The 130,075-nt window shown below is 46.5% G+C and overlaps 1 protein-coding gene across 1 annotated transcript; it reads left to right on the top strand.

Moving 5' to 3' along the window:
• The first annotated feature begins 15,434 nt into the window (after positions 1-15,434).
• Positions 15,435-109,400, top strand: MARCHF4 (membrane associated ring-CH-type finger 4). The gene is made up of 4 exons (XM_059476323.1): positions 15,435-15,893; positions 81,448-81,603; positions 90,480-90,672; positions 109,039-109,400. Exons 1-4 carry the CDS (start codon positions 15,435-15,437, stop codon positions 109,398-109,400), a joined length of 1,170 nt encoding a protein of 389 aa, XP_059332306.1.
• The last annotated feature ends 20,675 nt before the right edge of the window (positions 109,401-130,075 follow it).

Genomic DNA, 130,075 nt, shown 5'->3' on the forward strand with positions numbered 1-130,075 from the left:
GGCTGCTGTGTGTAGCAAAGCTAACCACCAGAGAACTGGAAATCAGCCCAGGCTAAGAATCCTGAGATGCCCCAGCTTCTGGGAGGGTTTTGGTAGCCCACACTGAGCTCAGAGACACAATAACCAATGCCCAATTGCACCAACCTTTGACTAGCTATGGAGAATTTGATTCACCTTCTAAAATAAATTAATCCCATGTTGTCAGTTTGTACCCAGCTAAGACCAGTCAAGTGGTTGGACTGGAGACATACATAAGAGAAGGTTGTGGTCCAGGAGAGTCAGAGAAAGGTTTCTCCATCTGGAACAAGCATCAGAGCTTGTTCCAGATGGAGAAACCTTTGTTTTGGGCTGTTAGGGTCTGACCTGAATACTCTTTACAAGACCTGTGCTCTGTAGGCTGTGGAGTTGTACTTCCTCTGCTCTGGTTTGGGATCCTCAAGAAGATCAAAGCTGCCTAATGGGGAACTTGAGCCCTGAGCTTGGAGGGCCAGGGTGTGCTTGGGTTTGGGGACGTGCTGACCCTGCATCCCCTATAATTCCCTGGATTTGTTTTCTTTGACAGCTCTGAATCCCCTTGACTTTCCCTCTGCCATTAAGGCACATCAAGGACCAAGGCCTTTTGGCCCATTTGACATCTCAGACCCTTTCCCTGAGCATCTTTGTAGGACCAAAGACAAAATTTGGAGTTTGCTGAATCCTGTTGTCCTTGAAACTCTGATGAAAGGGCACCTGCAGAGGCTTTTCTGTGAGTTTTTCTAGCATGAGAAGGTTGCTCCCCTCCTCTGACTGCCAGCTCAGTGAAGACCACTTATTTTTCCCTCTTTTTGGCCGCCCGGTGCAAGAAAAATTAGTCCCCCTCCATTTTTTTGAAGCAGCCTCTTTTATCTACACAGCTTGTTCTTCCCTGGCATGCTGAAGCCTTCCTGCTCTTGTTCATAGTACAACCCCTCCAACAGATTGCAGGGTCTCTTTTCTGCCTTCTGTCCTTCTTGGCTGGGTTCCCCTCCATAGCTGCAGCCCATAGCAATGGTCTGCACAGCACATGGCCCCCACTTCGCTGCCAGGCCACTGCCTCACAGAGCTGCTGCAAAGTTGAGCCTACTCCTGATCTTTTGTGTGAGGCAGCCCAGGTGTGGGGGCACCCAGAACGAAAAATTAAAACCCCCCCACATCTTATATTGAAATTCAAACAGTTTCCAAAGCTTCTGTGTCACCAGCGTTTAACACAATATGAGCTGTGATCCAGCTGGGTGAGGGCACTGGCAGTGTGGACTCTCCAGTATCTTATGCTTAAGACTGGAGCAGAGCACACCAGTGGCAGGGATTCTTTGTTCAGATGCTCAACAGAACTTTATCTTTGTGAAACACAGTTCAGCTGGCAGAAGGGTCCAAAGTTAGAAGGAAAGGCTTGCGTGCACACAGAGACAATTTAACTGCATAAGCTTATTTCTTTAGGAAATGAGGTGAAACAAACTGAAGTTGCATTCCTAGTTCTATTCTGGAGTTTAAATTATTGGCCTGGTTTTCAAGCTCAGAACAAACAGCTAATCCTATGGCCTTGTGTTTATATGAAGCCAGGTATTGAGATCCTGTTTGTTAAAGCTAGCTGCAGTTTTCTGCCCTTTCTTCTCCTGGTGCATAAGAGACCCAGAGATATGGAGATGTCCTTTAAGCAGTAGAATGAGAGGTCACTGGTGTGATATTACACCAATGTAATATTCATGGTTCTTTGCTCTTTCACAGGAGCAGCACCTTTCCTTGAAGGATCTCAAAGCATAATCCCGACCAAAAGGAGTCAGCAGAGCACCTCTGGAGTTCTGTGGGATGCAAGGTCTGATGCCAAGCGGTCTTCCAAGAGAGGGACCCAGACCTGTGGCATCCTCAAGACTTTCCTAAAAGCCCTGAGCTTACAGTGGGTTCGGATACAATTGTTTGCCATCCTCTGCTGTGGCTTAGATGAGAGCAAGGTAAGACTATTGCTTGAATTAGGAATGTGGACTCGGCAGAGGACTTCCTTCTACCCCAGTCTTCGCTCAACCAATGATGCAGGAAAATTGCTCTCATCTTAGAAACAGTGAGTGCAGTTCTTGGAAAGTGAGCCAGAATCTGGCCTTGACAAACAGCACACTTCAGCACATGCTCAACTTGAAGTGTGTGCTTAAGCTTGTTAAGCCTGCTTCTTCAACAGAGAAGATTTTCTTTTGTGTTGGGAGTCTCATCTGCTAAAGAAGGTGGAGGTCACAAGGTGATTTATTATATTTTGTGTAGCAGCCTGATCTAGAAAACACTTGCTGTCAGCTGCAGTATTTTGCTACCAGCTTGTCTCAGTGATTTCCACTGGGCTTCATGGGATAGCAATTATTCCACAACAGGGAGTGCTCTTGAAGTGTCAGGGCAGTGTGCTTCCAAGGTACTGCTGCAATCTGCCCATGCATCTCTTATTATAAACAGCAAGGTCCATAGGCAATGGGAGCGCACATGCTTTGTTTAGGGAGGGCATTTCCCCTGTCTGATCATAGCAAAAATCCTAATAGCCAGATCCTGAGAAACAGCCATAAAGGTTCTGTTTGAAAGATTGTGACTACAGAAAGCAGATGCTCATCAAGTTAAATAAGGAATTTAATTAGCCAGCATTTTATCTTGTTTTCAGCAACATGATGACAAATCGCATCTTAATAAAATAACATTAGGGAGCAGCACAATTCCAGTGCTTCAGGAAATGAGAAGCGGTATAAGTTATAGGCCTCTTCCCACCAAAGAAGTCATTCCTATTCAGAAATCTGACAGGCTGTTAAGATGGATAGTGTTTTAGCAAAATGGTCCTCTGGCATCTAGAAAGATTTACACCACTTTTGGCTTTAAAAGGCTTAATACAGGGTGGTGAGAGAGAAGGAGTGGCATGAATAGCTTGATGGACTGGTAGTGCAATTAATACTTCTTTATTCCTGTGGTGGCACAGGTATGCAGAGTTCCTCACAACTGAGTAGAGCAGAGTTGTACTTTTCTCAGTGGGGCTATAAATAAATATAAATGTTAGACATTGTATGATAAGTAACAAATTTAGTGTTTGTAATGTCAAAATTCAACTACAAGCTCTCATTTGATGTTTTGTGTAACATACCAATTCTTACCTAACACTGAGAAAGGTTTATTAAGGATCCACAGAAAGTTTGCTCATGACCTGGTTTGAGAATTACAAAAGTTTGTCTAAGCTCAGCTTCTGGGATCCAAGAAACTACTGCTGTTTGGAATATTTATGTCCAGTAAAAAGGATTACAAAGCATAAGAGTGACAACAATAACAGATGAGGAGAATTAGCTTAATTATACAAGAATAAAGGAACTACTTCTCCCATTCAGCATGGAATCCTTCCTTTTGTCTGTACCAGGGATCAGACCCAAGTTTCAGGTGACTGATCATGTGGTTATCACATAGCTGTCTACTATAAAATGCACATTTTGATCCTAGATTATATATTGAGGCAATACATTTCCCTTGCTGATCATCTGTTTTAACGACAGTTATTTCTGATGGTCTATTTGACATTTTCCATCTTTCATATTCAGAAGTTGCTCCATATAGCAGCTATTCATATGGCACCACAGAAAGGAGGAAAGTGCAAGAGTTGTCTGATTGGATCTCTTTGTCATGTGAGGGTGCACACATACAGAGACAGTACAAACACTGAGTTTATTGAATAAAAGGCAGTCAGTGCAGAAGTGTGGGCTGGGAGTGGGTCTCCTCTTTTAACAGGCAGGAAATTCCTTTTAAGATTATCTTGCAGGAGCTTGATTTAAGACTGAGCATGGAAGAGTGAGGTTTTCTCTTCTCTCTTTTGGTGGAAAAAAATTGAAATGTATTGACCTGGAAAATCCAAGCTCAGAAGCAGCAGCTGGGTTTTCAGCAAGTCCCTTGATTCTTTCCCTGTTGCCCATCTGGATTCACTATAACACGGAGAAATCAAGCATTGCCTCTGAGGTCAAGTGAAGTTTGGAAATGGCCACCATTTCCATGTAATTTTGTGAGGAGGGGGTGCTGCTCCGTGCTCTGAGAGTGCTGCTGGATGTCTAAGCAGTGGTGGGTATGACTTCTCATTTGCAGAGCTGTTTGCAGAATTGGACCCTGAGCCCTCCTGGAGCGAATTGTGAAGCAATGCACAAATCAAATCAAGATGCTGACTGAGATTGCATCCTGGCACAATATCACGCTGACAGAATTTGAGGTTAAAAGCAGTGACATTCATGTCCTGCAATGTCTAATATTTTGTAAGGTTGTAAAATGACAACTGAGTCCTGGAGGACGAAGACTAACGCCCTTGTGCCCTGCAAATACTTTCCAGTCCACAAACAAGTTAAAGACCAAGTCTTCAAAATCTTCTGATCATCACCTAAACTTGGTCTCTTAACAGCAGAACAGGTATTTCCTTCTGAATTTGCAGATGCTGTCAGGTTTTATCCATGGGCATGACACCTTGCAGTATTAATGTTCCCTGTGGATGCCACCACCTTTTTTTAATAGATTTTCCACACTTTCATTAATCACTTAATTGGCACACAGTCATATAAGAATTGAAGTGAATTCCTATAGGGCAGTCATACTTTAGACAAGCACCATCTATTTGCAAGCTGAATTAAAAACAACTGGGAAAAGCATTTTCAGTTGTCCCTGCTTCATTCCTGATTTCAGCAACAAAGCTGATATATTGCCAGGTACTGATCCCACTTGCTGGGATTTGTCCAGGTTGAAAACTTATTAGTGTTTATTTGAGGGGAGAGGGAGAGAGAGGGAGAACACAGCTTGTATAAATCAGATTAAAGTATTGACAACTCCTAAGCAATGCTCATTCCAGGAACAAGTTCACTATGTGATAACACCACTGCTATAAAAGAATTGCATTTTGAATGCATGTCACTCTGCAAATACCTGGTGGGTCATGAGTTCTTGAGGCTTAGCTCCTAGAAGAGAAAACAGGATTGTTTAAAAAGTTAAATACTCTAGATGGAGATTGTGTGAATGATTTAATATGTGGGAAACTTAACAGCCGTTGGACCCTGCCCTAGCTGATGATTCATAGCCATCTTGGATCAGAGTAGAGTAGAAATTATTGCAGGTTATACAGACTACATGAAAAAATCCAGGTCTTTGCCCAAGCCTAGTGAGCAAAGAACTCCACTGTGCGCCATGATTAACCTTGGCTTGCACATTTCAGTGAGGAGGCATGGTTAAATGCAAACCTAAAAGTACAAACTCCCATCTCTTCTCTCCGTGTGGCTGCTGGATGTCACAACCATGAAATATAATAGTGTGTGTTAAGAGTCCTCCTCTCTGCCTGGTGCACAAGTAATGTACATCTGTCTTTGATTTCAGCTACAGAGCTCAGCTTGGGCTGCAGACACTGGTGCTTTTCTCTTGGGAGCCCTCGATGCCCTCAGCAGCAAGGCAGCTTTGCCACTGGTGTCGAGTCTGGGCTTGGCTTCCTGACTGTCAACCTGGCATCTTGTATCAGCACTAAAATACCCTGTGTTATTTTTATTTGACACCCATATGGATAGCAGGGTAGTAGGAAGCAGAACTAATATAGGGAGCAGTGGATAGGAAGAAAAAGGGACAGCTGCAGTTGCAAGTAGAGAGCTCTTCAGTGGCTCTACCAGTGTCCCAACCCCTTTCCCCATCCCTTTTTCACACACACACACAGAGGCAGTTGAGCAGTGGAAGATGGGAAAAGAAAATAGATAAATAAAAGTGTCGGCAGGATGGATTGATTTGCACTTGGTCTCCTCTCATCTCTCTGCATATGTCTGCTGGCATGTAAAGATCACACAAGCAAGGGACTTAGCACTGACCTGGAAAATTTATATCACTGAACATAAAAATGAATCAAGAAAAAAAATGTAGGAAGGAGGTGGTCAGGGAAGAGAACAAAAGGAGATTAATTTTTTTTTTCCTTGTACATCAGGATTTCATTGGGACAGTGATTTTATGGGATCACATGGTTCCAGTGCTTCTGCAGGTACAGCTCTGTTTCAGAGAAAAGAAACCATGTGGGCAGTATCCTGTGCTGAGATCCCTTGAGGTTTTGATCCTTTTTTGCCTAAATGAGGGTTCCCCAAATGGCAGAGCCAGTCAGGGGTAGGCTCAGCAGCAGAGTCCCAACACATGATGACTTTAGATAGAAAAGACTCCATCTCTTGTCTGCACGTTCTCCTGATACCCAGGAGGCTCTACCAGTACCTCCACACATCCAAACAACTTCAGGAAGAGCAGGAGAATACATCTTAGTGTACCCTGGGCCAATTCTCCTGTGATTTACCAGTTTTTTATTAAGTCTTGATGCTTAGCATGAAAGTCATACCCAGGATCACAGACAGCTTCAACAGTGGAATGAAGTTCAGATTTGGCCTGTGTTTTATGCACGAAAACCTTCATTTTTAGAAAATGCTGGAAACATTTTTCCTAAGGCACCATTCTCCAGGGCATCCTTGCCTCCTTTTCATTGCTAGGTTCTACACAAATGCAGGATCTTTGGTGCTTAGTCACTCTACTGTTCCCGCTGTTTATTGCCTCCGATGGGCATAATTCTCTGCTTAGGAGACCTTTGCGAGTTGCTGTGGAGGAGCCGTGGGCTGTTGTCATCCCGTTTCCAGGGGACAATAAACAGCAGCAGTCAAACTTCCATGCAAGAAAGATTGTGCGATTATTCAGTCATAAAAAGAGGGAAGAAAAATAGAGATATATTGCATGTGTTCTTACTTGCACATCACACAAGGATGTGCAAATTGCTCTCAAAGAGAGCCATGCTATGAGGTAAAATAGTTTCCTACGCGGCGCTTCACTGCTGATTCAAAGGGGGAATTCTCTTGCCTGTGCCTCAGTTTCCCAATATAAATCAAAGGGGTTGTAGCTCTTCCCATCTAGCTTAAGTGCTTTCAGGGCCAAGAATTAATTTATGTCCTTACAAACTCACAGAGTTGTGAGTTTGGCGATGATGCAGGGAGAGATGTGTTTCCTGGGGTTGACAGCTTGTTTTCTCCCTCTGAATAAGAGCGCATTGTCTGGGAGGAAGATCCAGAGAGACCCCACTAGTCTTAAGATGGAAAGGACTGGTATAAGAGTCAGCCCATCACCACAGTCATCTGCATTGTGACCTGAGGGTTAAAAAAAATCACCAGAGAGAGCCCAGGCCTGTTAGGAAGGAAGAGCCCCTTTAGTAGCATGGAGTTGTTGCCTACTTGCAGATGCTGGCTCAGAAACCGTTACTTTTGAGGGTTTCCTTTTAGGGTCTGCAAGACTGAATATTTCTGTCTGCTGGGACCAAGTCATTAGGAGCTGCATGACCCCAAAAACTAGAGGAGATTTCCAGCTCATCAGCACTGAGGGTTCATCCCACAGGGAAACCCAGGCACTCACCACCTTTATGGAGATGTTTAGTTTATGGCAGCATCCATCCCTAAAATGCTCCCCCACAATAAAATGTAATTACAAAACTCTTTAACTACATAAGCTTCTAAATTAGTTAATTATCTTGGTAAGAAAATGTGTATGGTTTTGAAATTTCACTTTAATTAACATAAAGTGCATTAGGAAGCAGTAGATCTGGGCCATCACTTGGATGTAACAGTCTCTCACTTCACGAGCTCCTAAGGCCCTGGGAGAGTGTCAATGTGATGTTTAAGCTCCCTTTCAAAGACTGTGTCTGGGCCACATGCAAGGCCAAGACCTCCTCTACAGAACAAAGTTTCCATTCTGAGGTACTATTGGGGGATGCTCCTTAGAAATGCAATGGTCAAAAATCAATTCCTCTTTCCATGGATGTAAATCCACTAATTTTTCCCACTCTTCTATTTCCCTCTGCTTTCATCGTCTGCACTATGCCACCTCCAACAACCCTGCCTTTAAATCCACACTCCTCTCTTCCTGTTGGAGCCTTCTGTTCATTGACAGACACTGCACTTGTCCTTTGTGCAAAGTTGTGGGGAGAGGTCACCAAGGAGAGTGACACCTGCCAGTGGAACCTTTGTGCACTTTTTAATGACAGTTGTGATCTTTTCTGTGTTTCTGATGTGCGTTGGAGCATAGTCAGGGCAAGAGAGGAGACAATGCAGTATTTTAACAGGCTGTGTGTGAGCCCTGTGTTTTGTGCCCGACACCTTCCAGGCAGTTGTGGAAGCCTACTGCCTTCTTCTGTGAAAATGATGTGGAGCTGGTGCATATGGTGAGTATGCACAAGGAGACACTAGGATGTCCTCCTGCAATGTACTTCAGTGTGCCTTTCTCTCATCTCCAGTGTCCCTGCTCTTCTCAAGACCCATTTTATGCAATAAAGATCATTTAGGAGACATCTAAAAAGGTCTTCTCATGTCTGGGTCTTGGCCTCTGCCAACATGGAAACCCACCTACTGCTGATGAAGCTAAGGAGATTATCTGGCTTGTAAGCAGCTTCACTACCTGCACTGTATTTATGCAGCATGTGTATATCTGCCTGCTGATCCAGAAACAAGGTGCTGTAGATGGGGAAGCTATCTGGGCAGCCTAAGATGTTAAATCCTAAGATTGGTAAGAATTTGGGGAAACAGTCTCAAATATCCAAATATTCATTATACTGAAGGAGAATTGTAGCTCAAGAAGGATCTTAGCTCAGCACAAGATTCACAGGATTAATCTCCTGGACATCCTGGTGTGGTGACTCCGTGCACTACCCCTTTATGCCAGGTACAGATCCTCCTGAGGACAGACTATCAATCTTCCCATACAAAACTGTTGCTTTTTTATTGAGGATGGCAGTGTTGTGCCAGATGATGGTCCTAGGGGGAACATCCTCAGTGTTTCTGTGTCTGCTGATGAATCCTGGTAACTAAGCAAATGCTGGATGACATGCTGGATCCTTTCTGTTCCCCTGGATTTGGAGAGCATGGGATATCTGTCAGGATCAGCCCCTAATGAGCTTGTTTAACAGCATTCATTTTACTCCAAATCCATCAGACAAGTGTAAGCCAGTTCTAGGTCTGTTGTGTGTCACTAAAATAACATACATCTGAGAAAGCAATTAGACACTTGAAACAAATTTGACTTGACTTAGGAGAGGAGTGGAAACATCCAAGGGACTTTTGATTATATACTTTCTTTTTTTTTAATGTCTAATTTTCGGGTCCTTTTAGGCTTGGAATTTCATGACAATTACTACATTCCTGGATAGTTAAATCCACACAGCATTTGGCTGAATGCCTTCTGAAGATATCCTGAAACACACCGTGTATTGCAGCTGCTCTGTTCCAGTCAGAGTTCTGACTAGTCATCCAAGGGGACAAGGAATTCCTTTTGTAGGAGGTAGTGTAGGACTTGTTACCAGGAAAGCTCCATGTTTGAAGTTGTCTAGTCCTGAAGAGAAGTGCTGTGGCACTGCAAGTTTGAATTTTAAATCCAGGGCCTAAAGAAAGAAAAAGTGGGGGCTGTCCTCATCAGCAGTAGTATCTTCTCACCCACATTCTCCTGCACATTGACTGGCCTCAAGCCTGCTTGTAGAGAAAGCTCTAAAACAAAGACATTGGTTTCTTCCTGAACCCAGGCAAAAAGATGTGCAGTTGTACTTGGCTTTGCTTGGGGTCCTCTTGCTGGACATGCCTGATTTTTCAAAGAAGAACCAATTCTTTTCTCTCCCCTTTGTAGAGAGCAAGCTGCCATGGAAATAGAAAATTTTTTCTGTATCAATTCAGAGACAGACCATGATTTTTGCAGGAAGAGAGCAAGTGGAAGTTCAGTCCCTGCCTGGGGAGAAAGAAATAGCACAGGAACTCCCTGTGTGCAGAGTGCAATGACTTTTGCTCCAGTCCAAGACAGCAGATACACCAAGGCACAAAACTCCAGAAATTGTGTTCTCCTCTGAGAAGATTATTCCAATCAATATATAGATTATTTCTGAATGTTTAGAAGATGCATAACCCCCATCTGCTCAACCCAGCTTTCCAGCAGCAACATCCTTTGCATCAGCACATTTGCAACTGCCCAGAAAGAAAGAAAGATTAAAAAAAAAAAAAAAAAAAAAAAAAGTGTCAGAGCTCCCCCTGGCCCCTGGCTGCATCTGCCCACAGGCTTCCTCAACTGAGTTATGGTAATTACATCACTTGAGATTTATTTAATATCTCTGTCCGGGAAAAAGAACTAGGAAGTCTGGCTGTGACAAGCAATCAGAGGGTACTCAGCTGATGAGCAGCTCCCCATCATTGAGAGAGCAGCAGGAACCTTCAATGTATTGGATTTAAGTAATGGTTTGCCAGAGGGATGGGGCCCATGCCACAGCAATCAAAGCTACTCTGCACCATTAAGGAGCTGTAAGTGGAGCAGGAGGCGCAGTGCAGCTATTGACCGAGTAGGTGGGCATGAAAATGGGTTTAGGTAACTGTTCCCTGAGAGATGGAAAACACAAAGGAATGTTTCTCTGGCAGCTTTCTGGCTCCCTGATCCTCTCTGTCCACATCAGCATTTATATTGTCTGTCTCTCACATGCTTGTGCACAATGACCAGTGTGCTGAGTTCAGTCTGTTCAGCTGCAGTCCACATAATGTTTTCCTGCTTGCATTTGCCCTCTCCCTATCTCTGCCATTTCTTTAAAAATCCCTGAACTAACAACATAAAAAATTAAAATAAAAATTTGCTTATATGATTTTATATCAAGCTGCCACATAGGCAGACCAAGTATTCATGCAGCTCTAGCCACCTTTTTTCTTGCTTCCTCCACCCCCTCTCTGCTGAGCCATGGCTTGTACAGAGAGGTGAAGAGGAGGCACAAGAATAGCAATACTTTTTTTGTCCTTGTTGAGGGAGTAGCTAAGGGCAAATGGGCCCACACGGTGCCTTAGATAACCAGTGTCTGCTGTGAGACCAACCTGCAGCCTGACACTTGAATCCTTCTATAACAAACAGTCCTGCCAAGATGCCTGGACATATCCCAGTCTAATTTCCTAGTCAGTAGCTTGGATGTAAGCAACCAAGAGGAACCAGTTATCCACTCTCAGCTGATTGAGTCACGTGTTTTTCCTTCCTCTTTGGGTACCCGAGGAGGGCAGAGGTAGTGTCTGCCAGAGGTGATGCCTCCCATGGTTGTCCTCCCAATGTTTACCTCTTGCCTTAGTGGGCTCAAGAGACAATGGATCAAAACTCCCAGAAACAGGTCCTTCTGCAAAAGAAGGTGCTGCCCATCATTTGCTGCACATTGCTTCCTGTGAAGAAAACTTAGGAAGGCTGAACTGGCCTCCTAACACATCCTGACTCTCACTGGGATCTCACCAAAGTGTCTTGGGCCAGCTCTTTCCAGTGCAAGCATTTTAAACGAGACACCTTGATCCATACTAAAGGGCCTGAATGCAGCATCCAAGTGTGAAAACATTGGCAGCTGTCCCATTTACCAAAACAGAAATAATACCCACTCACCTCTGGGAAGCATGTGGAGCACTTCCGATTTATTATTTGTTTTATTTATTTTGTCACATTTATCAGCCATTCAACTCTCTGGGCACACAGCCCATACATTAAAACCCAGAGTATAACACAAAGATCTCCTCTAGCCTGAGAATATCCTTTCTGTAAGACCAGGCCTGGGCAGGAGGGAAGGATGAAAGATGCTTTACACAAGAGAAGGATAACAACAATATATTTTTCTCCAGTTCTGTTATTGATGGAACCATTCTGAAAATGTTGGTGACATCAAGACAAGAAGATGGGAGCAATAAAAAGCATGGGGGGTGGTGGTGGAAAGCCATCCTGGAGCATGGACACAGAGACTCAGCCTCTAGCCAGCCTGTCTCACACACAGGAAGTCTCTAAAATGCTCTTTCCATTATTATTTCTCTAATGACCCCATTAGACACGTATGAAATTCTGAGAAGCTGTAATATGTTGTAGACAGCTACACGGGCAAATCTGCCCAGCTTTTCTGAGGAACGGCAGGCTGCATTGATGAATGTTTTAAAGCATCCCAATGTGTAATTTATTTCCTGGAAATTAATTGCATGTGCTGGTTTCATTTTCCTGTAGCAAATAATCAGTCTGCTCCTTTTTAATTAGGTAACAACATAGATTCCTCTACTAATCATGACACGATGTTTTATGCACGTCATGTCTTTTTCTATGGGAAACAATTTCAAATCATTGTCTGGGGCCCAGCACAACTTTAAAGAGACATGAGATTATTTATCAGTGGTGTTGCCTGGGTCACTGCCAATGAAGACCTTGTACACAAGACCAGCTAGAGTACCCAGACTGTGCATTGGCACAGGCAATGGCCTCCTCAAGGAGAAGTTTAAGGAAGAAACCAAATTAAATGAAATTTCAATGGCATTGTCATCATGTCAGACCCAGGCGCCAAGAGGTGTGTCTCATCTTGCAGGTATTCACTGGTCCCTGAGCTGAGCTATTCCACTGACATTAGCCAGATTGCATAGACTGGATCAATAATACTTTTGGTCCACATGAAATTCAGTACCTTTGTCAGCTGTTCCAGCTGGAATGCAAATACCAAATTCCAGTTGAGACCTAAGTTCCCCCTCACATTCAGAGGCTGCAGAGTCTGCATGGACACACATATATCGCAGGATGGGGTGGGGAAAGCCACTTCTGCTGATGATTGCAGAGAAGAGCTAATGGCCAACAGCAGCTGCTACTTAAAATTTTCAAACAGGCTGAGAGAGTAAAAACTATTGGCCTTGACATCCATTCATTACTTGCAGCAAAACTCTAATTAAGTAATAGTGTTCAGTCATATTTACCCTCCACTGGGCTACAAGGAACCCATATTTCTACTGAAATACATGCTACTGAAACAAAACAAATCTATCAGCAAAAAACGCTGCTGGAGTAAAATATAATAATGATATCATAGCTATTAGACCGTGAAAACCCCTGCAACAAATTAATCTGCTAGGGAAAAGTTTGTTTGTGGGGTTTCGGCTTCCTGCTGGGAACACGTAAAACCCTCACCACTACCCGAGACACCGCCGCACCTGCGGCCTCTGCCTCCTGCCCCTGAAGTTCCCGTGTGTCACAGGACCCGCAGCGGCCGGTGGGAGCTGGAAACCCGCCTGGAACACGCCGGGGCGCCGAGGCTTTGCCGCCTTCCGGGTGTCTCTCTCGGCGGCGGGGCCGCGTCCCGCAGGGCCGGGCTCGGCGGGGCCGGAGGGGGGCTCCGCGGGGCTGGAACGGGGCTCGGCGAGGCCGGTGCGGAGCTCGGAGGGGCTCGGCAAGGCCGGTGCGGAGCTCGGCAAGGCCGGTGCGCGGCTCGGCGGGGCCGGTGCGGAGCTCGGCGGGGCCGGTGCGCGGCTCGGCGGGGCCGGTGCGGGGTTGGCGCGGGGCTCGGCGGGGGCAGGTGCGGAGCTCGGCGGGGCCGGTGCGGGGCTCGGCGGGGCCGGTGCGGGGTTGGCGCGGGGCTCGGCGGGGGCAGGTGCGGGGCTGGTGCGGAGCTCGGCGGGGCCGGTGCGGGGCTCGGCGGGGCCGGTCCGAGGCTCGGCGGGGCTCGGCGGGCGGGCCGGGGGCGCAGCGCCGGCGGAGCCTCCGCGCCCCGCCCCGCGCCGCCCCGCCCGGCGGAGCTGTCCGCGCCCCGTGGTGCTGAAGCCGCAGCGCCCGCCCAGCCCCTTCCCCGCCCCTCCTCCCTTCCTCCCCGGCGTGGGCTCTCGCAGGCAGCCGGCAGCTCGGGGCATCAAAGGTTGGGAAGGGCTCCATTCCTCGCTTTGATTCTCCCCCTCTCAACCCCGCCTTTTTGCTTTTTCTTTCTCTCTCTTCTTTTTTTTTTTTTTTTTTTTTTTCCCCTCAAGCTGGGGGAGGAAGAAGAGCGCGGCCACGTCCCACCCCTCCCTTCCTGCAAATCCCCGCTCGCACTGCAAACAATCTGCCTTCCCCATTGCATCGAAGGGAGATAGCAACAGCAACATCATCACGGCAAGCCGGATGGGAGAGCGGAGAGGAGGCTGCTGCTGAGGGAAGAAGGCACACACGCACACACCAGCTCGATGTTGCCAAAGCGGTAGGAACCGCACGAAAAATAAGCCATGCTGCCCCATGTGTCTGGCGCATTGTGCTCCATCCGAGCCTTTTAGGAGGAAGAAGAGAATTATCTGCTTCGGTTTTTTTTTTTTTTTTTTCCCTGCCAGCGAGAGTGCGACAGACTTGCGATGGTTGAATGTCAATGCCTGTGAGAGAGAGCAACAGTCAGAGCAGGAGGAGGACAGAAGGGGAGGAAAATGAAGGTGGGGACGGTGGAGGAGAGAAAGAAGGAGCCTCGTCCAATGCATCAAAAGGAGGTCCCTGCAATTGCTGATAGAGCCCTGACCGCCTCGCCATCCACAATGGTCTGTACAAGCTGCCAATGCGTTTGATGACGTTCCTGTTTTGTGAAAGGAGGAAAGGAAACGTGACCATGTAAGATCCACGTTTCCCCGGTCAATTACATGAGAAGAATAGATCCGATTTCGACGTGGGTTTTTGGTCCAGGATGGTAACAGCTTAGGGAATAATACAGCCGCCTTCCCTCATCAATTTCGCCCTGATATTTTTTTGTGTGTGTGGTCCAGACAGCTGCTGGAATAGAGAAGGTCAGAATATATAAATATATATAAAATATATATGATATATATATATTATATATATAAAAATATATTTGTCTCAGTACATCTGGGATTAAGCTCATTGAATGCTAATTATTTCTTTTCGGACTTTTAATACAATGAAATCTTTTAAAGGCAACGGTAAAATCTGAAGCCACCTGGGAGCACAGTGTTGAAAACGTAGGGTGTTTTCCCACAAACAATGTGAAGGTCTTTTTTGTCAAAGAGGCAATTTTGATAATAACAACAGCTACCAATTTTGCATTTTGATAGCCAGACCAGCTGCTATTTTGTCTGGATGCACACCGGGAATCGTGTGATCGGGTTTTATTTTTTAATTGAAAAAAAAAAATTATTATAAAATAGAAGAAAAAGGAAAATTACTTGAGATGCCAAATACTGTCGAGAGAACCATATTCTCTCTCCTCCCCACACCCACCGGAGACGTGGACCCTTCTTTTTTACAGGCTTAGGAGTTGCGAGAGCTGATCGGGGGCTTTCTCCCGACACCGCCGCCTGCGCCCCTGGACCCTCGGGCGTGGGAGATTTATTTCCTCTTCCCGCTGATTTCTAAGCAAACTTGTGGAGGGGGGAAAGGATCCCTCGGCAGCACAGAGTCGTTTTTTTTCCTGGTGTGGATTTTTTTTTTTCAATCGCCGTCCCCGCCGGGTCGCAGCGGGCTGCCGGGGACTCGGCTCCCTCGCCCTCCGGCTCTGCTTTTGTGCGTTCCCCGGCGGCCAGCGCAGCCCCCCCCGGCACTGCGGCCGCCGCGGAGCCTCCCCGGCCGCGGGGCGCCCGGCTCCTGCCCTTTTCTTTCCCCCGTGCCCGCCTGCCAAGGAAAGGCACATGTTAATACCACCCGGCGCGGGCATTTTCTGCTACTGCTGCTGCGGGCTCCTCCGTCCGAGACAGATGTTGCGAAACCAAGGCCTCCTCAAGTGCCGCTGCCGCATGCTCTTCAATGACCTGAAGGTCTTCCTGCTGCGGAGACCCCCCGCGCCGCCGCCGCCCTCCCCGCCGCCGCCGCTCCCCATGCCCGGCGGCGCAGAGGCGGCGGCGGGGGCCGCACCGCCCGGGGGGCGCGGGCCCGGCTGGCGGGCGGCGGGCGGCGGCGGCGGCGCGGGCAGCCCGGCCGCCGAGGAGTGGGGCAGCCCCGCCGGGGAGCCGCCCGCCTCCCTGCCCAGCAGCACTTCCTCGGATGACTTCGGCAAGGGCAAGGCCGAGGACCGCTACTCGCTGGGCAGCAGCGTCGACAGCGGCATCCGCACCCCGCTCTGCAGGATCTGCTTCCAGGGGCCCGAGCAGGTGAGAGACCGCGGGCGGTGGGGGCCGCGGCGGGCCCGGTGGCAGCGATGCTCCGGCCTGAGGGACCCGGGGCCTGCTGCTGCTTGAGGGGCTGTCCCTGTAGCCCGGAATAGGAGCCCAAACCAGAGGGGCTCTGCCTTCTGCCCAGGCCCCGGGCTCCAGATTTTGCATCTCGGTAGTGTTTCCCAGGGAGGTGTGGGGTAGAAGCGTGCTCCGTCCTTTTCTGGTTCCCGGCAGCCTTGCCCCGGGCACTCATGCCCAGCCTGAGAACCGTACAGCCGTGGCATGGCAGGAGAGACATGCTGGCACCTTCATGGAGCAGAGCACACCTCAGCAAGGGAGGCTGTTCCCTGCTTTGTGGGTACCTAGTCGCAATGATTCCAAAAGTGATGCAGAGGAGGAGTTTAATGTGCTCTTTGCTTTTAAAAATACAACTTGAGTCTGTACAAAACATGTGGCACAAGACAGCCCCACTTCAGTGTTTCCCAGGGGATGGCTAATAGGGACTGTGCAGGTGCTCCGCTGCTCCCGTGCTCCCAGTTGCCCTATCTGCAGGAGAAACACAGCTAGCTGTGATTGTACCTGCTGAAAATGCAGACTTGAGGCGCTCCATGGTACAGACTGAGGTTAGGCCAGTGAAGTTTCTCTCCACCACACAGAAGAATGAAACAACTGCAACCATGCTAGAATATAAGATGCCGCCCTGGAGCATTATGCTCCATATTTAATGACAATTAAAAGCATCTCATGTATTTTAGGGCTGGCAACTTCCTTACAGAGATGCACCCAGCAACATTTGTACCTAACACGACACAGCTTGCAGGTGCAAGGAAGGCTGTAGACCTCCTCTTGTGAGATCAAGCCCATATGTGCAGATAACCATTATTACTCAGGATAACTTCATTACCTGTCATAATCCTTGTATGAAAAAGGGTTGCCAAGTTCAACTTGACTATTCCCATTTTGGGCACAGGTTCTGGCATGTAAGGTGATACGTTGAAATCTTATGCAAAATGGGTTTTACCCCAGGTTTTCTTTCCCCTTCATGGACCTGCGTGCTCTGCTAAGGAGAAAACCAGTGCTCATTTGAAAGTGGCCATGCTCTGGCACATGCCCTGCCTTTCCCCAAGTTGCCAACATCTGTAATGCAGTGATTGTGCCTTCCCTTATGTTGGTTTGAGGATGGTGGTATGGGTGCTGGAAAGCGGGGAATGGGCTTCCATTCTTCCTTGCCACCAACCGATCCCAATATGCACAGCCCTGCTGTGCGTGTCGTACCAAGGGTTCCATAGGTCCCAGCTCAATGCTCTATGGACTGTAGCCTTCTCTAATGGTTTATGCAGCTGGCAGACAGCTGTGAAACACAGCTTTCACCACAGGATTTCAGATGGGAGTGGAGGAAATAATTCTTTTTTGGAGATACCGTACACCTTCTTCTCTTGCTTTTCTTGTCCTCATCTCTTCTAAAAGTTGGAAGTCATGCAATTCACTTCCTGGGAATTTTCATTATTCCACATTTCTAGTACTCTTCCCTGGCTTGCCATTCTGCCTGTGTACACAAGACGTAGGCACCTCTGAGATTGGCTTACGTGTCAGAGCAAATAGAGCCTAAGCAGAATTAAAAGGTAGCTTGCTTCTTTGGAGAACATTAATGCTTGAAAATAATTGATGCTAATTTTCACTCTGAAAACCAGTGTAGGTTGCATTGTAAAAGTGAGACTATTTCCTGACCATCTGCCAGCCTACCTGAGTGAGGAGCTGAGCAGATGTGACTGGCATCTCATAACACTTTCACCAGGATTTCTCTTTTTTGATCCTCACAGTTTCTGACCAATACAATAAGATATTTGCAACTGTATTCTGCCACTCCTCCTTGAGCAGTACCTTATTCCACAAATATTTTTTTGTTCACTGGCATTGCTTGAGGAATATTTGAAACCTTTGCCCCTGCAGCAGCTGGGAAGCACAAGTCATTATGGAGGTCCAGACTGTGGGGTTTGAAAGCACAGCCAGATCCTGACACAGCTTCCTGGAAGTACATTTCAGAATAACTGAGCACTGAATTGGTGCAGCTGATGTCAAGACCTGCAGTTTGGTTTATTTGGTGCTTATGTCAATAAAACTCCAACAGGGCTAAATCCCACATTCCTTGTTCCTTTTTGTTATGGTGTTTATTACTGGTTTAGCCTTTATTTCCCTTTTTTTTTTTTACAGCTCAACAGCTGACCAAAGACTCTTCATATTTTGGACCCTCACAACTGTAAAAGTTATAGATGCACATTATTCTGTACCACCCCTGCCAAGATCATGATGAAAATTTATCTGCTTGGAAACAAAATATAATTGCTATTTCTTTACTCTGCTGATTAATAACAATGACAGATCTAAACAGTATTTTATTTACCTGTCAAAACCATCTGAATTTGCTGCAGCTGTGGGCAAATTTGCAGGGCTGCATCACAGTAACAAGAACAAAAGCCTTCATTATAAACCGACTGTTAGGCGCTCTAAGCTTATTTACTCAGATAAAATGACAGTGAGTCTCCAAAAGATGTTTTAATCCTGTTTTGATATAAAGAAAGCCCAACCAAAACAACAGCCAAAAAGGTTTTTCAGTAATCTGGCTTTGCAAGTAGGTTTTGTTTAGTATCTAATGCAAAATAAAATTGGTAGGGATTTTTGCTTTAAATTTATGATTGCCCAACATGCATGATACTTCAGGCTACTGAATTGCTTATATTTTGAGCTCCTCATGTTGGTTTGTGGCTCTTATGGACAAGCTGATTCTTCCATTTAAAAATGTGCTGAGGACCATAGGAAGGAGGAAAAGTCATTTTTGTGAAACTGTTCTGATCCTTGTGTGTTAGTCAAGAGAAACCAGGGATGTGGGTAAGAAAAGAGTGGATCTGATGACCAGGGGATCACAGCATCTGGGCTCGTGTTTTGAGGGCATGAAGGGCAAACTCTGCTCAGGTCTGACAGCTGAAAAAGGCAGCTGCTTTCATTGAAAATGAGAGCTAAACATGGTTGAAGCTGAGGGACTGAACTCAGCTCTTGGCAATGGCATTTCCTTTCAGGGACTTGCTTGGCATTTTCAAAGGTTTCAATGACTGAACATCCTGCACCGTTGTGTCAGCAAATTCTGAGACCCTGGATTGAGCAGCAAAGCTCTGGGGAGAAAGTGAGGAAGAAAAATGCTGGAGTATTTTCTTCTGTTTTGGTTAATGCTTAGTGTTTGTAGAATTTTGTCTGCTTTCCTGGATATCTGACAATGTTCTGCAAGAGAAAGAAACTAAGATGAGCTCCTCTCTGACAAATGTTTTACAGTATTTGACATGGTTCCAAGCTGAAAGCAAGTCATGGGGATTACCAGAAAAAGACATGGGTGAAAAGTCCCTTTGCATCAGGAGATAAACTGTTAGCCCACGTCACAAGGAGTTAGCTGTGCTGTGGAGTTTAGGGTCTCAGAAGTGGTGCTTTCAGCTGTGCTGGAAATAAATAGAGAACCATTCTTAAATGAAACTGAGATAATTTGGAAAGCCATGTGTTTCAAGGTTTGCTTGTTATATTGTCGGTAAGAGCGTGTGCACGTCTTTTCTTACCTATCATTTTCAGTCTGCATTTCTCTTTCTCTTTTTGGGGGAAAGATGCTGGAAAGATGGAGATTTGAAAAGTCAATAGTGATAGATTTAGTTGGCTATGGAGGATCAGAGAGAATTGTAGACTCTTTCCTCCAGGCTGGTAGCTTGGACTTAGTATTCAATAGAAATGTTTGGATGAAGACTATTCTTCCCATCAAATTTCCTGCTAGACTTTTGGGACATCAGTTCCTTAATAGGAGAACATGAAAACCTTCAAGAAAATTGGAAGGGAAGATAACTTAAAATGGATATTGAGACATACATTTCCATGTGAGATGTAACTGGGCTGTGGAGCTCCCTGCTGCAGGACAAACAAAGAGCTAAAGTTTAATGAAGTATTATAAAGCCATGTGATTATTATGAATATCTAGAGTTGTCACAATTAATGATAACACTTCTTAAAGTAAAATTCATCCTTCACATCTGAAGCCAGTCTAGAGACCAGGGTAGGACTGACTTAGGAGCAGGGCCCTGGGGCTGGTGTCTTGCCCCACAGCTCACCAGCTTCCTGTGCCTGACCAGTGAGATCCACCCCTGCAGGTGCATGTCTGGATTTCATGCTCATGTAAGTTGATGTCTTCAGTGTGTAGGCATCTGCCATGTTCAGGACTTCTCTAGAATTAAAGTGACCTCAAATTATTCATCCTGGACTAACACGCATTCTTGGGGCCCTGTGTAGGTTCAGGGAAGGGTCAGTACCACTGAACAGCTGGTCATTGGCCTGTGTTACTTGAAATAGCTGGTGAGAATCTCAACCTCTTCCTGGTACAGACATGAGCAAAAAGCATCATCAGTTCCCTGCGTGGTAGGGTCTGCAGAGAAGGCATGAGCTAAGGTCAGGAGATACTGCTGGTATACAGACTGGGCTCTCAGCAGCACAGAGGAATGGAGGAGGTGTCTGGGATACCTGATTTCTGATTTGCAATGTTGCAGGATTGAGGAAAATGAAGTACTAGAGTGAGACAAAGAGGAAAAGAAACAGTCTCTGTCAGAATTCAGAGCACAAGTATGATAATGAATGAGTGGAAGAAGAAACAACTGTGCAACCAGTATCACAAGCATGTCCAAAGCCCAGAAAACTTGCAAATACAGATGCTGGTGCTTCACAGGGTCTGTCCAAACTGGCTAGACCATCAGGACACTGTTTTCAAACATGCTGAATCACATGACAGTGCAGGCTTCCATCCATGACCTTTTCATAGGTGTGTTCCCTCAGGATTCATTTCTTTGCTGTTAGAAAGAGAATAATTCATTAGAAAACAGCCAGTCCTGCTAAAACTGAAGAATATGAGATGCTGGAATGCAGCCATTTAGATTTCAATCTATATTTTGTAATTTATGAGAGAAAGAAAGAAAGAAAGAAAGAAAGAAAGAAAGAAAGAAAGAAAGAAAGAAAGAAAGAAAGAAAGAAAGAAAGAAAGAAAGAAAGAAAGAAAGAAAGAAAGAAAGAAAGAAAGAAAGAGAAAGAAAGAAAGAAAGAAAGAAAGAAAGAAAGAAAGAAAGAAAGAAAGAAAGAAAGAAAGAAAGAAAGAAAGAAAGAAAGAAAGAAAGAAAGAAAGAGGATGCTTTCTGTGACATTCAGTCCATCTCTCTGCCTTCCCATCTTTGAATCTTAACAAACACCTCTGTAGCTACCTCTCCTCTTTCACCTGTCCCAGGATGAAATCCGCACTGTACAGGCAGAACATTTTTGGTTTTGGCAAAAGCTTTGCTTGAGCCATCAACTGAATGGAGCCCAGGATGTCATCTATTTTAGATTTAGTTGCTGTTGCCACAGAGTTGATTGGCAAAGCTCCCATTAACTTCAACAGCAAAAGTGTAGGCATCCAGTAGCAAGGACCTGACCCCTGTATTTCAATAATGTTGTGTGCACAGCGGGGTTTCTATAAATAATAGTGAAAGCCACTAATCCCATTGACTTTTAATTGCTCTGGAAGACAAGGTTTTCACCTTTTGTGCCAGCTGAAACTCTGATGCCTGACCCATTTATTTCAGTGCCACTAGTTAGCCTGAGCAGCAGTTTTTCTTTTCTTTCACTTTTCCCTGTATAAAAGGCTTCATGAAGGAACTTGTCTATGTGTCACTGTTTCTTAAATATACATTTCAGACCATGATTAACAGTGGCTGATGTCAGTTAGTGACAGAACAAGCAATGCAAAAGCTTGTAGCTCCATTGTTTGCATCTGTAGAGTCACTGTTATTTCCACAAAGGCAACACTTGGCTCTGGAAGGGCTCTGTTCATACAAAACTGAATTGCATTTAGGTTGTCTTTTTAGCAAAAATTCATTCCCAGCAAGGGCCTCCTCTGGGGCAGCCTTTTGCTCACATCGGTGTTTTTGCATTCAAGGCTGGCACAGTCCAGAAGTCAGAAATGGTTGTGCCAAAAATCTGTGATACTGTGTGTCCTATGTGCCTGCCGCACATCTCCATTCCTGCTAGGCCTGTAGTAAGATAATAAAATGTAATTGTTAGTGGTCCACGTCTGTGACCATCCCAGCCCTTTATTATCTGGCTGCCACAGGAATAAAGCCGTGTGATGGTGTAAGCTGTTACAGGTTGTGCTCATCAGCCCTCCTCTAAACCTACTAATGACAGCCACATCTGGCTGAGAGTGCAGATCTGAAAGGCATCAAATTCCTGTATGCTTCATGAAAACTAGCTGGGTGAAGAAGAGGAAAGCTAGAAATGTCCTGCTGAGAGAGAGATTACAGCATTATCTGTGCTAGACACTGTAGAGTCCGTGGAGGAGAGAGCTTCAGATGGAACAGCAGCTGTAATAGGAATGTGTATCCCATTAGACAAAAAAAAGAATAACCCCATCATGATATGGTTTCCATGGGAAACCAGACTTACAGAATGGCTTGTTAACTTTTTATCTTTCTCCTTTTCCTTTGTTAATCAGAATTGCTTACCTAAAATGAATTGCTTGATGCTGAAGACTTTCTTATCTTCCCCCATCTTTTCACAACCTACCTTTTATCCTTTTCTGATTTATCACTGGTTACAGTAGAACAGATTACCCTTTTGGTAGTGGAGAGTGATGAGTGATGACTTTCTTGTGGTGAAGAAAGTAACAGCAGGACCTGGAAACCTATGCAGATAATAAATGGACTGTCCCCATGGCCCTCTGTGAAAAGTGATGAGATAAGGCAAAATCATGGTAGGCAAACTGGTTCTAGTGACAAGGCCCCTATACTGAAATTGTCACACATCTTCTGTCATGTCATTTCTTGTTCTTTACACTCTTGGGTGGTTTTCTCTCACCTCCTCTTCCTTCTTTTCTTCTTGGCCAAAGCCAATTGACACATCAGAGCTTGGTTTCACCCATCCTATCTGTCTCTATCTGCACAGGTTCTCCTATGGCCTTTGTACCATCAAATCCAAGCCTCCTCTCTGTGCAGCTTGGAACATAGGTGACATCACTCCCAACAGTCACACAGGCTCAACTTGCTTCCCTGGGTAGGGAGTGAGGGATGGTACAGAATGGGAGAGTGATACAAAATAAAAAAAAAAGGTTTGCATATTATAATTTCCTACATCTAGTACCTTGTGTTTATTGTAGGAACCAGGCTGTGCTTGGGGAAGACTTTGTAAACCCCATGGAGGATGGGGTAGTTGTATCTTGAAGGGATCCCTGAGAAAGTTTTGTCTCCTCTGTAGAGTTACTTTGCAGGGAATGTCCCTTTTGGTTGGAGAACTGGACTGTCAGGCATACTTTTTTCCATGGAGTCACAGACATAAGCAAAACAACTTTGCAGAACATGACAGAGAAAACAAACTTGATATTCAGCCAGTTTGGAGGTCAAGCACTGCTATGGCCCTTGTGGTTTCTTTGCCATGTTGCTCTCAGCAGAAGGTTACCAAGGTCTGCTTGATTGACAGTGTGTTCATGTTTAATGTGAGGCCATGAGGTCACCTTTCCCATGCAGAAAGTATGTGCCATTAGCTCAGAGGTCAGTCAGTGCTAGAGGCACCTCTAAGGGTTGCAGTGCTCTAAGCATTTTGAGGTGTTTGTCCCCACTGCAGACAGTCCTGTGGCCACGGCCTCTGTCAAGTCATTCCCTGGGATTGCCATTGTAACCTCTGGTACTCTGTGGGTTTAGCTTATGTTTATTAATGTGTGCACTGGTCATGCCCAAGCCTGGGGCAGTGCCCTCTACCTGTCCAAAATCCTGACAGAGCCTGTTCTAACCAGTTCTTAATGATGGGCATAGTTGGAGAACCCACCTTTCCTGTTGACACTCATTTCTTCTTGCCCTTTCCATTTTTTCCCCAATAAGTAAGTAACTGAAGGTATTTTCCAGTATTTGCAAGTAAACACAGTGAAAATTCATCCTTTCAGGATTTTACAAGTTTAAGTGACAACTGAAGTCGTAACACTGCTTCTTCTCTAGACCAAACAATCCCAATTGTGCCTTTCCTTTTATGATGTATCTTTTAGAACACTAATCATCCTTGGTGTTACACTTACCAAATGGTCCATATTTTGCTATAAAAGCACTGGAAACAATTATCCAGCTGAATCCTTGTCAGTGCCTAGGAGGCAGAAAGGTTTTGAGTCCTGCTTTACAGGTAGCAGAAATCATCCATTCCAGGCTAATGTTCGCCCTCTTTATTTATTCATTTATTTAGGGAACAGCAGATGATTATTGATTGTTACTCAGCTCATGATCTCCATGTCCTTCAGAGCTGCTTCTTGGCCAGTCCTCCACCCTGGCTCTGTGCAGTTGGCATTACTGCACTGGTGGAGGAGCTGCATTTCACCTTACTGAATTGCATCCATTTTCCCCCAGTAGCAGCCCCTTACAGGAGGGCCTGCAGATGCAATAAGCATTAACTGTGTTGCATCTTCAGATCCGTAATGACTTGAGCTCAGCCTTGCCTCCTGAGCGGAGCTGGAATGAAAAGGCTGGAGGAGCAGTTGTGCTTTTCTTTAAGGATCCCATGACTGCCACAGGTAAGATATAGCTGGGGCTGGTCCTGCCTACTTAAGGCCACGTGGAGGAAGGGTGAATGGATCCTCATTCCTTGAGTTCAGGTATCTGCTCTCTGCCCCAATTAAAGCCACTCTCAGCAAGGCTGAATATGATTTTCCTGACTGTTTCAGGCTTCTAGCCAGTCATGCTTGAAATGTTGCCCACACCACCCCTCCTGCTTCTTCAGTCACTTTATGGATGGGTTGGCTCACATTTCCTCCTAGCACCTTCTTGTGCTAGCACTGTCACTGGGGGCATTAACCCTACACCCAGTTTGAGCTTACGTTCTCTCATATCCCAGCTGTGTACTCGTGTTGTGTTCATTTGCTTTCTCTAGGATTGCACAGACATTTGTTTAGATCCTCATTTCTTGCTTTCATTACTGTGATCCCTCCCTCTCCAATTTCCCAGCACAGGCATTGTCCTGCTTCAGTGGAGTCAAAACCAAGAAGCTCACTTTTTTGACTGGTATCTTAATAAAATAAATGGTTTTCCAAGAACTTCCATGTGCATCTCCACACCCTTCAGCATTCCCTGTCCTTACCCAGATAGATCCTGTGTAGTTTTTTACTCCAATTCTCAGCGTTTGGGAGAGCTAAAAAAAGCCCATGTGGAAGGATCTGTTGAAGACATAACACACAGCATCAGTGCTGCAGGAATCCTGCTGGCACTTCACCCACATCACATCAGCACCTACCCTGGCAATTTCCTGCAGGTGCTGAACTGAAGCTCAGTGGATGCTTTGCACTTCCTGCAAGTACAGGGCCATGGGCTAAGCCTGCCCCTCCAAACACCCCAGTGCTTTTAGTTTTATCAGTCGTCTTCTCTGTCTGATGTCTTGCATGACCTTGCACTGTCTGATGAATTAAGCACTTCCCTTTTCTTTTTCTCCTTGTTAAGCACACTAGGACCTATCAGGGCTTAAGGTGCTGGAGAAGTACAAGAATATTATTATCCCATTCCAAGTGATATTAAAAGAACATTAAGATGGATCAAATGGGCATTGAAGAAAAGTAGGCAATAATAAAATACTGTATCAGAGGGAAATAGCAGTTAAGTAATTAAAGAGAGGGTTTCCACAAGAGGCAGAAGGAGAGTTATGGGTGCTTCTGGCCTCCTGACCATTCTTTATTTTAATACTATGATAACCTTCACAGGATGTCAATATGTCAAACATTGCACCAAGAAGTGAAGCAAAGGCTTTTCTTGCCCTACAGAGTTCACATTTTAGGACATAAAACCCCAATATTTCCTTAACATTGACAAGGCAGGCATTCTTACAAGGCCAGAGGGAGTTACTGGGTTAGTCTAGTCTGAACCTCTCTGTAATAGCAGTGAAATAAGTTCCCTCAATGAAATTCCTGCTTGAAGCTTAATAGCAGTGCAAGGACTGGAGAAGAAATATCCCTTCTTGATTTTCAGGTCTCCAACAATGGGAAATTGTTGGAGTGCCCAAGGAGAAAATCTAGGGAAACAGAGAACTGAAACTGTCTTTGCATATCAACTTTTGTCTTTTCTGTCACAGAAAGAACTGTGTACTGTGTGCATCCTTAGAAACCAGCTTCAAAAACCCTTGGGCTAGCTGGCAGAGAAGATTTCCCTCATGGAAGAAGTTCTGTGTTTGAAGACAGTTTTATTCCACATCAGATTAAAAGCAAGAAACTTTCAGCCTGGAAAAATACTCATGGGATTCAGCTAGTTAGGAAAAAAACAGTTCATAGCCTCCTCTGACATATGAGAGCAGAAGTGCTGTCACCTACATTTAACCCACATCTGGAGAATTTTCTTCATAGAGGGGATAGCTACATCATTTCTAAGAAAAACATTTTTAGAGCCCTCATAGCCTGAAGTGAGGACTCTTTCATAAAGTCCAGCTTGCTATACTGTCATGACCTGGCCCAGCTGATCGTGTTGGGTCATTGTTATTAGCTTTCCCACTCCTTATGATTAATTTCTTGCCCTTTTTGCAGTTACGTGAAATCTGTGGGAGAGTTCTTGGCCTTCTCATCCTGCAGCTATTAATGAGATTTCCTCTCTCATCTTTTTCTTGGTGATGCCAGACAGGAGCTTCATCTCTTTGAAGGTGTGCTCAGGCATTCAGTGTAAATGTCAGATGATGGTGACAATTTTGAGTTATAACTCATGTCAAATAAACTTACACAGCCTCAGAATATTTTAGGATTTTAGGGAACCTCAAGAGATCATCTTGTTCAACTTCTGCTCAAGCAGATCTGACCAAATCAGATTTCCAGATATCCAGAGCTGGATAATTCCAGGGACTGTTATTCCAGTCATGTCTCTGGACACCAGATTTAATATTTACCTCCCTTGTAGTAAAAATGTGTGTATGTGGGGTGTATTTTTGATTTATAATCATAATTTCTTGTGTTTCAAACAGTATCTGTTTCCTCTTGTAACCATACCTTTGAGAAGAGTCTGGTTTTCTTGCTGTACCATGAGGTGGCTGAAGACAGCAGTAAGATCTCCCCATAGCTTTTAGAGTGATTTTAGAAGGAGCTGTGCAAAAGAAAGGATTAAATCTCTGCTCTAACTGCCCTGTGTGGATTTGGACAAGGGCTGAGATTTGTGTAATGGTAGTCAGACAAATACCAAGAGAAAATACCTGCCCATCTATAGCTTGAAGAATGAGAACAAACATTGCTAATAATAGCAAAAGCTCAGTTATGTGTCTTTGTCATAGCCAGGACCCTTCTTGATCCAATAATCACTAAACCTCAAGGAGGTGATTCTGTTTCAAATCTGAGTCTTACAGAAATACTGGTTGTAGAAAACCTTGATTGAACAAGAATGGTTTTTGTTTAAATTGAACAGAAGGATGAGCAAAAAGAGATCTGTAACTAAGGTTTTCAACTTTACAGAAGCAGATTTTGAAAAATTATGAATCTGTAAAAATATGCAATATAGCAGAAATTTATTATATGTTGTCTTTTTACTACCAAAACAGCCATTAGTCTCTTCATAACAAGCAAGCATTCTGTTACAATTGCTGCTTTCTGGAATCTTACAATAATTCTCTCTTCTACAGGCCATTTTTGTTTTCTGTCTTCAATTTATTTGCCTGGAAAGCTGTTTAAAACCTGTCCCAAGATATGTTTTAATAGAAATGAAAAATATTCTCTTCTCTCTCTCTTACTTGCTTCCCTAAGCATCAGTACTTATCCGTGTCAGTTCTGTTTATAAGTTCACAAGATACACTCAGTGACATTTAAACTTCTCTGTCAAATCCAGCCACCTTTGATAAAATAAAGGGCTGCAGAACTCTTAAGCTCTTATGAGTTGTCTGAAAATGTGTGGCTGAGTGGGGCATATTCCCCACACTGGGTTTGTGATGCCATGGAGGGGAACTGTCATAAGAGGCCCACTCCTACTAGACATCATAGACATCATAAAAAAGACATCTTACCACCAGGTACAATTCAGGGAGAACATACACACTGTTTGGCTCCATTGCTCTGAGACCTTCTGGTTCTGCTGTTGTCTTTGCTTTTAATTCTCTTTACAAAAAGGCAAGAAAAAGATCCATCTGCCAGCAGATGTGGAACTATCAAGTTTCAAGTTAATACTGGAATATTTCAGAAAACTGTACATTTGGGAAACATAGGGACCTGTATAGTAAAAGTTTTAGAGGCTTCTCCACTGACCCCAGTCCAGGATCTGTTATTTTAGTCAGCCTCTTTCTAGGGCACTTCACAACAGGGTGGTCACACACAGCCAGATGGTGAGACTTGCCCTTCAGGCAGCACACAAAGGGAGGATGTTGATCCAGCCCTACCTAGGACTGCTTGAAAACCTGAAGGAACAGGTTTGGTAGATGGCTGATGGCAGCAGCTCTGTCTCAAGCCTGCAGAACTCTATGTGTCACTCCATCACTGCAGAAACCTCAGCTGGAGCGGAGAGCCAGGTGATCAGGGGAAGGATTGTAGTTAAGTGATCATGACTGGCAGGGAGAATATCAGAAATAATTCTGTGCAACTTAATGAGAGGAGGAACTTTGATCAGAGGCATCCAAAGTGCATCTGTCAGTAGGAAAGCAAACTAAGCTGCAGGGACTCTTCAGAAGTTCTTATTGCTATAGTAAGCCAAAGGAGATGCAGAAGCTGCTACAGGCTTATAGATTTCCACAGAGCAGTCCAGTAAGCTCACATCAGAGATTATTTGCAAACACAAGGCATAAAAATGTGTGTGTTTGTGTACCTGAGCTGCTCTGCTGGTGTTTAGGAGGATCAGAAATGTATGGGGTAAAAGTTGTGATCTCTGAAGGTGGCAGGATTTCTACCATAGCATGGCTCTGCTTTCTGTTTGTGTTGGATTGAGTTATTTTTCTCTGTAATGGATGTGAGAAGGCCTCTGAGATTGGGTTTGTGATGAAACAGAAGATGGAGGGGGATGTTCTTGGAACAGATGAAAGCTGGAAAACACATGCTCTGCTTCTCTGATCAGCACAAGGTTGTGATGGAACCTCATTCATTCATTCATTCATTCATTCCTGCAATCCCACTGCCACCAAAAAAGCCTAATGGCATTCATCAGCTCCTTGCTTCTTTGCATCCCAGTTCTGCATTGCCCCATTTTGTATGTTTCCTTCCACAGGATTTATAACTTCATCCCTCTCCAGGTGGCATCTCTCCAATAGGGCAATGTAACTCTGTCTTTTCTTACCAGATCATCTTTTGTCCCTAAGCACTGTGAGTGGAGCAGCAATACCAGCCCTCTTAGGCTACAGGGGAGATTTTTCACCTTCTCTAACTACATTGTGAATGTTCCCAGTTTTTCAGCATGCTCTGCATTTTGGCTTGATTAGCCTATTTGTTCTGTTGTATTGCAGAGACAAGGAGCAGTGCTTAGGCACAAGAGAGTATGTTCTCTCTGTATCCTGTAAAATGAGAGAAAATTTGCTCAGCTGGAAATGAAACAACTTTGAGTTCAAAACTCATTTTGACTGACAACTGTTTTGCATTTTTGTACAACCATCAGTGCAGGCCAAGGTCTTTACCCCATATGTAAATGCTCCTAAGGCCGTTAGCCATTTGTATGCCAGAGATACTGACGAGTCAAAAAGAGGCTGTACAAATCTATGGAGATAGGGAAAACCATCAGGATTTCCCTCCATATGGCATGCCCTATACATGTTTGGAACAAATATGGAACAAAATTCACCCCAAGTCCCCTTTCTCAGACTGCCCTGTCCACCTGGCCAATACTGTTTGGTACTCCCTGACACAGCCCTTCCTGTGATTTATATCCATTCAAGGGAGAGAGAAGGAGCTTTGCCAGATATCCATCTACCTATAAATGCATATGGCATAACTGCTGGGACACAGCTGAGCTCACGTGACTGTCTTTAATCTTGTTTCCTTTTAAATCACTGTGTCTACATTGCCTTGAGCTGTTTTTCTTCCCTCCTGAAATGTGCGCAGCAGCATTGGCATCAATATCTCCAGTGCACTGCTCTGCTTCTGGACTGCACAGCCTTCAGGGCTCTCATGAGATGCTCAGAGGGCCATGAGGGTCAGGGTCCTGGGTTCCCATCAGCATATCCATGGCCTCTCTGTCTTCAGAGGTTCTGTGTGATCCCCAGGCAGCAGCCAGCCACAAGCCCTGCTGCAGTGTGTGAGTGTGTGCTGATCCCAGCGCTCATGGCTGAGCAGGGACCGGCTGTACGTGTGTTTGTGGCAGGGTGGGACAAGGCAGATGCCACGTGGCTGAGCCAAATTGGATTGAGGAGATTAAATGGTCATTTGTGGGTCACGTTTTCCTGCAGAGGGCAGATTGATGCCATGATGCACATCTGGGCTGTGGAGCAGATGTAGCAGTTCCAGCTGCTGTGAGGCACTTTTCTGGAGGACTCTGCTGTGTGCTGTATGGGGCTGGGATCACAGCACACCAGCCAGGAGCTCTCCCAGCTGGGGAGAGCTGCTCTCTGCTGTTACTGGTACATTTGTAGTGAGAGATCTGCACTTTTCTGTTTCTCCAGTACTGTGTGCATGGCACGGCCAGTGCAGTGCGGTGATTTGCAGTGTATCACACCTGTACTGAATCACAATAGCTCACAGATCAGGCCTCTGTGTCTTGTGGTTTTTTTACAATCCACTTACCAATGTTCTGTATCCATCCACTGAAAAAGATCTTTCCATCTGACTGATCAGCTGTAAGTTCACCAGGTCATGAAAGCAGGCTGACCTGGAAAGATATGAGATATGAAGATGGTTCAGAACTTGATTTAGGCTTGAGTAATTTCTGACACTGGGGTGTCAGGGCTGTGACTGTGAAACAGTAGTGGGCCCTTGCTGGACAATGCAAGTGGTAAAGAAAACTTCCTGGCCATGTCAGAAGATAGCTAAGCAAATGGCACAATGTGATATGGAGGAAAACCACATGGCCTGCTTCCATGAGTGCTTGGAGTGGGCATGTCTGCTTTCTGCAGAGCCAGGTTTTGCCTTTCTGCACAAGAAAAAAAAGTAAACTAAAAGGTGTGGGGAACTGAGCAGCTAACACAGTCCTCTCAGATGAGAGTCACCCTAGGAGGTCAGAATTAGCAAACCCCAGAATTTAGAGTCAGGGTGGCAGCTGGGTCACTGGATAACAGGTCCCAGCCCAGGTAGAGAGTCGGTCTCTGGCTCTGAGAGGACACATTTAGAATATTTCCCCCATTGGGATGGCTTGGCTAGAGGAGGCTCCTCTTCCAGTTCAAGTGAATGAAAGTGGATGAGCAACAACCATGGATCTCAGCTTCTCGTCTGAGCTTTGTAAACAAACTGTGATTCTGGGCACATCACCAAGGTGGGACACAGCTCTGAATTGCAGACACCTCAATGTGAGTGTCACAATGTAGGTGTCTGCATGTGGACTGGGTGTTTAGGCAGTGAAAAATCAAGAGCTTGAGTCATGCCCACGCAATGATTTCTTAGTGGAAAACATCTTGAGGTAGGTAGTCGTGCCCCTAGCGAATGCAGGCAGCGGAGATGGAGAGCCAGACACCTACATTTGCTCCGCTGACTCACTCCCAGGGCTCTGCTGTCAGCATTGACTAGACCCCCATTGATTATACAGGAACCAGGGCATCCAGTGCACACAGAGCTGCTGCATCTACATGGAGTACGCAGGACCCTTTCATGCCTCCATAAAGCAGACTGGAAACCTTCACTTCTAGGAATGCTTTAAGGAATCCTTGCTCATCTACAAAGCACTTCAACCTAGGTGCTCTGCAAATGCTGAGTGTTCACGTTATTATAAGTAAACAGGAATTCAGAAATGCATGCACAACACTGAAGAGAAGTAAACAGATGGGAGAAGTTGCCAAGTAAGGCCACGCTGAAGTGATGAGCAAAAATAAGTGTTAGAGACAGTCTGACATTTTTATAGCAAGACAGATGCAGCCAGGATTTGAAGCATATAGCAATGAAATGGGGTCAAGAAGGTGATCTGCCTTTTCTTGGCCAAGCTCTTCTCCTTTGGGCAGTTCCTTCCGTGCTCAAGCAGCAAGTGCTCCTCACTGTTGGCCTGGCTAATCAGGATAATCATGGTGCAAAATAGCTCCAGTGGACAAGGCAGGAAAAGTGATATTGTTTGTGGTGAGTTGTTGTGTGGGAGAAAAGAGATTTTAAACACAGCCTTGAAGTCACTGAGTGACACCAGCACTGGGCTGACTTGAACTGACAACTGTTCATTACTGAGAAAAAAATGACTCACTAAAAAACAGCAATTGTCTTACATCTAATAGATGACTTACAGTCAAATAGAATGCTACAGTCCTGGCATGGGGGACATGCATAACGTGACAGACAGCCTGCAGCCTCACATATCTTTTACAGAAATGGAGTTCAAAAGTTGCACAAGACGTGCTGTATTTTAATTAACCAAAGCACAGAAAAGCTGCTCTGCAAACACAGGCAGAAAGTGCATGAGGACACCCTTCTCTTGGCAAAACACTGAAAATCTAGTACAGGGCATCCTGAAATATGTACAGGGCTTGCCAATCTGCTGTTGCTAACAGCAAGAATCCTCTGGCTTCTGAAAAGTTGTTATTTTCCATTTTACAGCGTCCAACTGGAATTGCTGCTGGAAGCTCCTATGGGGAGGGGAGAGCATCAGCAGAAGGGGTCTTCACAGAGAAATAGTGAAAGGGAGCAATTCCTGGGGAATGATGCATTGAACGTGTGACAGGCACTTCTGAAAATTCATGTGTCTGTCAGAATTGATGAAACTATTTCCTGTTGGTGTGATAAGAATGTATTAAATAGTTGTCTGGGTTCACACAAGCATGGATTATAAGAAAAGCTCTTGTATATTAAAGGATTACATACTTTATTACAGTATATGCTACCTAAGTAGTACTGGGAACGGTTCTCACATGTGTCTGTGCTACAGGGGAACAGTAAGCAAAAGGCAAATTGTTTATGGTGGTCCTAGGTGTAATTTGTATGAGCCAATATGGTTTTCCCATTTTTGGAGTCCAGAATGATCTTTTCACCTTCATAAAGTGGCCTAAGTCAATCTGGAATCTGATGGTGCTGAGGCTCTCATCATTTGGATGTAAGTGGCTCCACCACTCTTCTTGGGCATGGGAGCAAAGGGGATGTGTCTCTGGTCCTCAGATCACTTTTTACTCTTCAGCAGGTCATTTCCAATCTCTGTTTTGGGAGGGAGAGTCAGCAGACCTTGGCTCTGAATTTCAAGATGCTGGGCCTATTCAACAGACAGAGATGTCTGATGGGAAGCAAGGCACTCAGCATCTCTGCAAATGGCACCATCAGTTCAATGCCATCTTTATTTTTTAAAGAAAAAGTTGGCTTGGTTGACCCTTGAGTTACTGTTCATTATTTTCCCATGTGCATGTTGATAATTCCTTGTTATTGGGTCATTTCTCTTTGTAAAGCACTTGAAGTACAATTCAACACCAGTGTGGGACATGCAATTCCCTGAGACGGTGGTGGCCTCCTGTTCACTTCTCCTTCTCTTTTTCTCACTCTGCTGCAATCACATGAAAGTTCCCTTGAGCTTTTGCTTAGCTGGCTCACCCTTGACTCTAAATAGTAACAGCCTTAATCCAGGGGACTTCTATAATCCTGGGGTCAGAGTGGGAAGCATGAGTGATTGCTCTGAGCAGCAAACCCATTTATGCAAAGTGTTTCACTCTCTGAGCAGCATCGTTCAGGAAGGATGAGATTAGAAGGATATCACTGGCAAAGTGACTAAGAGATTTATCTTATTCATAGGCTTGGCTTGTACTTAAGGAATTTACATTATTGGGATTTTTAAAAAATCTGAGCTGGTTGAATCTATCAGTCTTCCAGCTGTGTCATAGATATTGAAGGCTTGTTGTTTCCTTCCTGGTTCCTACCTTGCAGCACCTACACATTGCTCCCACTGCTTTTTCTTGTTGCTTTTCTACACCTATTTCCATGTGCCAGGAGTACCACAGCCTCCCCCAAGTCCCTCAGAGATTATCATAAGGCAACTCAGTGTCAAGACACTTTCCCAGGTATTCAGTCTCTTTTTTTCTTTTGCTTAATTAATTTCTTCATTATTTGTCTAGTTAATAGTGTTGGGAATGATTAAGAAAGTTGCATCTCCCTCTGACACTTATATGTCTGAATATTTATAATAAAGAAAAGTCAATGTCCTTGAAGCTTCTAAGTCAATGATTCCCCTCTAGAGCAGGGGCTGGGACAGATCATAGTATGGATATAGATATTTCTCTGCAACTGTCCTGAGAGAAAATTCTCAGGAGCTCAGCCCTCAGGGAACCCCTACCCCTGCTGAGGTTGGCAATGCCAGCACAAGTGCCCCAGCTCACAACAGTGAGCAAAGACCTGGAGTGCCTTTGCTCCCCTACAACTGTGTATTCAGACAGACTGCTTGGGAAATTATGTCAGCAAACCCCACACTCCTCTGCTAATGAAGACTGGCACCTTGCTGGGGGATGGATGAGGAGGGGGATGGTTGGCACAAAGGAGATGCACTTGGTAAAGGCTGCATGCAAAAAGACATGCAGTGCTGGAAGGCAGAACATCCAGGGTGAGCACAGTCAGGCTAAAGTCAGTTCAGGAACTCTGTCTTCCCAACATGGTGTCTCCCTGCACAGGATTCAGGCAGGAGCAGCAGGGACATTCCCAAGGGAAGGAAGGAGGTATCACTGAAGTTGAAAGAGAAGTCAGTGTCATTGAAAGAAGGTAAAGTCTTATCTACAGACCTTTCCTGAGGGTAAGGGTGACTGTCCAGTGTCTTGGTGATGTGTGCTCGTGAGCAAGCGGAGCCAGTCCAAGACCTTGCAGCTATAATGAGCAGCAGCCTCAGCTCTGCATTTCAACCCTTTCCATGTTCTAGCACCAGGGACCATGCAGCCAGGGTCTTGGTCCCAATTTTTTTTTTTTTTTTTAATTCTGATTAGCTTTTTTTTAAAATCAATTCCCCTATCTGACCACCTGGTCACCAACACAGCAGTGGTAATGGGGCAGGGCAGCACACACAGGAAGGGCGGTAGGAAGGGGGAGATGGCAACACAGACTTAGGCATAAACTGTGCCCAGAATTGCATCCCAATACCAAGAACTTAGCAACTTCTAGTAACAATGAAGTATAAGGCATTTGAAGATACTCTGCAGCAATTTAAAGGGGATTATTTTATATTCAGCCCGGAGATAAAGCAAACTTCAAGCTCAGCTCTTCAAGAAAACAAGCTCCTTGCCTGGCCTGACATCTGAATATCTGTCCCAGGAGGGAGTCCCTTTTACCTCTGTAAAAGGAAAAAGAAAGCCAGTGACACTTTTAGGCATGAAGCCATGCCATTTTTGTTCTTACACACTTTGCAGTTTTTCCCCAGTGACACTGAAGTTGTTCCCAGCTCAGGGAGGAATTGTCTTCTGGCCATTCTTGGAAGAAGGGCTGTATGAGGTGGTTGCAAGCTGCAATTTCAGAGATATCTTTCTTAGTGCCCAAATACTCCCCCAGCACAAATGAGAGATTGACAATCTGGGTTAGTCAGGGGGGGATGCTAAAATGCTAAAGGGACAGAAGCACATTATGTGTGAGGAGAGGTGGAGGGATTTGGGCTTGTTCAGTCTAGCAGCAGGAAGATGAAAGGGGAGATCAGCTGCCTCGTTCTACTTGAAGTCAGAGCATAAAGACTACAGTGCCAGAGGGGCACAGCAAGGGTCTAGAGGCAATGGCACACGTTGCAGCAAGGGAGGTACTCATTGGATATACAGAAGTAAACTTTTGCAGTGAGAGCAGAGTAGCACTGAGACAGGAACCCAGACATATGGTAGGATCTCAGTCCTCTGACATCTTGACAATTCAGCAAAATGGAGTCTTGAGCAACCTTGAAGCTAGCCCAGGTTTGAGCAGAAGGCTGGACAAAAGAAATCCAGAGACCTCCCAACTTAAATTCTGTGACCTTAAAAAAAAACAGGGGCTGAGGAGACTGAGAAGTGGCTGCAGTGTCACTGGTCACAGGTTTTAGCCTTCTCATTCTGGACAATGGTATTACAGGGAGAAGATTGTTAAGCACGCAGAGATGTGAGCCCACCCACTTGCCTGCCTTCAGACATGACTGTGCCTGCAGCCATCTCAGTGTGTCCCAGCTTCTGTCTGACTGACCTTTGCACAAATGAGCTGGCCCAGCACGAGAGCCTGTCCTAATGAGCACAGCAAAGCTATGGCCTTTTGCACTGGTGGCAGCAGTCAGTCCATGACTGATGTCCAGGAGGTGCCTGTGCTCCCCACTCATGTTGTGGGGGCTTGTACTGCCGTCCTTCACTTTGAGAACAAATTATTGTCTAACTAGTGAAAATTTGGGCTGGAAAAGACTGGATAGATGTGCTCTATATGCCCACCATCTTCCTTACCTGTACCTCTGGCATGTCTCCTGCTCTATTCCCTAGATAACCCCCAACCTCCCATATCATCAGCATGGTTTACTGTGGGTTACACCAGGTCCCCCCAGTGTAACATCAGACCCCTGCTCCCCAGATATCAACCTCTTTGCTTTCAGTATTATTCTCCACCTGTCTTGCTGAGGCACCCCAGTAGCATATTCCCAGTGACTGTCACCTCAGATTCCCAGTTAGCAGCACCTGTCTTACACCCCCACTTCCCAGAGCCTTCCCAAGCTCAGTACTGCAAATACTCAGTAGTGTGACCATCCTCACACAAAGCTCTTTCTCCTATGGCACATCCCCACTTTCCTCTTCCAGTAGCTCTTCCAGCCTAGCCCCCCAAAATGGTCCTTCCAGGTGCTCTCCCTTTATCTTCACCTTCCTGGCAGGAGTGTGGGAGGAGAAGGCAGGCAAAACCTCTCCCTTAGAGTGGGCGTGCTTAATTTGGTGTTTGTTTTCAGTGCCGTCTGCTCATCACTGTTTAATGGATTGCATTTATGACGTTCACAGAAAGAAAAAAAAAAGAGGAATATCTCTGCCTCACTACAGCACCTTATTTCAAGGGAAAATGCCTTTCCTGTTTGCCTCTAGATGCTTGTGTCTGTCTGTGGGATTCAGCTATCAAAAGGCATAAGTGTGGTCATCTGACACATGCATTGAAATGCTGCTCATTTTCTCCCTCAAGGAAGTAGATGAAAGGTTTCAATCTGGTGCTCTTCTGCCAAGGGAGAAAGTGATGATAAAATGCAGCCTGCCCCAGAGGAGAAGCCAGGCAAAGAGGGAGCTCTGGACAGGTAGATGTGCTCAGCTGGCCAGGTCTGGCTGCCCTGTGTCCCTGAGCATACCCAGCACCAGCAGGAAGGGACTTTATTCCCTGCCTGCTTTTGCTGGGGACTGACCCAGAGAGTCCCTGCACTGGGGATGGCCAGGAAATCTTGACCAATTTCTAGCCAGCCCACAAGTCCAGGCTATTTGAGACCTGTTTGGTTTTGTGTCCATTAAATCCTTTATTTAACCAAAATCAGGCCTCCAAAAATGTCAAATAAATGATTTATATTCCTTTAAATAGTTACTAATTTCCTCTTTAAAAAATTTCTCTCCTGTTCTCCTACAAGGAGTTAGAATTAGGTGCCACAACTGGACAGGGTAGGCTTTCCCAGCCTCTGCATGGGGCTTGGTACCACACTGCTGGTTTGCAGAGGAGCCATTTTCCTGATTGTGGCACTGGCTCTGACTCTTATTTAAGCTGCTGTGAAAGGAGAGGCATTAGGGAACAGCTATCAGGTCTCCAGAGAGCCAGACCCCGGCAGAAGTGTGAAACGTCACTGTGCCTGTGGGTGAGCAGGAAGAAAGTGTGTTAATGCTTTCGAGAAGCACCATCAGGCCACAGACTTTATTTCTCAGCCATCCATCTCACAGTCCTCTTAGCAAACCGCAAATAGTAACACCTCCCTCCATCCCTCCCTCCCTCCCGGGAGCTGGGAGGCAAAATTAACTATTGCAAAGCCCTCTGGGCGCATGAAGCCGAGTCCAAAGGGTCTATGAAAAAGCCTTTCCACAATGCAGATTCTCACTTGTGACGTACTTTAGGTTTTTCACGGGATTAAAAATAAAGCAAGACGAGCCTCCTCCCAGCGCTCAGAGCTGTGGGTATGTGCAGGGAGGATTTGGGCTCACTGCAGACGCTGCTTTCCTCAGCACGAGTGACTTGAAGGAGTGAGCCCAGCGTCGCATTGTGCTTTTAGCACAAAAGGATGGATTTTGAGGCTCAGTGCAAAGAAGTAGCGCTGCCTTTCCCTGCCACCCTGCTCCCACCTTCATTATGGCAGAGTGCGCTGCCAGGAGCAATTAAGCAGAACGAGTTTTGTTCTCCCAAAGAGCAAGAGCTCTCTCATGGAGCAGTGGCTTCTCACTGCTGTAACGTGGCTTAGCTCAGGAATGTGCCGGGGATTTTGAAGGGGTGTTGCCAGGCTGGGTAGGACCAGCTCGTTTTGTTAGAAAGGGGACGAATGACAAGCCAGGGAGGGGCACACAGGCTGGTTAAAGGAAGAAAGGATGGTGCCAGTAGGAAACCTCTCACCTGGCATTTGGAAGCCTGCGGCATAAATGTCTGCTCTGCCAGTGTGTCCTCCAGCACGCCTCTGCCCGCACACCAGCTCCTGCCTGGGCACAGGGGACACCGTGCTGTCCCTTTTCCCCAGGGTGAAGGCATTGACAATTACACACCTTCAGACAGTATGAAAGAGGGAGACACAGGCACGCTTGCCCAAGATAGCCACTGTTAACCTTGCCTCATTTTATATATTTTTACAGCTGCTGCAGATGTCTCGGTGTCTCCCTGGAGGGTTGTTAGGTACTTACAGCCCTTTCAGCTCAGACAGAGCTGCCTACCAGAGCTCGTGGCTTTGGCCCTGGCTCCATGAGGCTCCCTCCTTGCAGGGAGGCTGGCTGAAGTCAGAATTGTCCCTGCTCTGAAAGGGACTTCACTTGAGTGCAGCTGGGCTTCAGCAGCTCAGTCAGTGCTGGCAGCTGCTCACCCTGATCTGATTGTAAAGTCGGGATGGAAATAAGACAGAGGATAAATAAGCAAGGATGTACTGGGAAGCCCTACAAGAGGAAATAAGGACATTATTATTGATTATTAAAGATAATAACAGTAGTAGTTATCGACTTGATCTTGCAGCATAACCCAGCCATGTTGTGCTATTGCAGGAGAAGGGAGAGGTGCAGAACCCCTGCACACCAGTCACACAGCTCATTTGTTCTCACCCAACAGAGCCAGAGAGAGCACGTTTGTAAAATGTAGCCTGAATATCATAAGCTAAAGTGACCTATAGGATTTTCACACCACAGTCAGCTGGAGAGCTGTTGGCAGCAGTAATCCAGAAGTATTTTTCCATGGCATCAGCCCAAAGGGTGGTGGAATTGCTGGGAAATGTGCTGAATTTGGGGAGCTTTGGAGCTGCTTGGAAGTATATTGCAGGAGATGGAGAGGAATTGGTGTTCTGGATTTATGGTAGTGCTGGCTCCCATTTCCAGGCTCTGTAGCAAAATGGTCTCCCCACTTAAACTATCCCTGGACTCACTGTAGCTCCCCGGGCTCAGGGCTGGCACAGCCACCTGCGGAAATGCTGCAAAATGGGATGTATCTGTCCCAGCTCAGCTCAGCTTTAGTGCCAAGGCAGGGGATCCTCTGCATGGAGCTAAACATGAAACATATTTGCTGTCCTCCAGTTACCTCTCCACCTGGCCCCTTTGCAAGTTAGCTTTTAAATGGGGAAAGAACTATCAGGACACTGCTGCTGCTGCATCCCAAGTGAGACAATGCAGAGCTCAGGTGACCCTAACCCACGGTGCTGTGGGATGGATGCAGCCCTGACTCAGGTAAGAGGCTTATGTTATGGAGGGCATGTGGCACTCTGTCCAAGAACATTTGCTTTGTCCTCTCTCACCCGCTAAATCTGATTTAGGGTGGCCTCGTCTCTGAGGCCTCCAATTCCTTTAGTCTGTTTCCAATCACCTTCCTGGCCACCCTGTTAGTGTGCAGATGTATGTGTGTGTAGTGGGGTGTTAAGCCCTTTAGAGCATGAAATGTGATAGCTGTCCCTGCACGCAGTGAACTGGGGCTGCAGAGGGAGATGGAATTAATTGCACCAGCAGTAGCAGTTGATTGGCAGTCAGCATCGTGGCAGCAGGGAGGTGAGTCTGCAGAGGGGGAGCCTTATCAAATAGCTGGAATCAGCTTAATCAGAAGGAGTTTTCTTCAGCTGGTAGCTGGACAGAAAAGACATCTGTTGGCGTTAGTGCCTGAAGGCATCCACTGGGTTGGAGGAGCACAGTGGAGGACCATGGCAGCCACTTGCATGCCCAGGCTCCCCAGGGATGTGGAGTAGGACGCACAGGACAGCAGTTGGGATGTGCTGCCTGAGAAACCTGGTTTGATGGGATCATAAGAAAGCAGCCACAGACAAATCCCTGAGATGTGGGCTCTAAGTGACGGCTTGGGACTGAAATGAAATACCAGACTGAAAAGTGAATTTTGGAGCTAGCAATTTCCAGAGGTAGCTGTCCCTGGCAACTCAGTCAGAGGATAAGGGACATTTAGCTGCTCATCCTGTGTGGGATTCAGCCTGGCATTTCTGCTCTCCAAGCACGGAGCTACCACAAACCTGCTGTGCCATGGCAGGGTAAAGCACAGTGCCAGTCAGTTGGTTTTACTGTGTTGTAGGCAATACTGACAGCTAATCTCTAATCGGTAGCTTGTCTTCATAGCCCCAAACCCACTTTGTACAATTCAGAGTCTCCACTAGGGCAAGATGCTCAGTGACTCCAGCTTGGTGTCTTCCCCTGCTTGGTGCCATGGAGAGGTTTTATTGCAAGCATCAGAGATGTGAGCACCCAGGCTGATCAGTGCAAGGCTGAAAGTCACCATAATGACAAATTACCCCATGGCTGTGCCTTTTGTTGCAGGGCTATTGCTACCATGTCCGTGACACAGAGATGAATCATTCTGCCCAGCGGTAGCGCACAGCCTCCCCCGGAATGGCTGCTGGTTACTCATGCACAGCAGGAATACGTGCTGCCTTACTCTTCCAGAAGGGTCATCTCCAGCTGCCTCTTCAAAATGCCAGAAGGGGGTGATTTGGCCCATGCTGTGGCTGAATGGGGCTGGTACCCTAGATGGGCAAAAAGAGGAGCAGCACATTGTCCCTGGCCCACTATGGGGAGCACAGGTGTGCAGAGTGTTTTCTTAGCATCATGAAGGAGCAGAGTTTCCACCTTGCCATAGAGTCATTTGAGCTGATCGCAGTAGGAAGCAGGGCCCTGTGCTCAGCTTGTAGCTGATTCCCTGCCTGACATGGGAAAATGAACTAGGGCTTGTCTGCACCAGAGAATTTCCCCCCTGCACTAATCTGGTCTGGCAGAGGAGGCAGAGCAAGGTGCCAAAATGGGGGTTTTTTTCCCTTTTCCTTTTCATCCTCTTTTTAAATAGCAGTTCAGCTGATGGGCAAAACACAGTCTAGAGTAGCATTACAGGCAGCAGAAAATTAGTTCAGCTTTTACCCTCATTAGCTGATTGCCAGTAATTAAAATTTTGTCATTAACTACAGATGTTTATGGCCTGGAAGAGAAGTTTGGGTGTCTCCATGTTAGCTTTCAGAAATGTACTGATTATCTACATTTGATTGGCTGCCTGTGCCTCAGTTTCCTTATCTCCTACAGGGTAAAAAGGTCACCCCTATCCTCTGCTTTACATCGCAGCCTATAAGGGCTGTCAAAGGAAGATGTGCTACCTTCAGATATAGTTCTTTTTATGAAGTTCAGCTTCAGGAAATGCAGTTATTCACTCTTTCTACCTTGCCATCCCTTCCCTTTAATAAGCCTCACTATCCAATAGATCATAATCTTCTTGGCATTGGCCTTTCATTGTCTCCAGGAGCTTTATGCCATCTATTATTTTCGAATAAGCATGGATGCCCACAAGTTCATTCATGCCTGTTCTTTGACAGCAACTGGTTACACTAAGGTATCTTATAGAACCAGAGCTGGAAACCAGGAGGAACAGCCCTGAAGCCCAGCTCCTGGTCTGAAAAAGCAGGCAGAGCCCAGCACCTGGATCTCAAACCCTTTGACAACTGGGGATGAATAGCACTCACTCATGGGATTCCTCTTTGACAAGTTCCTCTGTGTCCCTGCATTTCAGAACAAATCCTTTCATAGCATTTGGTTTCTCATTAAAATAAATGCATTTCTGTAGCAACCTCCTCAGAAGGAGTAGCCCCACAGTAGCAAATTCATGTGTGCAGCCTGGCATTGCAGAGGAACAATGTAATGAGAAATAAAGCCAGCTGGAGTTTAATCAGGAGAACCAAAAGAAGCCTCTCTCCTCTTCCCACTGCTTGTGCCTGGGGCATTGAGCAGGGCCCAGCACTGACCTGGTTGTGGCTCTCCTTCCCTCCAGTTCCCACTGCAGCTGGGAAACATTAAAGGCAGCAGCACTCTGCACAAAAATGTCTTTCCAGGAGACTGCTTTAAGTGTCACTGAGTGAACAGGGAGAGGTAGGAAAAACTAGAAAGTCATGCACAATACCCTGCCAGTTTCCTTTTGAGAGTCATTGCTGTTTATGTCCCCAGCATCCCCCTCCTGTTCCTCCTGCTGTGCTGGGAGCCTCAGCGCTCTCTGCTTCTCAGCCCTTCCTCCTCTTCTGCCTACATAGCCATCTACACCTTCTGATGCTCTTTCTGTGAGCAGGAGGAAGCAGAGTGGGGATTGATGAGGGAGTTCAAAGGCCCTGGGGATCAAGCAGTGACGCTTTCTCGCTGCCGCAGTGACTCTGAGTCTCTGTCTGCTGGTTCCACACACAGGGTTGTACACCAGGGCCTCTCCCAGACACTGCTGCGGTCTCTGCAGCTTGAGACAAAGGCTCTGGCTGTATCTGGAGTCAGTGGCAGTCTTTAACAGAAGGGAACATAGCTGTTCAGCAGAGCTCAAGGCAGCTGGGTGATTTCTGGCTCACACACCAGGCCCAGTGCTCAGCTGCTCTCTGCATGGGCAGGGAGTTTGCCTGTGCCAGCAAAATGCACATTGATGCAGCCTCACACACCGACCCCTCCCACGCAGCAGCATTGGCTGCAAATGCATTCCCATCACTGGATTTATATCCCAGCAGTGCCCCGGCCGTGCTAGTGCTGTTAATAGGTGTCAGCATCAGCACCAGCAGATTTGATAGCCCCCAGGCAGAGCTCATCTGAAGGATAGGGACATTGCAGTATCAAGGCTGGCGTTGCTCCAGCACAGGATGGGAATGTTGGTGAGGGAGTCCAGCTGTCACACTGAGGCGAGGCAGCAGAAGTGGGCTTTATGCAGCAATGTCCAGCGCTTCCATTGTCTTGCTTTCACTCCTGTTTATTTTCCTCTCCTCCTTTATGGGTGTCACCTGCAGAGCCTTTGGCACTGCTTTTCTGATTGGCGTGCCCCAGCTTTTTACAGATCAAATGCAAGTGTGGCTGACAACTGCTGGAGCAGCACTGGGAAAGCATGACAGCACAGAGCACACCATCCAGGAGCAGCCAAGACAAGTGAATTACTGGGCATCTGGATAAATCCAATGGGGAGTCCAAGGATTGGCCTCAAGCAGGGACAGTATGTGGCCAGAAGATGTGTCACAGTCATTAGGAAGGAGTAGGACCCCCAAGGCTGCCCAAGCTGTGCAGAGCATGTTTGCACACAGCAGGAGCTGTGTGTGTCAGAGCACTCTGTGCTCTTGGCACATACTCAGGCTCGGGGCATGGGACAGTCACATCTCATCTAGTGCCAGAGCAGTGACCCTCTTGGCATGACTGCTAAGTCCCAGTGCTCTATTAGCTATTGCTCAGCTCTCCAGCTCTGCCCTGAGAGTGCTTTGGACAAGGCAGGAATTCCCAGCCCTGGGTTTCCCTCTGCTCTTGGCAGACAGGCTTTCCTCATGTAGTAGAACCCCCAAACACTGGCTCCCTGTGGAGGGAAAATTGCTAGGCCAGTTTTGGTGAAGTCTCTGCCTTCTCTGCTCCTCAGCACATCACCCAGTCACATTGAGTGACATAGCAGCTTTGCAGGCAGAGAGGGAGCTCCAGAGAAGCCTGGAAAATGTGGTGGTCTTCCTGGTTGCTAGGTGTCTTCAGGATGGGAGGATCCTCCATCAGCAGCCTTGGCAAAGACTGTCTCCCATGCTGGCGGCTGGTCCTGTCCTAGATCTGTGGTTTCCAGGAGTAAAGATCTGAGATCTTCAGGGAGATCTTGAAGAAAAGGTGGATCAGCGCTGATGAAGACTGCTTTCCTCTGTGCCTTGCACTCAATGTCTCTGGTGCCTAACCATGTGAACTAAAGTAATTTCCAGGATACCAAGGCACTTCTGACCCTGTCTTTGCATCCTCTCCATTTTGTGTGGGTACTCCAGAGTCAAATAAGGAATTCAGCTCAGTGCATTGATTTTCCTACACTGACAGTTTGTAATAAGGTTTCTCTCTTCTATGCATTCCCTTATTTTCAAGACACATAAGCAATTTTATCTTAGAATCCTCTTATCCTTGCCAAGTTTGGCTGAAAGCAGCCAACAACTAAAAAATTATTTACTGGGGGCTTCACACAGGCCTGTGTACTAACCAACTATGCAGTCTTGCAAGCATCATTCCCATTACAAACCATGCTGAAAAGGGGAGAAACAAAACCTGTTGTGACTGGTCATGATGGGGGAAGATGTAACACTATAGAGATGGCAGTGATGCAGAAGTGAGGTAGCTCTGGCTGCAGGAGAGAGGAAAGAAGTACACTCAGCAGTGCTGCTGAAGCAGTTGGATATATTTAACGTGTGCTGGGATGATCCAAAACACTGCAGTTCTGGACAAAGGTTGATACTTAGGTGTGGCTGAGCATTGTTTTGAATGCCTCCATGCTACCTGCTTGTGTATTTCACAGAGTCTGAGCTAGAGAACTGGGCAGACTATTGGGGGTCCCTGGGAAGACTGGGGCAGGTTCAAACTGGTGTGTGCATTTCTGCCAGCATTAGGGCACAAGCACATTGTGCCTCCAGGGAAGGGCTTCAGGGCAGGACTGCCAAAGTGTCTCAGAGGCTTTGGACAAGAAGAGCTCTGACAAGGGCTCAGTGTGCCGCTGAGAATGGAAAAAGCCCATGGGACAGGTCATCACCATGACTGCAGTAGCCAGGAGAGAAAGTCCTTGATTTTCTTGACAGGGCCCATGTGGCCCTTTGGTCACCAGGTGGATGCCAGTAAGACCTTTTAGCATGTGGAACTTTTTCTGTTATTCAGAGTGTAGCAGCTTGGCCAGCTGTGGTCATGGGTACCTTGGAACACCTGGAAATGGAAGTGGGAGAGGAGGACTGTGTGCAAGTGATCCAGAGCCTGATTAACATTCTGTCATGGAGAATGTGTGTAACTGCTCAGTGCACAACTTGTGGCTGGAAGGGGACAGCTGTTAAACAGACATGCAGAAGCCTTTTGGGAACAAAGGTAAATTCATGGATTTCATTAAGCAGTTTTTTTAAAAAACAGCACTCCTGATTTCTCTGTGGTGTGAAATTCTGTCAGGCTTCCCTCATTTCAGACCCAGTGACACTTAAAATTTCAAACATAACTAGATTTTGTTTAAGACTTCAGGAGCTGAGGGAGCTAGTGCATCTCTCTGTAAATTCTTTAATAGCTAATTGCTTTCACTTCTTAAAAAAAATGCACTTCATTTCTAGACTGTATCTGTTCACCTTCACCTTGCATCTACTGGATCTCATTCTGCCTGTCTACAGGATTAAAAAGCCCTCCACTGTTAAAAACCTTCTCCCAGTGGTAGTACTTAACAGATTACAGTCGCGTCACGTCTTCACCTTCTCTTCATTAAGCTAAGAAGATTAAGCTTCTCTCTCTACTCACTAGAGAGACAGGTTTTCCCAAACACAGACTCACAGTTCTGCTTTTCACCTCTGAAATTGTAGGAGGTTTGTGCAGAGTCAGGGTATGCTCCAGATGGTTCAGATGACCAGACTAACCTCAAGACATGAGGATAAGGTGTAGGCTGTGTTGGAGAGGCTGAGCTCACTCTGAGGTGCTGATTTGCCAGACTCTGGTCCATGGAGATGAAGCACAGTACTCTATAGTCTTGGATACCTCTCCTCTCCACCATATCTTCTTCCAGGATGTATTTACAGGAATTGGAGGTGAAAGAACATTTCTCAACTATCTCAACTTAGAGCAGCTCCTCTCTGCATCTGGCAGTTTTTGGGTTAATCTTGCACTTAGAAGTTTTCCAATTTGCAGAAATTTCCCATTTACTTCTTGTGTGCACTTCGTTAAGGATAGGCCCATATGTCCTGTCTGCTCATCTAGTATGAAGAGGATTGACACAAACGAATGGTGTCATCCACAGCCTGATCATATTTGGCATCCTTGAATTTGGCAGAGGCTGTGGAGCTAGCTTAAAAAAGAAGAAAAAACTGTAAGATGCTGTCAACTCTGCTTTCCTAAACAGTTTATTAGAAAGTACGCTGTAAGAATCTGCTCAGCATTTTTGTGATTTGATCAAGAATACACAGGAGGGATGAGTGAAGCAATCTGGAAGGAATAAGAATTGATCCAAAGCCTGAAACTTATTGGAAGTTTTTAAGTTTTTAAGCTTCATGTAACTGTTCCCATTGCTGTTTTCATGATCTTTTACCTTGCTAACACTAGGACCTGAGATCCATGTAACAGAACTGCTCTAAAACCAGGACATGTGCCTGACCAGACTTGCCAAGTCTTGAAGAGGATTTCTGCCTCTGGATTTCTGGCCAAGCCACACTCCTCAATCACAGGTTTCTCCCTCAGTGTAAATGCACAGTTTCTCATCTTGGCAGTCTGAGGATATTCCGTCACTGCTGTCACCCAGGAGCAGTGGGTGGGATAGGCCTCTGAGTTGGGGACTGAAGGATGTTCAATCCTGTGTCTTTGCACGGTGTTTTGTCTTGTCTCTGAAACATGAATTCCTTAGTAGCTGATTTGGCTTAATGTGCTCAGATTGTTTTGCGTCAGGTCCCCAAAGCTTTTCCTGCCCTCTTTTCTCTGGTTTGTGGAATAAAGAAAGGGATGTCCAGCTTTGCCAAGGATTGAAGAGTCCTCAAGACTCAGAAATCCTCAGTGGGATGCAGAATGATTTAGTGTGCAACAAGACTAAGCAGAAAACAGCTCCAAGCTTTAGGAGGAGTAGAAAGAAAAGTAATCATTGGAAATTACTCCAATGTCACCACAGTCAGCCTGTGCTTGGGGCCCTTCCAGTGCAGGCCCAACAGACTGCCCAGAGCAGTGTTACTGAGTTAAGGACCTCTGGACCCCAGAGTGATGGAAAAGCTTGTGTTTATCTCAAGGAGCTTGCTTTCAGCCAGAATGGCAGTGACTGTTCCCATTGGTGGGAGTAAAAGTTCTCATGGTGCTTTTAGAAAGGGCATCCGAACAAGTCCTGGTGAAAAGGCATCCAAACAAGTGCCTGGGCCATTCGCCAGGCTGGAGAAGCCACTGCCTTTGTCATCTGCCTAGGTCTCTCCTCAGAATTATGAAATTGTGGTAGGCCTGGCAACACCAGTGGCATTGATGGTAAATTACTACTTTTAGTGGCAGTCTAATGCCTCCCTGCTTTGGGCTCTAATCTGCCACATTTCCAGTTACCTATATGGACACCTCCTCTCATGTGTCAAGTGGGTGAGTTGGGCATTGAGCAGTACATTTGATGTCTTTATGTGGCACCAGACTTTCCAAAGCAACAGGACTTCTCCAGAGGAAGAATCTGCTTTCCTGGGAAGGTGATAGGGTGGTGGCTGGACAGATGAAGCTTAGCATATTAATTGTGAAATTGTGCAAGTAATAAGGACCCGGTTCCCTTTCTGTCCTGTGAAAGGTCTTAGGTTGCAGATACACTCAGTTACAACGCTCAGACTAAAAAGAATTAATCCTTATGAATGCTGAGAAGGAGTCTAAGGAGGCTCCTGTATTTTTGGTTATAAATCCTCGCTAAATGCATTCACCCATCAATCAAACATGTAATTTAACACTGGCTACATTTCTTGGCAAGTAAGGAGATTTTAGCTGGCTGGGCAGGGTGAGTGGATCAGTACTGACCTTTTGAAGTCAGTGCCCCTGTGGTTGTTAAAATGTCCCCTCAGTGTCCCTCTGAATTTCCACAAAACACACATGGGTAGGGTGCTTAACCATTTGTACTTGAAGTCATGGGTGATAATTTCAAGCCTTGGGAATGCTAATCCCATCCAAGACTACGAAAGGAACTGTGTAACACTGAGGAAATCTCCCATGCAAAGATTCTTTTCTATGCAGCAGTCATGGGTGTTCACTGTGTAGAATCATAAAAGGGTTTGGGTTGGAAAGGGCCTGAAATATTTCAGGTTTCCAACCTTATTGCCATGGCCATGGGGACCTACCATGGACCAGGCTGCTCAATGCCCCATCCAACCTGGCCTTAAACACTGCCAAAGATGGGGCATTCACAATTTCTCTGGGGAAAATATGCATCTACAGGTTCACATTTCTTTTTGCACCTTAAAAACAAAGAACATGAAAAGGTTGGGCAACATAGTCTATAAAACTAAAGGATAAGAAAAAAGAAAAAAACCTCAAAATTATGTGTACTTGAGGAAGACCTGCATTCACTTCAGCTTTCTTCATTTCTGACCACTTTCAGAGTAAGCTCCAGAGCTGCAGTCCCCACACTCTTAGCAGAGCCCAAGCCATGGCTGCTGCATAGTGGTTGTTGCTTACCAGGGGCAGGAAAAGCCTGATGGCAGGACAGAGTGGCTTGGTGGACCAATGCACTGCTGAAATCTGCCAATGTCATGAGGTTCAGAGGCATCATCTGTGGGGAGAAGAATGGCAGAGGAGGATTTTTGGCATGGTCACAAGCATGGAGACTCATTGGACAAGAGGCAGACACCAGCCATGTGTTTGGCTTAAGAAGGCAAAGTCTGAAGGAAGGATGCTGGGCTATTCTAGCTCTGCTAGATGGGGTATGGGAGACCATAGCATGAAGGAGCAATGTCCACTGGCAGTCAGCATGGTTCTCAAAGGAGAAAAATTCAGAAACAGCCTCAAGGGGAATGACACAAAGAGAAAAACCACTTTTAAAAGCCTGGGTCTTTTACTTGGGATTGAGGCTTGCCTCGGGATACAACTTGGTCTATCCAAGTTAAAAGTCTCCCCCATAAAAATAGTCAGTTCAGAAAAGTCTTGTGTAAATCAACCACTCAGAATCTGTAACTGTGATATTCTTCACACACCCAAAACCTATTTGACAAAAATAATAAATCTGGTGGCTAAGGTAAGAAGAAGATGGCATGAAACTTAAGCTGGAAGAAGAGGACTTGAGATTCCAAGAGTAGGTATGCAATTCTATATGCACAGTTTGTTAATCCCAGCTGGATTTGTTTGTTTTAGTCATTTGAGACTTATTCACTAGGAAACTAAAAATAACTTTGAACTTATGACTATTTCATCATCTCTGGTTTCTTCTCCCTGCTCAAAAATTTGAACTATTAATCAGACAGTTAATCTTTTAATCTACATCTAGTTGATTAAATGGGTCTTAATCAGTGTAAAGCCTCCTGTGAACTCAGAGTATCGAATTTGGGCAAGGTCTAGATCTCCACACACGCTCTTCATCCCACCTAAGTAGCCAGGTTAGCTGTCAGGAGGCAGAGACAGGAGATTTGCTCTGGTCCAGCTCCTGCTCTCATAAGCTGCAAGCGCAGACATCCTGACCTTCTCTTGGCTTTGGCTCATCTCTAATGGCTTTGTGGCGAGATGAGAGAGAAAATGACAATCATTCAGGTCAGTATTTGAACTTCCACTCTCTGTCCAACTGGTGGCTGTCCAACATGGCTGTGTGAGGACAAATCCAGCAGGCAGCTGGGACTGGCTCTGGCTGTAGCTCGTTACCTGCAGCCAGTGCAGGCTCCTCAGAGGCACTGACAGTGCCACTGTACCTGAGCCATCTGTGCCAGGCACCACAACCTCTCCAGCACCAATATACCTAATGCTCTCTGCTAGGAAAGGCTCTTCCCAGCAAGTGCAGCTGTGAATCAGGCTCTCCTCCTGAGCCTGACCAAGGGAAAGCAAGCTTTCCAGCTGGTGCTCAAAGGACTTAGAGCAACTGTATTTTTCCACTGAGAAATCGCAAGGTCCACTTTAAATGAATAGCTTCAGCTTTCCTGAAATCTCATGAAAACATGGAAAGTAAAAGGTAAGACTGTCATTGGGGTGAGAGGTCTCTATGAAAAACTACCCCCTGTTGCCCCATACTATTTGTCAGGGCTCTCCACCCAGAAATGTCTTCAGCCCCTCAAATCAGGATCTGAAAAAGGTAGCAGGAGGGCAGCTGAGCAAGGAGGGGTCTGGCAATTCTTGCTGGTCCATCCCACAGTAACTGCTTTGCATTCCTCCTTCATTCAGAAGAGGCTGTTGGCCTTCATCAGTCCCAAAGCAAATTTTGTACACAATTATTCCTTCAGCCTTCACATGTGGTAGGACTCTTCAAATGCCCCTCTCTCACTATTATTGTGTGGCATCCTTTCTCCTGGTCATAGGAGACTGTGCTTTAGACTCCCAGCTCCTGCTGGGGCTCTCCAGCCTGCTCCTGCCCTGCTGGCACTGCCTTCCTGGGGAACAGCAGACCTCATGCACAAGCTGCTTTGTTCCACATCAAAAACCACTTCCCAACCTATTTTGCATGGCCCCAGAGCAGGTAGAAAATATCCCTCCAGTCTGAGTGAGCCTAGGAAAGGGCCTTTAGAGAACCAAAAACATGGTAGGTTTGAACACACCCTCCCTGAGTGACCTGCCCCAAGACCATGCTGTGAAGAAAAGTAAATTACCCAGCCAGTAATGCTGCCTGCACAGACAGCATTAAATGACTCACTGGGCTTTTCTGCCAATTTGTTTGGGGTTTAAAAATGTTTTTTACTATTACTTAGCTTCCAAAAGTGTTTTTCATATCCTCTCATCTGCTTTTAATGGACTGCATTTAGTTTTCTTTTTTCTTTTTTTCTAAATCAAATATTAAGGCATTTTCTGTTTTTAAATAGGTGGCTGATTAGCTGTGTCAAAGTTTTTGGTATGTCTGGAGTTTCTTTTCCATGTGTGTTAGGGAGAGCAGGACATGAAGCAAAAATAGATGTCTTACATTTATTCACTGTGCTGGCCATGAAAACCATTCCTGTTGGAAATGAAGTCTTGTTATCTCAAACATGCCTCTTACGTCTGTGGTGGCAGCTGCCAGAGAAAACGCATTACTCTTCCAGCTTGTGCAGTGAGGTGGTGGCGCTGTGTGTGGGAAGGGAGGAGTGTTTTTTTATGGAAGGACCCTTTACTCCAGTGCAGATGCCTTTCCATCCCGAAATTTCTGCTCCTGGGATGAGCGACACCAGGAGAGAAGAAAATGGGGTTTGTTCCTCAGGAAAACACGGGGAAATGCAATTGAGATGAATGGTGTGAGCATGTTGCATTTTTAGGCAGACTCTGCTGTCACTCAGCTCCAGCGAAAGCTAACGTGCTTTTCTGGTGGAGCAGAGGGCCTCCAAGAGGAGCAGCACAGCCTGCACTGCCCACCTACACAACAGCACATCAAGGTCTCAATCCCATCCCTTCCCAAAATCTTCGCCAGCTCTGGAGATGGAGGCGTGTGTGGATGAGACGATGCCACTCAGAGCTGCTCTCCAAATTGCGTCATGGGAGAAAAACAAGGAATACAGGCAGGGTGGAGGGAAGGGGGAGGCAGGCAGACTGGAAGGGTGAGTCCAGAGGCAGGCAGGGCAGAGGAGAATGGTAGGATCCTAGAAGCAGAGGCAAAAAGACAGTTTGATGCTGTCATCAAGCCAGGAGGATCAGGGGAAGAGCATGGACATCCCAAGAACTGTGTGTGGCTGTGCTGGAACGTGTGGGTGTTATTTGCTATCTGACAGAGATTGCACAGCATCTTCAACATCCCTATCTAATATATTGATTGTGATTAATGCCATTACATGGCGTATCTGATTAATTAACAATGGCTTCCCGCTGGCGGCTGCTCCTCGCCCAGCAAGTGCGGCAGCTCGTACCCTGCAGATGCCAGCACTGGTGTTGCTGATCCCCACAGTGATCCCCACAGTGGGCTCCCCACTGCCCACCACCAGAGCACGGGGTGCAAACAGGAGGGCTGGAGGGGAAGCACAAAAGCCACCGCCACCCCACTGGTGGCCAACCAAGCTTTGTCACAGGGATGTCCCCACGGGCTGTGCTCAGCTGGGGTGCAGGATGAGGAGCCGTGCAGGGCATCCTCGCTGCCATTCCCACAGAAGTGTTTAGTCTTGGTTAAGGAAACAGCAGCCAATGTTTATTGAGAGAAAAATCAATGCCGGAAAATATCACAGTATGTTGAGCGAGTGTGCAAGAGTGTGGGTGGGTGTGAGTGGGTGTGCATGAGTGTGGGTGGGTGTGCGTGAGGGTGAGCAGGTGTGCAAGAGTGTGAGTGAGTGTGCAAGAGTGTGAGTGGGTGTGCATGAGTGTGAATGGGTGTGAGCAGGTGTTCATGGGTGTGCATTAGTGTGCGTAGTGTGCAAGAGAGTGAGCGGGTGTTCATGGGTGTAAGCGAGTGTGAGTGAGTGTGAGCGGGTGTGTGTGAGTGTGCGCTAGTGTGCAAGAGTGTGAGCCGGTGAGTGTGCGCAGGTGTACATGAGTGTGAGTAGTGTGCATTGGTGTGAGCAGGTGTGCATGAGTGCAAGCAAGGGGAGGTTGTTCACCTGCTCAGCTTCAGCCCGAGGCTCGGACAGTCAGAGTCCCCCATGTGCAGGCCCTCGCAGCCCCAGCTGCCATCGCTCCTTGTGACATTTCTCTCACGGGTGGTTTTCGATCGCTGATAACCTGTTTCCATGACTACCAGCCACTGTTGTGACACCGGTCTTGGAACAAGCTCAGGCTGATGTGTTCAAAGTTCCTGCATGTCTCAGGCAGTCAGAGGGCTGCCTTTGCGCCCTCCCTTCATCGCTGGCAGGCCTCCGAGGCTGGGAGGAGAAGGGTAAAGTTTCCCTGTAATGAGGGCAGTGGGTGCCTGGCTACATTTTTATGCATTAGTGAACCAGAGAGAGATTAAAGGGTAGAGGCTCCACTAAAGGATTAGCAGATTTGGTTATTCAACTATCTCTTTAAATTATTATCCCTAATTATAAGTATGATGAAAGTCCACTTGGTGAGGGATTAGAAAAGAGCCAGATGCAGCTCTTGGGGGTCTTGTGCTAGAGCCTGGCTCTGAGGAAGATCTCCGTGTTGTGCTTTTGTATGCTCCACTATGCTCTTTCTTGTCTGGTTGGAGAACAGCTCCCTTAAAGGGGAGTTGGGGCCCTGGTGCTCTCTTTTTCCCCCTCTGATCCCAGTGAGATGTCCCATGTGTAGGAGAAGCCAAAGGCAAGCGGGACCCCCATCTCCTTTTTGGCTCTTCACCATCTCCATTTGCTTTCATTTCTGACTGCACGTGGCTTCTTTGCCTTCCCACATCACAACGTGAGCAGTCTTACCATTGTTTCCAAAACCCTTTGGGGTCGGCACATATGCTCCAGACAGAAAAAGTATTTTAGTATTTTAAATCCACACAGCCTTTGCTGCACACAGATCTTTTGCTTCTGTGTCATTATTTTCACTTAAAAGGGCTCCAAAGTGGTGTGCAAAAGCAAGGCTTGGGGGTCCTGCTGCTGGAACTCATGGTGGGAGGGGAAGAAAGTCACTGCCACCAAAGGTACAACAGCTTACATGGGGCCAAATATTCAAAGTGCTCTGGAAAAGGCTGAGCTGAGAGACAGGAACTTCTTCCTAGGAAGAAAGCTGAAATTTGGGCAGGAAACAGAAACTAAGCCACCTGTGCCTATGAAGTTCACACAGAGAGGTTCTAGGCTATTTTGGGTGTTACTTTGTGGGTGCTGAACCCCAGTTTTCCTGGCAAGCTAGCTTTCTTTCCTGGCAGCCTGCAGAGTCTGGATTGAGAGTCTGCTGTGATGTAGAGCTGAGCATTTGGGACCAGAAAAGGGTCTAAGATCAAGGGGCCGAACTAATTAAGCTCAAACACCCTCTTAGGGAGTGGGAGAAACAGCTGGCATCCATGAGCCTGGGTCATGCCAGGGTCTTGGAAGTCCTAATCCCATGGGAAGGGCAGACCTTGCCAGCAGCTGCGAGAGGGACCTTACAGCCCCATGTGAACCATGTCTCAGGACAGCTCCTTGGGAGCCCCAAATCCAGCCACAGCCGTCTGGGTTCTCTTGTAGCTGTGGTGTTGTGCTACAGATTTGATTGAACAATTTCTTTTTTTGGGGTGGGGGAGAGTAAATTGCTGGCAAGAATTCAAAACATGGCAATTAATAGGCTTAAAGTGTCATGTTTTACAAGACTGTGTGCACAACTTACAATAATGGGAATTGTAATTATAAGTTCTCCCAGCTGACAGGGAAGGCACAGCTTTGAGAGCTGGAGTGCCTTATCCAGCCCACCCCACAGCATCTCGTTGGGATGAGGAAGAAATGAGCTACAGAGCTTGGGAATAGCATTATTTTAAGGAACATTTGCTATATAGGCTCCTAGAGGAAACCTGGGAGATCGAGGTGGGGATCCACAATGAAAATGGACATCACTGTCACTGTAAGGGTCACAGGGATTCAAGTTATGTGCTGGTAACCACCCTGGAAACCTGGGCTGGGATCCCTGCATTGAAACAGAAATACATTCCCTTTTGGACTAATTTTCTGATGGCTGGAAAGGAACAGGACATCTCCAAACTCCCTAACCCTTAAGCTGAAGGGTTTTTCAGCATGTTTCAGTAACAGCATTCAAAGTCACCCTCTTGCTGCTTTAAATGGTTCACAGCTTGCAAGGCCTTAAATGAGTTGTGTATTGTGAAGAGTAAATTACATCACAGTGTGTGCAATTGGCTCCAGCTGAAACACGAGCCCTCCTTTTCCTGAGTCAGCAAGTTCTCCCAACTAACTTTGAAGGCTATTAATGTTTAAATGTCATCTGCACAGAGGACCTGGGACCCTCTCTATTGAATGCTCAGGTCAATCACTGCCTACAGAATGCCCACAGAGCAATAAGGATTTTAGTTATTCACATTCTCTCCTTTTCCAGGGAGATTATTGCTTTGTTCACAGGAATATGGTTGGGAGTCTTAACAGGGCAATACAAAGTATGCCAGGAAGATGCAGTGTGTGATGACTGGAGATCTGTAGTGGGTCCTGAGTTCTGGGTTTAGCTCTTAAGTTCCCATTTAGTCCCCTGAACCATCTGCCCTTCCCATGCATCAGTTTCCCCAGCAGTAAATTGGAGACAGTGGTCTTCCTACCTATGAATCCTGAAAAACAGCTCCTAGGAGAGGGGTTATACTCTCAATGTGTTGCTAATAAATACTGCAATATGAATCATTCGGTAGCCTTACATATAATTATATACTCTCCTTAATTATTGAACAGCTGCTTTAATAAAACATGCAGCAAATAATTCAAAATCTATTCAAATAAAAAGATGTGCAAAAATTCTTCCTGTAAATATGTGCAAAAAATAATTTGCGTATTATTTAAAAATCAGAGCAGTCCTTTGCTCTATCTATAGAGAATAATTGAATAGAAAAATATTGAAGCCAGTAAACAGCAAATTAATAATTCACGTAGTATTTACAGTCACAGTACACTATATTTTCCACCAAGTGCATGTTCTCTTTTTGCCAGTCGACCAAAGAGATGCTGCAATCTAAGACACTGTGTCTGGGCACTTCTGTGAACTGTTTGGTGACAGGGGGATGCTGCTGTGAGTGAATTGTCAAGTCCAGCTGACACTGGAGTCTATGAAAACTTGCCAAGATGGAAAATCAACCCCTGTCTAGAGATATGCAATATTTCAGCTCCAGATCCATTCAGTGACCTCATTTGCATGATCTGCATCCTGGTCCTGTTATCACACATTGAATCCAGTTTATGGCACACAAATAAATTGATTTTGTGTTATTTTTCTTGCTCCTAGCTCTGCAATGGTCAGTTTGGGAGGTGATTGTCCTATGTTAACATTAATTCTTCTCTGGAAAAATCTATTGAATGGCCTGTACCAAAATCTGTGTATTGCTCAGGAAAAATAAGTTGTCATTCAGGGTTCTCTTTTTAAGAGGAAATGGAGGTAGAAAACAGATTTTACCAGAGATAAGTCTTGTGGGATTTTGGTGAATCACTCAGAACCGTCACTACAGAGTGCAAATTTGGGGGAAAAAGGAAAAATTTTGATTGCCTGCTTTCCTGAGCCCCCTGCCTGTTTCTGTGGGGAGCAGTGCTGGGGTGAGCACCTTCAGAACTCCCATACTGGGTGCTCAGGGCTGCACAGTGTTGAGTCTGCACTGCTGCAGGGTGGGCTTTGAAAGCAACTGCTCATTGCAGAAACATGAGATGATGTTTCTGTAGCAGCTTCATGGACCACCAGGTTGTGCCCCAAAGGCAGCCCCATCCAGCAGTGCAATCCCTCTTCATCCTTGTCCCCAGCCATGACAGGGACAAGGTGTCCTCACACGTCACACACAGTGGTGCAGGAGGGGACATCCCAAGGGCAGTGATGGATCAACCTTCAGAGGCAGCTGGGGCCAGGCTGGGGATACCACAGAGTCAGAATAGATTGGATGGGAAGGAACCCTTAAAGGTCACCTAGTCCAAACCCCTGCAATGAGCAAGGGGAACATCAAGTTGTTCAGCCTCATCTAACCTGACCTTGAACATTTCCAGGGATAGAGCATCTACCACCTCTGTGGGCAGCTTGTTCCAGTGTTTTACCACCCTCACCATAAAATCTTCTTCCTTATATCCAGTATAAATTGTCCCTTCTTTAGTTTAAAACCATTACCCTTTCTCCTGTCGCAACAGGCCCTGCTAAAAAGTCTCAATTTTTTTTAAAGGCCTCCTTCAAGTACTGGAAGGCTGCAGTCTGGTCTTTCTGAAGCCTTCTCTTCTTCAGGCTGAGCAACCCCAGCTTCATAGGAGTGGTGTTCCAGCCCTCTGATCATCCTCAGGGAACTCCTCTGGACTTGTTACAGTACATCCCTGTCCTTCCTGTGCTAGGGACCTCGGAGCTGGATGCAGTACTCCAGGTGGCATCTCATCTTCTTGCCCCTATCTGCATCTCCACAAGGGACTGAAGTCTGAGAGTGAGACTAATCTAATGAGAGCAACCCTTCAGGGGAAGTTTTAGACCTGAATTCAGCAGCTTTTGGGTCACTTCAGTTCAGATCAGCTCCAATCTTGCACTTTTTCTAATGGCAGTGCCCAGGGCACATCTCTGTAGAGTTCAGTGCATTTAAAAGTGCTAACTAAATCTTGGGGGAGAGGGCCTTTTCAGAGGCTCTTTGAAGAAGTTTTTCTAAGATCTAGATTTATATTGTGTCCCTTCCCTTTCTTCAGATGTGAAGCTTCAGTGCTGCCTAACTTCTCTGGGAGTTTATCCCCAGTGTGGTCAGGTATTGCTTCCCTTCTGAAAAAACAGAGCATTCACAGTATCCAAATGCTCAGGTGATTGGAATCAGAAAAAAATAGTGCATTTTCCTTTCTAACTCACAGTTCTAAATCCTAGTCAGTGAATGCCCATGTAGGGTGGTCCTGTCAGGAGAAGAGCTGAAGTTTGTTTCTGAGCCGTTGTCCCCACTGATGTGATTTTGCTGGAGCAAGATGTCGAGACGTCCTCACAGCTATGTGTTAGTAGTGCTGGGTTGGACTCAGGGAGTTTTGGTTAAAGGAAAAGAAGAGGTAGGTGGTTCTTCAGCATGGGCCATGCTCAAGTAAAGGCCAGGAGCAAGGGAACTAGTCTTCAACCAGGAGTTTGGAGTGATAAAGCCAAAAGGATGGAGATGTTGGTGCTGAGCAGGGAAGAAGGAGTCACAATGACACGACTCAGACATAGCCATAAGGGTTGCATCTGGATCCTCTGAAGAGGGTGGGGATTTCGTCACTGGAGATCTGCGTCAGGGGTTATTTCTTCAATCAGGATCCTCCCATTTCCTCACTCTTTCCTCCCAGGAGCCCCTGACTGACAGCTCCCCAGCAGGGATCCGTGCAGCATTGCCAGTCACTCATTACTGCCAGAGATGTAACGCGCTCACTGCAGCCGGAGCTGCAGAGGAGCAGGGGGTGTCTGAGGGACACCAGGTACATTTTACTCCATCCATCATTTCCCTTCCTTGCTGGGGCTTGCGTGACTCTATATCTGACAAAAACAGGGGTATTATCTCAAGCTCTGTGACTAGATTTTAATGAGGCAGTTCTTTTATTTCTGCTTTACATTTATTGAATGCCTGGATGCAGAGACGAGACACTGCACAAGGATTAAACCATTATCAAACCTGCCAGCAGTGGCAAACTGGAACTACCTCTGTTTCCTGTCCAAAATCTCCTGACTGACAGCCATCTTGCCCTAACCCACAGTCATGAATTTCATCAGGGGGTGGTTAGGTGGTTTGGGTTGAAAGCTGCTCATGAGAACCAGCATCCTACCCTTGAGGGTTAAGACTATAAGACCACAGAGCTTAACAGGCTGATTTCACAAATATTGTCTTGCCATCCCATCAGCTGAAGGGTCTGGGTACAGGTTATGACTGGAGACTCCACTACAGGATCTTACAGGATCTGATGTTGCAGCATGGATGTGTCGTGTCCATCCTGGCCAAAACAGCTATTTTGATTCATCTCTGTTCATGCAGTTATCTTTGACATTCACATTAGGGGAAATGGAGGCAAGGGAAAGGGTAGGATCCACGTGGCAGCACCTGCTGTTTTCACTCCCCCATGCTGTCCCACGTTTTTAGTTCCCATCATCACTTAACCACCTGCTCAGGTGAGGTCCTCAGTCATGGCTTTGCCTTGGTTGCAGGGCAGTGCCTGGAGGGAGGAACTGCAGGCTTTGTTTCTCCTGGTACCCCTGCAGTTGTGCACTCATGGGGTACAGTCCTGGTATTGTCCCATTCTTTAGTCACAGACTGTCTGAAGTTAGGGCCTGACTGTTCTTGGAAGCCTTAGCTGTTCTACCATCCAGGTGGAACTGTCCCTTTTTTCAAGAGGATGCTCTACTCCTTTATAGTTTTATTTACATCTTTATATTTATGTAATTATCTCTACTCCTTTATAATTCTTTTTAGAGAGAGACTCCGTTGCTACCATGAGTAAGGACCCTTTTCTAGGTCTTTGGCATGTATTTATATATTTAGCACCTGCTTCATGCTAATGCTGCTGCTTTCTTTGCTCATGAGGACCCTAAATGAAGAGCTGAAGTGAGAAATAGGTTTTTCTCTTTTGTTCTCTAAAAATATGATGTTGATTGTTCATAGTAAAGATATATTTCAATCAACCAAAACAGAAGAGACTCTCTCTCCTCTACATAGATATAATGCAATTTCAACTACAATTTAAAAATAAGGAGTTATCCCTATAAAAGCTAATTCTGTTAGTGTAAACGAGACATCAACTGATCAAAAACATGTTTGCATTTATAAAAAATTTAAATTCTAGTCAGCGTGATTGTGCAGCAAGAAGACTAAAAATACCACATCTCAGGTTTTCTGAGACATAATTTCTGCCTTGGAGATCAGAAATTTCCAGGTGTTCAAGGGAAGGTGAGCACATTGCACCCCAAATACCTTCAGAAACATCTAGAAACCAAGCACTGTCAGCATGGATCAATAACAGATATGGCCCAGCAAGGAAGTGTCAAGACTAACTCATTTGCTGTGGATGGTTAATGGTCCCCTCTTACCTGTCTTGACTTGTCCCTAAACCAGGAGCTCAGATGGGGAGTCTGCAGGGGAGCACTGCACATTAGATGTGATAAATCCCACACTCTGTCTCTCAGTCAAACTGCTTCTCTTGCTGTCACTGCTTCTCTCAATGTTCCTCTTCATTTCAGGTTTTAAAAAAGGCTGATGTTGCTGCTATCTATAGGTTATGCAAATGAGACATTTTTCCCCAAAAAACACACCACCTTCCTTCGGTGTGTTTCTAGAAAGCAAGAAGCTAAATAACTAGTTCACCTTGGCTCAGCAATGGAATGGTAGTGGAGCCTTCAGGGTAGAAAGCTACAAAATCCAGCATCAAGAACAAGAAACAGTTAATTACTCATCACTTCTTCCAGTACAAGAGCTAAAGGGTGCCCAGTTATCAGATCAAAAAGCAGCACAAGGAAGCACAATCCATCAGCTGGGCAGCTCACTTCCTTGGGATGTTGCAGGAGAAAATAAAAAGAATAAAACACCTGAAAGAGGGATTAGGAGTTATTAAACACAGTGGTCCAGAAGCAGCTTCTTTCAATGAGCTCTGGTCTGACCCTGCTGTTATGAAGGCTGTGGCTGGCAAGCATTAACCCCAACCACTGCTGCAGCCCCAAGAGGAACACTAATTAAAACACTTGTCCAGAGCAGAACAAATAGTGCCCTGGAGTGATGGGAGGTGATTTAACAGATATTGGTGGCCTTAGAGGCAATATCATCTTCTGTCAGCAAAGGGGCCCAGCTGGATCCTAGGAAATGGGAAGCTGATCTGCTCCCCAGCCTCAGGAAAACCATTTCCTTGGTCTGGCTCCTAGCTCAGATCTGTCTCAGTAATATGCTTGTCACCTCTGCAGGGCAGGCACAATCTTTTACCATCTATCTGTTCCATTCTTAGGAGAAATCAGCCCATCTCTAAGGCAGTGTCTCTCATTGTGCTTGCCATTGAGACGCAAATGGGCATGATTATGTCTATTCTGGAAAAAAAATAATCCATTCCACTGTGTATTTTACTCTGCATATTTGAAGCTGTTCCATTTACAGACACCCTCCATGTGTCACTCCACTTACAGACTCTGATGCAGATGGTCCAATTATTTATTAATCTGGTTTTAAAATATCCTCAGCATGTTTCAGCAGGAGACACTTTCTTCAAGGTCCCAATTTCAGCACAGTAAAAAAGAGGTTTCCTGTTGAATTTGCTGGAGAGCAAGATTGAGTATTCTTTTGTCCTTTCTGACCTTCCCTTTCATGTACTACTAACATCTCTTAGACCTGGGAGAAGCAGTTACTCTTGTGGTGCATTTATATTTCTTAAATGTCTGAAATTGAAGGGATTATAGCTTAAATCTTTGCCTGCATCCCTAGAGTGCATTCATATTCTCACAAGCCATAGACACATGGATCAGAAAAAGCATAAAAATTTATGTGAATTAAGTGTTAAAGAGCTGAGTTGGGTTTTTTGTTTTGTTTTTATCCCTTCTGCCACATGTCCCAGAAGATTCAGAACATCTGGAATGTTGGCTGCAGGCCTGAATGAACTAGTTTTAGTGGCAGCCCATTGGATTTTTGCCCTCCCTCTTTACAATTGTGTTAAGCTGACCAAGTTATTAATCCAGTCCAGACATCAGAGCTGAATGAGGCATCACCATGACTCAGGGTTTTCCCTTGATGGGATATAGAAGATGTCTCACTGCAGAATAACCCTTCAAAGTGGCCACCAACCACATTCACAGGCTACGCTGAAACCCAAAGGCCAAATTCACCAAGCCATGGGGAATTTGAAACATGAGCTGTGCCCTTCCTCTGCAAAAACAGTAGAAGAAAGGTGCTAGGAAATGCATTCACCACCTCATTGCTTTTCTAGCACCGTTATTTGAGTGCTGTTGCTCATGTGCTCAGGGGACTGATACACCAGAAGGGTCCAGAAAGCTCTTGATCATCTCTGCCTGCACCCTCCCAATGGCTTCACAGGATGAGGTCTGAGAATGGCCATAGACTTCAAAAGGTGACAATCAGAAAATAGCACACTCCAGACTTCCCTCTTGTGCATCCTGTGAACCTGAGGTCATGGCATGACACTGCCATTGCCACAGCCAGCCTGAGCACTCCTGGGAGAAGGACTGCCTCGTACTGAATGGCACTGAGGGTATTTTAGAGGTCTGAACCTCTGCCTCGAGTTCAGTGCTCTGCCCCACCTGCAGGAACAGCTGGAGGCACAGAGGAACAGAGCAGGAGGTTTCCCCAGCACAGCTCCTTATTTGACTTCATATCCCAATCTGCCTCTCAAAGGTGCCCATCATTCAAATCACTTCATTGCAAGATTAAGCTCCCTTTTGTTGCACCAAGTGAGTAAATTTAGAAACAGTTAATCAGTATATTTGTCTTTCACCCATTAAATTATTATGCAGCAAACAAGGTTTCCTGGGAATAAAACTATTATTGTGGAAAATGAAAGGAGATGTTTGTTTAATTCCCTTCTGCAATGAATTGTTTGGACAATGCAACATTTGAACTGATGAGCAGGAAGTACTGGAATTCTGCCCTTAAAGAGAAGTGGAAATCTCCCCAGCTCTCCCCCATCCCAGCTCCGTGGTTTAGAGCATCACTGTCTGCCTTGGGCCTTGGAGGGAAACACAGACAAGAGGGACACTGAGGGCTCTGCTTTGCTGAAGGAAATCTTCAGCTCATCTGGGCTTTTGCTGCTGTGCTCCTTCATGTTTTTCTTTCATATTTTTGGCTTTTTGTAGCTAGGGGTTCCCATCATTTAAAGACCCTTTGGCTTTAGGAGTATCGTGTGAGTATCTTGTGAGTATCTTCCTCACACAGACTGGTCCTTGAGGAACTCTAGTGTGACCAGAGTGCGTCTGGGCTGATAAAGACAAATGTGATCCTGAACACCATGGAAAACGGTCTCCCTGCTGTTCTCTGCAGTATTGATACCTGTGTCTGGCTGCAGGCAAGGCTGGGCCAGGGTAGCACAGGGAGCACACCACAGGGAACACTGCTTGGAGGGCAGTTTCAGTCCAGCAACAGTGCAGAAACAGGCTGCACACAAACCCAAGGTGGTTTCCTGAGCAGGAGCTTGGGAACCCTGGGAAAAATTAAATGCTGACCTGATTTATCCCTGTAAATACACAGGAGACATGTAACTCTGGGTAGAGAGTTCAAGCTGTTCAAGCTTTCCCTACAACAGGAATATTTAATATAGATAGAGCCTCAATGAATTTAGGGTGACACAGGTTTCCAGCTGACCAAGTAGGGAGCTATTGGAGGAACATTCCAGAAGGAGCTGGGTCATTAAACTGAACTGATATTACAATGAAGCAGAGCAGGTTTGAGAGCAGATTTATGACATGCAATAACAGGAGGCTGGAGCTGGTGGCTGAAGTGATCTCTTCAATCTTACATCTTTCTGCTGAAAGCAGGCTCCAGTTTCTGAGCACAAAAGCATTCAGTCAGTTAGCAAGGGCAGACGTGGGGCTGGTGACCATCACCACCCTCTACCCACAGCCCAGAGCTGCTTGCCATGGTCTGCCCTCCCTACGGAGATGCTGTGCAAAGCAACAAAACCTCCTTCCTCTGAAGTCAAACCCAACAGGGCTCTCTTTCTGGAAGAGCCTCCTGAATACATTTAAGCTTTTATTTCTCTGACTGCAAGGATGAAGGTGTGTTATTCCCAATACCCACAGAAACAGTAGAAGCATTGTGGTTCACAACACATGGGGGCTGGAGCAGAGTCAGTGTGAGAGGAAAACCCTTCCCAGCCCAGAGGAGCATCATCCCAGTTGGAATGCTGGGGATTCCAACTGGGATGATTGGATGAATTGATGAAGGTGCACCCTTGCCACACAGGGGATTTTTGTTCACTTTCTCCCACTGCTTCTCTTTGAACTTTGCCAAATAATCACTGTCCCTCCTTGACCTTGCAGCTTCCATCAGGCCACAAACACAGCAGGCCTACCTGTGCTTCTCCAGCCTTTTTTTGCTGTTTCTAGCATGGGTATTCCCCTGTGCAAAACCCCCTCTGGGTGTTGCAAATCTAAATCAGGATAAGCAATTCTGAAACCAGCCATGATCACTGAAAGCAGCCAGCTCCAAACTCACACACATGAGGGAACAGATAAACCTCAAATTAGTAGACAGCTTATCACTCATTTATCATCACTCAAAGCTTCCAGTTTGCTAATACACCTGGGTGATCTTTTTACAATTACTGTAGTATTGCAGAGGAGCATCCTTCAAAATAATTCCAGGTAGAGAGAGCTTGCCTGGCACACAGCTCTGAGTATCTCCCAAGTGAAATAAGTACTGTTTCCACCTAAATAGGATCTAATGAGCCATTCAGTAGAGTAGGGGGGGAGGAAGTCTTTGCCCTGAGGAAAAGCATCCCAAAGAACTCAACAGCATCTCCACTCTGCTGCTGGCAGTGCTTGTCTCTCAGAAAATACAAGCTACAACAGTTTTCTGAAAGTATAAGTGAAAACACAGAATTGCAAGAAGGAAACGAGCGTTTTTAGGATATTGGTTTCATAATTGTTCCCAAGAGTCTCGGTCTTCAATTTCACAGTTCCTTATCCTGTCACAGTTGCAAAGATGATTGGTAAAGACATATTATGGTGGATGGATTATTGCTCCCTGCATTTGTAGGGAGCCTGAGACAACAGGTCAGAGGTGAATGATGTCTGGTCACAGGTTCACAGCAACACAAGGAGCAGTAACAGCACTCCCAACAACCACTTCACAACTCACAGAATTACAACAAAATTATGGAAATAAGTAATTGACCACCTGAAAGGGTGCTGGGTTGCAATGGCATGTTTCTGTGAGCCTGGGAATAGGGCAGGGAAGTGCAGTCCCATAGTCTACAGCAAGGTTTGCAGAGAGCTTTCATCAGCTGACCTGATAAAAAGTGAAAAAATGGCCTGACCCACAGGGAAAATCAAAAACAAACAAAAAAAAAAACCTATGTAAGCAGACCCATTATTCCAGTCCTTGAACATGAAAGAAACAGTGCTTTGTGGACAAAAAACTTACTTTTATCCCCAAGACCATATCAAACTCCTGAGGTTCAAGAAAGGAAAACCAAAAATTTAGAACTGGATCAGATCTCTGGTGAAAAACATTCCTTCCCTGTTGGCTGAGGGTCTGTATTCAGGTTCATGGTAGAGGAAACAAGTCTGGAGCATAGAACACAGCAAGGGTGAGGTATGTTAGACATAACCTACAATCTTTACATTTACAGCAGTCTCATTTTCTAGTCCTGCATGGTGCAGAGCTTGAAGTCTTCTCTAGGGATTGGAGGAGTGGGAGGGGCTTCTGTACCACAGATGCTTAAAGATGAAGTGTGTTTAGCATCAGGTTAAAAAGCTCACGTCAGCTCTCTACTCACATTCAGCCATTAATCTGCTCTTGAGAAATTCTGTACCTGGGAAACATCCAGAGTAAATAAAGGTGGATGCAGGAGGAATCCCAGTCAGCTCAGCTCAGAGCTCACACTTCCATTTCTACCTGGCTGCACTGAGGACAGATCAGTCCCCTAGGGGCTGCCTGGACTGGGGCAAGGGCAGATTCCTTGATGAGAGGTAGGTTTAAGTGTTTTCTGGTCACCACAGACTGACAGAGGGTCTTTTTTCTTTTTTTTTTTTTTTCTTTTTTTTCTTCTACATGAAAATAGCTGTGTTTTAGTAATAAAACTAGATTGCATTTCATTATGAAACACTTCCAGTCCATGCCTAGGAATGAGTCCACAGAGCACATGCAGGCACTGCATGACCATAGAGACAAGGAGAGGAGACAGGAAAGGGGAGGCTGAGAAAAATCAGTGGTACCTGCTCCCCATGAGGCAGCAAGAACAGTGAGCTAAGTCCTCCTAGAAAGGAGGTGCAGCCCTAACATTGTCACTGTCCCAGAGAAACGAATCCTGCATGGCTCAGAGTAAAGCCAAACAAACTCACTAAAGCCAAGCAAAGGCCATAACATTGCTGACTGAAAGGGAGCTCAGCCTCCTTCCATCCTGCTTCTAGGTACAGCCTCCATTCTGTAGCTCTCTATCTTCCCTGGCCCCACTAAGATTTTAGACTGGTTTTCAGCAGAGCTTGTCACGGACACAGCCTCCCAAATAGCAGCAGCAGCACCAGAGAGCCAGCAAAATCTTCCCAGGCTTCTTGTGTGACCCACAGCAAACCCATCCCCAGACAGCTCCCTGCTTTAACAGAGACTTTACTTCCCCACAGCTGCTCTGAGCAGCAGTTCAGCTATGGAGAGTCCCCTCCTGCGGCTGCTCTTGGCCACTAGCCCAAGAGGACACCCCACTGCCTTATCCAAACCCTAAAACAGCCTCACTTTCCACTCTTCAAAGGTGTGCCCAGGATATTCAGGTGTGTTTGCTAATGCCCTCAGGACTGTGGAAAGAAGCCCAATGGGCTTTCTCCTGGGTCAGTCCAGGTGAGGTGGAAGGCTGCAGCAGCTGCAGGTGGGCTGTGAAGATGCTGTGTGTCCTTGCAGGAGAATTCTGAGCTGGGGAAGCCCTGGGGTCTCCTTGGACTGTATTTTTGGAGGTTAGGCACCCGGAAATATTTTCTCCTTTAGACAGTATGCTTTTAGAGTTATATTAATACTTAAAGACTGTAGTAGGACTGTTTCTCTAGGGCACTTTAGGATCCTCCCTCTGCTGCCTGGTGGGAACTGGGAAGCTTTTCTATGTGTGACAATCTCCATAACTGACTACCAATGTGTAAAAAGCCTGACTACACCCACACCAATGATGAATTATGGCATTTCCCTTGTAGGCCCTCACTCCCTGTGTCTGTCCCAAGGTATTGTCCCATCATCTTTCACAGCTGTAATGTATGATATTCCTCCTGAGACAACACTGCAGGTGGACATGACACAGGATAAGCAGCTGTCTGTTTTCATCTCCTCCTGACAGTCTGGAATGAAAAAGAAGAAATTCATGCCTGTAGAGAGGTGATGTAAAGTGCAGACAGGGAGGAAAGGGAAAGTGATGGCAGAGCCAGGCTGGTTTGAGTGACTGCCTGTGCAGTAGTTAATGCAGGGAATACAGTGGCAGGGAATACAGTTAATGCAGGGAATGCACTGGGTTTGCTTCTGGAAAACAATGTGCACAAGGATCTGTGCAAAGCTGGGGACAGTGCAAAGCTGGGGACAGTGCAAAGCCTGGGCCAGCCCCGCTCTGAAGGGCTTGTGCCCTGGGACGATGAGCAGATAATCAACCCTGAGATCCCTCTGCCCAACATCCTCAGGCCCGAACAGAGAAGCAAAGCATCACCAGGCTAAGGCAGGGCTGGATCTGCTGGCAGACTTGAGGTGGTGTGGCCTTAACACGTTCAGTCCTAGCAGTCCTTTGTCCCTGCCCCGTAGGGAAAAGCAAATAACCCATCTCGGCAGGCTCTCGCACGGCTCTCTGTGCCCCGCCGGCCGCGATGGGCTGCCAGCAGCCCGGCCGGGCTCTGCGCTGCTCCAGCCCCCGATCCCTGCTCCAGCCCCCGTGTTCCCTGCTCCAGCCCCTGTTGCTGCTCCAGTCCCTGTTCCCTGCTCCAGCCCCTGTTCCCTGCTCCAGCCCCTGTTCCCTGCTCCCGCCCCTGTTCCCTGCTCCCGCCCCTGTTCCCTGCTCCATCCCCTGTTCTCCGCTCCAGTCCCCATTCCCTGCTCCCGCCCCTGTTCCCTGCCCCAGTCCCCGTTCCCTGCTCCCGCCCCTGTTCCCTGCCCCAGTCCCTGTTCCCTGCTCCAGCCCCTGTTCTCCGCTCGCAGCGCAGCTCCCGCGGCTCCGCTTCCTCTGTGCTTCCCCACCTCGCTCCCTTCCATCCCATTACACCCAGGTGATCGCTTCCCCTCCGCCTCCCTTCTTCCTGTGCTCCAGCCCCAGCCTTGTCATGGCCAAGTTACCTGCAGGCTGTGCAAATAAAACCATTCCTGTGGAGGCAAACATGCCCATATTTTTGGCTCACCTTGGGGAAAATCTCATTCAGCTTATGTCCCTGTTTCCTTGAAACCTATTCAGGTAAGGAGGGAGGCAAGCTCCCCTCTGTAACCATTGGCAAGTCTAATAGCTGCAGGCTAGGATTATTACTTTTTTCCTATTAAGCAATGAATTTAACCAGAAAACGAACCGGTCAGGAGGGACTTGGACACCCTGCTTTCAGTTTGTAATACAGCCAGCCCTAAAACACGTGGCAGTGCAGCAGAGCGCGTTTCAAGACCTGCCCCCTGTGTGCTTGTGTTCCTCAGCACTGTTACCAGGCAGACTTTCATCTCCGTTATCTCCAAAGAAATAAAGAGAAGGAATTAAATTAAAAATTCAAAACCCGTTGCTCTCCTCCCAGCAGCAGAAGGGCGAAATAGCTGGAGGAGATGCTGAGCAGTGAAGGCCAGGATGCAGGTCCCACCCTGAGATCTTGTTCAGTTTCCATGGCGGCTACCAGAGCCCAGGAATGTGGCCAAGCACAAGGAAGGGGTCTGGAGGACATGGGGTGTTTTCACCCTCCAGGCCCTGGGGCTGTCAGAACTCTTCCAGCTTCTTGGGATGATTGCTGTAGCCTTGCTGGGGGGCACCACTGCTTTCATTTCATACTCACTGCCCCTCAGAAGGAAAACTTCAAATTGTATTTACTAGCTGTGGAAATGTATTTCAACCAGAGATGAAGGCAGACATGGCTTGGGCAAGAGCTTTGGATGCGGGTGTTGTATCTCTGCCAGGGCCCCTTGACCCTGCTCTGCCATCCCTGCAGTGGGGGACCATTGAGCACTGGCCCCTCACAGGTATACATGGCAGCTGGAAGTACTCGTTTTGGAAACAAAAAATCATCTGCAACTGCCCATGCATTTCACCCAGGACGCAGAAGGCAGGCTGAGAATTTGTATGTAAACATATTGAAGAGGAGAAGCCCCCCTACTGGGAGGCTGTGAAGTAGTAAGGTAATTTCTTTCCTTAAAATTTCAGTTTGCTGTTACAAAACATTGGCAGAGCCTCTGAAAAACAGCTTCTACTTGAGCACCTCTGCAGGTGAACAGGGCTGCTGCAGGGGTGGGACCTGCCTCCAGAGCTGAACTGACTGCCCCAGTGCTTTAGGCTGGACATGCTCTGACTGCCAGAGCATCAAAGACACACCAGCGAAGATCAATGTCCATGCAGACAGGTGGCCAGCCATGCTTAATAATTTTCCCTTCAACAACCTTGTTTTTTCAAGGTCTTTGTACACTGTGGACTAAATGAAGAGCAAGGATCACAACATGGAGCCTTCCCCAAACCCAGCAGCAGGACATCAGCAGAGCTGTGGGAGGGAGAGCTGGGGCCAGGGCCCACTCTGCCCATGCCATCCCCACACAGCTCCCATCACACTGCAGCCCATGAGGAGCTTCTGTGGCTGCTGCAGGTGTTTCCCATTCCTGGAGCATCGCCCTGGAGGGTGATAGCTGGGTAATGAGTTTCTTTAGTCTTGCTTGAATGCTCTCGGCTCTGCAGACACAACTTCTCAGTGTTTGACATCAAAGAGCAGATGAGTAGCTGATTACACAATACCCTGCCCTGAGCAGTTAGTGGGACTTCCTCCAGGAAATAGATGTGTGCATAGCGATAATTTCTGTGCTTATCTCTCTACCAGCCCCAGTTCTGCAAAGGCAAGGAAAAAACCCACTAGGAGCTTTCAAAAACCTCTTAAAATCACAACAAAGCCCAGGACTATTGTACTAAAGGAACTCAACTCTTGGGACTTGTAGCCCTGTCCCCTTTGTACTGATGACATCCAGGGCAAAGCAATGACAGCAGCTTCCCTCTTTCCTCTTCTCTCTCCAGTGCCCTTCTTCCATCCCAATTGCTTGCATGAACAACAGTGAAGGAGTGATGAGTCTTGCCAGAGTACAGCAAGTCACTGTCAGGGAAGTGGGCTGGGCATTTTCATGTTGTTCCTGGCTTGGTCCACCAGAAAGTGGAGTAGAGCAGCTGGGTGGATGTATAGGACAACCCCATCCTAAAACCTGAGTGCAGGTTAGATGGATGATAACATCTCCAACACTGGAACTCAGGAACAGGTATTTGAGCCTTCCTGTGTGGAGACACAACTTGCTGAGAGAACTCTAAGTTTTTACAGCAGAGATGTGTTGTTTCAGAGAAAGGCAGCCTAACCTGTAGCTAAAGAAGGCCACAGCCCAGTCTGACTGGACATAGTTCACTGAGCTAACTAATCCAAGTGTGGCAGGAGGAATCTTGCTTGGCACAAACAGGTTCTGTATCTGATGCAGCAAATCCCATGGGAAAAGGGCAGGAGAACCAATTTGACATTGCACAATAAAGACCAATAACAGAGAGATAATAATTCATATTTCAATAGGGCATCTTTCATACTGAGGGATACAAATGATTTGGCCACTGTTTGAAGTTCAGCCATCTCTGGAGTGGAGCATAGCTGTGCATGGCATCTGACATTGCCTCAGTGTTGATGTTTTTGTTAGTATGTAAGCTGCCAATCAGTACATCTTCAAAAGGTTATCACAGAGTCAGGTGATAAGTAGCCCTATGTAATGCTTAATATCTGTGCACGGATAGTGCTGAAACCTCAAAGCCCTGGCACTGTTTATATATGCACATTTGTGTGTGTGTATTTCACCTGGTCTTCAACTTGTGCAAAAGACTGATAAAAAAAAGAAAATGGCCTCTATAGCCCACTTGACTAATGTTACAGCTATTCTTACATTTATTTCTATTTTCTCTCCTTTCTGTTTCATATTCTGCCTGTGAAAGGAAAGCTGGATTCCCCAGCTGAAGTAGGAAAATGCAAGAAGGCTTTCCAGGAGATGTATGCAGGCAAAGACTGAAACACATGGATTTATGCAGCTTTGTATACAGGAGACTTTTTGCCAGGGCAGCACTGAAAAATTCACAATTAGTGTTGTGCAGCTTCCCCTGGGGACAGTGCAGCCAGTGCCACTGGTACCTCTGGCTCTGTCCTATTGGGCCGCTCTTGACTGGAAAGTTGGCACACTGTGCAAAAGGATTTGGGGATTAAGCTGCCTTTTCCCATGGTGTATTTTTGCTGCACTTCAGCTAAGTGGGCCTGTGGGTTTATGAGCTCTGGAGCAGGCTCCTGTGATGGCAGGTAGGAAGGTTCTGACAGTCAGCAAGAGCATGCTCCCCTGCCTCCTAATCCCAGCCTTTCCCCAGGGGACTTCACCTACTTTCCCAGGATGCCTTGAAAATGGAAAGCAAATGAAAGGGCAGTGTGACCACTCCTGCCATGGCCAAATGGTGTGAGACACCCTGCTTTTATCCTCTCCCTTACCCCATTCCTTGCTCAGGCTGTTCCATGCTGTCGCTCTTCCATCCGACTCGCAGCCCCCTGAGCTGCCAGCCCTGCAGACACCCCCCAGCACAGCCCTGTGAGTACTTGCCTGGATCCCACTGGAGAGGTGCTGCTGGCAGCTCTGCCTGGTGGGATCCTGAGTGGTATCCATCGTCATGGCACAAGTGCATCCTGCAGGCAGCTGCTCTGCTGCCTATGGCAGAGACACCTGCAGAAGAAACCCTTTATATTTATGGCTGGTTTTCAGCTCACTGCCAGTAAAGGCAGTTCAGCTTCACTCTGGAGCTGCATCATTTAGAAGGGAGGTGCTTCTGCCTCCAGTGCACGTTTGTGCCAGCGAGCATTTTGAATTTCTGCCAAACACTTAAGTGACCTTATGGCAGGACTGGAAGGCAAGGCTCTGGAGCTCCACCACCCTGCTGACCCTGTGGGTCTCTGTTCTCCCCTCAGCTGCCTCCTTCATGTATTTTTGTTCAGCATCTCTGCTTGCACGGTTGCCTGAGACATTAAAAAGAAATGCCTTCACCGCTAAGGCGATAAGGAACTTGATCTCACATAAATTGGGATGTTCTGAGAATCATTTTAATTTCTGCTAATCAGCAGATGAAAAATGAATTACTTCAGATGTCATGTCCTATTGCACGAGTCTTGAAACGTTTGGAAAAGCCATAACAGAGTTACCCAGTAATTGAAGGGCTCTACATGAGTGAACTTTGTAATTGCATATTCTTCTCCTTGAGTCTGGGAGGCAGAAAGGAAAAGCGGATCAGGCCACGTCTTAATGAACCAGCTCAGTCCCGCAGTGCTAGTGAAGCCAAAAGTAAACAAACCACGCTCATTATTTTATATCACAGCTCCCCTGCTGCTGCTGCAGCCACATGTGTGTGGTCTCCCACCTCACTTCTGCTTTCAGCCCCCTGCCAGGCTGTCCTCAGCCTTCACCCCAGGTGCCCCCAAGGCCAGCAGCCCATGTTCAAGCTCTACCTCATGCCACAGGAGATACAAACAGCTTTGGAGACAGACGTAGTTTTGGAGCGTTTCCATCTCTGAGCTGCCTGTCTTGACCATCCCAAATGGAGCAGGAAAAGATCCTGCATAACCATTCCCATCCAGACCTGTTGGGACAGTCCCTCCTATTGTGTCCTTACTCCACATCCAGCTGGAAAACACTGAATTGAGTAGTGGAGATTTGCTCTGTGCTTCTGTTTGTGCCTTACTGGTTTCCACTTGTTGAATGTGCATGTGGCCCCCTCGGTTCCTCACTGTGCTGCCCTCAGTCCTGACTGGGGGTCACTTGAGGGTATGATGGCAAATGACAGCCCTCAAATCCTGGCTGCCATCATCTGCTCCCCTCCTGTACTGATGAGCTGGTACAGGGTGAAACAGCTCCTAAGCCCTTGTTGCACTTTTGGACAGAGCATCTCACTGCTGTATGACTGCCAGTAGCACCTGGCCATTTTCTCATTCCTGAAGAACCCAGGAAGATTAGGCAAATATTACAGAGATTTTCTCAGGCCTAATGTCGAAGGGTTTTTCAGCTTTCTCTGAGAAAAAAACCCAAACAAACAAAACAAAACCAAAAAGCCTATTGGTCTGTTTGTTTCACTGTCTTTAAAAGTGGAGAGTCAAAGTAGCATCCATTTCTGTAGATTTTCCATGGCTGTTCCTCAGCAGCTGATGGCATAATGTTTCCTGAAATGGCCATTAGCTGAATATCTTTATGAGCAGCTTCCCAGGGAAGTAGCTGCAAAGTTCAATTTGCTGAATTATGAGCACATCTCGGATAAGAATTGCATTGTACAGTACTTGCATTCTGAAAGCATTAACTTCATACTTTGAACTTAGAGATAGTAAGGAATAATTGCTATCTTTTTTTATCTATGAAAAAATAAGTATATTTAGAAAGATTTTATTTGGATGATGCTTTTTCTAGTAAAAAAGCCATTTGTACCCCCAAAAAAGAAAACTTCTATAATTGGTTGTAGATTTATTACAAGAAGCCATAACTTAAGGGTACTTGATTTGTGCTGAAGAGTTGTTTGACTTCATGGTGTCGCATCAGATTTATCCCAGCATCTCATCCTAGGGAGCAAAATTGAGTTCCCTCTTGTATCTCACACAGAATAAATCTAAGTATTGTCTGAAATACTTTAAATTTAATTAAGAAGAGCCAGAGTGAAACAACAGTGGATTTCTTTTTCAGAAGTAACTAGAGTATTCTACCTCATGAAAGGGTTGGGGTCCAGAGTAAATCGCCAGAAGCTTAAAGCCCTCAGTACCTTGGGTGAAAGCCCAGGAGCTACAGTTCATGACATTTCTTCTCTGGGATGCTGAAATGGCCCCACTCTGTATTCAGGAGGAGTCTGGAGCTGAACTCAGTGCAACACCAAGTGCTCAGGGGTGTTCAGGTACCTTGATTTCACATGTGCAGCACTGTGACTTCCATGCACTGAAGGCTCTTCACTTAATCGGTGCTGTTATCACACCTGATGAGGCACAGCAGGAGATATTTGAGACACTTGCCTTTTGATTCCTTGCAACCAAGCAACATTTAGTAAGAATTACTTAAATCAGCTAATCAAAAACATGTTCAATGACATTAGGATGAAATGGGCTGTAGAACACATAAGTCAAGTAATTTTTCTTGTGAAAATCCTTCTGTAGAGAGAAAAGCAAATAAATACCATATTCTGTAACCTCTCTGCTCCTTGAGCTATTAATAATTAATTCCTTATTCCGTATTTCAGGTAAGGTTCAACTTTGTTCTAGTGGAACAATTGTTCAGGATCAGTTTCAGCTACTTTGTAATGGATTTGCTGGTGGCAACAACAACATGGCAGGAGTGCTTGCAGGTCCCTGTGTTTGCTGAGGAGCTGATTTGCACTGAGGACTGCCTTGCTCTGATTTGCTCTCATTTGCTTATTTGCTCTGAGGAAAACTGATGGGTCAGGATTCCTGTTCAGAGGAATCTCCTCTGAGAAGGGCCTGTCTTGGCAAGACCAGCACACAGAGATGGAGTTCAGCATCTTTCCTCTCAGTTAAGGGGGACCCTTAGGGACTGTCCTTCCCTCTCACTTACCCTGCAGTGGTGGACTCAGGTGAGAACCAATCCCCAGCATCCCTTTCCATGCTGTCTCCCTTCCCTGGCCAAGTGGGACTTGAATGGCTCTCTGCCCTTCACTTTTCACTGGCCTGAAACCAGGTGTTAAAGTACTCCATAGCTCATTGCACATAAGATGCCCTGTGATTCTCTGTTTCTCACAAAAATGCATTTTTTCTGCTGCTTTGAAGGAAATTGGTGTTAAGCCATGAGACACCCAGCCCTTCCTAAACCATCTCCCTTTGGTCTTTACCAGTGGTGGCAAAGAAGTGCCCAGAGCTGTGGGATAGTACCAGGCTGTGGGCAAGCACATGACCAAGTTGCCGTCAGATAAATACTGAAACAGCCCTAGCCTAGATTAAGTCCTTTTTTTCCTTTTTTATAGTGAAAAGGGATTGGGTCACGTCCAAATATTTTATATTAAATTCTAGAGCTTGCCTGTTTTCTCTTCTGTTACCAAGGCAAACGTGCCCCAGCTCCCTGACAGATCACATTAGGCTCAGTGGAGCTGTGTTCGATCACCTTGCTCTGGAAATCAGTGCAGGAGTGAGGGCAGAGCCACCACTCCAGACTGCTCCCAGGATGAGTCACCACAGCAAAGGCTCCTGCCTGAGTGAGCCAGAGCCGCCTCTCCAATGCGCTGGGCTTTCTGCACCCAGGACTTCTCAAGCCTCTTCTTCTTCTTTCTTTTCTTCGTGAGATTTTATTCCTTGTCTTCATTTCTCTCTCCCACCTTCCTGCCCTGCGGAACTCTTTAATGTTTTAGCAGTTAAGGGAGGAAGAGAAGGCATCCTAGGCATCCTCTTTCCTGCTCCTTGGCAGAGCTGAGCGATGATCTGAGTGCAGAGGAACCCACTCCTGCTCCTGCCTGGCTGAGTCTGTGGCACCATTGCTGACCCTGTGGAAAGGTGGAGTACAGAGGTTGCCCTCAGGCCTCTCTGACGTGGCACCCATCCCTGTTAATAGGCAATGGGGATCCCCTGGGGGCACAGGGATGGTGCCACGAGGGGTCTTTCTTGCTCAGAGGTGGCAGAATAGGAGCAGAGCAATTTGGCAAAGAGGGCAGCCATTGCAGCTGAGGGCCCTCTTGGGACTTTTCTGTTCTCTGCTGAACAGCCTTGAGAAGGGACCTCAGATGCCTCTGTCAGATGCCTCTCCTCCACATCCCTGCACTGTTGTTGGGCATGGGTACAGGGATCTGACCCACTGTCTGCCTCCAGCACATCTGAGACTCTTGAGTCATCTGCTTCAACCAAAAAAACATGTTTTGACTTAAAACATGGGCAAGCTTTGTTCCTACCCTGATGAGCAGCCAGATGAGGTGATGGTCCCTCAGTTCTGCAGTGACAGAAGAGTCCCTGGGGAGAATGGTAACGTTCAGAAAATGGAAAGTCTTCCTTCCCACTTCTCCATCCCACTCCCAAATTCTGAGCTGACACCTCTGTCATTGTCTGTCTCAGCAGTGGTGACAAGCACAAAACACTGCAGACGGCAAAGAGCAGAGAAAATACTAAATTTCCCTGGTCTGTGGTGAAGCCAGAGGCTGTGGGCATCAGCTGCTCAGCTGGGAAGTCATGCCTCTTGTGACAGGGGTGGGATGAGTTTTCCAGCAGAAGGAAGATGCAGAGCAGGTCCCACCCTGCCCTCCTCGCAGCTGTGGCTGCAGCCTTTCATGTTTTCATCAGAGAGGTGCAGAAAAAGCCTGAGCAGCCTGGCAGCCCCAGCACTCCTCACAGGTGCCACAGCAGCAGCCTCCGTGGGTGGAAAGGCAATTTGTGTTGTTTTTGAAGCATTGGGAGCTCTGCAGACATGATGGCTTTTCAGAAAAGGCTCACTGGAACAAATGAGGGGTTTTGGCTCAGGACCTTGTGAGATGCATCCCTTTCCCAACTAGCACCCACACTGCCAGACATCACCAAAATACTCCTGGTGGTCCCAGAGGGGTGTGTGATGGTTTTGCTGGGTGCACTAAAGCTGAGATCCCTGTCTGCTCATACCCAGCCTGTAGGCAGAGATGCCTGAGGCACGCAGAACCGCCAATCCCGATTGAAAATTGCAGAAAACCATGAAAAAGCAGAGCTGTGCCCCCACAACACCCATCTCAGAGCCCCCAGCCTGACATGCCCACCTGTGGCTGCTCATTCCTACTGCCAAGAAGCTGAGGAATCCTGGAGAGGGGCCCACACCTCTGCCACAGCTGAGCCTGCAGAGACATGATCCTGACCCAGGGAGCTGCCAGGCTGAGAGCACACACCAGAGGCTTCACCAGGCAGTCACAGACTTAATAAAAACCACAGCTAAGCAACAGAAACAATTGTCCAGAGCTTGATTTTTCTCCTTTCTTGGGCTGCATTTTTCTCTTGCTGTTGTGATGGGGGTACTCGCAGCACCCCAGGGCACACAGATCTTGCCTGCCATGGGCAGTGCTGTCTCTGCATGGCACAGGGATATCAGGTCTTGCAGGGGAGCTGTGGGATGGTCCAATTCTGATCACAGAGATGGCAGTCTCGATGATTTATTTTTCTAATCACTTGCATAGATTCTCCTATAGGGTCTCCAGATTTCAGGGAGGTGCCAAGCTGGGGTATTCCCCCAGCTGGGTCAAGAAGAGGCTCTCAGTAGATTTCTGCCAAGATGGAGATTGGGATCAGCACCCAGCTCTGCTGAGGTGCCTGGGAAAATGCCATCTCACCAGAGCCCCATACATAACCATGTCCTGTGCTGTCCTGGACCACAGGAGACCTAGCTCCACTCCTCCCTGGGTCCACACTGTGTCAATTTGCCCCAGTGCTGGAGAATTTCATGCAATATAGCACATATGTATACACACACATGCACATGGATACCTGTTCCATGTCCCTTGTTGCCTGTTGCTGGCTGGCACAGGGCTTGCATGCATGGGGAAGCATTTGAGATGCTGGTAACAATGTGTTTGGTTCAAAAGGATGGAAGGGCAACTCTTGTAAGTGTGTGAAGACAGAGTGGTCATTAGTACATGTTCATTGAAGTTTACCAGCTGTGTAACAATGGGCTTCTCTTTGCCATTTTACTTAATTTGTCTGTAATTATGTTCCTAATATAGAAATCATTTGGCATTTATTTACTGTAATAAAACTTCCCATTGCATTTAAACTCAATGTGAAGATTTAAGTATATTTAGGAGACACAGCTGAAGACCTGAAATTAAATGACCCTGGCTTCCTTTTGCAAACAAGACAAACTCAGATAAATGCTAGCAGTCAGATACACACATGCAGATCTGTGAGCAGCAGCAGCAGCTGCATGTACACCCCCAAAGAGAAATGGCAGCCCTTGTGGTGATGGGACAACTCCTCCAGCATCTTCTCATTGATCTGCTCTGGCCCAGGGCACTGCTCCTCTGACTGATGCTCGTGCTACTTTGCATACCTGAGCAGGAAAAATGCACAGGTAATGGAAAAACTGCAGGTCTTAAGATCACCATCAGCTATCTTGGTTTTGTGCACAGCTTGCACTGGCTTTCAAAATGTTTGATTTAATGGTTGTGGTAGTAGGATGTTGGGCCAACCCAGGACACCAGCCACATCCTGGCCCAGTGACACCATCATCCCCAGCCCTGCCCTGTTTAAAGGAGACTAGGGGGCAAATTTGCTGTACTTAATTTGCAGTTAAAAGAACAGGCCTGGGAATCACATCTCATATCTGCCTGCTGGTGGGTGAGCAGCTGCAGCTGCGGATGGGCCCCAGCACTGATAAATGACAGATAAAAGCCAGGCAGAGCTCTGCCACCACCACTCAACAGGGGTGACGCTGCTCCTGACGTGGTTATTTTCTCCCTGGATATACCGAGCACCACAAGCATGCACTGGCAATAATTTTTTTTTCCCCATCCTTTCTCAGCACTCCTGCCAGTAGGCTTTAAATAGCAGGGGCCAGATAATCATTAACCACTTTGACGTATTGCAGCGGGGACAGACTGGGAGTTCAGACAGAAAGGACAGAGCTGGAGCAGAGCTGCACTACTGGTGCATCTCCAGCAGTGTTGTCCTCCTCAGGATAAAGCCAGTTCAGCCTGGCCTTGCCCTTGCTGCTCATTGAGACAAGCTCCCGCCCTACTGAGAGATAGGGAAGAATATTATATATATAATTGATCAGTGAATTACTCTTTCCAGAAGTAGGGAAGAGCATTTCATGCATATGTTTGAAATGGTTGTGGCTGAGCCAGAGCGCCTTTCACTTTTTGTTAACTCTGGTTTTTCCTAATTTAGACTTGGATAACAGAAAAAAAAAAAAAAAAAAGAAGAAAAAAAAAAAAAGGCAGGTGATCTGACTCCAAAGCACACTTCAGTATTTCAGAAGAACAAGATGATAGTGAGCAAATTGAGGAGGAAGCTTGAAGTTAGTTACTAGTTACTGACAAAGGAAAAATGCTGCTTAGACTCATCCCAGTGATGGAATGTAACTCTACAATGGGAAGTTGCAAAAATAAATGTTGTAAAATAGGGAAATAGATCCTTCAAAGGGTTTTTGGAGAGCAGTCCCTACAGGGATTTGGTCGGAGCGCTGCTGTTTGAACACTGGAGAATATATTGTGCAGACCCATCTTCTACAAACTTGCAAAAATGAGTATTAAGGTTTTAATTCCCATCTCTAATTGTTGTGATTTTTGTCTCACTTTGGGATTGCTTTTGTGTTCCTGTAGCTTTTAGCAGCAAAGGACTCTGCTGCTAAAAGCTTCCTGTGTATCATAGGAAATGGTCTGTTCCTGAGCTCTCTGTACAGACAGCAATGAGACTCCTTCTCCTTTGCTGTACAAAGGATTTATTCCTTTGATATGCCCCTGGTGTTTGTTTTTCTGCTGGTACAGGAGTGCATGTGCATGTGTGTGCATGTGGCAGTTTTACAAATGCCTGCTGTGGATAGAATTGGGCTTCACAGTATGCAAAAATAGCTGTGTGCCACATACAAGGATGCAATATTTCAGACGGCTGGAGAAAATGTGATAAATTGAGTTTTTGCTAGATTTGCTAAAATCAAGTCACTGGGGAATTCATCTCCACAGCTGAATCCTGAGGTTGTAGGAGCTGGCAGGACTGTGTGTTTGAGCATCACAGTTAGGGAGGGAGACTGGGTCCCCATGGTGCTGTCGGACATCTGTGAACATCTCTTGGCTCTGAAGAGAGAAGCTCAGATTTCAGAGACAGAGCCCCAGAAGCCAACGTGAGTCCAGGCTGTAGCTGCAGCTTTTCCCCTCTGCCTTTGCCTGGAGGTTGTTGCTCTTAGTTCCTGCTCCATCCTGCTCCATTCCTGATCCCTCATCATCCACGCCTCCAGCTGCTCGTTAGACAAAGCCCAGGTCCTGCACTCACCATTTTGAGCCCTGCAAGAGACGTTGCTGTGCAGTGAGGTGGAAAGGCAGGGATGCTGCAGATCTGGGAGGTTTCTGTGTGGCCTCCTTACTGCTGGGGCCTCACTTGTGTGCTGAGGGACAAAGCTGTTGACAAAATAAGGCACCAGGGACTGAGATGAGAAGGGCAGACCAGAGGCACAGGGCAGTGGTCCTTGTAGCAGGCTGGCTCTTGGTGTGGAAGAGGTTTGGCGAGTGGGGAAGCAGAGGAGTTGTGCCAAGTTCTGGTCCCTCCCCTTTTGCATCCTGTCTGGCAGTGCCTGCTCTTCTGGGCTCCTGATCACTCTGGTGATGTCCCACCCCAATTTCAGCCAAGGGCACAAACATGCCCAGCCAAACCTGAGCCCCTCAAATTGGACCTCATATGGGGAGTTTGAGTGCCCGGTGTCAGTGCTCATTCCCACGTGCGCCTTTCTCCCATCTAATCCTTCCCTGCTTCCCTTCTTCTGGTTTGCCATGTCACCCCTTGCCAGGGGGAAAAGGTTCATGGAGCCTACAGCCCTCCTTGCTCCCCTTCTCCGTTTGTATCCCCTCCAGTATATAATGAAAACCAGTAACAAGTATAGCCAAGGCTGGGTTTGTAACACAAACAGTTATTTACAGTTTTGCTACAATTTCATGAAAGATGACATTTTTAGGTGACCTAGCTGAAACAAATGAAACACTTTAAATGTTCGCATTAGGTTTTGTAAAAAGAAGTATTGCTCTTGCCCAGTGTGGTCCTCGGTTCCTGAGCTGCTGACACCGGATGTAGTGACCTAGAAGCTGACACAGTTTCCCACCACGGTTAGCAAGAGCAGGATCTGGTTCATAACCCGAGGCAGTTATGGATGTCTTTTACCATATCCAGCAGTGTCCAGTGCCAGGGTCTGTTATCCTGGTGCTCCATCAGAGTAGTGATGAGGCTGATCTGGGCTGTAAAAGCAAATACCTTCTCCCCAATGCTGAAAGTATGATCCAACCTTCCCTGTCCCATAGATATTCTGCCTTTAAAAGCTTTTTAATCTTGGAGCACAGTTAAATGTGCTCCAATCTATACTGTGGCTTTTAAACACTAAACAGTGAGGAGTAAAATGTAATGGCTGTCTCCTAACCTAAATAAGCAATGGCAAACAACTGTAAAGGGCTCCTGAGCTTGTGTGCACAGAGGAATTTAGTCTCATGGTGAACAGCATGATAGCAGATAGATCAGAATAATAGGGAGTGTTTGTGGATGTTTGTGGACCCTGTTAAAAGCTGCACCAGAAACAAGGGAGTGAGCCAGGAGGTTCAGTGTTTCAGCCACCACTCATAACTGTCTGGGTTGCAGGCCAGAACACAATTTGTTCTCCATCTTGCTTGCTTCTAGGGTGCAAATAGCCAGCCCTGTAGTTCAGCAGTATGACTGTCTGGGATGGTAGACAGTGTGGGAGAGAAATTTGAGGACATTTTGCATGCCTGGGCTTGAGGAAGCTACCTGGGTCTGAGCAGGCCATCAGTCTGGAGCAGAGGCTGTCTCACAACTTATCACCACCACCAACCTCACTTTCTAAAATAGGCAGCAGAGAGAGACAAAACCTGAGCAATGAACGGATGGTGTCTGGTTTCCAACAGAAGTGTGTCCACTGGTTGGGGTCAGTGTGGGTCCTCTGGAGTGGTAAGAATTGTGCTCATCCAGCTTTTCCTTCAGTGGTGACAAGGCATGTAAGACCCCAGTGTTTGAGACTGTTACATCCCTGACAGTCTCATTCACATCAGCCAAGCATTATTAGAGGGAAAAAGGGATGGAAGCAGCATGATTGCCTGAGCCAAACCAGGTAAAAAAGGAAGAAAGTTCAAATGGTGGATAAGGGAGCTTCTGCCATGCCTGCCATGTGTGCTGTGCTGTGGAAGGAGGGGAGCCTCGCTGATGCTGTCTGTCTGTCTGTCTGTTTCAGGGGGAGTTGCTGAGCCCGTGTCGATGCGATGGATCTGTGAAGTGCACGCACCAGCCATGTCTGATCAAATGGATTAGCGAGAGAGGCTGCTGGAGCTGTGAGCTGTGTTACTACAAGTATCACGTCATTGCCATAAGCACAAAGAACCCTCTGCAGGTAAAGGTACTAGAGACATTTCAAAGTCTATTTATTCTTGTTTCAATTTTTGTTTCTGGGAGCAAGTGGATTTTACCTGTGTGGGTTTTCCTTCCCTGTGCACAGGGATTCATATGTCTGAGACACTCAGAAAGGATTGCCAGGGGCTGGTCCAAAGAGGCCCCATGTTCTGCTCAGTGGTTCTGGGAGCATCCCTTGGGAGTCTGCTCTTTCTCTCCTTGGCAATTCCTATATTCACTTGCCTCCTGCTGAAAATTCCACAATAGTGCTATAACACCTCACAGCCATTCAAATGTGTTCATCCACTGGAGAGCCCAGGTGTGCCTGCCTCCAGGGCCAGGCAAGGACTGTGCCATTGTGGGATTTACTGCAACAGAGCACACAGTCTGTGACTGAGCAGTCGAGACTCCACGTGTTTATAGTTGTGCCATTAATCCTGATCTTCTCCTGCTGAGACTCCGCTGTGTTGGCGTGAGGGATGGTGGAGGCAGATGGAGAGTTCTTGGCACTCTCCTCTCTGATCTCACCCACTTTTTCGCTTTACTGCTCTCACACAATCATGGCAAGGCACAGGAGGTGTTGACTCTAAAACTCTGGTCTCTTCAAGCCTGATTCTTGATGGACTTTTGCAGATGTGCACACAACAGGTAAAGCACATCTTTGATGTGTCTATGAAAGTCATCCAAGGACCCACGTTCTTTCTTATCTGAAAAGCATTGTAGTGAATAAGTCACAATACAGACTGGTGATTTTAAATCAGGATTCAGAATGGGGAAACCTGTGTGACTATTAAAAATGGGATAAATTATCCTTAATAGCTATTGATTTATTGTGGGGGCAATGCCTGAAGATGCATTAATTACTGCATGCCTTTGCTAAGCATCATTAGTGCTCTGGCCATAAGGAAGCACATTACATCCAGGCACTTCTGCTTAATCAGCATCATCTGGACTGGAGTGGCATCACAGTGGTTTAGAGACGAGGGTCATGTCTGTAGGGATTTTGGTCTGTCCAGTGCCTGGCCCTCTGTGGGTCACTCTCTACCAGGAGGCAAGGACAGTGCTGGTGATGGTGCCCAGCTGTACAGGGGAGTGGGGGAAGGGAAACTCCTGCTCTCTCCTTCAAACTGCGAACTCTATGTGGTTTTTTCTAGGCCTGAGGTCACTTACCACATTGAGGAAAAAGGGACAACACATTAGGACTCCAGACTTAAATGAAGTACTGAAATTAGGGGGACATCATGGGGAAACTTTACTGAGGGAAGGGAAAAACCTGCCTGCTCTCTGAGAGTCCCTACAGCTTCTGATTCAATTTTCCATTAGCCATGGGCTGGACACATCAGTAGTTTCATCCCAAGCCTCAGACCCGGAATGTTTTAATTTCTTGGCTCTAGTAACTCAGAGCAGATTGAAACACAGGAGGGGAGATGTGGACAAAGCAGCTTTTGTTTATTTCTGGAAAGCTGCTCCATGATTGCCCTAATGCTTCCTGTGTCTCAGATTGGGGATGCGATGCTGAGCAGCACTGGAGGTTTGTGAGTACAAATTTGTGAGCCTTTGTGACCCCAGAACCACCTTTATTAAATGACTTCAAAACACTCTGCACTTTCAGGGGGCTCAGGTCAATGGGTCAGTGACTTTCTTCTGTTCCTCACTCAGCTAAAATTTGTTGGAGCTGCTCATGGACAAGCTTCCACCTCACACACACAACTTTCCTTGCCTGTGCAAAGCTTCTCTCTCTCTGGGCTCCCCTGGCAGAAAGTGGCCTGATCTGGTGGCCTTTGCCATGAACACTGGGTGGCAGAAACAGCTGAGTTAGAGAGCTCAGCTCCAGGAGCAAGGGTCTCAGAGCACTGTGCAGATCCAGGGCTTGGAGCCTTCACATTGCTGGCTTAGACTTCACAGCACTTCTCACAGAAGCCCTGGGAAATTTGGAGGATGGGAAGAAGCAACTGGAGTGAAAAACTACTTGGCCTGTAATAAATGCAATGTGTAGAGCTACAGCTGTGAGCCTGGGTGCCCTGACTGGTGCCAACACAAAGGCACTTCTGGGAAGCAGATGCTACCCTGGCATTAATATGCAAAATCCTGTGGGAAGTGGCTGATACACCAGGCCAGGACTTCCTACCAGTGCTGAGGGCTTGGGCCTCCTGTAACCCCTTACTATGAACGCCTCATTTCTCAGTGGCTCTCACCATCTGGTAAGATACTGGCAAAAAGGGGCAGAGAAGACACAGGAGTTACTACTATGCCCCAACACTGTATCCCATAACAAGTGACAGCATGTGCAGATGGGAGGAGCATCATTTCTGCTTGGTCTGCACCCCACATGTGGATAACACAGGCTAGCTGGACATACAAGTATATCTCAAAGTCCCTGACCTTTCCTCTCAGGGTCTGCTGGAACTTGTACCCAGCTTTATTCTTACAAGAAATCTCTGAATTTCTCAAGCACATTTTTTGGAGAGCAAATGCTGTAGGAAGTCAAGGTAATCTGTTTTTTCCAGACCAACCACAATACAGACAAGGACCACACAAGCCTCATGTCCTTGTTCAATATAACCTAATTGGGTGATGCTCTGAGCCTGGCTAGATTCTAACCAAGATCATGGCCTACCTCTCTCCTGTGTCCTGTATCTGATAGACTGCTGGGAAGCCAGAGCCAGGCAGCTGGCAGACCCTGGATCCCTGAAGCATGTCCAGTCGGTCTGAGCAGAGCAGCACATCCAACACCCACATGTTCCCTGGGACCTGCATGTTTCTCTGCCCATTTTGACATCTGCTGCACATTTTTTGGAGTGCTTAGAAGCACAGCATGGGCCAGATGTGTCTGGAGACTCATGGTGTGGGCAGAGAAGTTACAGCCGGGTTCATGCATAATTAACACAGGCTCCTTCCAGCCTCCAGGCTATTAGGAAGCTTCATACCAGAGAGAGACCTTTAGTCTTCTGTTTTGGCAGAATTAATCTCTGTAAATTAACCCACCCTACTCTCTACTTCCTGGATTGCAGGCATTTAAGACCAAAGGTCTTAAAGCAGCAATAGTGCTAACCTGCTGAGGCTGGGGGATTAAAGTTATTGGACAACACAGCAGGTGTCCTGCCAAGCAGCAGTCAGGCAGTGAATGAGCAAAAATATTCCATCAGCTGTGAACAACCAGGAAATCCAGAGCTTTTGTCCATTTATCCATCCATCCATCCACCATCCATCCATCCATCCATCCATCCATCCATCCATCCATCCATCCATCCATCCATCCATCCATCCATCCACCAATCCATTCTGCTGTCCAGTTAGCCAGTCACTGAGACAGGAGTCACAAGCTTGGAGGTTTAAATGCTTCCCTCCATTGTAACACTCATGTAAAGCCCATGATTTTTTAAAGGCCCTGAAGGCCCAGGGGTTTAGAAGCACATGATCATACTGCCTGCACCCTGGTGCTGATACATAGTGGAGTAGGTATCTACCTTGATGGGCCTCTGAAGTGTATTTAATCTATATACCTCCTTTGTAGTCAGTCCTGAACCACATCCACTCTGATGTTCTGATTTTAGCAAAGAGAAAATCTGTTTGAACCAACCTTCTCAACAACTGTCTGCAGTCTTGATGAGTTCAGCTCTGATTTACAGTTGTTATCTCTGACTCTTCCTGCATTGTGGGCTGTTTCTGCTCCAAAGATCCCCAGTTGGGGAGGTTGGGATCTGGTCTCTGTTCTCCTCTGGCTCCATTTTGTCCATGGTGATGATCTGTTAGGAGCTGATGAGTGCTCTTACATGGCCTGTTCATCAGGACACTCACAACTGCAAGAACAGCTGATCTCACAGGGCATTTGAGCTTCATCCTGAGATGCTGAGCTAAAAAGCTTGAGGCAAGTTTACTGATGTCTCCTGGTTGTTGTCTCCTGTGTTGAGCATGAGCTTTGTTTCTCCCAGCTGAGCTTCAGCTGCAGCCTGCAAGCAATGGGTGCAGTCACTGCAAGAGAGACTTCAAGGCCTGTGTGTTAAACAGGAGTTTTCCAGGATGCTGGCACTGTAGCCTGAGTCTTACCAGATGCTGTGGCACATGGAGGAGGGGGGTTTTCATCACTGCACATTTCCACGACATGGCCCTACTGGGCCCTCTCGCCTCCTTGCTGCATTTCTAGTATTTGAATAAGCCACAGCATCTGGAAGTGTACAGCAGGGAAGCTATGCCACATCAGTGGCTTAATTTTGCTTGGTGAATTTATAAGAAAAAAACATCCTCCAGAAGATAATTGATGGCCAAGGTCTTGGGACAGCAGCAAGGGGAGAACCACACCCAAGCTGCAAATGATCCTCTCCAACCTTCTAGGAAAAACCTCTCTTGCTTGTGACCCTGGGTCTGAGAATTAAATTGCTGACTAGCACAGCTCAGGATGTTAATGATGTGTATTAAGGGGATGTGTCAGATACAGCAATAAAAATAAACTGAACTGCCTGAGGCAGGCATGGAGGAGCTCTCAGGGGAGTGCAGGAAGGCTCTTCCAGCAAATGAGACTTCTTTGCAAGCTGCTGCAGTAGGACATAGACATCTTCTGCAGGCAGTATCTGCCTTGGATATGTTTGTGCTGCTGCTTGGGAACCTTTGTAGACTGCAAGTGCCAAAGAAAGGGAAATACAGATCAGGCATTAAATACTGTAGTAATGACATTATTCATCTGTGTTACATGAGCAGGCTCTCACTTACAAATCTCTAAGCAGAAGCACTGAAGCAAACAGGGAAACAGGTTTGTGTCAAGTACAACTTGCAGGTTATGAAACAGTGCAGGAGAACAAGTGACATACTCAAAGGCAGCAGTACCAGCTTGGACCCTGACTAAAGTCATCACAAATGTCAGACCTGAGCTCCTAAGAAGCCCTTTCTGAGGCATCTGGGTTTGCAGAGCTTTGTGATTTGGGCAAAATGGGGAAACTTGGGGAAACTGGTCTGAGAGAGAGTGGTCTGCACCGGCAGACATGGGTGGTGTGCCAAAGCACGTGGCCCAGGGGGGTGGTAGCAGAGGACAGACAGCTCCAGACAGTTTCTCCAGAATGGTTTGGAGGGTTGGAGCACTTTTCCAGTGCGGGTGGCAGACCATCACAGAGAACTGCTTGGACATGTTCTGAAGCCACTGTGAGTCTGGAGCTCACAAAGCTGATCCTGTTATCCTGTGGGAGCCTTTAAAGCTTTTTGGTACCACCAAGTCCTTAGTTCTTACCTGTTCAGCGCTGGCAGAGCTTTCTGCCTGCCTAAAGGTCCTGTTCCTGACTGACAACCTGGGTGAGCTGAGTTGTTAAAAGGTGCACTTTAGTGCAGCTCAGTGGCTACCAGGAGCTCGAGTCATTATCAGCTGGGGGAACAAGGGCTCAGCTTTAGGTCTCTCCCCACAAGTGGGATTGCTTGACCTACTGTGATCTTGCTAGGTCTTGAACATTTGAGTGGAGATTTGGAGGGAGGGGGCTGTGTCTGCTGCTAGGCATTCAGACAAAGAGCTTTGGGGGTGTCAGATGTGCCAGTAGAGGGACTCCAGAGTTGCTGAGCAGCTCTACTGGTGATCCAAGGATGATAAGGTCTCCTGCCAAGTCCCTGGTCTGCTGGCCAAAATGAGGTTGGAGAGGGCTTGGGAAAAGGGGTGATTTTCTAAGGGCTGTTATGAAATCTGAAAGACATGGTGCTGTGATTGAGGTGAGCTCCTAAGGCTACCAGTGCAGGGACACGTCAAGCCCAGCTCCTGCAGCTGAAATTCATCAGCACATTCCACCTCTGAACAGCTCTTGGACCTTTCTGTCTGAGCACTCATGGGGGTAAGAGGCTCTATCTTCTGTCTCATGCTAACATCTTCTATCTCATACACTAAGACGTGTAGCAAAATGGAATTAAAAGGTGAAAAATAATGACTCTAGTTATTAGTGGCTCAAGCTAGATCTGGGACACTAAATTGCAGTTCTCAAGGTTGCCAGAGAGAAAATACAACATTTATTACTTCCTTTTTTTTAGTGGAAAATATTAAATTCTTCTGCATGCTGGCTGTTTTCCCCAATGTTCAGCTTTGACCCATTTACCTCCTTGCCAGAGGGTAATCACACCCCAGTGCCACCTTCTGAACAGAGTCAGGACTGCTGCTGTGTGTGTCACTGTCACTTAGTGCCAGATGCAGGGGGAGAGCCTCCTACCCCCTGGCACAGCTGACAGGCTCCAGGCTCTTCATTATCACCGCAGTGAATTTCCCAGCAGCCACTGCCAGCTGAGCAGTCAGGCACTGTCCCTGCCAGTGTTTCAGCCTCCCTGTTCCCAGCCAAGGGGAGCAGAGTCTGAGTTTTGCACTCAGGTGTAACTCTTCTGTTCTCTAAGCCACATCCCCTTTGACAGTATATTTAGTGCTACACCTAAGCCTCCCTTTCTCTGCAGAGCCATGGTGTTGGTGGTATGTGGCTTCTAGCTGTAGAAAACAGTTCCTTCACCTCTCATTGCTACCTTGGAAGGACCTGTTGCTAGCAGAGGCCTTGCAGTATGCCAGGCAGATGGTGAGGAGCCAGTCCATTACCTCCTCAAGAGAGAGAAATGGTGCAGAATGATTTGGCTGGCACAGGCGCACGCGGGTCAGTGTGCGGGGCTGCAGTGAAGCCTTCGCACGCAGCCCCAGGCTGTGCTCTCAGCACTCTCATTCCCTCTGAGTCAGCCACAGCCAGTGGAATGGGAGATGAGGTCTGGGGGAAGCTGCAGGGGTGAAACTGCAACCCCATGCACACAGCCAAGCTCCCTCCCCACCGCATGAATTTAGTCCTGGAGCTCTGGGCTAATGGCATTGCTTGCTGATTTGTCCTTTATTGGCTTATGGTGCTGTTGAGAACAAAGCTGGAGAGCTGGTGGGAGGATGGCAGAGCTGCTTATCCCACCCTCAGAAGCCAGATTTGTGATGGGTGCTGGGTGGCCTTTGCTCTGCCTGATATCAGGAGAGGAGTTGCACCATTGCACCTCTGTTATGGACTCCAGCACGCCTGCAGCATTGGGACTTCCAGGCTGTTCACTGTGGGACCTTCTCAGTGGCACAGATGGGCCAGGTGGATTTGGTGGAGGCATGGAGCAGGTCGGGCTGTGGCAGAGTGGGAATGGGCTGTTGAAAAGATTACTGAGTGTCCCCAGTGCTGTGTTTGCCTTTGGCTGGGTCAGCTGCTGGGGCAGATGGCAGGAAGGGGACTGCAGTAGCTGAGCCCAGGGAAGATACTGGGTTTAGCTGAGTCCAGTCCTACTTCAGGAGGGAACAAGCTCTCTCTCTGCTCAGCAGCTCAGTGGCCATTTCTGTGGCCAACTACGAAATAAGCTGGTACTGCCCACCTCACTAGTGCTGCACATCCATGGAGGACAATTTGAGGGCTGTCTGCCCATGCAGGATGTAAGCCAAGGATCAAGGCTGGCAGAGGCAGAGGAATCTCCTTCAACTGCCACCCACAGACCTCAACCTCTGGCTGAAGCTCTCGTTTGTGCCTCTCCAAATGCAGCCCTTTTCAGGGAAGTGCATTTGGTTCAGGGGTTTGAGGGGTTTGGTAGCAGTGCCATGTGTGTCTGTACCAGCACAAGTCACCCTGTGCTTCTCACCCTTCAGTCAGGGTTCAAAAGTCCTTGCAAAAAACATTGCTAACTCCTGGCTGGCCTGAGCATTAAAGAGGTATCCCGTACTTGAACTCCCTTCTTGCACTGCAGAAGGATGGGACAAGGCTTGCTGGGTGATCCTGCTGTCCTAGGATATGTTTGACCAACATGCAGGGCTCTGAGATCTCACAAGACCGTTACTTCACAGGGGGACTGAATTTCGGCTGAATCTAGGCTAAAGGTTTTCAACTCCTCTGAATCCTCTGTACCTGCAGGAGGTTGAAGTCCATCTTTGTTTATCCTCCTGCCAGTCCCACTGTGATTTCAAGGGCATGTATCTCACAGCTAGAGGTGGCCTATATACTTCAGTGCCAGGAGAGACAGTCTCTCCTCAGCCTGTTTACAGATTTGATTTTTGATTTGCAGAAGATGCTATGGACCATGTCCCTAAGTCTTGTTAAAGACTCCAATTTCTGCTCTTGGTTTTATAGGACAGTTTTCTCAGCAGTGTAAATCTGAGTGGGGAGGTTTTATGCTGGATGACAGAGAGGAGTCTGGGTTTAGGATATTTATAACGTTGCTTATACAAAGCCCTTTGACAAAGTGAATGGATTTGGAGGAGTTACTTCTATTTTTTTCTTTTTCTGAGGAAGAAGCATTGACGTTTACCTTGGAACACAGCCTGAATATGTCTTCATCTAAAGGCAGGGTGTCCTGACCACAACAACTTGTGTTGTTTGTAGCACGTTCTGTGGGATGTGCATTGCTACTGTGAGATTCTACCTAGGGCTGTGATCATGTCAGATCTCACAAAGTGGCACAGAGCCAGCTCATATGAGGCCTTCAAAAAAAAAGCTTGGTTCTTTGAGATATTAATCTTTTGGTACTGAGATGCCCTGGATGAGGATGTTGCCTGGCTTCTGTTTGAGGGAGCAACTGAGCTTTACGGTTTGTGATGGTCATCGCAGATCTGCTGTTACGGGCATGTTATTTTTGGTGTCTTGCCTTCATCCATCCTGCCTCACTCAGGTTGCTGTGCTTTCCTGGTGAGATGCAGGACTCCTTTCCATTGCCTCTTTAGTAGTGCTGCCAAGAAACCCAAGGCCATGCACTGTTGAACAACTGCCATACTCCATCCCAGATATGGATGGGGTAAAAGCACCTATGCCCAGAGGTGCTCTTTGAGATCTCCAAAGCCACCACAATGGTGTAAAACAGTAATGTGCTCCAAGTAACTAATTCTTCTCTTTTGTCCTCCCTCCTCCTTCTTGTGCCCTCCCTGTACAGTGGCAGGCCATCTCTCTGACGGTCATTGAGAAGGTTCAGATAGCAGCGGCCATCCTGGGTTCCCTCTTCCTCATCGCCAGTATCTCATGGCTCATCTGGTCAACCTTCAGTCCTTCAGCCAAGTGGCAGCGCCAGGACCTGCTCTTCCAGATCTGCTATGGAATGTACGGCTTCATGGACATTGTCTGTATAGGTGGGTGACTGTACCTCACACCGTGCCACCCGCTCACTCACCCCTGGAGAGGAGTGGGACATGGCCTGGAGAGCCAGCCTGTACTACAGTTTGGCTTGGACTGAGTCCCACAGCTTTTCCTCCTCTTTGCTTTTATGGCCCATTTTTCACTGTTCTCTCAGCTCATCTGGGCAGCCCCAGAGTGTTTCCTTGGCTGGGGTGGCAGAGGGACCGGCAAAAACACCAGAGAGAAGCAGATGTCTCTTCAGAGCAAGAAGTGGGTGGGGAGGTCTAGGGGAGGCTGGGGAGTGTCAGGCTTTAGAGAATAAAGCTAATCCTGGAATGGCTGATTTAGGGATTGCCCCACACCAGGCGTGGAAGGGTCTCTCCACAAGCAGCTCCTTGGCTCTCCAGCCCGGTCTGCTCCTCATGATCAGTGGGACAGGTGGTATAGCCCCAGTCTCTCTGCCAGGCAGGAGTGTCTTCCCCTTCTTTGGCCCACCTTGGAGCTGCAAGTCCAAACCAGGTCACGGGCCAGCCTTGTCCTTGTCAGGTTTCTGGTACAGAGCAGCTCTTTGAGGATACAGCTGACTCACACTGCACAAGCCTGGAGAGCACAGCAGCTGCTGTCAGCCTGACCCCAGGAAAGTCTCCCTGGGACCAGTGCAGGTCTGCAGGATGGAGGGACATAGCTGCCAATATCTGCAGCAGCTCCTGAAACACTCTGGTGAGCAGCAGCCACCTCCAAATGTGCCCCTGAGCAGTGTCCTCCCAAGCACAGGCCACAAGATAACTTGTCAGTTCAAGTGACCCTGACAGGAAGCAAAAAGGGAACCAGAGACCTCTTCATGTCTGGGTCCTGGCATCACTGTTAAGAAGTTAGAAGAAGCCCTCTCAAACTCAGTGGGAAAAAGCAGTCTTCTTGACTTGGTGGATATGTGTATGTGTGGATAGAACCATTCCAGAGGGAAGAACAGCCCCCATTCCAGCCCTCGGGAGAAGCAGGACAGAGCAGCAACTTGTGGAATTTGGGTGCAGAAGTAAAACAGACCCAGTGGCAGGGATAGAATTCTGGACTGCATACCCTGGTGTCCAGGTTCAAATGGCTCTTGGCCTCAGCAGCCTTCCAGCACAGGACTTGGGGCTGCCAAGACCAATTCCTCCCACTGTTGCCACCACTGTGCTAGCAATGAGATGTGAGCTTGGCCTGTAGAGATCATCTTGCTTCTTCATGTGATGCTGGTGGACCTACCACATTTCCCCAGGAACAAAGTGTGTTAAAGAAAGCTGGGTAGCACCCATATGTTGGCACAATAGGCACAACAGGCTGTGTTCTCTTGCTGGAATAATTTAAAGTGGAAAAAAAATTTCCCAGTGCATGTGTGGTGTGCACATGGGTTGCCTTGTTGGCAGGGGACAGAAGTAGAGAGCTCTGAGCTGGGCAGACATCAGTAACATGATTAACTGGCTTTGATAAAGCTTCAAGAGCTGAGGGGAACTGATTAGCTCATCTGTTAATAGGAGGCAAATCTTCCCACATAGCAGAGAACAAACCATGCCAACCTTGGACTGAAGGGGAACTGAGCAGACAGATCAGATTTTAGGTTCTTTTGTTTGTTTGTTTTTGTTAATTTTTTCCAAGGATTTGGCCTCTATTTCTCTTTCCCACCTTCTGTGAGGGAAAAATAAGTTTATTGGCATCTCCACTGATGTCACAATTAAGCATAATGCCCTAAGCTGGGAGCTTACATCCCATTCCCAGGAACATTTCAGAGTCGTGACTTGGGGCATCCCCTTGTCTCCTGTTCCTCCCTGCACAGCTGGCAGTCCCGGGGTGCCAGGCATGCTGGCTTTCCCACAAACTCAAAAGGCAGTGGGAAGCATCACAGATGCAGTGAGTTAACATGTCTGTACGTGGGTTCTCTTGCCCAGAGCTGCTCCACTTGGGCTGTGTGCAGCACGTCTGCCCGTGCTGCCAGGCAGCCCACCCATGCTCATCAGGGACGGGATGTTCTGGAGCACGTGAGCTCTGTCTCCATTCCTGTAGAAAAGCTCATGTGTGATGCTGCCAGCCCTCTGCCCCTGCCACCCTGCAGTGTAAACCTTGCTCTTTGAAATCCCACCTGTTGGTGCTGCTGCTGCTGCTGTTGCTGCCAGCTCAGCGGTGGAGAGAAAATAAGTTCTGAGCAGTACTAGCTGAGAGTGTGTTCACTCTCCTCCCCTCCTCCTCCTCTTCTGCCCAGTTCAAACTCAGTGACAAATGAGATCTTCAGCAGTTGATGTGATCATCTCTCTTTTCTGAGTGACTTCTCCTCAGCCCTGCAGATTTCAGGGCGTGCACTAGCACTGGCCAAAAGGCTGCTCTGTCCCACTGAGGGGCAAGGCCAGATCAGGCCAGGGGAAGGGACTGATCACAGGGAATTCTTTCCTATGAACACAAGCTGAGAGTGTTGGGGTTGTTCTGCCTGGAGAAGAGGAGGGTCTGGGGATACTCCTTTCCAGTATGTCAAGGAGCCTACAAGAGAGCTGGAGAGGGACTTAGGGCAGGGGCATGTAGTGATGGAACACGGGTCATGGCTTCAATTTGAAAGAGAATAAGGTTAGATATTAGCAAGAAATACTTTACTGTGAGGGTGGTGATGCACTGGAGGAGGTTGCTCAGAGAAGTTGTGGGTCCCCAATCCCTGGAAATGTTCAAGGCCACATTGGACAGGGGCTCTAAGCAACCTGGAGTAGTAGGAGGTGTCCCTGGCCAAGGCAGCTTGGAACAAGATGATCTTTAAGGTCCCTTCCAACCCAACCCATTCTATGAACACTGCAACTGAGGTGAATTCCTCATTCACTATAACTTTGTGATGGGTGCAGCAGTGTGTCCCTAGAAGGCTTGAAGTGAGTTCCTCACTGTGGAACAGCTTTTCTCCCTCTCATTACCCTTCTTCCAAACCTTACTGCCTCATGCAGGGCCTTTTGAAAAATAGTCAAAGGCAGCTCTGGAGATGGAAAGTTCTGCTTCTGACTGCCAGCATGGCCCTAAGCCTCTTGTTATTCGTCCCTGGGTTTTAGTTTAACTTCTGCAAGTTTAGGATAAAACCTCTCATGGATAATTACAGTGGAAATGGATCTTGAAATACTGGAGTGTTGTCTGTGCAATTCAGTGTCTCCTCCTCTGCAGTAGAGCCCTTTTCCTCTTTTGTTACCTAGCCTGTGGGTGGGTAGGAAAGATTTAGGAACTAAGAAATGCTCAGTCATGGGGAAAGGGCAGGACATTAGGTGCACTCGGTTCTACCACACTTGGTTTTTCCAGCTAATGTAAGATGCTGTCTGTACATTTATTTTGTAACACGTTGGGCAGCCTTAGCTAGCACAATGTGATACCATAGGTCCTACAGTAATTGCATGAATTCCAGTTGTTTCTTCCTCCAGTTTGAGCCCCAGGTTTTTCTTTCCCTAGCAGAGAAGCAGAGGTTTGAAAGACAAAGTACTTACTGAAGAGCAGGTGTGCTGAAATAGAGCTTCTCTGTAGTTCCTGCCAGTTTGCACTTCTGTTATACCTAGATGTCTCACATCCATTGGGTAGCCAGTGATTCTTGTCCTGGAGGCAGGTTCATACACCCTGTCACTGAAGATGCTCAGCAGGACACTTCCTCTGGCACTGTGGAGTCTCAAATGGAGAGTCACCAACTCTGCAGAGGTGTGAATAAAATCAGACAGGCAGCCAGCAACTGCCCAGCTGTTTTGTGTGATCTCCTCTCTACCTGGTCAGTAAGGGATTTTGGTAGCAATTTGCCAAGATAGAGATATCTGTGGCAATTTGTATGGACAATCCCATGGCAGCACTGATCTTTTCCAGTGTGGAGTCAAAGGTGAGGGCATAAGTGCTTCCTTGCTTCATACAGCTCCCTCAGCACATTATTTGGTTGTTGTTATCCTCATATGTTCTGAAATGGTCAGATCATCTCCAAGCTGAGCTCTCAAAATATGACTGTTTACTCAGAGACCATTGATCTGTGGAACAAAATCCAGGGGTCTGGATTTCGCCCTCAGTCACTAAACCTTCAGTAATATACTAGTTTTCTTTGGACTTATCTAGATCTAGCATGCCCCACAAAAACAGTTGGGAGGGACAGGAACCATTATCTACCTCTTCACCCGTGATGAAAACAAAAACCACAACCAAATTAAAACCAGTCTGCTCCTCGTGATCAGTGGGACAGGTGGTATGGCCCCAAGCGCCAGAATCTCTGTCCTTCTGGGCAAGATGTGCAAGATGGGCTTTTAACACTGTTCTGCCCCTTGCTCTCAGACATCTAACAGAAGGGCAAGAAGCACTGGAAAAGATTGCTTGGGATTTGTGGGAACCTCCAGTACTGGATTTTATTTAAGAACCTGTTAGAAAACATATGTCAAGAACAGGTTGCAGAGATGATCCCAGTTTATGAAGGGGGAACAAATTAAATGCTTCTTGATATCCAGCCAGCCTCGATGTCTTTGATTCTGATCTCTCTTTCATCTGTGCTATCTCTGGTCATGTCTGTAGGACAGATATGAGAGTTGGATTAAACTAGAAACTGGTGATGGTGCCAGCATAGGTACAGCTCTGCTATGAAGTCATCTACAACACAGACATCTGAGATGAGGAACCAGGAAGGGAATGAGAAGTGAGATGGGGACTGTTCATTTGATTAACTGCTCTCTCCATGGTCCATGAGAGGTAAATCCAAGAGGTAAATCTCTCGCATAGTGAGATTAGCAAAAATGCCGATATTGAAATGCACAGACAAATGGCATGAGCCTTCACAGGCCTCAGGTACTGAGCAGAGAGAGTAGCAGCTTAGAGCTGGCCTCGAAATCCTGAGAGATACCTGCCTGTTAATTAAATGACAGTCCTTGGAGAGGAAAGGAGTGGTTTGCCTCTCTCTCTGTCAAGGTGCAATTAGGGGAAGTCGACATTTGTAGAATAAGGTGTCATTTGGGGTCAGGAGGACAGGAAAGCATCTCCTGTTAAACAAGAAGGAACTCTGCCAGCTAATGAGAGCATGTCACAGAGTGGGCTCAGGCATCCCCAGATGGCCTCTGAGGGAGAAGCATGTCCCAGGAGGGCCATTAGCAGGCTGTGTGCACAGGGCTGTGGTGATAGGGTTTGTGTGTGCCGGCCTGCTTGGGATCACAGGGCTATCCCTGAGGCTGGCATGCTGGGGGGTTATCCCCAGCAATGCAAAATTAATCTGGTCTGCCTCTCCTTGGATCACTGACTGATGGGCACTTCTGCTTTGTCTGTGCCCAAGTCCCTGCTCCCTGGCTCACCCTGCCTTGGTGCTGACAGCAGTGCATTTCTCCAAGCACTAAATCCTCGTGCTTTTTAAAGTTTTTCCCACTCTTTCCCTGGCTGGCCCCTGATGGTATTTGCCTTCAAAACAGCACTGCACCTCAGCAGCACAAGATGGGCAGAGCAGGACCATTCATCCAGCCAACGAGTCTTGTTGGCACACCATGGCAATCCATTATAGATCAGGAAATGTCTGCCTGCTGTTTTTAATCCCAGCTGCCAGAAAGAATAATCAAAAGCATCCAGTATGTCTGACAGCATCTCAGCACAACCATAGGTAATAACATAAGAAATCAATAGCCAATTAAAACCGATCCACAGCATTTGATCTTTCATAGTGCAGTGGGAACAGTAATTAATGGAGCTTCCTTGAAACAGTGACAATTCAAGCTTCCTGCCAAGACTAATGGGGTTTTGTTCTAAATGAGCTTTACCTTACAGAGAAAATGCTGGGCTGAGGTAGCCTCAGGGTGCTATCTAGCCAGGTCACTTGGGCCTTCAGCATTCAAAGGATTTAGGAGTCAAAGTCACAACGAAATAAAAAGAAACTGAGAAATGAAGTGTCTTCGGGGTCTTGGTCTTCATCTGTATCAGTCCCATTCTCAAAAGGGAAGCAGATGTTTTCATTCAAGTCCACACAGTCCCCCAAGGTACAAAGCTGGAAGAATTGCTACCATGGTAGCAAATCAGTTTTGTGGAAGCACCAAACCCACATGTTGGCTCAATGACACCCTAAAGGCAGAGCACAAGGCAGAGAAGTTCAGCAAATGTCTTTGAAGGAGAGACCTGAGAGCAGCCCACACAGCAAATGTGTGTGACTTTGGCATACCTGGAAGAGATCTGTGAGAATATACAGAATATACAGCTTTCAGCTTGATGCACTGCTTGCCATGCTCTTCATGCACTTCTTACCCAATTTGCATGTAAACTGGAGCTGTCAGGAGCTAATAGGAGTGGCCAGATCCAGCTCCTACCTTCAGAGCAGGCGGCTGGGATAAAGCTAGGCAGCAAAGTCACCTTTTCTTCACCATGAACTCTGGTTGGACACATTCAGCCACAGTGTGCGTGCTTTAAGAACCACTGAGCACATCATTGATCTATCAGCTGTACAGAGGCTGTGTAGACAGGAAGAGTCCCCCCAGGGCATGTTATGGGGCTCTCAGTCCAGCTGGGCAGGGTCCCTCCTGGGGAGCAATCATTGTGGGCCCTGTAGCTGGGCCAGCATCAGGAGAAGCGACGCTGCAAAGCTGATCTGGCCACTGACTCCTTGGCTGTTATCCAGGAACAGCGGATGCTCGGCAAAATTGAGACAAGCCACCCTTCTGCCCTGAAAGAAGGGACCTATTTTTATCCACTGTTGCATTGATTGTTCCATAAGAGAGCAGAGGGGCAGCTGGCACGTGTGCATTGTGTTCTCCCAGCAGTGGGCAGGGCTGCAGGGGCTTTGTGTGCCCACGGGACTCCAGCACAGCTCCAGCTTCTCTCCACAGAGCCAGAACATCACTGCTGAGCAAAGAGACACAGGTTTGGACCTGGCTTTGAACCCTCTCCCTCTTTGCAGGGAAGGAACTTGGCTTCCAGTACAACCTGAGCAGCACCTGGGCTTTCACATGTGTTCCTTCAGCTCCACACTCCTTCCCCACATCCATCTCCAGCAGGGTCCCACTGTTGCAGCAGGGCTCCAGAGATTTATTGTGAATAACCATATGGTGCTCTCTGCTCCAGTGGATCATTGTGTTCGGCGTTTAATGAGGGCAACACAATTAACTTTTTTTGAGGGAAAAAAGAAATTCTTTCGCCTTGTGAACTGCATCTTGTGCTTTCAAGTGTGATACCTTGCAATCAGAATGGTGCCTTACTGTCACTAAACTCCTTGATAAAATCACGTGCCTGGTGTCCCCAGTTAAGTTTCCATACGTGGGCAGAGGCAGCAGCGCTCACCTGCCTGTCACAACCTCTACACTGGCAGGAAATTCCCTTGTAGGCAGCTGGTAGGATCTCCCATGCCAGCTGCACAAATTGTGCTGTCTAGTAAGGGATGAAAAAAGTCCTCAGTTCTGTGCCAGGCTGTGTTTTTCCAACTGCCTTCTGTCCCATCACTCCTCCTACTACAGCCTGCATCCCCACAGACACATCACTCCTGGAGGTGGAAGCTGTGGCCCATGGCAGGCTGTTGTGGCTGTTGCAAGAGAATTCAACTCCATGGTCAAAGATGAGACCACAGCGGGGTCACCCATCATGTACAGTGGATGAGGTTTGTCCCCAGCTCAGTGAGGTGCCAGAAGCAGAGGTAAGAAGAGATTAATATGAAGAGACATTAATCAAGCTCTGGGATCACCTTGTAGAGACTGATTGATGGCTACCTACTAGCACAGCCATCTTTCAATCCAGATGCAACAGGCTGTAATGAAGAACATTGCAAACAAGCCTATGGGCTAAGTTGCTAAAGTTAATTCTTCCTGCAAGTTACTCCCTGAAGCAGTGCTTTTCTTCCTGCACCATTACCCATGAATGACAGCCACAGCCTGAGCCCCTGTGTCCCATGGCAGAGCTGGTTCCACAATATCCATACTATGCCAGGTGGGACAATTCACTCTGCTCAGCCGCAGCCACACAAAGAGCCTTTCTGTGTTCTCCAAGGCTCTCTAAACCCTTTGCTGCAGGTTTAGCCATGCTCAGCTCCATTCACTGCTGTCACACCTGTGAGCTCAGCACTGGCAGATACCATAGGTGCAGGTAAACTCTTTCCTGCCCCTCAGCCTCTGTCAGCATTCACTCATCTGGATATTGCAGCCTTCAGCTCTGGTGGAAGACCCTTGTATGTGCAGAGAAGGAAGGAATGTGTTTTGCCTTCTTAGAGATTCTAGCTAGTAACAGATCAGAAATAACAGACCCTAGTCCTTTTGGCTTCTACCACCTTTGTTAATATTGAACAGTGCCTCTGTGGGAGAGGAGAAGACCTTTGCAGGGGAGAAGGTGGGGTGAGACCTGTGGCGACATCATCAGGGAGCAGAGAGAGGCTGCAGCACCCAAGGTGAAAGGCTTTGGGAGGTCTCACAGAAATCCTGTTGGTATTTTTTTGTCATGGCTGTGAAGGACAAAGCAGCACAGGACAGGCTGCACCATGGCATGTCCCAGGAACATGTTTATCCCAACAAAAGGCTGGCCAAATACCAACATGAACACCTTCTGCCTGACATCCTTGGGATGCCTTCCTGCATGTTGGAGGGGAGAGATGCCCACATCTCACTCCAGTGAGGCAGCAGAGGCAATCACCATGCACATGCCAATGTGTCACATCACAGGCATCTCAGGTCCCTTAGTTTAGCCCATGTGCCCTACATTACCCTGGGGGATGGCAAGGGTGGTCTGTACTCACCTTTGTGTCTCTCCTAATTGGTTTGTATTTCTCTTAGTGATAAAGCACTTAGGTGACTGGAATAGTCTGGAGGAATTGGGCTCAGACAGGACCTGCATCCCTTAGAAAATGAAAAAATTGTGAAACTATTCTCATTTTTCCTTACAGAATTTCATTTGCTAATAAAAGCAGAGAGGGAGGCATTAGTTCTACATTCAATAAGCAAATGTCATGTTTTGATCATTCTTGAACAAAGCATTTTGATTTAACATTTAGAGATGACTGCTCATGCTGAGTGTTTCAAATTCAGTGTCAGAATTTAGAATACAACATTTTAAAAAAATTCAATTCCAAATGAAACATTTTAACCTGTCTGCAAATACACGTGTGTTCTTCCATTCTGGGGAACAATGTGACTTTTTCAGGTCCCCAAGCAAATGTGAAGGCAGATTCCCAAGCTCTGTACAGCACAGTGGTGTTGTCCTTTTAAAGGAGTGTCCCTGGGATGTCTGGGGATCAACATGACTGCCCAGGCAGTGCTTTGGGCAGAGTGACATTAGCTATGGCATAGGAAGGTTCAGGACCCAGACGTGGAGGAATGCTTTCCATCCTGCAAACAGAATGAAGTGGAAGTCAGGTGCTTTTTCTCTTTTCACCATAAGTATTCAACTCCATGAGCTTCTGTAGGGAATGTCTGGAAATCTGAAGGTAGAAAAGACCCATAAAATCACCTAGAGACCAGTGCTCTATTCAACCTAGCTTGAAATGATTATTTACTCCCTTCTTTTAAAGACCTTGCAGTATCTGTCATGCACACAATGAATGTCTTTCACCTCTTGAACAAAGCCTTTTCAAGATGTGGGGTGTTGCTGTTATATCCATTTTAAATTCAGAGGAAAAAAAAAGATTCCAAGAGGATCTACCCAGTCCTAGCTACAAAGCAAGGAGGGGAAACTTTAAGAGAACAAGAGGGTTAATGAGTACTGCCTCCAAGCCCTGTCCCTCCTGTTCTGGCACAGTTATGGATAGACACACAAGTGGGGAATGGTGCTGGAGAGGCATGATTCAGAAGCAAGGGGGTGTTCTCTTGGTGGAGCTCCCATCTCTATTTATGTAGTTGATTTTTCCAAGAACAGTCTCATTTATTGCTGCCTGCATAACTGCAGATTTCCCTTTAATCCTCTGCTTTATAATGCCCTGTACAGGAGTACAAGGGCCCTTCAGGGCACAACACCCATTTTGCTCTAGCTGTCCACAGCCAGCTGACTTTATGGGAGTACTTCAGTTTATGCTTTTATCTACTGCCTGAGCAAGAATTTCTTTGGGTTTCATTTTACCTATTTTCAGTTATTTCTTGTTTTGCTTTAGGGTGGTTTTTATCACTGTTTTGAGTCAAGGGGTAAAAAAGTACTGGTCTGGGCAGTGCAGGAGGAGAAAGTTGTAGTTGGTAGTTTGTATGTTTACAGCTGGAAGTATTGTGGCATCTCCAGGGCCATGGTGTTGCTGTGTGCAGCTCCAGGGGTCAGCCCAGCTCCTCTGTCACATCTCTGCAGGACAGCTGGTGTTATTTTCCCATTGCACACAAACCGTGTGGGAGTGCTGAACAAAATGAAATTTCATTTCCATTGGACAGCTCTTCTCACTCCTTAATTTAGCCAGTGTTTCCTCATGTTGGGTCTCGCCAGCTCAGCCCTACAGGGCTCTGCCCATGTGTTGTGGGGAACATGGCTGAGCAGGGCTGCCCTGGGATGGAGGCAGCACCTCACAGAGAAGATGCATTACTTTGCAGCCATAAAAGCTCCCCAAATGCTCCTGCAACACCCTGTCCCCAGCTCCCATGAGCTCCACAAGCCCCATGACAGGCAGTCCTACCTGTCAACTCAGTTCATCCTGCTGAATGAAGCCTTCCTCCTCCCACAGCTACAAATGCCATGTCTGTGGGGTGGACAGCTCCCACTTCCAGGAGGAACCTGTGGCATCCTGTGCTCACAGGAATCACTGCTGCATGCTTGTGTCACATGAACTCAGGACATGCTGGAGTGTCACAGCCTGGAGATTGTTTCTTGCCATGTAGCTCAGCCTCATCCTGCAAAATCACAGTCCCTTCCTGGGGGAGGGACGCTGCCAGCTGCCACCCCAGGCACTCCCAGCAGTAATGGAAGAGCTGCCTCCTGTCCCCAGCCCCTCACACTGTGCCCCAGGAGCACCCACCTGGTGGAGCAGCAGCTGTGGGGACTCCCTGAGGTGGCAGCACGCTGGATCCATGTCCCACCTGGCAGGGCTGACTCTGGGCTGGGTGTTACCGGCTGCAGAGAGCTTGGGGCACAGCATGATGACCTGCCCAGGTGGGATCTGCTGCTCCCCTGGCTCTGCCAGGTGGGGTGGAGGGAGCAGGGAAGGAGAAGGGCTCTCACTGAACTTGGGGAGTGGTCCTGGCCCACAAGGGGCTGAGGAAGCTCTGAGGCACAGCTGCCTTTGAACAAGGAGAAATGAGATGTAATAAACACAAGGTTTTCTGGTTAGTCAGCACTTGAAGGTTGTGGGCCAGCTTGTTTTTGCTGTAGTGACCCAAAATGGAAGAGTCCAAACCTCCATAAAAGACTGGGAACAGCTCTTCTGTGCACACTGGTGGGAGCCCTTCCCTGGCTGTGGAGGTACCAATCTCTGAGGGGCTCAATTTCAGTTTTGCTGGAGTCATGGCCCTGTGGCCAGGGGATCCAAGCATGGCATGCCAGTGCTGGGAAAGCTGTGTGACAGTGAAACCTCACTACCATTAATGCACTTTGCAGAAGAAGGAGTGTTTTGTCTTCCCCAGGTCCATGGGATCCATGATGGCCATGTCATCCAGTGATAACAGCACTCAAGGGAGTCCAGCCATGCAGACATTCCAGTCCTGCTGAGCCAAAACAGTTTAGACTCATACATAATCAGTTCTTTAAACATTAAAAAAATGTGCATTGAGAATGATTGATAAGAAAGTGCCTGATTATAATCAGCTAATTATTTTTCCATATGTTAAGCATTCACTTGAGCTCTAATCATTATGAATACATTTTCAATTTATACTTTATCTCGTTAAATGCTGGCAATTGCTAAGTTTGCACACCCTCCTAGTACAGGTCCAGCATTATTCAGAGCAGACCTTTGCTAAAAGTCTTGTGGACTAGAGAAATCCTGATCACTGGTCCAGTGTCTTGCAGCTTCCAGAAATTTTTTAAAGACAGCACCACATGTTCCAGGCTAACCAGTTGGAACTAATCCTGTATGCAGGGAAGACTGTTCAGCTCTAGGGACAAAAATTAAATTTTGGAGAGTGGAGATGATAGTTATGAAGGAATCTATACTTCCTATTCGATTTCCCCAGAAAGCAAAGACTCCCTGAAAATTTGAATGTATTAGTAGTTTGTATGGGAAGCAACTGTTTAATGAAAGCATTCCAGAGCTGAAGAAAAGTAAGATGTGAGGATAATGGACTCCAGAAAAGCAGCAGCAGCAGCCCCAGGGGAGCAGAGCAGCAAGTGTGTCTTGGGAAGAGAATCTGAAGGATAAAAGAGCTGTGAACAGCTCACAGCTGCCAAAAGGGATGATACTAAAGGCACAGCAGCAAACTGTGCCTGTGCAGGGGGAAGCTCAGAAGCGTGGGAAGAGAGCACAGAGGCTGCACCAGGAACTCTTTGAGGACCCAAAATCAGAAGCTGCAATCACACAAAAGGCAGAGAGAATAACCTTCAACTAATGAAAAGTCTCTAGAAATCACACAGGCATGGGGAGCTGTCAGAGTTGAGCCCCAAGATGACCATCCAGAGATTCAAAAGGCAAAAATAACTGGGTCCATAAGCATAAGTGAATTAAGAGCAAGGCAAGTCTAAGAGCTCAAATAGTATTTGATAACAAAGAGCCAAATAGTTAAATGTTGCCTTTGTTTCAGTCCTCAAAACTTAACTAAAATAATTTTAATGAGGAGAAAGGAGCCCAGGGCAGAATCAGAAAAGTAGAGCCTCAAAAATATTCAAATGAGTTAGCTCTGTCCTTGTCAGCGTGTCCTAATGAACTTCAGAGGCAGCTGCAGGAGCAGTGGCTGACCCATGAGCATTTCATCATCAGGAGCTTGAGGAGGATGCAGGAGGTGCCAGGCAGCTGGGGAAATGCAAGCAGAGTACCTAACTTTAAACATAATCTCTATCAGATAATGAAGGTAGGCACTGAGGAAATGAAGGGCAAATCAGCTTAACTGATTCATAGAAAGATACTGAATCTTTTTTAGCCAACCAATTGGTGAGCACAGGAGTATAACCAGATGTAATTTGGAAGGGTAATTGCAAAGTGGCTAAGGAGGAAGCTGTTAGTTTAATATGCTGTGGCTTGGGCAATGCTCTTGGTGCTTTGCCTTTGGACTCTCCTCCCAGAGAAACATGTTCTAGATTAAATTACTATAATGCAGGTGTACAGCCAATGGAGAAACTGCTTTCTCAGTAGTTATCAGTGGTGTGCTGTAAACTGGAAACACATTTCAAGTAGAGAGTCTTTTGGACTCTGTTCTCTTCAATATTTTTATTAATGACTTAGATAATTAAATAGGATCTGCTGTTATAAAATACACAGATGACACCAGGCTTGGAAAGGCTGCAAGCACTTTGGAGGATCAGATCAGCATTTGAAATTTGAAATTATCTTGGCAAATTGGAGGAATCAACAAGATGTAATTGAATAAAGAAGTGCAAAGCATTACCCTTAGGAATGAGAAATCAGAATCCCAAACACAAGCTGGACCAGTCACACTGCTGAAGACAGTGACAGACCAGTTTATTTCAGCAGGGAATCAAAAGGCAGGTGGGGTGTTACAGTGCTGATTCTGCACCTCTCTGCTCTGGGACTGCACCATGCTGGGGAGTTCACCTGCAGAAAAAAGGGAAATGAAATGAAAAGATTCTGGAGATGATGAGCAGGATTGAGGAGAAGAAGGACATTACCTCATTCCCAGCCTGGTCAGCTCCAGGGTTCACAACTCTCCTCCAAACCAGCCCAAGTACAGAGTCATATTGATGCCATGACATTGTTTTCAAATACAAAACTACTTCTCCCTGTTCCTTGGTTCACCCTCTTCCCCATTTCCTGAAGAGCACAGGTTCACCCTCTTCCCCATTTCCTCTGCAGCCTTGAGTATCAGCCACAAGAGCACCTAAGAATGCCAGGCTGTTCAGAGAATTTGTCATATTCAGCTGGAACCGACCTGGGCACAATGGTGAGGGATGCCAGATACCATGTACCCCTTTCCAAGCCTGTATTTCTTTTCCTGATTGATCATCAGCCACTTTCCTGTTCTTAGGTCAAGATAAAAGATGACTAAGCATGGAGCAAATAAGATAAGATTAAAGCAAAAAGATTAGTGAGGGCTGAGCTGGTGGAGCTTTGGAAACAAAAGTGCTGAAATTTGAGAATGTCACAAAAGATTAAAGAATTCACAGAAAGGGAGGGAAGGGTTTGTGTATGCAATGATGTCAATAGAGAGAAAGCCCTGCAAATAAAGTGTTATCTCCCAGAAAGCTTGGTTTACCTTGGCCTGAGTCACGGCTGCTGTGGAGGCAAACATTAAGCTTTGATCACAGCTGCCATAATCTTCCCCTGACACCCAATAATGAAAGCAACAGAAACAGGCTGAAGCATGGCAGCTGTCTGGCTGAGATGAAATTGCATTTGAAAAGGAAAACAAAAAGGCAAAGTCCTGCTGAAGGTGGAAACAAGAGGTGACAGGACAGGGCCTTTTTGAGAAGGCAACTGGCTGGAATGGACTGTGATTTTATTCTCATGTAGACAATATCAGTGTCAGTGCAGGGGTGATGAGCCACCCACCATCAGCAGAAGCCCTGTTTTGGTGGTTTTCTTTACTGGCAAACAGATGAAACAGTTCCTGCCCTAAAACTTTACCTGTTTCTTTCAAGAAAATGCATGGCAAGTGTTGGAATAAGAGGAAGGGTAATTGGAGGCTGAAAATTCTGGGGAAAACATCACTTAGTGGCAGAGGCTGACCACATTCAGGAATTCACTGAATGTTGTTTCTGGGAGACTGCTGCTCCAAAGTTACTTTAAATTGGAGGCTCACAACCCCCTGGGTTAATCTCAGTCTCACAGGATGGTGGTACAGCAGCTGATCCCTGCTTTCCCATCCAGAGACACAAACACAATTCCCTTGTTACTCTGCCACTGTTCTCCCAGGAGCTCTTCTGGTCCTTGGGCTGAGGACCTTTCTCTTGATGAGTTTTCTTACAAGCCCACCCACGCAATGCATCTCTGTCTCTATTCCCAAGAGATTCCAGCTTTCAACAACTTTCAGATCAAGGAATTTCATCTAATGCTGGTCCAGCAAGGTCTCTACATGAGCAAATGGGAACGAGAGCAACACATAATGAGTGCCCACATTCCATGGGAGTTTCACTTCACCAACACTACAAACTAGGGATTTCATGGAGCAACGAGGCAACGATCTAGACTAAAAAGTGTACAGATCACAGAAATGTTCCTTCTGAAGAGGGTGGTTTTCACAGAGGATCCACTGAGATCAGATTTTGTGAATCAGAAGAGGGCGAGATAAAATGGGGAGAAGTAGAAAAGGACCAGGACACTCCCAGAATCCATCTGAAACTCTGATATAGACATTTCTGTGTTGAGGACTGCACAAAGAGAGAAGATCACACCAGCCTGCAATCTTACACACTCACACAGAGGATTTGGCTTATGGAATAACTGCTTCTAAACAGACACCTCCAGTTGAATACAGTCCTTCCTAAAGGACTTCCCACTGAATTCTGGCCTTTAAATTGAACATTTCACCTCAGTCAACACGAATGATTCTTGAGGGGAGGGGTGTTCTTGTTAAGAGATGCACAGAGCTGAATGTAAGAATTCCAATCCTAATTTATCTGAGGCAGACAAGATTTGTTTCAATGAGAGCATTAAGCATCCTGCAGCTTGATATTAACTGATGGACTCTTGCTTACCCTTGGCACTTCCTCTTGTGAATGAATCACTGTTACTTCCACTTCCATGCCCCTCCACTTGGTTCCTTCTTAATTTTACAGCTTCCTGAGCTTGACACTGGGAAATCGATAAGTAATTTAAAGCCCAGTAAATACAGATGAAAAGAGGTTATTTTGTATTTTTATAAATATTTGGAAACCAAAACTATCTAAGAAAACAGCTGCTCAATTGACTCAGCAACCCATCCATCAGCATCACACAGTTAATTGCATAAGATCATAAACATTTATAATTAGAAGGCAAACAAACAAGAATTTTATAAACAGCCCTCTTGAATCAGGCTGCGCATTAAATATTTGTGATAAGGTAATTAAGAATAGATTTACAGTCGTGGCTCGGTGTTTAATACTTTGTAGAATGGATTTGATTCTATGGAGAATGTTCTACAGCCAAAGAGAAAACATTTGATTTTGGCTCTTTTATCCAAGGCTTAAAGTGGTCTCTGAGAAACACTGATCAGAGTGGAATTTCATTCATTAATGATCAGACAGCTCATTTAAATGTATGTCTAATGTCCCTTGTCATGGGCTGATCCACTTCAGGCATGCTTCAAAGCTCTGTCTCCTTGGCTGGATCTGCAGGCTTTCCCTAAGTCCTGCTTTTTATGGTTGATGCTTTGATCAGACCACGTCAGAATCCTCAGCCATGTTTCAAAGCAGGAAGGGAAACCCACATTTGCTATTATGACATCACTGGGTTTGGTTATAAAAAGCCAGCAGCACTGCAGGGTGTGCAATCTCAGTGGCCTGTGGGAACCAGTGGGTAGAGCTCTCTCATACTGTGGTGCCCTGCACCATTCCCTGTCCCAAAATAGTCAGATCTGCATATAAGCTATCCAATGGAGTTACTTCTACAGCCAGTGAGCAGGCTCAGCATCCCGTTTCAATGAATGCGAGTCCCCCTGAAGCTAATCTGGGATCAAGTCAGCAGGGCTCCTAGTTATGCTTAGAACCAGGGAGGCTGGAAACTCAGTCTGTACTGAAGCAAGGATTTAAACTCTAACATCAAATGCTGATCCTAAGAAACCAAATGCCTGCATACTGTCTGGGTAGTGGGGAGATTAGCCCTAAGGGTAAAATGACCTTCAGGTGTTTTGGGGTCTGATGTGGCACAGGTTGTCTCCAGTAATAATCTGTCATCAGAAGCTGGAAGTGTTTGGAAAAGGTAGGTGGTGGGTAAAGCTGTAGCATCTGATTATTCAGTGATATCTGTAAACCACTTTATTCTGGGGTGCCCATCATCTCTCTACATGTTGTTGGTCAGTTCAGCCCCTTTATTTAGGCATGGGTTTGATTCTTGTGAATCTTGTTCTTGTATTTTTATGATTGCAACAGGAAGGCAAGAGATCTACTCTTATTAGAAGGGTTTTTTATAATCTTGATCGTGACCCAGAATGGTGAAGCCAACTCACCATTCTGAGTTGGCTTCACCATTCTAACTGAGTGCTAACTCACCCAGTCCTGCCTGCTGGTCTGGCTTCAGTTACATGGGACACAAAGGCACTTTCCTAAGAGACAGATGGCTGCAAAGCAGGGACACTCAGCCTCCCCTCATTCCACATAAATCCCATTGTCTAGCAAGGCTTGTGAGGTATATTACAGTGCTGAGCTAGTCTACAGGAGATGTTGCATATTCCTCCAGCCTCGGGGGAGAAGACCTGTGTGGCAGCCACTGCTAGACCTAGTGCTTCCACAAGGTCTAGCCAGGGTCTGGCAACTTCAGTAATAGTAGCAGAGCTTAATACTCAAGTACTGTCATCATCCAAGCAGCTAAAATTATTTAATTCCTTAGTCCTCATGCATGGGTGGGGAGGATGATGGAGATAGCTGGGAAATGAGATAACTGCTGGGCTGCTGAGGGGCCTGAGCTGCTCCTTCTCTTAGGAACACAGAAACCATTAGCAGTGCTGTGTCCTACAGCCCAGAGCCATCTCCAGACATCAGCCTGTGCCTGCAGGTGGGCAGCAGGACACAGGCACTGCCTGCATGCTCTGCACACACTGAGAGCTCCTCTGCCCTTTCTGTTAAGCGTGCTGAGCTCTCCCTTGAGAGGAGGCAACGATGCTGGATGAGGTACCTGCTCTGCAGATGAGCAGAACTTTACCTTGGATAACAAACCACTTATGGGTGCAGACAGAACTTCTTTTTCTGCTCAGTTGCTGCCTCTGGCCTCCACATGTGTGTCTGCTCTGCTGCTGTGTGTGTGGGGAGAGACATGGGCTGTGCACACACACGAGGCTGGTGCAGCAGCCGTCAGTGACACATCAGCTGCAGCTACACCCGCTCCAAACACACGCCTGAGCCCAGTGAATCATGCCTATGCAGCATGCAAAATTAGCCCAGTGAGAGATAAACCTTGGGCATTTGTTGGTAAACAGATACTCTTTTGCTGTAAGAGCATAACTCACTGCGCTCCATTTACGATCCGTTTGTCGATGGCTGAGATAAAACCGTAATCCCTTTAATTCAGGGGAAAAAGGGATCCAGCAGAGGACAAGCACCAGTGCTCTGCCTGTCGGTAATTAAAATACAGGATTTATCACTGAGAAAGCACTGGCTGGAGAGCTAACCTTAGCCAGCTAACTGGGGGAAAATGCTGGGGAAGGTTTATGGTTGTTTCTAAAGTTTTGTTTGTGTTTTATGTCTATTTCTTTCCCCCTTCCCTCCAGGTCTAATAATACACGAAGGGCCCTCGGTTTACCGGATTTTTAAACGGTGGCAGGCGGTCAATCAGCAGTGGAAAGTGCTGAACTATGACAAAACAAAGGACATGGAGGAGCAAAAAACAGGGACCAGGACAAATCAGCGCCCCTCCTCCCAAACCACCCACTCGTCCTCCACTGGTGGTACAGCCACTAACTCCGCTCCAGCCGACAGCGGGGCACGGGCTGCCGGCCATGCCACAGGCACCCTCTCTGACCACCACTGTGCTTATACCATCCTGCATATACTCAGCCACCTGAGGCCTCACGAACAGAGGAGTCAGTCTAGTAGTAACAGAGAGCTCGTCATGAGGGTCACGACGGTCTGAGCAGAGGAATTCAGAAGGCCTTAACAAGAAGCGGAGGAGACAAAGAACTCATAAAGCAGAGGAGCATGGTGTGCCTTTTTCTTTCTCTTTCCTTTTATTTTTTCTTTTTTTCTTCTCTTCTTTTCTTTTTTCAGTAACTGCACAAGATATAAGAGGCGGCACCTGGCCAGCTAAGGAAAAAAGCAGGTGGAGGGAGAGCTGCACACTCATGCTAAAGAGGTTAATGTTTTCCAGCCTGTTTAAAAAAAAAAAAAAAGAAAAAAAAAAAGAAAAAAATAACAACACAAATCACAAAAAAACCAACAAAACAAGTGCAATACAGACTACAAACTGAGTAGGCAGAGTTCTGGGGAAGCAGAGGAACAGACGGTTGAGCATGTCTTACAAATCCTATTACCTGGAATAGGTAACGCTCTGTGCACAGCCCCCGTACACACACGCACGCGCACACAAACACACACGTAGTGTGAGATTTATAAAAACGTGGAAGGGAACGAAATATTTGGAGTGGTTTTATTTTCCAGACTCCAATTAACCAGGGCTATGAGTTGTTTTGTTTCATGAGTCACTGGAGCCTTGTTTGTTTTACTGTGGGGTACCTGAAGTGAAATGGCTGGGGATTTTTCAGTATTGATTTACAGAAGACAGATTGAATCATCTCACTAAGAAAAAATTAACAAAATCCAGGCATACCCAAATTTCACCAAGAAGCCTGTTTTTTTCATAATGTTCCTGACAAGGGGTTTGTGAGGGTAGAACTGGGAGGGGGGAGGGTGCTCCATAACCTTTATTTGACGTATAGGCATTTTTGGCAAATTTTGTACAAACGTTCCGCAGGTGTTTCAAGCACAAGTACTGGTGTGATTCATGCCTTCATAACCCCAAATCCAGCATCCAGACCTTACCACCCACACACATCATTTTCCATGCAGACATTCCAGGTTAATTTCCTTCCATTTTACTCTAATCACAAGAAGCTGACCCATCTTTGGTGGGTTTCTGCTCCCTTGCTGATTCAGACACTCACGCATTGGAGATGTACCTTTTTTTTTTTTGGTGTCTGTATCTCTGCTGCTCAATTTGCAACAGTCTCACTCAGTCTTGTAGGCTGATCCTTTCACATCCAGTCTGTTAGTTTATTACAGAGTCTATTCCATTCAATCATCCAAAAGAGAGTTAGTCTGAAGAGGGAGCACAGTTGCTGACTGACTGTGTAGCACTTCTAATAAGTCTCCTTCTCTGGGATATATCCTCGAAGGTATCAGTTGCTCTTCAGGAACATTCTCTTTCAATGCACAATGGCTGAATCATTTGTGGATATTAAAGGGACACTGTCAAGTACTTTTTAAATAGTTTTTAGGGTTTGGGCTTTTTTTACTCTCCATTGTTTGTAATATTCTCTTACAAGCTTGAAAATAAAATTTCTTTCCCTACCGATTTTGTCCTTTTCCATTTGGGCATGTATGGTTCTCTCCACTCACCCCATTCCTTTCACTATCCCTGTCCTTCTCCTCCCCACCTTTCTTCTGTGACAGGAGGAAATCCATATTTCTGATTTCCTGCTGACTATCTTCATTCTATGGAGGGTATGTCCCAACTCTATGGGGTTATTTTGCAGCTGCCACAGAGGAAGCATAAGAGCAAGAACCCTAGAAATACAGAGATTAGCTGGGATTTTCAGGAGCAAAAGCTCAGCTATCACAAAACAATGACCCCATAGTGTTCAAGCCTGAACCCAGCTCCCTCCAAAATCAAGATAAAGTCTTCAGCCAAACTGCACCCATTTAGCAGCAGTGCCAAGCAATGTTGCACGATGGCTGAAAGCAGCTGCCCTCCATCATCGTACCAGCACCTCTCACACCTTCTGTGAGACAGGGCAAACGGGGGCTGCCAGCTCCTCTGGCAGCCAGGCTGTCACAGGTCAGGTGTTTCTGGACTGGAGAAGGTGTCAAACTTCAGCCTCTGTGTTTGAGCTTTGCAGCCATCCTGCAGCGTTGGGGATGGAGGTGAGCAGCTTAAGGCAAGGTCGTATTTTTCACCTTGATTACTTGACAGTGTCCCTTTAAATATCAGAATGCAACAGAACAGGTACTTACTTCTCTGGCAGAGAATGTGGGAGGTGGAACACCGTCTGAGAAAGCCAGCTTACTGAGGACCAGTGTGAAACAGCATGGTTTCTGAGGCCACTGTACCTTTGTCTGACCAGATTTACTATCTACCAAAGAGTGCTTTTGGCAGAGGGGAGAAGAGAGATGGTGGTGGGCAGAGGGAGAGGGAAGGTGCAGCTCCAGTCATCTCTGAAAGTAGCTATCCCCCAGAAGGAAGGTGTTGCAATGAATGATCTCTGCAAGAACTGCTTCAGTAGAGAGAAACCTGGCCAAAGCAAGCAAACACAGCAGCCTCTCACTCCTTTGCCTGTTCTGGAAGCTGTCCACATTCCGAGGGATGAATAATAATAGTGTTTTTGGGAAGGGGGAAGTATACACAGATGAAGGGACAGCTGTCACCCATGATGTTGTTTCCCTCCCTGCCCTCCACTCATTTAACATGGAGAAGTCAAATTCCTTTAATTTGGCTAACAGATAAAATGTTACGAGGTCAGAAGCACAACTTGCTGTGAAAGAGTGGTGTACTCTGAGCACACAGGACTCTGCATACTCTCACTCCAGCTCTGCCACTGACTCTGTAGCCTTGGGCTGTTTGGCTCAGTCCCCCCTCCACGCCAAGGGGGAATAACAATACGTACCTACCTCACAGGGGTGTTGTGAGAATCCACGTTGGTAAAGCCTGTTGAAGCGCTGAGTCTACCGCCGGTAGTGCCGAGGTGTGTGGTGGGGGTGAGCAGCGCTGCCCTTTGTTGCTGGTTACAGTGGGATCACAGCGGGAGCCCATCGGCCTTCTCCTCCCTGGAGACCTCCTCGCGCGGACGCGGAGGCTGTCGCCCGAGTGCCCTCTCCTCCATTGCATGACATTTTAAGCGGCTGTGAGGTGCAGGATAGTGACAGACATGAAGTCCTACTTGACCAGGGATTTGCTACAACGTTTTCTATATCTGTGGGGTTTGTTGGTTTGTTTTTTTCCATATATTGTGCTTAGAAATAAACTTTCCACTTAGGGCTGGCGGTTTGGGGTCTATTCTGTTGCATGGCAATGTATACAAGTCTTATTGTCTGTCTTACTGTGCAAATGATCCCGCAGCCCAGTTTCAGAGATGGGCATGGTCTGAGCCTTTTCACAGTGGCGTAAGACTCAAAAGCCTGTCTAGACTGTTTAATATTTAAACAACACTATGAACTTGTCAATTGTATGTGTTCTGTGCAATACGAAGCATGTCATTAGCTGGCTTGATGGGCAGAGGGGCTAAAGGAAGGTCAAAACTTGTTCAAAGAGCTTCATACACGTGCCAGCATGGGAGCCGAAGGGCTGCCACCAGCAAAGCAAACTCGGGGGAAGCCATTCGAAACTATTTCAGAACAGTTTACTCCAGAACAAGGTACTTCTGAGTTTACGAACTTCTAGGCTGCCAGCCTGCGAGAACAAGTGCAAATTTAGTGTGGGGGTTGGGGTTTTGAATTCCCTTTTTCTTTCCTTCTCCAAGTTTTGATGGCAGAAATACTGAGGATCTCTTCCTTCCATGGCACAGTTCTCTCATCTCCCACAATCTCCTTGTGCCGTCCCCTTTGTGCTACTATGCAGGACTTTCAAAGGTGCAAATGGAGACAGTACGCTCCTGAGACATGAAAAATAAGTTGTGTATTGGGTGATTCTAGCAGATAGATGAGATGGGGCAGAGCTATGCTGCAGAGGCATCTCTTCTTCCCCATGTCTTTATTCTAGTCTTGTCTGCTGGGTCCCTGAAGAGATGTTCCCTGTACTTTGTTACAAAGCTGTCAGATCACCTTCCACTGACAAACAAAGCTTGCAGAGTTTGGCAGCTGTTTCTCCCAATGGAGAAAATTCTGGGTCCTATCACTGTGGAGACCCCTCAGTTCTTGGGCTTTGTGGACCTCCAGCATTGTTTGGAGGTGGTCAGTGTGGAGGACTGTGTTCAGCCATCATCAGAAATCGTGCGTGTATGGTCCTGCTCAATCTTGTGATTTCTGCCAGTTCCCCTGATTTTCTGTCAGCTTTGACAGGTCTTTCTGGTAATGCTTTTCTGGTTATGCTCTTCAGAGGTGTTTTGCTCTGTGTCAGTTGCCAATGCTGTTCTTGCCTACTGAAACATCAGTGCTGGCCTCCAGCTTCCACAGCTCTTCCATTCTTGCCATCCTGTCTCTTGGTAAATGCTCACTGCCAAGTTCAAACCCTCCTCCTCTGTGCCTGCAAGGGGTCAAGCACATGCACTAACCCAAGGGTCACCAGAGAACACAGGAAATGCTAAGAGTCTGTATCAGTAAGTCAAACTCTATAACCATCAGTCTTTGATATATATTTACTCTGCCAATCTCAGTGCCTGCTGTTAATTGGCTGCTACAAATAAACGACAAATGCTGGCAAAACTCATATACTCAGCTAACACTTGATTGCCAATTTAAAATGTAAAAAACTGTGGGCTGTTTTTCAGAAAAATCTGGTCTGTTCCCTGTTATGGTTTCCCAAGCAAAGTGGTGAAGGATAGTGCCCATCCTTCCCATGATGGGATGGGCAACCCAAGGAAAGAGAAAGTCAGCAGCTTAGATTTGAGTCAAGAGAAGTGTTGGCTGTCCTGTTTTCACTCAGGGAGACAGGAGAATACTATTCACACCTACCAGATCACTGGCTCTTCTCAAAGCCCTTGATATGGCAGCAGTAACTCTAGAGCCAGTGGCTGCAGCTGGAGGACCATTCTGAAGAATTTCCAGTTCTGAAGACCATCCTCTGTCCACTTGTAGTGGTCAGTCATTCAAGCATCCTCTCTTTGTTTTCCTTAAGAGAAAAAGATTATTTGACTAAGCAAAACACTAATGCTCTTCAGTGTAGGATGAGGCTTCACCATTACCACTCCCAACCTTGGTACCTCCACCAGGATTCCTGTCCATCTTCTTGTGAGGATGCATGGTCAGAGGAGCTGCTCCTTTCCCCTTTCTCTTTTATGTTGGTCAAGCATTGGAGGAAAGCAGTCAGCAGTGCAATTGCCATAGGGACTGCTGGCTGAGTACCCTGATCTCCCCTCCAGCATCATCTCCCCTGTGACTGCTTGTTCTCATTCCTGAGGCAACAGATGCCTCATCCCCTCTGCCATCCTTAGACTCTGGCCCTGAAGATCTCATGAACAGACACACAGCTACATCCTTCACATTTCCAGACAGGCAAATTCACTCCACTTATAAACAATGACATTCAAATCCTGAGAGGACAAGCAAGTGTAGGAGCCTATTGCATTGACCTTCACCATTTCTTACATGCAGAAGGAAATAGGGTGAAAACACCAATTGGTTTCCTCCATTTTGCAGCAATGGACCAGTGGCTCTAGGAATATTTCCCTCAATAATGCAAGTCTGACATGCAGCAGTTACTGCAGGCTGTCTTTGATCTCACATCTATCATGTCGGATAAAAGGAGAGCAGAATCTGACAGTTCTGTGCTGTTTACACAAACATCAAAAACTATCTTAGTTCATTATTCAAATTACCTCCAGGTCAGTGGGTGAATTTCTCATTTGATGAAAGATTTTTTTTTTCTCTTTCAGAACTGGAATTGCAAGATAATAGGTATGTTAACATATACATATACATTTATCAATGTTATCCTGAAAACATAAAGAAGAGATAAAAACCTGAATAAACCTACAACAATACTTGATTTTTGAATAAGTTTTGTCAGAAGCCAGGGAGTTGCTGTGGAAAATGCAACATAAGGTTTGACTTCAGGCAAAGAGAAGACAGAAGAAGGAAATACATTTATTGCACTCTAGGCCTATCTTTAGTTCATGCTCATTATTTTATAGCTTTTAATTAAGACAGAAATATGTGGAAAACAGACACTCAGCTCCAGCAGCAGGAAACAGACTAAAGATCCCTCAAAACTACCTGAGCCTCAAACAAGCACAATGATGCAAAAGCACAAACAGCTGCCATCACGACTGCTTGAAAAGAGATGGATTTCTAAATGGGACAAGAACTCAGACAGAAATTCTATTCCAAGCCACATTTCCCATATTTCTTACTTTAAAAAGGAAAAAAAAAAAAAAAAGGAGAGGAAATTAAAAAGGATTGTTCTGATACCCAAGTCTTAAAGAAGTAAGTAACAGTAGAGAAGATGTACTAAGATAAGATGCTCCTTTCTATGTTATATTATACATCAAGACGTGCTTTGCCAAACAGAATTAGGATATCACATTCAATTCCCTGATCATTCAAAGACAGCCTCAGTGACTGAGTCTGCTCAAGGAGACTTCCTAGAGTGTAGCCTTCACCAGAGTACCAGAGCTCCCATCTGGATGGATCAGGCTGTTTGTCTCCAGCTGCACTCTTGGGTGGCAGGATCACCACCTGTCAGCAGGTCACTGCTGGGCAGCTTTCATCAACTGATACAGGTTATGATATTAATAATCACAAAAATTGCACATGCCCATCGTGCCCCTGCAAGGGACCTGTCTCATCCTTTCACAGCTCAAGCTGATGAGAGCTACTCTACTCTTAGGTCTTCATCACAGGAGAGCTTTCCTTTAAAATCCGGCCTGACACACTTCTCTGGGAGTTCTTCTACCACACTTTATAGAGATCCTTTTTCCTATAAGGATGAACAGACTTGTAACCAACCCACCCGATCTTGCTTTCTAGCTAGAGAGACAAAAATTAATGTTCTCTGACCAGCTGATCTCAGTACCTGTGTTCTTATGAGGTGATACCCCCCTCCCCTTTCACTCACTACTCCATCATCTTCACTTTCTTTTGGAAAGGGGTGATCCATTGCTACCAAATGGTAGCAGTCTCTGAGGTGAGAATCTGGACAGCCTTTCTACTCCTTGCTAACAGGCACACAAACCTTCCTCCCACCCCTCTAGACTGATGGGGCCAGCAGAACCCTTTTTCATGGAGTTTCACTTCTTGATCCAGAAGAGCAACCGCTTTCAAGCATCTCCTTCACTGCTGTCAAGCTGTGGGATAATGGCATGGGGAATCTTTTGTTTCTTAGCCTCAGGGTAACTACAGTGGATGATGTACCTGAGCCAGAAACACAGTGAGGACAAAGCACTTGTAGTTTAGATGGTGGTAAACCTGGATGAGGCTTGTTCTCATGACAGGAGAGCAAGAATCTTTGTCAGCTTTGTACGGTAGCAAATCAAAATGGCCTTGTTCCCCATGTTTTTGGCTCATTTACATCAGCTCTGCATTATAAACAAACCCTTTTGTAGGCAATGCAGGCCAGGCCTGGGGAGGAAATCTTCCTCATTCCAGAAGCACAACCAGCCCGTAGCTATGCATCAATCCCTTCAGGACTTTTGCCCCTGAGAGGCTGAGTGCAAGAATGGAGGTAGCTGGCAGGGATGGCAAGAACACTTCCCTGGATCTTCGTCCCCAGGGGGCAAATTCTGCATCTCTACATGTGAGTCCCCTTTGAAGTCACTCCTAAGGCCTCCTTCACTACTACAGGGTCTGCCCAGGAGAGGAAGCAGTGTCTCTGCATGGATCCCCCAGGTCTGCTGCTGGGATCCTCATTCAGGCCTGCCAGAAATCCCATTGTTCTCTGAGGGCTGAGATGAGTCAATGGTGTGTCCATGCAGAAATACTCTCTTTGAGACAGCTTCAGAGATGTCTGTGGGGTTGGGAGGAAGGGGGGGGTTTGTCCAGGGCAGGAAGCACGGGGAAGGGAAGGCTGCAATGTAAGGAAAGATCAGCCACAAGGGAGGGGCTGACTAAGAGGAATGACCATGTCAACTGTGTTACTGTCCCATCATTCTCCTGAACCCAGAATGGAAACTTCCAAGTGCTCTTCATGAGCTTACGTTTATTAGAAAACTATTCCTGGGTGTTCAAGATTGTTTTCTAATGAAAATATACATAATAAAAAAAGAAAATCAATGACTCTTGGTAATCTTTTCCTTTCCTCTCTTCACTTGTAACACATTGTGGAATTCACCTCCTTTCTCGTTTGTTTGTTACAATAAAATCTCTTTCTTTCTGGTCACAATTCACACAGGGCCTCACACAGTAAACTTTTATCTTCTCTTTACACATCAGAGGCAAAGACTTCACATAAGGAGATTTGAACAAAGGGCCAGGGCTCAGCATGCCTAGCACAATGTGTTAGCACTTCGACTTATCAATTGTTCATGGCATTCAACAGCAAAAATTGTTTACCAAACATCACTGTAAGGTTCCTGTGTAGTGTCTTCCCTGTGTCCAAGAGAGAAGCTTGAGGCAGCCATGGTGAGTACATGCAGCTGTTTTCAGAGTACCCACCCTGATGTGCTGTGTCCTTCCCAGGGACTGTACAGAACTGCCCTCAACAGAGAACATCTCCTGCCAACCAGTGCTGGAGTCAACCTCTGCTCTGGGCTGTGTCTTCCACAGATTGCTGTGGAAACACCAAAACACAGGCAATGTTCAGAGCAAGCGTGCACAGGGGAAGGGAGCGCAGTGGAAGCAATCACCAATGACACGGCTGGAAGGGATGGAAAAGAGCTGGGCTAGAGGCACAGCTCCTCTCCTGAGTGCACGTGGCAGCCAAGCTGTAGCCCAGGACACCTTCTGAGGCTGCCCCTTGTTCCTGAGGTGCCTGCTGAATGCCCAGAGCATCCCTTGTCAAGGTGATGTGCCCAGAAGCCCCGTGCCATCAGCCACACGGCCTTCCCATCTCAGGAGGAAAGCAGGGGCAGTGCTTCACCACAAGATGGTCACAAGGAGCTCTGAAAACTCTACCTATGCCAAAAGATCACTGAACTTGCCCATGCTTGCACATGTGAGGATGCTGCTCTGTGGAGTTAGGCAGTCTGTTCCTCCTCCATCCCCTAGAAGCAGACAAGTCCTTTTCTTCTCTCACTTTTTTTTTTTTTTTTAATATAGGTCTATTCCAGTAAGTCTATTGAAATGCAGAGAGACAGAGAGGGAGAAAAGAACAAATAGAGAAAAAGGAAATAGGCAGGACAAGAAGGTGCCTGTAAAGCAACAGCTGTGCTAATCAGAAATGAGGGACAAAAAAGAAGGACTATTACAGTGGAAGCAGGGATAGGACTGATAGAGAGAAGGAAGATAAATTAAGAGGCTGGTGGCAGTTATTGATTACTGCAGTGATAACACTGATGGTTTGGAATAAAGAGGATGAGACAGGTCCTAGAGGGTCCTCAGGGAAATGAGGAAGAAGCCATGAAACATGGACAAAAGGGGCTTCAAGGGGCCCTCTGCAACCAGCCTATGAGTCCAGTACCAAAATTGGTTCCTTCACAGACTGCAGCCTGACAAACAATTCTTGCTAGATCATATCCCCTGATTCACAAAAACCTGCATCACCCAGGCCAGACAAACACAAACACTGCACACATCATCTTACCCCAAACCCAATTATTCTTAATAGAATGTATTATTCCTAATTCCAGGTGGCCTCCAAGGGCTGGTTTAATTCAGTGCACACAGCTCCATTGCTAAAAGCCATCATGTGCTCTGCAAAAGGAATTTCCTGCATCAGCCAGCCATGGCTCTGCTGAGCTGTGGCAGCTGTAACGCACTGTGGCCTTTGCCACCTCAGTGATTTCAAGAGAACGGGGATACTGAAACATTGGGTTGCTCTACAGAGATCCAAGGCAGCCTGTACAGCTGGGAGGTTTGAGTGATATTGCAGCCTGGGTTCCCTCACACACAGAAAGGAGTGTTGCCAAAACATTGGGATCTGAGTTCAAGCTGCAAAATTCACGGCAGAATTGCAAAAAATCACAGGCTCAAGAGTAAAAAGATTTAGAGGCAAGATGGTGGCAGGAAGATGTTTTAACTCCTGGAAACATGCAAGTATTTTGGTTTAGAAATGGGAGGAAATTTCAAAACCTAAACTACAATGAATGTAGGTATAATCTGATTTGGAATATATTTACCTGAATCTTAAAGAGAAAATAATTTTGTTTGAGAATTTCAAGCAGCAAGTCAGTGCCTCCCATCCAGGAGTTACTGGCCACTTCCAGAGGCAACACAACACTGTCCACTCCATGGCCAGAGGATGCCCGTCTCTAAAGGAGATGGCAAACAACTGTCTGCAGTTACAGTGGTAAAATTCCCAGGGTAATATAAGTCTATCAAATAGACAACAAGGTTTTTAATTTTGAATGCGATCACCTAAGGGGCTGACATAAACCTGACTGAAATCTGCAGGATTTTTCCTCAGGCTTGAGTGGGCGCATAAGACCAGGCCTGTGCCCTTGGGGCATTTTGTTCTCTCAGCTCCTCAGCACTTTTCTGGTTTTGCAATCCTTAAGCAAGAGCATGGGACAGCAGTAAGTGGATCAGCTCTGCGAGGTCAACTGAGCCTGTGTTGCTGCAGGATTTGCAAAAATTACTATTTAGCCATAGTTAAACCATAGTTAGGTGCCTGCATGGGGGAAAAGAGCCTGTTCACAGGCAGGGATGGTAATCAGCTGAAATATTCTGAGTTCTTACCAAGGTCAGTTACATTTGTAAACAAGGCCTCCCATCCTCAAAAAGAGCCAAAAATATCCCCATGCATCCAGGCAAGACAGACACAGAGTTGCACACCTTACAGAGAACAATTAAAGTATTTCACTCAGTCTCATTTCAGGTTTAGCTGGGAGCAACAAGCACTGATTACTTAATGCAAACCATGCCCTGGTTTTTTAATGCATTAAATAACAACAGACACCCATAAACTCCCTTATTTTATATATATATTTTTTAATGCCCAAGCCTTCTCTCTAATTTGTGGCTACTGTGAACTTTATTGCACCACTAAAGTTCTATCAAACTTCAGAGTGGTCTCAGGTCAGAGCATAATGGATCATTCCCAAAGCTGTAACTGGTGTACAGGAAGGCAAAATCGCTTCGCCGAGTGCCACTTTCACACACAAGCCATGTCTTTCCATTCAGATAAAGTTTCTTGGTGGTGAAAGATGCCATATCTGGAGCTGTGTCTGCTCACAGCACATGGAGTGACCCTTGAAGCTCTCTGTGTCTTCAGTCTCCAGTAAAGCACCTCTGCCAGCTGAGCAATGCTTGAGGCCACCTATTTCCACCTGCCTTTGTACGTATTTAATGTAGTCATCTACAGCTACAGCTCACCCAAATTTATACATCTAAAGGCCGCTTGTCAAATTCTAAGCTTCCTTAGCAATCATCAGAGAAAAATAGGTGCCTCCCAGGAATTATTCATCTCAATTGTGTTCAGCACCAAACTGCCCACACAGTTGTCTAGCATGATTTGAGATGCTTGACTGGCCTCCATTGTCTCAATTTTAAACTGACACCTATCTGTAAAGTTGGGAAAAAAGCACCCACCCCTCTTTTGCATGTCCCACATACCCAGCAGTTGCATCAGCTACTTTTCCCCTGATTTTATTAACCAGAGGAAGCAAGTGTGGCTGCCCAGGCTGAACACAAGATACACCCCCCAAAGCAGTGAAAAAGGGAGAAGGAACCTACAGCAACTGTGAGGTTTTCCTATTGTCCACAGTCAGTGTGAGACTCCAGCTACCAAACCTCTCAGCCCTGCAGTTAATTGTGCTTGGGGTCTACAGATCATTACATCTATTGCTTGAAACCTGCCTCTTATTCTCAACTTCAGTTCTGAATTTGCAAAAAGCATAAAGTAAAATACTGCTCAACTTTTCCTAAAAGTTAAAAAAAAAAAAAAAAGGCTTTCTAGGCCTAGCACCTCAAATTACTGTTACCTCTTGAAAATTCAGGCCTGAATTTCTAAACACTCAGAGGAAACCCAGGATTTTTTAAACAGCAAATTCTTCAAGGCTGTGGATGAAGCCTAGCAAAAAGTTGTTGTCTAAAGAGCAAGGCAGCTAGTCCTGTGCCTGTCACCATTTGTGACTCTCATCATTACAGCACATCTTGTAACAGGAACATCTAACTTCTTTCAGAGCTTTAGGGAATAGTTTTTCTTGTTTAAGGCCTGCAAAAAATCCTGAGAAAACTGAAAAGGAAAGGTAGAAAGAGCCTGAGTACCAGACAAAATGGAGCAAGTAAAGCCACCATAGCCACAAAGCTGCCCTGATGGAAAGCACAGGCTCATGCTAAAGGACAGCCTCAGGATTAGAAATCATGCCTGAAAATGTTTAACTAAGGCATTTGTCTGACAGCCAAAGCAAACAAGAAGAGGCACAGGGAGGTGTTTTGAGGCTTTAAAATGCTATTTGTAAGGTTGAAGGAGATCAGAGGCTCAACAAGATAAAGCTGCTGGTGCCCATTAAATTTTGCAAAGTAACAAATCTGTGAAAGGGAATCACTCATGATCTCGCACAATAAGGAACTGATGTTTCCAGGGAGAGCTCTGCACCCAGGAGACAGACATTCCTTGGACTGCCTTCCTCAGCTACCCAAGCAGCAACGCCCCTCTCCATCACCTGACCTGCAGCCTGTCTCAGCCTCCCCTTCTGAAAGCCAAAATGCTGCTCTCCTGCAGGGCAGGAGCAGATGTCACTGGCTTCCCATCCCCAACAACATGTGAGCCTTGGGAATCACTGGTGGGATCAACCCTGATCTGCATGTGCACATCAAAGGGTGCCAGCAACCCTGCTCCTTGCCATGGACTTGATTGGTGGAACACATCCCATTACACAAACTACAGCCCAGGAGGCACTGGAAACATCCACAGCACTCTGTGCTGTACACTCTCAGCGCTGTTTCTGAACACGTGTTAAAAACCCCCATCACTTTACCTCTCCAGAAAAAAAATCACTGCTTCCTTTGGCATCTGTCTCCACACCTCTTCCACACTTTTCTCTGCCCTGTGGTGACAATTGCTGCTGTTACTGAGATGCACAAGATTATGCAACTGTCTAGCATTTTGATTTAATCAGCATGGGGAAAAAACCTGCTCCAAATTCTATTAATAACTACCAGCCAGCTCCCTCCTTCCCTCCCTCCCCAAATTCCCATGGAAGGAGGATCACAGGCAGATCCCTGCAAGCACAAACTACCATCCTGACGGGATCAATAACATCCATGGTGCCAGGAATCTGCAACGAATTCTGGGTAATTAATCTGCCAGGGAAAGACAACCTTAATTAAGAACAGCCAAGCTGTTCTTTTCCCAAGCCTTGTGCTTAATAAAGTCACAGTATTGGTTTGGCTGAGGATTTTGGTCTAAATTTTAATGGGTTTTTTGTTCCTGACAAATGTTTTGAAAGCAACAATGCAGGCAGCAGGAAAATCTTCACACAACAGTCAGAGCTGCAAACTCTTTATTTGCCTTCTCGATGCCACATTAAAGGTGGATGATCTCATTATTGAAGATGCCTCAGGGCTGGAGAGAAGCACTGGCTTCAGCTGGGATGGACACTGCCCTGGAGAGGCTGCCTCCATCCCTAAGGGGCCACAGTAGAGATAAAGCTGTGACCTCCCTCCACTTCTTAGGAAGAACATCCAGGACAAAAGTTTCCTCAGCAGGCCAAAGTCTCTGCCTTTCCACAACCCTCCAGACAATCTGGGAAAAACCATTTCGCCATTTCAGCCCTGTCAGGCTGCAAGCAGCCATTTGGGTATGGGCAGTGGTGCAGGTCACTCCAAAGCTCCTGAAGCAGCTGCTGCCACAAGACAGCCAGAAATCCTGCCAGGCATCTCATGATGATTTGGGAGGAGTACTGGTTATATTTCTGATACACAGAATTTAAGTTCTTTGTTCTACTTCAAATTCTTCATTTCATTTGTGGTAAGTGTATCTATAGCAACACTTATCCAGTGTGCTCAGGACCTTTTTATGGTGCCAATGTCAATGGGTACAGACTCAGCCAAGTCCAAACTCTCATTTCTCAGGGCAAAAAAGGCCAAAGGGTGTCCACATCCAAGTTGTCCATTCCTCCTGACCCATGTCAACTCCTGAATTTTGCTGGGTACCCTCATGATGACAGCTTGGGCCAAAAGCAGGTCAAAATATGTGTTCACAACTTACCAAGATGAGCCTGGAGTGTTTCCTGGGCATCCATTCATGATGAGGACATGTCTCATACATTCAGAAAGACCCAAGAAACTCCCAAACTGGCACTATACCCCAGCAAGGACTTGGTCAGCTGAAAACAAAACCCTCCTGAAGCAATTTGCACAGCCAGTTTTGAGGGCCTCAAAAGGTGTGCTCCAGAAATTTCCAAAAAGATCTCTAATTTCACCAGCCCTGCTCATCTTTGCAGGTCAAACTCTACTCACCTGTCTGAAGCCAAGGGGGGGCCTCCATATTTATTGGCAAAAATCAGCATTTTCCCTCATGTTATCCTGGACAGAAGGCAATTATGGTAAGGACTGATGATTTAACTCCTACTGTGGGGACAGCATCATGACAGCTAGATTAAAGATGTCCTTTATGAACCATCACAGAGCAGGAGAACATGAAAATGAATGAGTTAATTACCCCAGCATCTGAGGCTGATACTACCCCATCTGCCACTTTGATTAATTAAAACTCTGATGGACAACAATGAGGCCTTTCTCAGGTCTGAGAACAATTAATTGGCAAAGTCCTCAATAAATCTAACAGCATCACTGAGAGAACTGGCAGAAGAGCCCACTGTGAGCAGCCCCAGAGCAGAGGCAGCAGAGCATATCATGGAGTTTGAAGCATCCCCAACACGATGCATTAATCTTTTGGTTTTGCTGGGAGCGGGGCCCAGGAGTTTTAACTTCTTGTTTAATCACCTTTTCTTACCTCTCAGCATCAGAAGGGGCAGTCTCAGTAAAGGACATGAACTGCTGAGGAAATTAAGGGCTTTGGCCCCTTTTGTCCAGGTTCTGTAATGAATGGGCTGCATTTTTGCTCTTGAGTGTCTGCTGTCCTTGGACTAGCTGTAACCAGTCCTGACAAACAGGGATTTTGGAAATGCAATGGGAAGCCAAACTCTTCCAATGCTTCCTGTGCTCAGCAATCAAAGAATGGCAGCAATCAGCAGCAGTTGCTCAGAAAGTGCTGGCAAACTGGGCACCTGTGGGCAGGTCAAGGGAAGACTCTGAGAAACCAGACACAAACCATGTGTCCTGATTCCATCAGAGCAAAGACAGGGCATGACAGAACCATAAAATATCCTGAGATGGAAGAGACCCACAAGGATCCTTGAGTCCAATGGGGTGAAGCTGATCAAGGCACTTTCTACTGTGAGAAATCTCAGATTCCAGAACCCCTTTCCAAAGAAGGGAAAAAGAAGAAAGCCCTAGTGCACAGCCATTTAAACCCAAAAATGTTGTCACTGTACTGCAGAGAAACTGCCCCCAGCCAGGGGAGAGGGATTAGTGCTTTTCACTTTTTGCCTTCTGTCTGCACAGAAGTTTTACAAACTAAGCACAACTACAAGGCAATGGATTTTTGAGGGAACACCACAAAAGTTCACTTTCTTGTGCAACAGAGCTAGAGGGTACCAGATCATCTCCAAAGCCAGTGCAGCTCACAGATGTGGTTTGGAGACCTTGCAAAAGGTGCTGCTTTTTCAGAGAGATGGGGAGGAAAAGTCTTTCCTTCCGTTTTTATCCTACTTATGCACTGTTAAGCAGTTATTGCATTTCACCTCGAACAGTCACAACTGAGGAAATAAAGCTTCATACTACAGATCCAATGATTAATAACAATTATCAGCAGTGATTAGTTAATATGGCCATAATGCAACAATCCCACAGCCTGCCTGTCAACTGGAGGCATCAGTGCTCTGGATGATGCCAGCTGCTCTCATTAAACACTGCCTTGCTCCTGAGGACAGCAGGACAGTCCTCTGCAGCACCAGCTCAGCTCAGGGTGATGCAGCTGCAACTTCCCAAAGCTTCTCAGGCTGGAATGGGACAAGAAACAGCAAGTTTGGACATGCTGAAGTAAACACAGAGACCACTGTTTTCTGATCACAGAAAGGTTTGAGTTGGGAGACCTTACAGATCATCTCATTTCAACCTCCCTGCCTTCCGAGCCCCATCCAGCCTGGCTTTGAACATTTTCAGGGATGGGGCACCCACAACAGGCAACCTGTTCCAGTGACATCCCACATTAGAAGGAGGGTGATTATCCCCAGGGTGCATGGCTCTGGCTCATTGCTGGGTCCTTAGTCAGTAATTGAAAAGAAACCATGCATCAAGGGGTAAGACAAGATCCAGTTAGCAGAGGATAATAAAACAGGTTTGCTCACAGGGCTTGTTTCAAATTACAGTACCTGGATCTTACAGTGTTTCAAAAAGCAAAGCAACTTCTAACATACAAGTAAAGTAACGATGGGCTCCTTTTCCAGGTACAGAAAAGGAGGAAAACAGTGAAGGAAGGAAATAGAGCTGAAATGCGGAAGGCACTTTCCAACAGATGCTGTGGCCATTTACAAATAGTAATAACTCTTTATCTCCATCTGAGCAAAGGAGGGTGAGGGACAGATGCCACATACAAACCTGTATTTCTCAGGAGAAGAATGGAAGAGAAATTAGAACAGACCAGATGTTTAAGGATTACAATTTTTGAAGACTAACTAAAACACACGAGGAGCTGTTGTTGCTCAGGTGAGCCCCAGCTGCCTCAAGCTATGTCTGTATCATGCAGAACAGAAGCATGCAGAACTGCCCTAGGCATCTCATAAGAGCCAGCTAGGTCAGGGCTATGCAAGTATCTCGTCAGAACACTGTGCCCCCCTGAGCCCAAAGGGCAGGAGGAGGTTAATCCTCCACCAGTGCATTTTAAGCCATCTTCAGGAAGCAGATAACGTGGCATGTCTCTGCAGATCAGCTGACGTGACAGATACGTACAGACATGTGCATCCACTGTGGGCTGAATCCATTACTCAACCTAAGATTTGGGTCAGATTTTCTGACTCCACCTGCAGCTCAACTAAACACCATTCCAAAAACCAGAGAGCAAGGATGTGGTAGGGATTTGGGGTTTTCACATCTTTTTGCTTTCTAACCCCTCCAGGTACCAGGTATTACATATTTAACTCACTGAATTCTCCAAGAGCCCTTCCCTTGTTGTCCAGCCCCAAAAGACTGCACATTCAGGAAAAGTATGAGAAACCATGCTCCAAGGACAGGGAGTTTTTTTCTTTGTCCCAGTTTTAGGTTTAAGCCCATTTCACATATTGACTTTTAATGTTAAACTTTTAGCTCCCTCCAAAAAACCATGTTAGAAGAAACGCTTTTCATAACACCATTAAAAACCTTACTGCCCACTGCAAAGAGAGCCATCATTCCAGGCTCCCTGCAGTATTTGGCCATTACAAGGAAAGATGGGGATGTGGGTATAACATTAGCTTCAAATTTTTTTCTTATCACTGTCAGTTTGAGATAAGCCCCAATGTTATTTTTACCCACTGTATAGACCAGGTACTACAGAAGAACGTGGTGTAACCTGCCACACTGCAAAACAAGTGTCATATTGAATTAGTGATTCTCTACTACACTTCTGTCCTGTTCTTCCACAAGCAGGCATGTACTAGAAGAGTAATAAAAATATAAAAATCACTTTCTAACTCCTGTTTCAGTTAATACCTCCAGTTACATAGCATTATTGTCATGGACAGTCAAGAGAAGCACTAATTAGCCTGACACAATAGACAATTGCATTCTCAGTTCTCAAAGTCAGGAGAATGTCTCATTTGTGCCTTTAGAAGCTGTGTGAGGAGGAAGAGGGGAAAGCAAAACCAGCTCTTCTCTGATGTAGCATAGTTCTTGACTAACCAGTTACTGCAGTGTGGCTGCCTTATTTTTGTCATAGACCCATCTGGATATGCAGAGGCACTTATTTTATTCACAAGAATATACAAAATAAGCATCTCTCTGATGAAGTCAATGAAACTGTATTGGTATGCAAACCAGCAAAAATAAAATCAAAATGCAACACATTGCTTCTAGCATTTTTATCTTGATCTGAGATCTGCAATCACAGATGATGTCTCAGACCATTCACATATTGCTGGAGTTGAGCAGTTTGGTCTGGTTCAGCTGATAAGAACTCAGTTCAAGACACAAAAACACCTTTTAGGTTTGAGGGAATTCGAGATAATTTTGGATTCAAGCTCACCTCTAAATTGATCTGATTCTCCCCTCACCCATGTATATAGTACAGCTTTTAATGTCTTCTTCTCTAACAAAATTATCACACTTTTCTCATCCCTTTCCATCTCATGTATTTAACACTGCATTTTTACAGTTCCTTCACAGGTGGCCTCTGAGCCAGGTATTCCTTCTGAGGCACAGAAAGGGGAAGGATGGCTGTCCAAGAAACTGTAAAAGATGTTGAATCTACCAAAGGGCTCAAGAACTGCCCAGTAAATTGCCCTCAAAGGTGCACTGAAAGTGCATTGTCCCTGTAGCACAAACACTGAGCAAGGCAAAGGGTGTACCAGCACTGAAAGATGAGTTTATGTGATAAGCAGCACTGAAAACTCATGTTAAAGTCCTGTTCAAAGCTCTGCTCAGAGAATTGACCTAAATCACCTCCCCTGAGGGAAGAACTCAGCAAAATTACAAGTAAATCTCACATGTTCCTATCACAAGTATCACTGATTAGCCACCAGAACATGTTTGTTAGCACATAGGATCTTTTATATGCTTTGTTTTGCCAAGCAGAGAGCAACACCAGCTCCAATGACACATTCCTGCTTTGTGTCCTCCACAGCCACCCTGCAGCAGGCAGCAAAGAGTGCAGGAACAGCCCTTGCATTGAAGCAATTGTGTCTGGAGACCTCTTGTAAGCTCATACAGATTTTAGCATGAACAGATGATTAGATTCCTTTGATAGTTTTGAAAATCATTTTTTTTAGACATTTCAAAAAGCAATCAAGGGAGTGAAGGGCTGGTTGAAAGGGATTATGTTCCCTTTGGAGTGAGGCTCTCAGGCAGCTGCATGGGACAGCAAACAACTACATCCTGGGCTACAGCAGTGTCCTGCTTTTGGCTGGGAGAGAGTTAGCTTTCTTCTTAGTATCTGGTACATGGCTGTGTTTTGGATTTACTGTAAGAATAATGTTTATAACTCACTGATGTCTCAGTTGTTGCTAAGTAGCGCTTACCCTAAATCAAGGGCTTTTCAGTTTCTGGTGCTCTGCCAGCGAGCAGGTGCACAAGAAGCCAGGAGAAAGCATGGCCAGGACAGCTGACCCAATCTACAGAAGGGATATTCCATACCACAGAACCTCATGCTCAGATATAAACTGGGGGAATTGGCCAGAAGGTGCTGATCAGTGCTCAGGCACTACTGGGCACTGAGTAGTGCACAAGCCAACTTGGTGCCAAGAAAGAAGGAAAATCCTACAATGGGTTTTCTTAGGATACCAGACCACCACCTTGCTCATTGCTAGATCAACGAAGCACAGCTGCTCTCTTGGTCACACCACACAAAACACAGCTCCTCCAGGCAACAGTGACCCCAAAAGCTCCAGTGGCACAGACTCTGCTCCAGGCCATTTATTTTGCAGAGTAGGTGGAGCAGTATCAAACAAGCAGGCTGAAACTTTTGTTTTAGGATCACAGTTTTAAGTTGAAATCTCTGCAGCCTGCGCCAGCTTCTGGTCTTGAAAGCATATATGGGTGATGCTCTTTCCTGCCTCATGCCAATAGATAGATCAATATGAACCTCTTTATTCATCTAATTATAGCTGCAGGGGGGCTCTTTGCAGCTCAGGTTCATTTGTCTCCCTGTGATGTTAATACAATCAGGCACAAGGATCACTTCATTAAAAGATCATCTATGCTTGATCTTATTTGAGCTAGAAAAATCATTCCTTTGCCATACAAACTGTATGGTCAAAATTGCCAAGGTAAATGACTCAGTGTAACACAGGGAGCAGAGTTCAGCTCCAAAAAGCAGCTGGAAGAGGAGCTGTCACTAAGCAAACACAGCATTTCCACCGTGATTCAGATGGAGGATCTATCCACTGCACAGATAGATGGGCACTCTACAATCAGGTACAAGGAGGAAATGAGGAGTACAGTGGATGTAGGTGCAGAGTATCTGTGGCAGAACCCAGAGCACAGCCTAGCTCTCCTTTACTGTAAAATGATGTCCTGTTTTATTTAATCCACCTTCCTCCTACATATTCCTCCAGAAGTGCAAAAGACAGGGCTTGTTTGTTCAGAGTGTGGTCAGACAGACACTGTCCTCAGAGCAAGGGGCCTCTTTTCTAAGCAGATCATTGCCCAGAGGGGATGAGGCCTGCAAAGGGGGCTGAGAGTGTCTCAGGAAACACAGCTCTAGGTTGGTACTTCACAGTCACCTGCCAGATGCAGCTTCCAGCTGGTCACCCTGTGAATATGCCCTTATACAAGAGCACATCTTCAGTGATACAGACACAGAATAGAGATTAACACCCAAGAGGAAGGATTTAAATTTGAAACGCTGTTATTGCTAGAAGATGCTTTAGCCTCTTGAGTAGAACAGACAATAAGGGGTAAGGGAACAGCACAACCAGCCTGTTTCCACTGGATTTTTTTCAGATCTAACCTATTTTTACAGACATCACCTGAGGACACCTCCACTCCAGGCCTGTGGGTAAAGAACAGTTTCTTTGTTAATTTTGCAAGGAAATCAATGCAGCTTTGGCACACTGTAACATGCACACAGAATATGCAGGCAGAGCACAG

This window comes from Ammospiza nelsoni, chromosome 7 (genome assembly GCF_027579445.1).
Source record: "Ammospiza nelsoni isolate bAmmNel1 chromosome 7, bAmmNel1.pri, whole genome shotgun sequence".
Classification (NCBI taxonomy): domain Eukaryota; kingdom Metazoa; phylum Chordata; class Aves; order Passeriformes; family Passerellidae; genus Ammospiza; species Ammospiza nelsoni.

What these genes read in the sequence shown, in the direction of transcription:
- MARCHF4 (XM_059476323.1), top strand. Translation starts at nt 15,435, where the DNA reads ATGTTAATACCACCCGGCGCGGGCATTTTCTGCTACTGCTGCTGCGGG. An exon ending in GCACAAAGAACCCTCTGCAG is followed by an intron (nt 81,604 to 90,479) that starts GTAAAGGTACTA and finishes CTCCCTGTACAG; the next exon opens with TGGCAGGCCATCTCTCTGAC. An exon ending in CATGGACATTGTCTGTATAG is followed by an intron (nt 90,673 to 109,038) that starts GTGGGTGACTGT and finishes CCTTCCCTCCAG; the next exon opens with GTCTAATAATACACGAAGGG.